At 44.9% G+C, this 121,896-nt stretch overlaps 2 protein-coding genes across 7 annotated transcripts in view; both read right to left on the bottom strand.

Annotated features, from left to right (window-relative positions):
- Positions 1-3,224: 3,224 nt before the first annotated feature.
- On the bottom strand, positions 3,225-71,749 carry MTMR1 (myotubularin related protein 1). Of its 3 annotated transcripts, none has more exons than XM_065900348.1 (16): positions 71,580-71,749; positions 65,807-65,912; positions 53,689-53,712; positions 47,630-47,705; positions 45,182-45,276; positions 44,713-44,820; positions 38,828-38,929; positions 38,426-38,509; positions 36,947-37,096; positions 35,997-36,185; positions 28,700-28,885; positions 27,794-28,000; positions 17,104-17,196; positions 12,381-12,494; positions 8,527-8,703; positions 3,225-3,386 (listed from the first exon to the last, which is right to left on the bottom strand). In XM_065900348.1, exons 1-16 carry the CDS (start codon positions 71,747-71,749, stop codon positions 3,225-3,227), a joined length of 2,043 nt encoding a protein of 680 aa, XP_065756420.1. The 3 variants fall into 3 exon arrangements, with proteins under 3 accessions (XP_065756420.1, XP_065756419.1, XP_065756421.1); XM_065900347.1 differs by lacking the exon at positions 53,689-53,712 and adding an exon at positions 51,454-51,504; XM_065900349.1 differs by lacking the exon at positions 53,689-53,712.
- A 5,303-nt stretch (positions 71,750-77,052) lies between these two features.
- The window catches only part of MTM1 (myotubularin 1), a 95,674-nt gene continuing 50,830 nt past the window's right edge, over positions 77,053-121,896 (bottom strand). For 2 of the 4 annotated variants that reach the window (XM_065901405.1, XM_065901404.1), the window contains 9 exons: positions 107,945-108,028; positions 105,606-105,755; positions 100,540-100,728; positions 96,746-96,931; positions 93,454-93,660; positions 92,287-92,379; positions 91,563-91,676; positions 86,328-86,504; positions 78,572-78,739 (listed from right to left, as the gene is read on the bottom strand). In XM_065901405.1, the coding sequence (XP_065757477.1) occupies positions 78,572-78,739; positions 86,328-86,504; positions 91,563-91,676; positions 92,287-92,379; positions 93,454-93,660; positions 96,746-96,931; positions 100,540-100,728; positions 105,606-105,755; positions 107,945-108,028 (1,368 nt within the window). Of the gene's footprint in view, positions 78,740-86,327; positions 86,505-91,562; positions 91,677-92,286; positions 92,380-93,453; positions 93,661-96,745; positions 96,932-100,539; positions 100,729-105,605; positions 105,756-107,944; positions 108,029-121,896 lie in introns of all 4 variants that reach the window. The other 2 variants (XM_065901402.1, XM_065901403.1) reach the window with 2 other exon arrangements.

The raw sequence follows: 121,896 nt of genomic DNA, 5'->3' as shown, positions 1-121,896 counted from the left end.
CACTGCCTCGGCTGCTTGGGGTGGGGGCCACTACCAGTTCTCTGAGGAAGAAGAGGCTGACACTGACCTCAGGATCCCCGGTACTTTCTCTGTGCTCGTGTTTAATTGTGAATTGTAAGCTCTCTCGTGTTCGCATTAAACGAAAGGGAACCTGACGGATCCCTGTATTCTGACGGTGTGAAGGCACTCCCTTTGTTTGTTAAGCGATGCTGTTTTTTCCTAATTAATTATTATATGGAGGCGACCTCCTTCCCCTCCCCGCCAGCCAAGGGCCTTTCTCAAGAGGGTTAGGGCTCTTGCACTTCCCCTCTTGCTGTGCGGCTTCGTGTCGGGCTTCCCGGGGGCGGTCCCCTGCGTGGCACAGGGAGCTAAGGCCGTGCCCCACGTCACGGGGGTAGGGAGGGGGAGGGGCAGAGGCAGGCCCCCAACTCGCGACTCCTAAGCCCACTGCTCTGCCTTCTTCAAAGAAAGCCAGTAGCCGGGGTCGACTTGGGTGACGTGTGGCTGTCTGAGCCCGAGAAAGCGCAGCGGGGCCGGGGCCGGGGCCGCGCAAGCAGCGAGCTCTGCTGCGGACAAGGCGTGCGCTTGTCACACGGTGCGCCTTGCAAACTGGGAGCAGAGCGTGAGGAAGATGCGGGGCCGCTGGCTGGGCTTCACACTGCGGTGGGTGGCGCCTTCCTGCCAGAGCGGCCTTGTAGTAAAATAGCACCGAGTCCTCAAACCCAGCCCCCACGTGACTGCCGTGCAGAAGTTGCGGCCCTCCCGGCCTTGCCGCTCGGGCGTCGCTGCCGGGGCCCACGGCTGCAGTGACTGCCGCGTGGAGAAGGGACGGGACACCAGGCCTTAGAAGAAGGGTGGTCCGCAGGGGCTGGTGTGGTTTCGTCCAGGCCTCTCACAGCCCCGTAAAGGCCAGCATTCCCTCCGGAGACTCTGGGGCAGGGGGAGGGGGACCCCAGGGCTTCTCAGAAGTCTGTCCCACTTAAGATCTAGGACTCATGGGCTGGAAAGCTGGCCCTGCTTCCTCGGGGCCACACCTGCCTCTCAGGGGGTCCAGTCCTTTCCTCACATCTGCAGCATTTTCTCAAGGTTAAAGTGCAGGGGCGTTTCAGATTTAAAAGTCAGAATAGTTGCCCGTTTCAGCCAAAACACTCAGCCCTTATGATAAATTGCACTTACAACTTAGTAAATGAAGGAAATCACGTAAGGGTACTTCACATGTACTAACTGTGCTTGGCATGTAACATAATGACATGTATTGAACGCTTACTGATTTTCCACAAGGGAAAAATCACCAAAAGAAAACTTAAAAGGACAACAAAAAATGAGACCACAGAGCAAACATTACTTTAATTACAGATTGAAATACGGTGCATCCGATGACGCAAATACAATACTGCACCAGTCTTTAAAAACCTCAACCGTAAAGATCTTACATTCTAGTACACTTAAATAAAACCGAAAAAAGAAGTGCTTAGGTGACAAAACTGTACTTCAAGTTGTTTTAGAAACAGTCTTGTGCTAGGAACACACAAAGGAAAATGATCTGTTGTGCTGCTTTCAAACGGAATGGGAGCTTCTAGGGGTCCTCCTAGGGCCCAGGACGTTGACATTGGCAAGAACGACCCACTCGGCCTCTCTGGCTCTGTCAGAAGCATCCCCCAGTCCACACCAAGGTTGGCAGTCTTAGTGCAGCTGGGGATTATGTGATATTTCTGGGGAAAAAATGGGTCCCCATTTTTAAAAAATCAGTACGTCAATGTATAATCCAGTTTATCCCTTCGTAAATAAGGTTTCAGCTATGCGGGAAGCATGAATCAAAAGCTACGTCAATTAAAACACAGTTTAGAAGCAAATCCCCCAGATGATAAAAATGGAGAATTGATTTTAGGTTATCAAATTACCTCGAATAAATATTTGATACCTTATAGATACCAGATAATTTTCTACAAGAATCAGAAGGTTCCAAGTTGAAAAAACATCTACTCTCTAACTATTTGAGTGTAAAAAACCTTTAAGGATGATGTTTTCAAAAATCAGGTCCCTGTGTAGGGCTTTGGGTAGCATCCAGGAATTTGAAACCAACCAGATACTACAAGGCAGTGGCATGCAGGTCTGACCCGATGAGCTCCCCCCACTCAAAGGCAAGCTTAATTCCTGCAGCGCTGGGGTCCCGGGCGGGGCTGGCAGGCATGGGCGCGGCCCTGGGCACCAGGAGGAGGAGGGCGGGGCGCAAATGTGCAAGATTCTGCGCGACGCGCCACGCGGAGCAGCTCAGAGCTCTAGCTCTAGTGGATGGACCAGCTGACGGTCAATTAATTCCTGCCCAGACTGATGGAGTCCCAGAGCCCAGCCAGGGAGTGAAGGTGTGAGATGGGGAGGAGAGGCCCGAGCGGCTCTGAGATGAGGAAACGGAGGGAGGCGAGTGCTCTGCTTTCGGCATCCGAAATCACAGCACAGTTGTTGCTTTAAAACACCGACGTGCAGTGACGGGAATAAACCGCGTTGAAGGGATCTCGATAAAACGAGCACGATTATTTCAGACAGCAGATAACAGGCGAGAGCAGACCCGCTGTGACAGAGAGCTGTCAGCAGTGGGAAGTGGCAGGTCCCAGAGTCGGGTGAGGACAGAACACGTGGCCTTAAGTGGCCACATTCAAATTGTGCTTCAAATGTACCACGTAAAAGTTAGCATGAGCTTGGTTTGAAAATTCCTCACCCAGTCCCGTCAAGCAGATGCCTCCTTGGGTGACTAGTCTAAACATAAAAAAAGGACGTAGGAAAATAAAGGCATGTTTCTCTCTTTTAAAAATACCTTATATGTACACAGCAGGAAGTGGTACCGGAGGACCCCTGGCGCGAGGAGACCCTGGGGAAGAGGGTAACGGCCTGTCTTCCCCGGCACAGTTAACTGAGAAACCCTGGAGGGGAGCAGAGAGCAGGAAGGAGCCACGGGGCTGGCCACGGCCTCTAGGGGAGTGGGGTGGCTTTTAACGAGGATTCCCCACCTTGAGCCTGAGCCCTGCGTTCCGCTCGCTTGAGTGTCCCCCACTCGGCCCTGGAAAAGCGCTGGCAGGAGGGAAAAGGGTGTTGACGACACAACAGCACTTACGCTGTTCCCTAGCACACGGTCGGTCACTGGTGGAAAGCGCCGTCGAGAGGCGGCGGGCACGGGCCTTAATCGGACAAGTCGCAGGCGCCCCGCCCGGGCCGCAGGGACAGCGGCGTCAGACCGACGTGTGCACGGGCGTGACCGAGTGTGACGGCGAGGAGCCCCGCTCAGACGAGGCCGAGGCGCGTGCGGCCACCTCCCGCTGCAGGTCCTCCACCCGCTTCTGCAGCTCCGCGCGGACAGCCAGCAACTCCTTGAGGTTCTGGTGGATGGGCGTCTGCGGGCAGAGACACGGGTCAGCGCCGCCGCCGCTCCCCAGCCTGGTCCCTGCCTCCCGCCCCTCGCCCTCACCGCCGCGGGCACAGGGGCCCCTCCCCGCGAGCCGTGGCCTGGCCATCCTCCCCAGCGGGTGCTCCCAACGCGCGCCTCGGCTGAGGCCACCACCCAGCAGCATCGGTGGCCATGGCCCCGCACACCCCCTGCACCTCCGTTTCTGCATCTCCGTACGTCGCGCTGCTAACTGAAAACCCTTCTGTTAAACCGGCACCTCCAGCACCTCGCAGCCACGTGTCTTCATCAGCCAGGACGGGCGCGGGCAGAAGGCCCTGGAGGGGGCAGTGCGGGGGGAGGGGCCCGGGCCACTGGCTCCCATCCCTGTTCACAAAGCCTCTGCCGGCCACGCCAGCGCCGCCCCCCGCCCCGCCTCAGCCGATTCCTGCACCCGTCGATGCGCGGAGCAGAGAGATGCGAAGGGTGCTCCCGGGCCGTGGGGCCTCCCAGCCCGACTCTTCTGGCCACAGCACCCACTCCCTCCCGTGCTCAGCTCACAAGCTGCCCTGGGCACCTGCTGCGGCCCAGACAGCCCAGACCTGGCATTGCCCTCGTGGAGCGAAGCAGACAGGGGAGGGAAGTCGCCACCTGAGGGGCGGAGGGGGTATGGGGTGGGGTCTGGGGAGCTCCCCCTGCTTCCCCTCGGCCCCCGTCCAGCTTCTGCACAGCAGCCACCAGCCTGGGTCCTGAGCCCCAGCCAGGCTCCGAGACGCCACTGAACAGCCCCCGGTGGCTTCTTCCCACCGGCCTGAAGGTAAGATCCTGACCTTGGCTTCAAGGCCCTGTGTGGTCTAACCCCAGCCTGCCTCCCCTGGTCACCCCTCTCCAAGTCCTGCCTCTTCTCCCCTCCTGCATTCCCGAACATTCCAGGTTTTGGAAGATGCCACACATGTGCTGTCCCTTCTGCCTGGGGCACTATCCCCCGACCCTTTTCACTCACAGGCTGGGCTTCATCCTACAGGGACTGGCTGGAAGGGCACTTGCTCCGGGCGGGGGACTTTTGGAGACTCTGCACTCCTGCCACGCCTGCGTGTTTCATCCTGACCTCCCCACGAAGTCTGGGAGCCGTCCCATCAGGGGTGCCAGTGGTGACCACCCCAGTGCACAAAGAGGGAAGGCAGGAGACAGGTGAGAGAGAGACGAGACCTGAGAGCGAGTGACCAGAGAGGTGAGCACATGCGAGGGATGAGGGACAGAGGGACAGGGACGACAGAGTCGGACAAGGCAGGGGCGGCGGGGGGAGGCAGCCAGGTGTCTGCAACACACGAGGGTGCTCGGTAACCCACACAGAAGCGGCTCAGAACACACTCCTGACTGGCCCCGGGAAGGAGAGAGAAGGCGGCAGTGTGGGAGTCCGATGGCAAAGGCCCCCAGAACAAGGGAAGCTGCCTTGTTTGTTGCTGATTCCAGAGGCCGCTGGGAGGTGGAGAACAGCTCCCCTCTTAGCCTTGGACCTACTGGGTATTTTCTTGTTTTGTGGGACTTGATTCCAGTCGCTTTGCGATCAAGCTACCATTACTAACAGCCAGGCCCTGGGGTCAGAGAGAGGCGAGCCACGCGGGTAACACGCGACTTCACACCCACCCAGGCCCGAGACTCTCACCTTAGTCTCCACGCAGGCTTCGTTATCTTTTCTCACACGTTATCTTCACTTACAATAGACCAAAGGCATGCTTGTTTGAGAAAATGCCCGTCTCGGGGCCAGTCGCCCAGCGCTAGCATGTGTGACACAGAACGCCACAAGAGTCCCACACAGCCAGCCTCTGATGGAGGCGCGGGCGGCCCCCTCCAGGCAGCTATCCTAGCTCCTCCTCCTCAAAGAGGCCAGCCACCTTGTGTCCCTGCTTTTCTTTTCTGCCCCCCGCCTCTGCTCTGGCCAGCCCGGCTCTCTGCCCCATCACTGGACACCAGCCTTCATGCTGATCCCCTGGCCAGGCCCCGCTGCTGCCCTCCCCGTGCCCGTGCTGCGCTGCTACCGTGAGCTTCCTGCAACGCTGTGGTGGCCCACAGCCCCTGCGATCAAGGCCTCACTTGAAGATGCAGGGGGGACGCACAGAGCTAGACCACCCCCTGACCGCCCTCCAAGCACTGTGCCGGGCTCTGTAGGGATCCATTTGCCACTCGCACCCACGCGAGGTCTCAGAAGGCTGGGGACCTTCCCCGCAGCGGGCACTGACTCACCGCCAGGGTCGGGGTCTGGCCCTGGCCGGGGCGCCCGCCAGCCTCATCCCGGAGCAGCGATGCCTGCGCGTCTCGTGACCGTCCTGAGTGTGCTCAGATGAGCACGAATTCGTGTGCTTTCGAGAACAGAGGCGCATGCAGCATGCAGGCTTGAAGGAGTTGGGCCCTGTCCTCACCAAGTTCGTGACCAGCACAGGGCCACGCTGGTAGCGCCAGCAGAGGGAGGCGGGCGGCAGGAGACCTCCACAGGGAGAAGAGGCAGGACTTGGAGAGGGGTGACCAGGGGAGGCAGGCTGGGGTTAGACCACACAGGGCCTTGAAGCCAAGGTCAGGATCTTACCTTCAGGCCGGTGGGAAGAAGCCACCGGGGGCTGTTCAGTGGCGTCTCGGAGCCTGGCTGGGGCTCAGGACCCAGGCTGGTGCATTTCTAACAAACAACACAACACGTAGGAGAAGCTGCCAGAGGCCTGGGTGCCTAAGTGACTCAAGACTGGAAAGCAGCGCTCCAGGGGCCCTGGATTTGGCAGCCTAGGACCACGAGCCGGGTCAGGGCACCGGGTCAGGGCAGAGCACCGCTCCGGGAGCTCGCCTGGGGGTGATTCAGTCTCATCACAGCGCTTGTGTCAGGGGCCAGCCTTGCGGAATGCCAAATCTAAGAGGAGAGGGGAAAGGCGATGAACACCACCTTGTCCCCGTGGCCTGGAGAAGGGAATCCGGGAGCTGAGATGACAGACCCAGAGGCCTGGAGCGGGGGCAGGGCGGGTGACAGGAGGCCGCCAGGCACCAAAGGGGCCGTCGCAGGACTGACTTTGGCTGCACGACTCCAGAGTCACAAGGCAAGACATGTGGGTTACAAGAGGGAAGGGGACAGGTTTGGGGACCATGCTTGTGAGGTGGCCTTTTGAAGGCCACGGCCGATTCTTAACTGTCTGGTTCCATGGGAAAAGAGCCGAGACTGTGCCTCAGCTACTTCCGATGTTGTTCAATAAAGGGAACGTTTTACAACTCCTAAAAGAAGTTGGCATTTTTGCGACTCAAAACAAACACACATTACATCCAGAACCCTGGTGTTCGGTAGGTAGAAACGTGCTCTGGCCCTGCTGGCGCCCAGCATGTCTGCGCCGGTGGGGCCGTGCCCGCTGCCCTGGCCACTTCAACACGGGAAGCAAGCAGCTAGTGGCCCCATGCCCGCGTTAGACATTTGCCTCATATGCGGCGACAGAAGGGCCCTCAGAGTAAGTGCAGGGGCGGGTCAGGTCAGGGAAGGTTTCCTAAGAAAAGAAGGTTCTCTGAGCATCCCCTGTTGGCGTGGTGTGAGGCCGAGGGCAGGGAAGGCATTCTGAGGTCAGAGGGTTTGAGGGGCCCCTGGCGGGATGCGGCATCCATCTCAGGCCAGGAGACGGCCATAGGTGGGGGGCGACGGGAGGCCCGGTTCAGGGGCTGCTCCGGGAGAAGGACGAGTACTGTGCTGAACAGGCCCTGATTGATAGTGGCCTTCTGGAGAACAGTCCTCAGGTCTCCAGGGCAGCGCAGCCAACTCACCCAGAGGGTTAGAGGACAAAAGGGCTTCCGTAGCTGAAGCTTCGCGGAACTGGTGCATGGAGCAAGGAAGCAGAGTAAGGGAAAGAGGAGGCGAGTGGCGAGGCGAGGAGAGGGGAGTGGTGAGCTGTGCACAAGCGGGGAGTGGTGCCCCAGGCGGCAGGCTGCACTGTCAGGACGGAGCCCGAAGCCAAGGCTACAGCAAGCGAATTTCCAGCATGGAGGGAAGGTTAGTGAAGTGACGGCCTTGTCAACGTTCACATGCCATGCAACTGAGAGGGACATGAACAGTTCAGTCCTCCCCGCGGTTAGTGGGGCTTGGGGACTATTACAGGTGTCCCCCCTAAATTCATAAGTTGAAATTCCAACCCTCAGTACCAAAGAATGTGACCTTATTTGCAGAGAGAGTCTTTACAGAGGTAATGAAGTTAAAATGAGGTCAGTAGGGTGGCCCTAATCCAGTATGACTGGTGTCCCTATGAAAAGGGGAAATCTGGACACAGATACACATAGAGGGAAGATGATGTGAAAAGGCACAGGGAGCAGATGGCCGTCTACAGGCCAAGGAAAGAGGCCTGGAACGGATCCTGCCCTCACGGCCCCCAGAAGGAACCAACCCTGAGACACCTTGATTTTGGACTTCCGGGCTCCAGAACTGGGGGACAATACATTTCTGTTGTTTGACCCACCCAGTCTGTGGGACTTTGTCACGGCTGCCCAAGCAGGAGGAGACAGATGAAACATGCCTGGAGAGGCTCTGAAGGTGCAGAGCAAGAGGGAGGGATCAGGCAGGAGGGGGGCAGAGAGGAAAGACGTATCTGCACATCCGGGGCCAACAGAAGTGATGAGGTCAAACTGGGCCCTGGAGACGTGCTCCTGGTGCATGGCCAGTAAACCCGAAGATAATTCAACTTAAAAAAAAAAAAAAGCCCAGAACCCTCAGTAAAAAGCCCCATGTGCCCGTGGAGGTGAGGGCTGGCTGCCTTGTTCTCCTCAACCACACCCACCATGTCCCAGCCACCCAGCTGGAAGAGCTCAGCCACTGAACACCAAGGGCGACCACAGCTCGGTTGCCTGGCCCTGCTGTGCACTGTTCTGTAATATTTTTTCAGTCTCAGGAGATGCTACAGTGAAAAGGGAGGGGACGACCCCTTCCTCAAGGGGGTGCGTGCTCTGTGACTCGGCACGTGCCCTCTTTCTGTTGTGCTACCAGAGTCTATAAGCTGTGACCGAGAGTCATCGGAAGGACTGACAAATGCAGTAATTTACAACACTTCATCAGCTGTGTACCTTCACTTAATTCTACACCACCATCTTTCCTTGGGCAGAAAGATATGCTTTTTTGGAAAAGAAAAACAAAAAGATACCTGAGGCCTCATTCGTGGATTCCATCGCACGTAATAGTTTACCCATAATTCCAAATGACTCAGACTAGTAACAGGATATAGGACGTGGTTTTCATAATTCACAAAGAAGGGATTAGAAAACTCATCCAGCTGGCTATTGACATAAGACCACAGAGATATAGTCTTCGTATAGACATCCTGAAAAACAAAAAAAGGAACACACTGAAATAAATTCAACTTCACAGCCTCAAGAATGTGTACCACGTGGAGAAAAGGACTTGAATAATGAAGGGGGTTCGACTGATAAAAACCAGGAACATTTACTAAGTCCCACCCCATCCCTCTGCACACATGACCCAAAAACAGACTAGTTACTGTCCTAGAAAAACGTACTGCTGAGTTAGATGACATCTGGCGATTGTGCCTGTTTGAAGGCAGAATGAGAACCTTCTAACAATCCCAGGACGATGGGGCCCATATTTAACAAATACATTTTTTATTCTTTTTTGCACCTTGCTTGTGTGACCCTTAATATTAAGGACCATAGGTAGAATTTACAGATAAGATTCCTTTCACTGGAAAATCATGGCTATCTGGGGGAAAACCTGTGGGGTGGCAGGCTGAAGAAGCCTTATATAGAGAATATATCATTAAATTATAGATCCCCACCTCCCAATTTTACAGTACACTGTAACTTTGCATTGCTCATCGGAATGCAGGCACCCAAACCCACAGGCATGATGGGGCAGATCGACATTAAACGTGGATCAAGTACAAAGCCAAAGTGAGAAAACAGTGAGGCCAGGAGTGTTTTCCACCGTTTTGCTGCTCCCAAGCCAGCTGACTTCTCCCCAAGTTGTCTAGACACAAGAGATTAGGATCTCTTCATATTTTATATTTCATATTTACAAGAGAAACACCAGCAATAATTCAAGGGACCCCAGATAGCCAAAACAATCTTGGGAAAAAAGAACAAATTTGGAAGTCTCACACTTCCCAATTTCAAGACTTAACTACAAAGTTGCAGTAATCAATACAGGTGGTACTGGCATAGGATGGACAGACATAGACATACACATCAATGAAATAGAATAGAGTACAGAAATGAACCTTCACATTTATGGTCAACTGATTTTCAACAAGGATGCCAAGAAAACTCAATGGGAGAAAGACAATGTTTTCAACAAACAGTGCTGAGACAGCTAGATAACCACATGCAAAAAAATGAAGTTGAACCGTTACCTCACACCACATACAAAAAGTAACTCAAAATGGACAACAGGCCTAAACACAAGAGCTAAACTCTTAGAAGAAAACATAGGCTTAAACTTCCATGACCTTGAGTTAGGCAATGGCTTCTTAGATATGACAACAAAAGCACAAGCAACAATAAGAACAAAAAAAACCCAGACAACTTGGACTTCATCAAAATTAAAGACGTGTGTTTCAAATGACACCATCAAAGAAGTGAAAATACAGTGCACAGAATGGAAGAGAGTATTTGCAAATCGTATCTGATAAGGGATTTGCGTATGTAAAGAATACATAAGGAACTCTTTCACTCAATAATAACAAGATAACCCAAATAAAAATGGGCAAAGGATCGGAATAAACATTTGTCCACAGACATATACAGTTGGCCAATAAGCACCTGAAGAGATGCTCAGCATCATTAGTCATCAGAGAAATGCACACAAAAATCACAATGAAATACCACTTCACACCCAACTGGGATGGCTAGAATCAAAAAGATAAACAATAACAAGTGTCTACAAAGATGTGAAGAAAATGGGACCCTAAGACATTGCTGGTAAAAATGTTAAATGTTGCAACTGCTTTGGAAAACAGTCTGGTGGTTCCTCAAAGGGTTAAACATAGAGCTACCATATGAACCCAGCAATTCGACTCCTAGGTGTCTCCCCAAGAGAAGTGAAAGCATATGTCCTCACAAAACCTTGAACATGAATGTTCATAGCAGCAGTATTCATAAGAGCCCGAAGTAGAAACAACCCAAATGTCCATCTGCTGATGACTGGATAAACAAATTATGGTCTGTCCATACAATGGAATATTATTCCGTCATGAAAAAGGAACGACACACTGGTATATGCCAAACATGGATGAGCCTTGAAAACAGTATGCTTAGTGAAATCAGCCAGACACAAGAGGACAAATACTGTATGATTCTATTTATACAAAATGTCCAGAAGAGGTGAGTTCACAGAGACGGAAAGTAGATTAGTGGTTGCCGGGGGCTGGGCGGAGGGAGGAATCGGGAGTGACTGCTAACGGGTATGGGACTTCTTTTTGGGGTGATGAGAATTTTATGAAATTAGACGGTGGGGATGGTTGCACCCTGAATATACTAAAAACCACTGAACAGTCCACTTTAAAAGGGTTAATTGTATGGTATGTAAATTATATCTCAAGAGAACTGATTTTTTAGAGTACATTTTGATTAAAAAAAAAGATAAGACCATAAGGATTTAAATTCTACATATGAGCCATATTGTTCTGTTGACATTTTCTTTAAAAACAGCTTTACTGAGATAAGTCACATACCATAAAATCCACTCATTTAAATCCTTTTTCTTCATTAGGAGGTTAACAGGGCCCCATCACACTGGGCCCTCAGGAATGTGGACTTCACCCTGATCACAGTGGGAAGCCACAGGCAGGTTTCAAGCAGAGGAGAGCCACGTGACCAGTCTGAAGTTTGGGAGCGCTGCCCTGGTCGCTATGCTTGGATTCACTGGAGGTCAGAAATGCTCGTTTCTGGGCAGCTGCCTTAGTTCCAGATGCAAGACTGCGGGCTGGGTAGGCTTCAACTAGGCTTGTCGTGGTGGAGTAGTGAGGGGTGGCCAGATTGCAAATCCATCCTGGGACAGGGCTGGCAGTACTCACTGAGGGACTGAACGTGGCAGCTGAGGTGAGGGCGAGGGAGGGATTGAAGATGGCCCCTATGTATGTGGCCTTAGCATCTAGATGGGCAGAGGTGCCACCGAGTGGGATGCAAAAGGGTGAGGGAGGAAGAGGAAAACAGCATTTGGATCCCCAAGACAGATGAAGCTACCTGGAGAGAGAACAAGAAGAGGACCTGGGCCCGGGCGACTCCAAGTTTAGAGATGGGTTAAAAGGAAACAGACTGAGCAGGGAAAGCCAGCGAGGTGGGGGAGAACCAGAGAGGGCATAGGGTGAGGGAGTGGTCAGCTGTGCGCTGAGAGAGAGGGAGGCGGGCTCTGGGGGCCTGCCGTTTTCTCCTAAGTTCTCGAATGTTCTAGCACACTAAACCCGCTGGCAGAAGTCCTTTTCTGTGAACCAGAGGACACTCTTTAAGCTGCCTTCTCCCAATGCTTCCTCACTTTTGATCATTTCTGTCTTTTATCCCAAAGTGAGGAGAAAAGGAAGAGGTAAATCTAACAGAGAAGCTTGGTAACTGCTCCTTTATCAGCTTGATGGAAACGAAGTTGAGCTTGCTACCTCGGGAGAGGTTTGGGCTCATCTACAGACTTCCTTGTCCACGGTCTCCCAGTACCCTTCTGCCCAAGAGCACAGAGAAAGACGAGCAGCATCACAGCATTTGGAGATTAGGGGGTCCAGAGTCTAGTCCTGACACTAGAGACCTCAGGGAGCTGTGGGCTCCCTGGGCCCCCGCACCCGTAAAGGAAGGGGCTTTCGTCAACTCAGCTGGAAGATTAGACACATGCGCTGGGGCTGGTGAACCCTGGGAGGGCATTTCGTGCAACCCCTCCATTTACAGACAGCAGCAGGGTGAGACCCAAGTCCCCTCTCCATTTCAGTCCCCCTTCTGCAGTGGCACTTAATGGGAAAGGCACTCGAGCAATCAGGAAAGCCAGAGGATATAATACACTTACCTCTTTCAGTCGCTGCTGTTCACAGTTGCACAAGAAAGTCCCAAAGAGACAGCTATAAAGGTGATCCAAAATTGTAATCAAGAATAGTTCATTAAACTCGAATGCTGAAGGAAACTTAAATGGAGAGAGAAATAAGGTTTAGTTTTAAAGTTCAATTTCTAAAACAAATTGGTACTAAGTTTTTTGTGAAAGACAGCTAAGCTACAACTTGGAATATAGTCAAAGATTAAAAGGAAAACTGAGGCCACGTAGAACTTAATTGTCTCTAGGTTCCGGGCCAAGCTTATAGATCTGGCTGAGAAACAACCTGAAGCAACAAAAACTGTTGTACTTTTCAGTGCCTAAGAAAGCTTATGGAGCTTCCACTTCTCGCCACGATGACAGAACAGCCTGCATTCATCCTTGTGCCAGAAACAACTAGAGAGCTGGACAAAATATATGACCCAGCTGTTTGCAGACACTGGCAACAGCCAGGAGCACAGGACTGTGATAACCACACCCCGCCCCAGCTCAGAATGGAAGCCAATGAGACAAGTCCTACTATTGTCCCAGCTTCCCTTGTGGAAGCACATTCTGAGTCACAGAGAAGGGAGGGGGATTCCCAGGTAAGTGACTGAAGAAGAAATAGAAAGTCCTTTTCTATTAAACAAACAACTCGAAATTAAAAGCCTTCCCACAGAGACAACTCCATGGACATACATCCCCAGATTCTTACCAATATGTAAGCACACTGAACCTGGCAATATACAATGTAAAAGGGGTAACACCACATGGCCAAGTGGGGTTTGTCTCGGGAATGCAAGGCTGCTTTAAGATTTGAAGATCAAGGTTACCAAAAACAAAAAAAAACTATTATTGTAATTCGCTATATTGACAGAATAAGGAGGAAAACCACATGATCCTCTCAATTGCTGTTTCAGGTAATTCTTAATGGGGCTAGCAGAATTCCAGCAAAGAATTACCATTGCCGTGAGTTTCTAGCCAGTAGCTGACATTTAGTAGCCATGACAGAGACGATCTGGAAATGATGACAGTGATCCTAGCAGCAGGCATGTACTGGGAGCCTACCATGTACCAGAATTCTAATGTAAAAACATAGTGAAATATTCATCACCTATTCAATGAAGCAAAGGCAATTAGAACAAGACCAAATAGAATTACCCATCATATTTTTGTGCATCAGTGTACTTTAAAGATCTATTCCCTAATCAGAGATGTTTGCAGACTGTCACAACTAATTCTGTCATCTCTAGAGTGACAACCAGAGTCACTGATGGAAAGTTTATTTTTTAAGCTTATCTTTATTACTTTACTAGACCAGAGACAAGCTTCTCAATTCGAAACAATGGTCAATGCAGGACTGTCCAAACTCCATCTGAAATTGTTATTTTCCTCACCAGGCTATGACATTAGCCAACCTAAGGAATTCTGCTCAGCTGCCCTAGATTAAGATTTGCCTCTGTCTACCTTAAGGACTGCTCTCAGAGAAACACATAACTTTTTTTTTAATCTTGTTCTTAGATGAACTAAATCAATGGTGAACCAAATCAATGATGAACTAAATCAACTAAATCTGGCCAAGTACATTATGTCAATTTTTTCTAGTATTTTTCTATGCAGCTTAGTCATGCTCTATTTATAAGTTATTGGCACCAAGAAATTTATGAATTTTAAGCAAAAATATAACAGTTACATATATACTGAAGCAATTAAATAAAGGATAGAAATGGAAGGTCTGTATTTCATTTTCAAATGTTTAAAAATATACATTTATCAACAGGACAGCAAAGCTTCTATTGACATATTTTTGAAGTCATGAGTCTTTAGTCCTAACCCTGAGCCCGCATTCTGGATCTGCGAGCTTGGTTGGGCAGGCCGTGGAGGGGGGCATCGCCACTGACTACAAGCCTTACTCCGGCCAAGTGGGTAGCAGGTATGGGAGGTCAGGGTGGGCGAGGCTCAGCCCAAGCCGGTTGGCACCCGAAACACGGGGACACAAAGGCTCCATCTATTCATGTTAGGTCAGGACTGCTATTCGCATCCGAAGGGCAGTGTGGTGTTAAACTCAGTTCAGGAAACATTTCATCAGAGGAAGTAGCAACCGCTAGATACAAATACAAGATTAAGCTTCTGTGATTCACAGTTTCTTTTAGCCTTTTCTCCTGGAAACTATACCATATACTTTAAAAAGTGTGGTCTCAAAAACCCCATAGAAATCCATAATGAAATTCTGCACCTCTTGATGGACAAAAACATCAACTATTAAACCGATCCAAAAGGGTAAAAAGTCTGTTTAAACTGGGGTTATTGCAGAATGTCTTTGAGACTCTTCTCTGGAGTCCTTCAATGACTTTTTCCCAGTTCCTTTGACATCAATTTGTGCACACAGACTAGTTCATTTCATTGAGATGTCTAACAACGTTACACTGACTTAGCTTATTTGATTTAGCAGTAGGAAACCTAAAAATAAGTTAATCTTGTCACATTACTGCATCTTTTCTGACAAGCTACATATCTCATTCACTTGTAACTTAATTCATAGTTAGACTGATTACCGGCGTGTCTCCTAATGCATTAACAATGGTATTTTAAAAGAAATTAATTATACACATTTCATGGACAGAATCTTAAAGCTTGTGAGAGGCATCTGAAACCTAACCCAAACCCCTCATTTTCTTTCTTAAAAATCAAACATTACAAAAATTATATAAATTAGACATGAAAATAGACACTAAGCAATATGAAGAATGGAAGTCAGTTTGAAGATGTTACGCACACGCACGCGCACACGCACGCACACACACACGCACTTTAGGCAGTTGGGAGGAATAAGCTACTTCACATCCACAAAAATGGTGCTTATCCCTTCAGAAGCATCAGAATTATTTTCTGTGCTCAGCCTTTTTATGTAATTTTTCTGAAATGTATTTCATACCTTCCTGTCTTAACCTGAATGTAACCATCGTTTAATTTTGTTACTGGCTTGGAATCAATACAAATTGCGAGTACACGGCACTACAAAACAGTAAGACTTGAGGCCAGGGTCCGTGCCTTTTGAGTATGTGTTTGCTGTTCCCTGTAACTCATACCATCGGGTGCCCGCCGCTGAGACCACCCCTCCTCTACCCCCACCCCTCTACCTAACTGGCTGCTTTGAATCAGCCGTGAACTACGCACTCAGATTGGGCAAGAGCCCAATCAGCTTGGGGAAGCTAGGTCTAAAAGTGCGAGGAAGTTCTAAGGGAGGGCCTGAGGACTCTGTGAAATGTACTTTGGTTGCTTAGAACCCCAGGCCAGCCCAATTATTTTCTAATTTCTGAAGGCATATCTATCTATCCTCTCATGATCCTTCCTACTCCAGTGTGATCTGTGGACCAGTAGCACAGCCTGGGAGCTTGTTAGAAATGCAGACTCTCAGGCTCTGCCCCAGACCCGTGAATCAGAACTGCATTTTGACAAGATCCCCAGGGTATCTGTGTGCACAGTCAAGTTTAAGCAGCACCCCAGTAGAGCAGAATCCCTGGAGGGCTTGTGAAACAGAGTGCTGCCCCCCATCCAGGGTCAGCAGGTCTGGGGCGGGGCCTGAGAACCTGCATCTCTCGGTTCCAGGGAGGCTGAGGCTACTGGCCCCAGGACTGCACTGGGAACCACTTGTCTGGATCACTTGTCCTGTAACTCATTTTCATATCAGAACCACCTGGGGAGCTTTTAAGACCTACACACACCTGGGCCTCTCCCCAGGCCCACAGGAAGAAGGGTGTCCAGGGGCAGGGCCCAAGCAGGCGCATCTTTAACATGATACGGTCCCCTTCGTGTGCCCGAGGCAGTCAAGGCCAGACCTCCAGGTCAACAGGGAGGAGAGGGCCCAGGCCATGCTTTTCTATCTTGCTTTTTCTGCCTCTCCCTCGCCTCTGTCCCTCTCACTGTATCTCTGCCTCTATTTTGGTTTCCCTCCTGTCTCTGGTCCCTCTGGCTGTCTCCGGCACTCTGGCTTGTTCTCTGGCTCTGATTCCAGGTCCATTTGCATGGCACAATGTCCTATCATGAGGGTAAGACCCCAAACTTGGGTTTCGACGCTGGAGATGAGGGAAGAAACAGCACGTGCCTTCTGGCCTGCTGACCACCGGGCCGACTAGCTTAGGGAAGGGAGACCCCTGCGTGGCCACCTGGCTTACCAGGGCCCCACGCACTGCTGGGTAAGAAACGACAAGACACTCAGCAGCTTTGTGTCTGCCACCGGTCCTGGGACAGTCCTTTTCCTCCTCACCTTGGGGTGGGAGGGGCTGGGGCCTGGGGTGGGGCGTAGAGGGTCCTGGATTCCCTGGTCTCCACCCACTTTGTTCAGTCACATCCCCATTTCTAACTCCTGGGAATCTTCCAGTACCTGCCCAGCAGCGGGCTGTGCTTGCTTACCCTGACAGAGAGAGGGCAAGTGAAAGAAAGAGAAGGACTGAGGGGCAGGGTTTGCACAGCTGCCGGACAGCATGACGGACAAAAACCGCTTGCAGGAGAAAAGCACCTTTAGGTGTGAAGTTGGTTGTTTCCAATTTTCTGCTTATATTTCTAAGTAATTAGAATCAAACTGAGTTAAATAACAGAAGGGGTCATATTTAACACACATAATCTTCACTTTGAACGAACCTGAAATTAAAGTTTGTCTTCAACTTTAAGATATGCTTAGACCAGACTATAAAGGTCAGAAATAAGACTTGAAATCTCTCACCTGTCTTGTCATTTGCCAAACACAGTCAATAAACTGAAGAAATATAGGGGATCGGTCAGCATCTGCATGGTTGTCATTGCCATGGCCCACTCGCTGAAAACAATCAAGAGGTTAAACATTTTAATGTATGCCATGGTCCTCTCAAAAGTCACTTTAAATTGCCTGGTGGCAAGAAGCATGTCTCATTTATATGTCCCAAGGCCTCACAGAATTCCAGGCACATAAAAGGCACTCAAAAACATTCACTGCATTGAACCGACTGCCATTACTCTTAGGAAACAAAATTTCAGCGTCCTGTTTTTACACGTTGATTGCTTTATAAGTGCCCTTTAGTGTAGTGGAGATGGAGAAGTCATAAGCAAAAGGCCAGCCGACCTTTCAGTCCACCCCAGCCACCACGCCAAGTGCTTGGTGTCAATGTGGGACCAGCAATTAGCAGCTCACAAAGCACATGACGACTGCCGTTTTCTCCACAAGTGTAGTTTTTTGCCCCCATTTTTCAGAAATGTCAGGAAGTCCGAGAATCAAAACAACAATTAACAGTTCACAAGTTTTAGCCAATTCTGCATGACTCAGAGAACCTCAAAGCCTCACTGTTGAAATGGTAATGGGGAGTCTTCAAGGCAGTTTGGGATTGTATCTCCAGGTTTTCTTCCAGTTTTAAGACATAACTGATATCCAGTATTGTATATCATACCTTTTGATATTTTACAAGCTGTTAATAGATTCACATTAAAAGGTAAAAGATAATTTCAAACACATAAACAGGACTGACAAAGACACTGAAAATGTCAAGTTAAAAACAGCTCACGAGTGAGCATTCTAACAAAAACTTGGAGTAATCTGATGCCTAAGCAAAAGGATGAAAAGGAAAGTTATGAAGATACAAGGCGATCACCACATGGGAAAATCAAGAAATACTGGGCCTATGAAATCGCCACCAAGAAAGACAGAAAAAGAAATAAATGATCAAGTCAACATGAACCCCTCAGAGGAACAGTATACTGCCTTCTTTTTTTTAAAAAACATTTAATTGTAGTGAAATATACATATCAAATTTACCAGCATAACCATTTTAAGTGTATAGCTCAGTGGCATTAAGTACATTCACACTGTTGTACAAGCATCACCAGCATCCGTCTCTAGAACTTCCCAAACTGAAAGAGTAACTCCCTATTCCCCTCCGCCAGCCCCTGGACCCCCTCATCCTCCTTTGTCTCTACAGATTCGACTGCTCTAGATACTTCATACACGTGGAATCATGCAGTTTATCTGTCCTTTTGCAACTGGCTTCTTTCATTTAGCATAACGTCCTCTTAATTCATCCGTGTTGTAGCAGGTGTCAGAATCTTCTTCCCTTTGAAAGCTGAATGACATCCCACTGTATGGGTAGACCACAGTCTATTTACCCATTCACCTGTTGATGGACACTGGGTTACTTCCACCTTTGGGCTACTGTGAGTCATGCTGCTATGAACATGGGTGTGCAAGTAAGTGTCTGAATCCCTGTTTTTGGGGTATATACTCAGAAGCAGAATTGCTGGATCGTATGGTAGTTCTATTTTTAAGTTTTTGAGGCACTGCCATACTGTTTTCCAGAGTGGCTGCATGCATTGCATTACTTCTGTACTTCTATATAAAATAATTTGTGGAACCTACTCCTCAGTATTTAAGGCACCAGGGGAAGTTTTGCACTGACAGTTTACAACTTAAGATTCATTCTTTCTTTTAATAGAGACGCACTGAACTCTTACGGTGCGTGCAAGGCGTCCCCCACCCAGCCCTCAGGATTTCTGGTGGTTTCATGGGGTCCAGTGGAGGCCAGGCCCCTGGCTAGGAACCTGGGGTACACTATACATGAGACCCAGCATCTGTGCTCAATGAATAATTCACTTGTGGTTTAGTCGCAGGAGAAGACCTGTAAACAACAGAGGCGATAGAGTGCGCCGGGGCTTCCTAGTCTGAGACACATGTGGTGGGGCTGCAAAGGAACAAGCAGCCATCCCAGGACGGTCTAGAGGAGGAAGCTAGGCGGGAAAGTCACGAGTCACAGTCATGGAGGAGGTCTTACTTGAGAGAACTTGAAGGGCCAGGAGGAACTTGCTTCTGGCTGGCCAGGGATAGATTCTATGAGAAGCAGTGGGGAGGCTCAGGGGGTGGGGGGTTGGTGGCGGCCACCAGGGGTGCCATAAGTAGCAGGGCACGGTTGAGGCAAGGCGAGAGAGGTGAGACGAGGTTGGAAAGGTGGGCCAGGGCCAGATCACTAAGGGCCCCAAACGTGGCGCTGAGGAGTTTGCCCACAACCCAGTAGGCCGTGGGCAGACTCAGAGGGGTTTGTGCTGGGGAGAGTCAGCACCAGATCTGCTTTATGTAATGCCCCATCTGCTACAGTGGGGACAGTGGGTTGGAAGGAGACAGGGAGACTGCCACAATAGTCCCGAGGGAGCTGGCCAGGCCTGAACTAAGGGGGATGGAGTGGCAATGGGGAGGAGATGACAGATTTGAAATACATGCATTTAAAATCATGGGACTGGCTGAGATCAGTAAGGGATGAAGCATACAGAAAGAAAAGAAACGATGTGAGGACTGAGCCCTAGGGCACCCCAACATTAAGAAGTTGGGGAGAGTGAAGCCTCATGAGCAGTGGACTAAATCCCCACAGTCAACCTGATGTGCCTGCATCTGTGGAGTACATGAAGAGACGACGGATCATCCCAAATTGAGGCGGTGGGGTTTACTGTGTGCGACTGACTGGTTCCTGATTTTTATGTTTATCTTAGTGCAGTTTTTAGCACTTGAGATCATTGGTGGATTTGTTTATTGGTTTGGCTGCTCTCTTCTCTTTTTTTATTACTTAAAATTTATTTTATTTTAATAATTATTTTATTTTGTTTCTTTTAATTTTTAAATTTCTTTCTTTCTTTTTTTTCTCCCTTTTCTTCTGAGCCGTGTGGCTGACAGGGTCTTGGTGTTCTGGCCGGCTGTCAGGACTGGGCCTCTGAGGTGGGAGAGCCAAGTTCAGGACACTGGACCACCAGAGACCTCCTGGACCCACGTAACATCAATCGGCGAGAGGTCTCCCAGAGATCTCCGTCTCAACGCTAAGACCCAGCTCCACTCAACGGCCAGCAAGCTCCAGTGCTGGACACCCTATGTCAAACAACTAGCAAGACAGGAACACAACCCCACCCATTAGCAGAGAGGCGGCCTAAAATCATACTAACTTCACAGACACCCCAAAACACACTACTGGACATGGCCCTGCCCACCAGAAAGACAAGATCCAGCCCCAGTCACCAGAACACAGGCACAGTCCCCTCCACCAGGAAGCCTACACAAGCCCCTGAAGCAACCTTAGCCACAGGGGGCAGTCAGCAGAAACAACGGGAACTACAAACCTGTAGCCTGCAAAAGGAGACCCCAAACACAGTAAGTTAAACAAAATGAGAAGACAGAGAAATACACAGCAGATGAAGGAGCAAGGTAGAAACCCACCAGATCAAATAAATGAAGAGGAAATAGGCACCCTACCTGAAAAAGAATTCAGAATAATGATAGTAAAGATGATCCCAAATCTTGAAAATAGAATGGAGAAAATATAAGAAACGTTTAACAAGGACCTAGAAGAACTAAAGAGCAAACAAACAATGATGAAAACATAATAAATGAAATTAAAAATTCTCTAGAAGGAATCAATAGCAGAATTAATGAGGCAGAAGAACAGACGAGAGACCTGGAAGATAAAATAGCGGAAATCACTACTGCAGAGCAGAATAAAGAAAAAAGAATGAAAAGAATTGAGGACAGTCTCAGACACCTCTAGGACAATATTAAATGTACCAACATTCGAAATATAGGGGTCCCAGAAGAAGAAGAGAAAAAGAAAGGGTCTGAGAAAATATTTGAGGAGATTATAGCTGAAAACTTCCCTAACGTGGGAAAGGAGATAGTCAGTCAAGTCCAGGAAGTGCAGAGGGTCCCAAACAGGAAAAATCCAAGGAGAAACACTCCAAGAAACATATTAATCAAACTATCAAAACTTAAATACAAAGAAAAAATATTAAAAGCAGCAAGGGAAAAGCAACAAATAACATTCAAGGGAATCCCCATAAGGTTAACAGCTGATCTTTCAGCAGAAACTCTACAAACCTGAAGGGAGTGGCAGGACATATTTAAAGTGATGAAAGGGAAAAACCTACAACCAAGATTACTCTACCCAGCAAGGATCTCATTCAGATTCGATGGAGAAATTAAAACCTTTACAGACAAGCAAAAGCTAAGAGAACTCAGCACCACCAAACCAGCTTTACAATGAATGCCAAAGGAATTTCTCTAGGCAGGAAACACAAGAGAAGGAAAAGGCCTACAATAACAAACCCAAAACAATTAAGGAAATGGTAACATGAACATACATATCGATAATTACCTTAAATGTAAATGGATTAAATGTTCCCACCAAAAGACACAGACTGGCTGAATGGATACAAAAACAAGACCCATATATATGCTGTCTACAAGAGACCCACTTCAGACCTAGGGACACACACACACCGAAAGTGAGGGAATGGAAAAAGATATTCCATGAAAATGGAAATCAAAAGGAAGTTGGAGTAGCAATTCTCATATCAGACAAAATAGACTTTAAAATAAAGACTATTACAAGAGACAAAGAAGGACACTACATAATGATCAAGGGATCAATCCAAGAAGAAGATATTACAATTGTAAATATTTACGCAGCCAACGTAGGAGCACCTCAATACATAAGGCAAATGCTAACAGCCACAAAAGGGGAAATCAACAATAACACAATAATAGTAGAGGGCTTTAACACCCCACTTTCACCAATGGACAGATCATCCAAAATGAAAACAAATAAGGAAACACAAGCTTTAAATGACACATTAAACAAAATGGACTTAATTGATATTTATAGCACATTCTATCCAAAAACAACAGAATACACTTTCTTCTCAAGTGCTCATAGAACATTCTCAAGGATAGATCATATCTTGGGACACAAATCAAGCCTTGGTAAATTTAAGAAAACTGAAATCGTATCAAGTATCTTTTCCAACCACAACGCTATAAGGCTAGATAACAATTCCAGGAAAAAACTGTAAAAAATACAAACACATGGAGACTAAACAATACGCTACTAAATAACCAAGAGATCACTGAAGAAATCAAAGAGGAAATCAAAAAATACCTAGAAACAAATGACAAAGAAAACAAGACGACCGAAAACCTATGGGACGCAGCAAAAGCACTTCTAAGAGGGAGGTTTATAGCTATACAATCCTACCTCAAGACACAAGAAACATCTCAAATAAACAACCTAACCTCGCACCTAAAGCAATTAGAGAAAGAAGAACAAAAAAACCCCAAAGTTAGCAGAAGGAAAGAAATCATAAAGATCAGATCAGAAATAAATGAAAAAGAAATGAAGGAAACAATAGCAAAGATCAATAAAAATAAAAGCTGGTTCTTTGAGAAGATAAACAAAATTGATAAACCATCAGCCAGACTCATCAAGAAAAAAAGGGAGAAGACTCAAATCAATAGAATTAGAAATGAAAAAGGAGAAGGAACAACTGACACTGCAGAAAGGATCATGAGAGACCACTACAAGCAACTATATGCCAATAAAATGGACAACCTGGAAGAAATGGAAAAATTCTTAGAAATTGATTATACTCCCCAAAGCAACCTTTCCAGACTGAACCAGGAATAAACAGAAAATATAAACAGACCAATCACAAGCACTGAAATTGAAACTGTGATTGAAAATCTTCCAACAAACAAAAGCCCAGGACCAGATGGCTTCACAGGTGAATACTGTGAAACATTTAGAGAAGAGCTAATACTTACCCTTCTCAAACTCTTCCAAAATATAGCAGAGGGAGGAACACTCCCAAACTCATTCTACAAGGCCACCATCACCCTGATACCAAAATCAGACAAAGATATCACAAAAAAGAAGACTACAGGCCAATATCACTGATGAACACAGATGCAAAAATCCTCAACAAAATACTAGCAAACAGAATCCAACAGCACATTAAAAGGATCATACACCATGATCAAGTGGGGTTTATCCCAGGAATGCAAGGATTCTTCAATATATGCAAATCAATCAATGTGATACACCATATTAACAAACTGAAGGAGAAAAACCATATGATCATCTCAACAGATGCAGAAAAAGCTTTCAACAAAATTCAACACCTATGCATGATAAAAACTCTCCAGAAAGTAGACACAGAAGGAACTCACCTCAACATAATAAAGGCCATATATGACAAACCCACAGCCAACATCATCCTCAGTGGTGAAAAACTGAAACCATTTCCACTAAGATCAGGAACAAGACAAGGTTGCCCACTCTCACCACTGTTATTCAACATACTTTTGGAAGTTTTAGCCACAGCAATCAGAGGAGAAAAAGAAATAAATGGAATCCAAATCAGAGAAGAAAAGTAAGACTGTCACTGTTTGCAGATGACATGATACTATACATAGAGAATCCTAAAGATGCTACCAGAATACTACTAGAGCTAATCAATGAATTTGGTAAAGTAGCAGGATACAAAATTAATGCACAGAAAGCTCTTGCATTCCTATACACTAATGATGAAAATCTGAAAGAGAAATTAAGGAAACACTCCCATTTACTACTGCAACAGAAAGAATAAAATACCTAGGAATAAACCTACCTAAGGAGACAAAAGACCTGTATGTAGAAAACGATAAGACACTGATGAAAGAAATTAAAGACGATACAAACAGATGGAGAGATATTCCATGTTCTTGGATTGGAAGAATCAACACTGTGAAATTGATTATACTCCCCAAAGCAACCTACTTTGATTGAGGTTCAATGCACTCCCTATCAAATTACCAGTGTGGGCTTCCCTGGTGGTACAGCGGTTAAGAATATGCCTGCCAATGCAGGGAACACGGGTTTGAGCCCTGGTCTGGGAAGATCCTACATGCCGCGGAGCAACTAAGCCTGTACGCCACAACTACTGAGCCTGCACTCTAGAGCCTGTGAGCCAGAACTACTGAGGCCCATGCATCTAGAGCCCATGCTCTGCAGCAAGAGAAGCCACCGCAATGAGAAGCCTGCGAACCACAACCAACAGTAGCCCCCATTCACCACAACTAGAGAAAGCCCGTGAGCAGCAACAAAGACCCAGTGCAGCCAAATATAAATAAATAAAATAAATAAATTTGTTTTTAAAAAAAAAACCTACCAACGGCATTTTTCACAGAACTAGAACAAAAAATTTCACAATTTATATGGAAACACAAAAGACCCCGAATAGCCAAAGCAATCTTGAGAAAGAAAAATGGAGCTGGAGGAATCAGGCTCCCTGACTTCAGACTATACTACAAAGCTACTGTAATCAAGATAATATGGTACTGGCACAAAAACAGAAATGTAGATCAATGGAACAGGATAGAAAGCCCAGAGATAAACCCATGCATGTATGGTCACCTTATCTTTGATAAAGGAGGCAAGAATATACAGTGGAGAAAAGACAGCCTCTTCCATAAGTGGTGCTGGGAAAACGAGACAGCTACATGTAAAAGAATGAAATTAGAACACTTCCTAACACCATACACAAAAATAAGCTCAAAGTGGATTAAAGACCTAAATGTAAGGCCAGACACTATCAAACTCTTAGAGGAAAACATAGGCAGAACACTCTATGACATAAATCACAGCAAGATCCTTTTTGACCCACCTCCTAGAGAAATGGAAATAAAAACAAAAATAAACAAATGGGACCTAATGAAACTTCAAAGCTTTTGCACAGCAAAGGAAACCATAAACAAGACCAAAAGACAACCCTCAGAATGGGAGAAACTATTTGCAAACGAAGCAACTGACAAAGGATTAATCTCCAAAATTTACAAGCAGCTCATGCAGCTCAATAACAAATAAACAAACAACCCAATCCAAAAATGGGCAGAAGACCTAAATAGACATTTCTCCAAAGAAGATATACAGATTGCCAATGAACACATGAAAGGATGCTCAACATCAGTCATCATTAGAGAAATGCAAATCAAAACTACAATGAGGTATCACCTCACACTGGTCAGAATGGCCATCATCAAAAAATCTACAAACAATAAATGCTGGAGAGGGTGTGGAGAAAAGGGGACACTCTTGCACTGCTGGTGGGAATGTAAATTGATAGAACCACTATAGAGAGCAGTATAGAGCTTCCTTAAAAAACTAAAAATGGAACTGCGCTATGACCCAGCAATCCCACTACTGGGCATATACCCTGAGAAAACCATAATTCAAAAAGAGATAAGTACCGCAGTGTTCACTGCAGCTCTACTTACAATCGCCAGGACATGGAAGCAACTGAAGTGTCCATCGACAGATGAATGGATAAAGAAGATGTGGCACATATATTCAATGGAATATTACTGAGCCATGAAAAGAAGTGAAATTGAGTTATTTGTAATGAGGTGGATGGACCTAGAGTCTGTTGTACAGAGTGAAGTAAGTCAGAAAAACAAATACCGCATGCTAACACATATATATGGAATCTAAAAAAAATAATAATAATAATGCTTCTGAAGAACCTCAGGACAGAACAGGAATAAAGACGCAGAGGTAGAGAATGGAGTTAAGGACACGAGGAGGGGGAAGGGTAAGCTGGGACGAAGTGAGAGAGTGGCACTGACTTACAAACACTATCAAATGTAAAATCGATAGCTAGTGGGAAGCAGCCACATAGCACAGGAAGGTCAGCTCGGTGTTTTGTGACCACCTAGAGGGGTGGGATAGGTAGGGTGGGAGGGAGGGAGATGCAAGAGGGAGGAGACATGGGGATGTTTTTATATGTATAACTGAATCACTTTGTGATACAGCAGAAACCAACACACCGTTGTAAGCAATTATACTCCAATAAAGGTGTTAAAAAAAAAGAAGTTGGGGAGAGAGGGAGGACCAGAAGGTAGGAGGAAATTCAGAAGGTTGCAGCCACCTAGAAGCCAAGGGAAGAAAGCGTTTGCAGAAGGGAGCAATGACCAGTATCAAATGCTCAGGCCAAATACGAGAAGCACTTGGCAGAGTGGCAGCCATTGGTGCCTGTGACAAGAGCAGTGGCAGGGCAAAGGTGCAGGGGCGTGAGGAGGAAGCCTGGCTGAAGCGGGTTCAAGAGAGACCAGAAGGAGAGAAACAGTGAGAGCCAGAACAGACTAGTTTTGTGCAGATTTGTTGTAGTGGGGAGCAGATGTTCAGGGTGACACCTGGAGGGGGAAGTACAGTCAAGAGGGTTGGGTTTTAGGGTGGGGTAAGTAACAGCACGTTTCTATCAATGGAAACGATCAAGGGGAGAGGGGAGATGGAGGCAGGAACCACCCATGAGCTGGATGACGGGACAGGTGGGCAAGGAGAGAAACTGGCTTCAGGTAGGAGCTCATCCACAGAAACTCGAGGGAAGGAATAGTAGACAGACCCAGTGGGTGAGTGACTGCAGGCTTGAAACCCCTGCCTGAAGGTTGGCTGTACCCTCAATAGCTGGGTGACCTTGGCAGATAGCTCATACTCAGTTTCCCCATCTATCCATGGTAGCATCTGCCTCGCAAGGTCACTAGAAGATTAAAACTGGAGGATACACGTAACTGAGCACCACTGTGTGTCCAGCACTGTTGAAGTCCTAACCCTCAGTACCACAGAATGTGAGTGCATTGGGAGAGAATCACATCCTTAAAGGCCCTAAGTTGAAATGAGGCTGTTCCAGTCTGACTCATGTTCTTATAAGAAGAGGAAGTCTGGACACAGAGAGACAACAGGGATGTGTGTGCACAGAGGAAAGGCCACGTGAGGACACAGCAAGAAGGCAGCCGTCTGCAAGCCAAGGAGAGAGCCATCAGGAGAAACCAACCCTGTCAGAACCTTGATCTTGGACTTCCAGCCTCCAGAATGATGAGACAATAAATTTCTGTTGTTTAAGCCACCCAGTCTTATGGTACTTTGTATGGCAAAATCTGGTACACCGATGTTCACAGCAGCATTATTCACAATCACCAACAGATGGAAATAACCCAAGTGTCCACCAACAGGTGAATGGATAAACAAAATGCAGTATATCCACACAATGGAATACCACTCAGCCATGAAAAGGAATTACTGATAAAATCTGATAGGTTCTATAAGATGCATAAACCTTGAGAACATTGTGCTTAGTGAAATAAGCCTGTCGCAGCGAGACAAATATCGTGTGAGTCCACTTATGTCAGGGAGATGGGAAGCACATTAGTGGTCGCCAGGGGCTGGTGGGAAGAGGGAAATGAGGCGTGACTACTTAATGTGTACAGGGTGTCCTTTTGGGGGTGATGAAATGTTTTGGAACTAGATAGAGATGGTGGCTGCACAACACTGAATGCACTAAATGCCGTGGAACTATATACTTTAAGATGGTTAATTCTATGTTATATGAATTTTACCTTAATTCTTTACAAAAATAAAGGCATACCCACGTGGGAAAAAAAAAGATTGCCCTGCCAGGAACATACAATGGTCCATGGCATTCTCTTATGGCAATTCAGGCCTCACACAGAGCACAAAGCCATCTCCTGTGTGTGTGTGTGTGATGTGTGATACAAATATGCATATGATATAGCAAAATAATGAAGCGTGCACCTCACTGTCTCAACTTACCAGTGCAAACCTATGTCCAAAGCTTATCCACTCCTTTTCTATGAGAGCCTCGAATCCTTTAATGGTGCGGTAATAACTGTCCAACATCAGCATGGCCAGAGACGTCAGCTGGGATGTTCGGTCCCAACCGTCGCTGCAGTGCACCACCACCGAGGTTTTCCCAGATTCTATTTTATCAGCAATTCTTACTGCCCCAGCAAGAAGCATCTTCAGAAAAGAAGGCACATTAAACCAGGCTACATTTAATTTCTATTACAGCAAAAAGAATTCTGTGGAGAACACTGGAAGTTCAGGCCAATGAACCAAACAAGAATGCAATCAATTTAAGAATCACTAGGAAACGTTAGTATCTGGAGGGAAAAAAGAGAAACTTACACTAAGAAAAAACGACAGTAGTAAACAGGGTCCTTTATCAAAGGGCCACAAAGTACTTTAAAAACCTGATCTGAGGGCTTCCCTGGTGGTGCAGTGGATGAGAGTCCGCCTGCCGATGCAGGGGACGTGGGTTCGTGCCCCGGTCCGGGAGGATCCCGCATGCCGCGGAGCAGCTGGACCCGTGAGCCATGGCCGCTGAGCCTGCGCGTCCAGAGCCCATGCTCCGCAACGGGGGAGGCCACAACGGTGAGAGGCCCGTGTACCGCAAAAAAAAAAAAAAAAAAAAAACCTGATCTGAGGCAAGCATTATTGCTTTCTGTTATGTCACAACCCCCCCCCCCAACAAAGACCACAGTTTGGATGCTGCCCATCTAAACTATGAAAACTATGAAAGCCCAAGTACACAGCAAAGATGTATTCATCTGCAATGCTAAGAAACCACCCAGATAGACAGACAGACAGATAGCTTTATGGCCCAGCTGCAGAGAAATCTTAAGCAGAAAGCACGTAAAGGACGGGCCCTCTCTGTACCCGAATGTACTCCAGCCAGTGCGTCCCGTCCACGTTGGACAGCCACCGCGCCTCCTCGATGGCCGGGTACGCGATCTCCTTCAGTTTTCGCAGCGACTCTCTCATCACGTGAATGTTGTGGATCTCCAGGAACACGAGTTCTGCGTTTGGGTATGCACTTTCACTTTCATAGCCCCCACCCTTTGCCTGTGAAAACAAAAGATATATGTCACTTCATCTGAATTAACTTTTCTGTTCTTTCTAGTTTTAACCAGATAGAGACCATTAAAGAAGCGACAAACTCATCTGTTTATAATAAGCCTCCTACATCCTTGTATGAGTTTCCCATGGCTGTTGGAACAGAGTACCACAATCTGAGTGGCTTAAAGTGACAGAAATTTCTCCTCTCAGTTCTAGAGGCTGGAAGTCCAAAATCAAGGTACTGGCAGGGCCGTGTTCCCTCAGAACCCTCTTGGGGAGGATCCTTCTTTGCCTCTTCCAGCTTCTGGTGGCCCCAGGTGTTTCTGGTTTATAGATACGTTAATCTCTGCCCCATCTTCACATGGCCTTCTCCTTGTGTCTGTATCTCTTCTTATAAGGACACCAGTCAGACTGGATTAGGACCCATCCTAATTCCATACGACTTCGTCTTAACTTGATTACATTTGCAAAGACCCTATTTCAAATCAGGGCCACAGTCACAGGTGCCAGGAGTTAGGGCTTCAACACATTTTTTTTTTAATGGAAACACAGTTCAACCCACAACAATCTTCCATCACCCACCATCAGTTCTGAAAACGATTAACAACTGGATCTTACACAAGGCAAATTGGGTTCTAAAACGTTCTACCATATATCTGAATAAAAAAGTTGTACCATGGACTTCCCTGGTGATGCACTGGTTAAGAATCCGCCTGCCAATGCAGCGGACACGGGTTCGAGCCCTGGTCCGGGAAGATCTGACATGCCGCGGAGCAAATAAGCCTGTTCGCCACAACTACTGAGCCTGTGCTCCAGAGCCCACGAGCCACAACTACTGAGCCATGTGCCACAGATACTGAAACCCACGCACCACAACTACTGAAGCCCACGTGCTTAGAGCCCGTGCTCTGCAACAAGATCAGCCACCACAATGAGAAGCCCGCGCACTGCAACAAAGAGTAGCCCCCGCTCACCGCAACCAGAAAAAGCCTGTGTGCTGCAACGAAGACCCAACGCAGCCAAAAATATAAATAAATAAATAAATATTTAAAAAAATAAAGTTGTACTACCACAAAACTTCTATATAAAACAAATTGTAAATCCCAAACAGTGAGATTTATTTAAGTAATTTAAGTAAAATAAAATGCAAATGTAACAAAAAAGGGGGATACGGCTCACCCCTTGGTAATCTCATAATAAAATCTGGCCTACAATTAGCTTATATTTTGCAGAAGTCAACATCCAAGACACATCTGTTATGAGAATATAGAGAAATTGAAACCCTAATACATTGCTGGTAGAAATTTAAACTGTACAGTCTCTGTGGAAAACAGTCTGATGGTTCCTCAAAAAGTTAAACATGGAACTACCATCTGGTCCAGAAATTCCAACTCCTGCACAACTAAAATCAGGTATTCACATGAAAACTTGTACACAACAAATCATAGCAGGAATATCCACAACAGGTATCAGGTGGAAGCAACGTAAATGTCCATCAATGAATGAGCGGATAAACTGTGCTGTATCCATACAATGGACTATTTTTCGGCCACACAAAGGCATCGAGTACTGATACATGCTACAACACGGAGGAACCGTAGAAACATCACGCCAAGCGAAAGCAGCCAGGCACATAAAACCACACAGTGTATGACTCTATTTATATGAAGTGTCCAGAAGAAGGAAATCTACATGGAAGTAAATTAGTGGTTGACAGGTGTTGGGGACAGGGGTTGGGGAGAGTGGAGGATGGGCGGCGACTGCCAGTGGGCACAGGGTTTCCATCTGGGCTTATGGAAGCGTTCTGGAATGAGGTAGTGGTGACCGTCTCACAACGCTGTGAATAGACTAGAAGGCACTGAACTGTAAACCGTGGACTGGTTTCTGGAGGGGGAACAGAGCCCTGGGCTTTGAGTGGTGGAACTGTCTCGGGAGCAGGACGCAGAGCTCTGGAGCACGGAAGAGGGGCAGGGCGGTGGCTCTGGGGACGGCGTCCGGGGCTCAGGGACGGCGTGTGTGGTGAGGAGAGCAGTCAGGTCCAGAGCCTGCGGAAGGCCGACATTTAGGGAATGCAGAGCAAAAGAGACTGAGGAGAGCAGCCAAAGACTGGAGGATAAAGAGAAAAGGGAAGAGAGTCTTTCAAAAAGGAGACGGTACTCACTGTGTCAAAAGCTCGCGGGGTCGTGACAAGAAGGTACTCGGTGGCCTTACCGTGAAGAGTCCAGGCCAAGACGGGCACGGGGGTAGGGGAACGGTGGAGCCAGCTGCGAGGGGACGGGGACGGTGACTCCGGGGAGGGCTTATCTGCACAGCTGGGACAGACTTCATGGGAAGGAGTGGGCACAAGAGCAGGGTGGGCTGAGTTGGCAGGGGGTCGGGGGAGGACGCAGCGGGGAGGCCACCCTAGTTTCCGGGGTGTGGAGGTAGGGACGGGGTGGGGGGCAGTTCCCGTCTGAGGCTGGGTGTGTTCTGTGCAGAAGGGTTGAGGACGAAGGGCGTGGGGCAGGGCCATCCAGGAGAGAAAGAGTTGTAAAGGGCTGACCCAGCCCCTGGAGGGCCCAGGAGAGGCAGAGAACCTGGCAGGAGCCTGGGGCCCGGGGCCTGAGCCTGGGGTCCTGCTCAGCGGCCCGGGTGTGGGCCTGCGGTGGGTGGGCAGGGAGGCGGGGGTGGGGGAGTGTGCCCCGAGCCCGTGCCACAGCCATGCCGGGGGACCGGAGCCCAGCCACCGGGGGCGGAGCAGGGGCCAAGGACCTGCTCGAGCTCAGGAGCCGCAAACATGACTGGCGGGGAAAGAAGAGAATGTCGTCATCGGGTCTGGATGCGCCTGTCCTCTGGCCGGTACAGGATGACGTGAGGCGCTCTCACTCAACAGAACACTCTGAACACAAACTGTGGCCAAAGCAGCCTAGAGCTTGGTCCTGCCTGTATGGCAGGATGATGTTTTCATAAACGATATCCTCGGTGCCCACTGAAGACACTGCTGGCCGAGGGGTTAAAGGCACAGGCTTTGGTGGCACGGAGCGTGGGTTCGTCATCCCAGGTCTGCCACTCAAGTAGCTATGGGTCCTCACCATCTCTCTGCGCCCAGCTTTCTCACCGGAAAGACTCCAGGGGCTCACTGTGGGGATTAAATACTAACTAAATAAACGATCTTAATGAACGCTAATCCGTGCAAGGCGCGGTGCACGCCCCCCATACTCGGGCACTGATGTATTATAACCTCTCCCAGCACCCACCTCGGAAAGCCCCGAGCTGGACAGGGACCCCTGAGGGAGACCTGAGGCTGGGGCAGAGGCCCCACACCCAGAAAGCACTTCAGCATGGAGGGCGTGCGTGCTCAGGGCTGGTGTTAACCAGGAGAATGTAGTTAAAGCCAGTTTGTTGCCTGGAAACTGATTACTAAAGCTCCAAACAAGACAAATGACAATCAGAAAATGGGCTCATGGGAGAAAAAGGGCATGAGTGCCTACTCCGTGCTAGGACAGAGAGCAGGCACCCGGAGGTCTGGAGACAGAGGAGGGGGAAGGAGGGTGAGAAGGGGCCCCACCTATACCCCAGCAGGAACAGGGGGAGGGGGCTCAGAAAGTTCTGAAAGACTCGAACCTGCTGGCCAGGCCTCTCTCTATGGGGGCAAAGCAGGGTTCCAGAGGGAAGCCAGCGATGTTTGGACACTGTTCCCCACTGGCCCCCAAGTCCCCAAGGATCAGCTCATAGCAGCAGTGGCGGCAGGGCCATCCTCAACCCTCAGGGAGAAGAAAGCCTAACACCCCTTGGGACGGAGGCAGCTGAAGGATGGACGCAGGGGTTCGTGATTTCAAGCCAGCTGCTCAGCACCTGGTGAAGGCCCACCGGGATGCCGATCCTAGGCAGCAGGGAGGATTCCCAGGTGAGAAAAGCAAAGCCTCAGAGAGGGCTGGCAACTCCCAAAGGCCAAAGGCAGCAAGTGGCAGGACAGGTTTCCCATGCCCTCAGACTCCGAAGTCCACACACCTCCCCCAAGACGTTGCAGACTGAGCGTCTGAATCCCCCGAAATTCCCATGTTGAAACCTGAATTCCCGATGGGATGGTGTTAGAATGTGTGGCCTCTGGGAAAGATTAGGTGATGAAGGAGGCGGCCTCACGATGGGATTAGTGCCCTTCCCGGAAGAGACGGCACAGAGCTTGCCCCTTTCTGCTCTGGCAGTGTGAGGACACAGCAAGAACGGGGCTGTCTACAGCCAGGAAGTGGGCTCTCACCACACACTGAATCTGCTGGTGCCTTGATCTTAGACTTCCAGCTTCCAGAGCTTTGAGAAATAAATATTGCTGTTTATAAGCTACCCAGCCTATGATATTTAGTTACAGCTGTCCAAGCTAAGACACCCCTCCCCCTAGTTCTCTCCTGGACACTCCTCCTCTCCTGGCATCTGGGACCTCTCCCTTCTTCTCTGCCGTCTCCTCCCGACCACCTGGAGCACCCTTTCCTTCACTGAGTTCCTCTCTTACCCTCCACAGACAGCATTTCAGGCGGTCTGGTGCCTGGCCCCGCTCACGTGGCCTAGCCTCCTTGGGTAGCTTCATCCCCTCCCCTCCAAGGCTGCCACCTCCACTCGACCTCCAACCTGACCTTTTTCTGAGCTCCAGAGCTTTATTGTCCCCACACAGGCTCCTCAACTGCAACAGGTTAAAATGAAATTCCTTGCCTGCATCTTCACTTTCTCAAGAAGAAAGTTGACTTGAAACCCTCCATAATGGAGTCTGGACTTTTGAATTAACATACAATGCCACTCACCATCGGGTCCTCCATTGAGAGACGACCCCGCCCACCAGCCAGCAGCTCTTTGTTCCAGTCGGGGAGGAGAAGACCCAGAGACACAATGAGGGGGAGGCTGTGGGAAGACAGGGGCAGGGACCGGAGGGCGGTAGCCATGCGCGGAGGAGCCACCAGAAGCCCAAAAACGCAGGGAATGGATCTCCCTGGAAGCCTTCAGAAGGAGCACAGCGCTGCCAGATGCCGGAACTGTGCGAGGATAAATGTGTGCTGTTTTAAGCCGCCAAGTTTGTGGTCATTGGTTCAGCACCTCAGGAAACTCACGCGCTGCCCATCTTTCTCCCCACCCTGGTCCTCTCCCAGCTTCCCCGACTCAGTAGCTGACACCACCACTCAGTGCCAGGCCAGACCCCGGGGCAGGGTGGGGCTAGCCTCTCAGCATCCTATACTGATACACCCGGCACTGTGCATTCTCCTCACCCAATTTCAATCCTTACGCAGCCCTCTACATGAGAGACTGTCACCTCCCCTGTTACAGAAGAGGCTTCTGGAGAGGTTAAGTAACTCGCTCAGGGTTCTATCGAGCACTAAGTGGCAGAGCAGGGAGGAAACCCCACATGCAACTGAACACAAAGCTGAGGGTTCTCGCTACCCTGTCTCTTAGGCTGGTCTGGATACACTGAGGTTTTGTTACCTGGGAGGCAGCCAAGAGGGGATGCCAACCAGACGACGGGATGGAAATCCATCTGGACCTCAGGAGGGATCAGAGCATGATAGAAACTTGGGTGGCAAACTGAACACATAGGGAGTGTTGAGAATCAGGGCACTGGAGGAGATGGCCCAGCGAGACTGGGCAAAGGAGAAAAGAGGACCCCAGACTGGGTTCCAGGCGTGCTGCCATCTGCCAGCTGGGAAGAGGGAGAGGAAGCAGTGAAGGAGGCTGAGCCGGCCAGGGTACAGAGAGGGAGTGGTCCAGGGCAGAGATGTCATGAGAGTCAAGAGAATGGGGCCGTCCACTCTGGGTCAGTAGCAGAGATGGCAAACTTGACCCGAAAGCTTTCTCTGGGACAGGCACCCATGCAACCTTCACATCCACTCCAGGAAGGAGGTGTGCTGCCGCTCCCAGTTCAGATGAGGGGATCGTGGTCTAGAGAGATGCAGTAACTGCCCACGGTCAGGTGCAAACAACCACGCTGCCTCCATGCTCCCGCGGAGCACGCTGCATGCCCCCCGCCACCCCGCCTCACGGTGGGGGCCGCTGGGCAGTTTGTGCGCCTGGCCCATGGCAGGCACGTGCCTCAAGGGCCATGGGCGCACCTGACGGCTTGTTTGCTCTTTGAAGTAAGAGGGAAGGGATCCTCCCGAGAGTGAGACGGGGGCGCAAGACGTTGGCTCTTTGGAGATTGTGGTCAACGATGGAATCATCAGTGAGCAAAGAAGGGGCACAAGCTGCCAAGAGAAACAAAGACCCCCAAGCACTGCTTAGGGGGACACGGCGGGGGAACCCTCAGACACCCCCCTTCTTGCCATTCTCATGAATGGCATGCTCTGGCGCACCGCTGAAGGGGTCTCGTGCTGTCTAGAGTGCCCTGCCCGTCTCATCCCGCTGATCACCCAGGGCCAGCTCAAATGCCACCTCCTCTGTGAAGCCTCGCCCAGAGGCACGAGCTCCCCCGGAACACTGAGCTGGCACCTCCTACGTGTAGCCTCGTCTGTCCTGGTGTTTCCCCCAGCACCTTGTCCCTAGTACACGCTCACTGCATGTTGATTACCCGAGCATCACCTTACAGGTAGGCATGAGATGGTAAGGGCTGTGGCCACCATCCTCATACCTGAGACTCCTTGTGGAGGGGTCAGGACTCTGACTGCCAGAGGCCTGCCTGCAGGACCACACTCTCAGCAAGTCATTTGCGGGAGACAGAAATGACGCCGTTCAGAGCCCTTCCCATTGGAAAGCGGGTACCGGAGGCTTGACCGCACAGCCTGGGCCTCTTCAGCTGGTGGGGATCAGATGGGAGCTGGGTGCGGATGGCAACTCTGTGTATCTGCCTTGTTTCACATAGCTGACTCCAATCTAACGGAACTCCAGGCAGATATGAACTGATCAAGCAATCACCATAGTTCACAGGTTAAAGGGACTTCCAAGGGCCTCATGATCCTTTCATTAAAATACTTACTAGATCCTCTAGGCGATCATTCTCTTTCTGGGTCTTTACTTAATTAGTTCAGCAGACAGGATTGTGGAGGGGCAATGAGACGACAGGATTCCCAAGGGCTAGGGGCCCAGGAGGCCCAGCTGTGGGCTACACCGCAAGAGTCCACCTTCGCTGGGCTATCTGAATGGCATGATGATTGACAAACAGTACCTTGTTGGTGCTGGCGACCTTGTTTTGCCGGGCGTCAAAGATGATGAGTTTGTGAGCCTGCGCGTTAGCATCCATTATCGTCTGCAAGTACTTCTCATCCTCCTTGCAGCGTTTATCATTGGGACCCACAAGTGGCTGGCTGCAACGGGTAATCGTTGCCTGACTTTCTGGATGAATCCATGACAACACCTAGTGTTTGAAAGCCATAAGTATTAGTACGGTCCTAAAATAATACGTGCTCTAATGACCAGGTAGTGAAAACAAGTTCTCTTCTCAAGCACAGCTGCTTCGGCATATTTTCCTCAGCCTGAGGACAGCGTGATAGTGGCCCTGGGACTCAATGTTTGGGTCAGGCTGAAAGAAGTCTGACTAAATGAGCTCTAAGAATCCCCGTCTACCTTTAAAATTCTATGATCCTAAGAAAACCAGAGACTAAGTCAAACTGTGACTGACATGAAGCCCCATTTCTATTTGATTGACTAGTTTTATTTTGTTTCCTAATTTAAAAACACCTTTGGATCTCAACAGTGGCATACGTGGCCATATGAGGACAAAGTAAATATACAGTCTCTTAATGAAATCTAAAGCTAAGCCCCCAAACCTCCCATTTTCCTCCAGCAGCCAAGTGACTCGGGGTTATACCAGAGCACAAACTCGGGTCTCAAAATCGTTCGCTCCCTGCTTCACTGTGGACACAGATTGTATCCATTAAACACATGGAGGTTTTTTTATATATCAACAAAGTTGTTTAAAAAACTTCACCCCCTGCTGGCTGCTGTCTACTTTTGCAATGGTGCCCCTTCCAGTATAGGTAGAGCCTTGCACTCAGTATCTAAGAAAGAACGCATTTTCTCAAGGATGATTCACTAATTTTTTTCTGTCTTGCTTTTTTCCATATTAGATCGAATACAGTATACATTTATATCTAAATGACAATGTTTATTACTTACCGGGATTCTGCCTTTTGCTCGAAACGCTGCCACTTTTGAAAGGTCGTCATCTTTTACACTAGTTGGCACGACAATGATGGCGGGGTAGGTGTCACAGAGCTCATAATTACTGTTTACTTTGGATATTTTCCAACTCTCATTTGGCAAGCCCTGCAGGGTGTCAGAGGAAAGTCAGGGGGTGGAGAGGAGCACACTTTTACACTTTCAAAAAGTACTAAGCGGGCTTCCCTGGTGGCGCAGTGGTTGAGAATCTGCCTGCTAATGCTGGGGACATGGGTTCGAGCCCTGGTCTGGGAAGATCCCACATGCCACGGAGCAACTAAACCCGTGAGCCACAACTACTGAGCCTGCGTGTCTGGAGCCTGTGCTCCTCAACAAGAGAGGCCGCGACAGTCAGAGGCCCGCGCACCGCGATGAAGACTGGCCCCCGCTTGCCACAACTAGAGAAAGCCCTCGCACAGAAATGAAGACCCAACACAGCCAAAAATAAATAAATAAATAAATTTAAAAAAAAAAAAAAAAAAAAAAAGTACTAAGCATGAACCACATCCATTTCTTCTTTTCTTTTCTTTTTTTTCAAAAATTTATTTATTTATTAATTTTTTTGGCCATGGCATGTGGGATCTTAGTTCCCCGACCAGGGATCAAACCCAAGCCCTCTGCAGTGGAAGTGTGGAGTCTTAACCACTTGACTGCTAGGGAAGTCCCCATTTCTTATTTTCTACTAAAATCCATTTGTAATTCATTGTTCATTGCTACTTAAAAGTTTAAATACACATTTATTTAATATAACCCATTTCCTACCTAATTCATTAAAAAAAACCTAATGAAGCATAATTTCCAAACATACTAAAACATGAAAATTGTATACTTGAATCCCAGTCATATGCATTTCTTGTCATGTTTTCTATAACAAATGAGCATAGTGCTGTTCTTAAAAATACCCATGGAAGTCATTTAGAGAAGCAGAAAGTTCTTTAAAATGTCTAAAATAAGGAATATAAAATCACCATACCAAATATAAGGTGCAGGCAAAGAGTAAACGTCATGAAAATAACGTCTTGTTGGAACATCTCCAAACTAACAATGCACTAAAGAGCTTCTAGGTATAGGAACACCTCATCAGACTGATGTAGCTAGCCATGCCATATACTTAAAATCTAACTTAAACCATTGGTTTTGATCCTTACTCATTAATTTGCTACCAGAATATCTAATAAAAACCATCTGGCTGGTTTGGTTTGTCAACCCCCGTCCCTGTACTCCACTTGCACTCTGGAAAAAGGAAGAACAAACAGTGCCATAGCCAAAGGTTTGGTATGGGGAGAACGGACATCCAGAGCTGAAGAACCCACAAGCCAAGTGAGTTACACCCATGGACAACTTGTTTCAAAAGGTTTCTTCTCCACTACATTCCTACCCTTTTAGGAAAAACATGCTCAACCTATTATTTTCCGATTGATAAGCAACACACTTTACCTGTCTTTTATATTCAGATACTGGATCATAAATTTTCCATCCATTCACTGGAAATTTTTCTTTATAGTTGAATGCAAAGAGTGTCTGGATACAAAACCACAAAATACATATGTCAGCATTTCTTTGCTATGTCATATGCCCGCTATTAAAGCTTTTCATTCAGTTATGAGCTGAATGTATTAAGATTCCGACTTTAATCTGTAAATTTTGAAGCAACAAGTTGGCAGTTTTCTTCATCCTACACAGAACTGACAAATTTAAAATATTCTAATATTAGTTACCAACAGCGAGAAAACAGATAAAGGAAACCTCTGGAAGAAAGAACAGTTAAACATGAAATTTTTAGACCTCTGTGAAGGCATTTAGACCCACACATAAAAAGATTTATTTTGGTGTACGTACCTGCCCATTGGAAAGAGGAAATGCATGTTTGTTGAGGTTTTCAAATATCCCTAGTTTACTCTGCTCTTCCTGTTTATAAGCAAGTCGCAAGTTCCTCATATCCTGTTAAACAATTAGCAACACTCGTTTATTCAACATGTATTGAGTACCTATGAAGCAGACACCACGCTATGAAGAGATAAATAAAATATTTTTATTCATTTCTCATGAAACATAGTCGGCCCTCCCTATCTGCAGGCTGCACATCCACAGATTCAACTAAGCATGGATCAAAAACACTGGGGGAAAAGTTCCACAAAGTTCCAAAACACAAAACTTGAATTAGCAGAGTGCCAACAACTACCTACATAGCATTGACATTGTATTAGGTATTATAAATAATCTAGAGATAATTTAAAGTACACAGGAGGATGTGCGTAGGCTCTATACAAATACTAACGCCATTTTATATAAGGAGACTTTAAGCGCCCCAGATTTTGGTATTTGCTGGGGGGAGGGGGGTGTCCTGTAACCAATCACCAGTGGATACCGAGGCAATTCGCAAAGCACCTCCAACAAGATAATAAAAGATTAAGTGAGAAAACTGGAACAAAGGGGACGTGCTGGGGAAAAACCTCATCAGACGGAACCAAGAATAAGCTTAGTACATAAAAGACATGCCGTCAAGTCCTGTGCACTTACTTGCTAAAGGTGTGCCATAGAATCAATCAGTTGTGGGCTTTAAGTTGCTAAAAGAGTCAATTACGGAATTCACACCATCCATCAAATAGAAATGCGACAGAGATTTCTCCTCTGAACTCAAAGCAAGGACTCTGTGTCATGTATGGCCCTCAGTGACTTCCTTACAGAAATTATAATGCTGTTTCTCAAGATCGGCTTCTGAAAGCACCCTGCCATGCAAGCTGCCAGCCGAAAGATCAACTGGAAGTTGTCAGGAGCAGTGCCAACGAGGCGGCTCTGACGGTGCAGTTTCTTCCTGGGACTGATCTGAGCACTACCCGCTGACCTTTCTAAACCTACGTCGTTAGCTAAACACAAAAATCTCATTCTTCTTTAACCTTACATCAAATTGGAAAATAAATATGACCACAAACAAATTAAACCAAGAGCAATTGGGGAAGTGAGGAAGTCACTGTTACGATATTATTTCTAACAGCGAAAGAATGGAAATAGTAACTTAAATGTCCATAAATAAACAGGGTCTGGCTAGAGATTACTACAAGCAACTCTATGCCAATAAACTGGACAACCTGGAAGAAATGGACAAATTCTTAGAAATGCACAACCTTCTGAGACTGAACCAGGAAGAAACAAAATATTATCAGACTAATCAGGAGCACTGAAATTGAAACTGTGATTAAAAATCTTCCAACAAACAGAAGCCCAGGACCAGGGGGATTCCCAGGCGAATTCTATCAAACATTTAGAGAAGAGCTAACACCTATCCTTCTCAAACTCTTCCAAATATAGCAGAGGGAGGAACACTCCCAAACTCATTCAACAAGGCCACCATCACCCTGATACCAAAACCAGACAAAGATGTCACAAAGAAAGAAAACTACAGGCCAATATCACTGATGTACATTGATGCAAAAATCCTCAACAAAATACTAGCAAACAGAATCCAACAGCCCATTAAAAGGATCATACACCATGATCAAGTGGGGTTTATTCCAGGAATGCAAGGATTCTTCAATATACGCAAATCTATCAATGTGATACACCATATTAACAAACTGAAGGAGAAAAACCATATGATCATCTCAATAGATGCAGAAAAAGCTTTCGACAAAATTCAACACCCATTTATGATAAAAACCCTGCAGAAAGTAGACACAGAGGGAACTTACCTCAACATAATAAAGGCCGTATATGACAAACCCACAGCCAACATCATCCTCAGTGGTGAAAAACTGAAAGCATTTCCACTAAGATCAGGAACAAGACAAGGTTGCCCACTCTCACCACTGTTATTCAACATACTTTTGGAAGTTTTAGCCACAGCAATCAGAGAAGAAAAAGAAATAAATGGAACCCAAATCAGAAAAGAAGAAGTAAAGCTGTCACTGTTTGCAGATGACATGATACTATACACAGAGAATCCTAAAGATGCTACCAGAAAACTACTAGAGCTAATCAATGAATTTGGTAAAGTAGCAGGATACAAAATTAATGCACAGAAATCTCTACCATTCCTATACACTCATGATGAAAAATCTGAAAGTGAAATTAAGAAAAGACTCCCATTTACCACTGCAACAAAAAGAATAAAATATCTAGGAATAAACCTACCTAAGGAGACAAAAGCCCTGTACGCAGAAAACTATAATACACTGATGAAATTAATTAAAGATGATACAAAGAGATGGAGAGATATACCATGTTCTTGGATTGGAAGAATCAGCATTGTGAAAATGACTCTACCACCCAAAGCAATCTACAGATTCAATGCAATCCCTATGAAACTACCACTGGCGCTTTTCACAGAACTAGAACAAAAAATTTCACAATTTGTATGGAAACACAAAAGACCCCGAATAGCCAAAGCAATCTTGAGAAAGAAAAACGAAGCTGGAGGAATCAGGCTCCCTGACTTCAGACTATACTACAAAGTTACAATAATCAAGACAGCATGGCACTGGCACAAAAACAGAAATGTAGATCAATGGAACAGGATAGAAAGCCCAGAGATAAACCCACACACATATGGTCACCTTGTCTTTGATAAAGGAGGCAAGAATATACAGTGGAGAAAAGACAGCCTCTTCAATAAGTGGTGCTGGGAAAACTGGACAGCTACATGTAAAAGAATGAAATTAGAACACTCCCTAACACCATACACAAAAATAAACTCAGAATGGATTGAAACCTAAATGTAAGGCCAGACACTATCAAACTCTTAGAGGAAAACATAGGCAGAACACTCTATGACATAAATCACAGCAAGATCCTTTTTGACCCACCTCCTAGAGAAATGGAAATAAAAACAAAAATAAACAAATGGGACCTAATGAAACTTCAAAGCTTTTGCACAGCAAAGGAAACCATAAACAAGACCAAAAGACAACCCTCAGAATGGGAGAAACTATTTGCAAACGAAGCAACTGACAAAGGATTAATCTCCAAAATTTACAAGCAGCTCATGCAGCTCAATATCAAAAAAACAAACAGCCCAATCCAAAAAATGGGCAGAAGACCTAAAGAGACAGCTCTCCAAAGAAGATATACAGATTGCCAAGAAACACATGAAAGAATGTTCAGTCTCATTAATCATTAGAGAAATGCAAATCAAAACTACAATGAGGTATCATCTCACACCAGTCAGAATGGCCATCATCAAAATATCTACAAACAATAAATGCTGGAGAGGGTGTGGAGAAAAGGGGACCCTCTTGCACTGTTGGTGGGAATGTAAGTTGATACAGCCACTATGGAGAACAGTATGGAGGTTCCTTAAAAAACTAAAAATAGAACTACCATACGACCCAGCAATCCCACTACTGGGCATATACCCTGAGAAAACCATAATTCAAAAAGAGTCATGTACCACAATGTTCACTGCAGCTCTATTTACAATAGCCAGGACATGGAAGCAACCGAAGTGTCCATCAACAGATGAATGGATAAAGAAGATGTGGCACGTATATACAATGAAATATTACTCAGCCATAAAGAGAAACGAAATTGAGTTATTTGTAGTGAGGTGGATGGACCTAGAGTCTGCCATACAGAGTAAAGTAAGTCAGAAAGAGAAAAACAAATACCGTATGCTAACACATATATGTAGAACCTGAGAAAAAAATGGTCATGAAGAACCTAGGGGCAAGACGGGAATAAAGATACAGACCTACTAGAGAATAGACTTGAGGACACGGGGAGGGGGAAGGGTAAGCTGGGACAAAGCGAGAGAGTGGCATGGAGATATATACACTACCAAACGTAAGGTAGATAGCTAGTGGGAAGCAGCCACATGGCACAGGGAGATCAGCTCAGTGCTTTGTGACCGCCTAGAGGGGTGGGATAGGGAGGGTGGGAGGGAGGGAGACGCAAGAGGGAAGAGATATAGGGATATATGTATATGTATAACTGATTCACTTTGTTATAAAGCAGAAACTAACACAGCATCGTAAAGCAATTATACTCCAATAAAGATGTTAAAATAAATAAGTAAATAAATAAAAAATAAACAGGGTCTGGCTAAATGTACTACAGTACCACTAATGGAATACTACAGAGCTGTTAGAAACAAGAAGCAGCTCGTTATATACTGCTCTTAAGGAGACACAAGGTACATGGTTAAGGGTTGGGGGGAAAGGGGCAGGACAGCGTATATAACATACAACCATTCGCATTTTCAAATACATACTTGTGTGCATAGGCCATCTGTGGAAACTGGTAACAGTGCGTGGCTGTGGGGAGCAGATCAGGGTGGCTGGGTGTTGGGTGGAGGGAAACTTACTTTTTGCTACACTCAGTTTCTGTACTTTTTGAATTGCATATCACCTGTCTAAGCACGGCCCCGGTAATTCTAGGCTGGAAAACATTTTAAAGAAGCTATTAGCAAAAACTCACCCCAGCTACAAGAAATACCATAGGAAAACAGCCACAGGACACCTGCCTAAGTAACATTAGGTTCCTGCTGTGCCCTCCCTCCAAGCTTCTGTGGCTACACACGTGCCAGCTCACTGACTGAGCTGACTTGCTATTTAGGATTGCTCAGAGGGAAAGCCATTACAAGCAAAGGAAACAGCACGTGTGAAGCCCCAGGAGTTTGTGTGGGGCGGGGACTGGGGGTACAGGCAAGTGTGCACAACTCTAGGAACCTGGATGGCAAGAACAAGGGGAGGGTGGCTGGAGAGGGAGCTGCCGAGGAAAGGAAGTCCGGCTCACACCGCGGGGTCTCCGTAAGCTTTTCCTCCAGCCCAAGGGTAATGGGCAGCTAGTGAAGAGTTCTGAGTAGGGAAATGACCTGTTCCAGAATTACAGAATTGATCAAACCCCCGCTCTGGTTTCAGTTCTGCAACGGCTTCGCACTGCTCTGCGTGCGGCACCCTGGACTGAGAATCAGGACAGCAGTGATTGGTCCTAGGGGAGGACTGCCGTGTGGTGCCCAAGGTGAGCCTAGTAAAAGCCAGCAGATTCCCGACCTGGCACAGTAAAGGGTTATTTGAAAAAGTGGATTCAACTGCAGTCCAGGGCCAACCAGAGGAAGGTCTCCTCAGAGATTTGATCAAAGCAAACAGACTGCCAGGAATCTAATCCAAACCCCAAGCTGGGAAGGGACCTTGATGACGCTGTAGGCAGGATCTCTTGCCTGGTATTTCAGGTGGGTTTGTTAATAAACTGTATTCCATGAGGCAAAGTCATTGGGAATAAAACATCAGTTAAGGCGGTTCTTAAACGACTAGTCCTCGTCAAAGCTGTCACACAGATTTTACTTAACCCTTGGAGGAAGGGGCGAAACCCCAAAAAAAGCAGGGCTCAGGTGCAAATTCCAACATAGCCAAGAAACTAACTGTGTTTTTAATCACAGAATTTATGAATACTGTTGTCCCTTTAGGAAGTCTCTGACTGAAGACTAGTCTTATCAGGACAAACTGGAAAAAATATTGATCTCTGCTTTCCACTTGATTTCTCTGAAATGTAACAAATATCGTCACCGCCTAGGTTACAGGTCCATGTTAATCAGAACACTTCAATGGAAAAGAAGCGGTTTACTTCAACGGCTTATATAATGGTCTGAATTGGCTGATGAAAGGTTGAAGAGGTCTGGGTCCTGAAAACATCTGAGTCACTAATGTCCAAATTACTCTTACTGTCCAAAGGCTGTGAAGAAGTTCCAAGCTACCCGCCCCCTCTAAGTTTCTCTCACGTCTGGACCGTACCTTGCACATGATCTCTATGCCACAAGAGTTGTCTCCATGGCTCTGCACTCCTATCTTCTCAACTCTGCTGATCACTCCCAGGGGGACATCGAGGACGAAATGCGGGTCCTGGGTTCACAAATTAACATGAATGCCAATCAGTGTCGGCTAACAGAGCTTTCCCATTTTAAGTCTTCGCTGGCTTAAAACACCTTTGCTTACTTCGCATTTCCTCCTGCTTTGTGAAGTAGACATTGAGACTACAATTAAACAACCCCCTCACCCCCAGCGCAGGTGAAAGTGCTACTTTAACAGTCCTTTTTTTTTTTTTTTTAAGATACAGAATCTGCTTGCAAATGCGCACATCTTAAAACTGACCCTCTGCTTCTTTCAGGGTGATGGGATTTCAGGATACTATTTACTGTATTCTTTATTGTTTACTTTCCTCTGCAGTTATTTTAAAAAATAAAACACACTTTTAAATACTCACTCTCTCTACATTCTTGAAGTACATCTTAAAGTCCGTCACTGTCAGGGTGCCACTCACTGCTCCCACAAATGGGCAGATATACATGACATCTTTCACTGAAAGAAAAAACCCAAAATATCATCTACTGCCATTGACTTGTGTCAATAAATCTTAACATGAGTTTCTAAATATATAAATTTGTGATTCCAGTTTTCTAGAAATTTAAATTCTTTCATTACTTTAAATAAAGGCACAGATGGATAGTCTTCTAATAAAATTCCACTTTTTAAAACAAAATTTTGATTTGCTACTTGAGGTTTTAAGTAAAAGGCCTCATAATAAGTTACATTTTGTCATTTTTTTCCAAGTGGTTCACATTTTCCCTGAGTGATAAATTAATCACATTCAAAAACACATTAATTAAACTCTGAAGAACCTGGGCTACCATTTCATAAATCACTGCTAATGAAAACTAACTAAAGCTAAACACTGTCCCCTGATGCACCTGCAAAGAAACTGCTTTACAGATGACAAAAACCAAAACCACATCAATGAAGTGGGAAAAGACTGCTTCAAATTCTTCATCAGCTTCCATATCAATTTTATTTTCTTAATGTTAATATCAATATCTTTCACATCAAAATCAACAACATATATGACTCCTATGAATGTTAAGAGGCTCACGCCTATCACAAAGATACCACATCTTCCCAATCTTCCCAAAGTGCTGTTCCATTCAAATGGCGGGAATGGACACAGCTACAGATGAGTCCGAGGGGATGAATAATGGTACTAAAGATGTCATTCAGCCAAACTCTCAAAACACTTGCATAAACTTTTCTGTAACTCATTATATACCGAGCAGCTCCTATTGTTGGGGTTCTGGGTATAACTGGACAAGGTTCCTGCCCACCAGGTGACCCGTGAGAGATACTACACAGAAAATTACCATATAGCCTGATAAATGCTATCAGAACCATGTGGACTCAATGTGATAAGAGCTCAGAAAAGGAATGACTTAACTCAGCAGGGAAGCGGGGGAGGGGAAGGGAGGAGAGATCAGTGAGTTGCCAGAGGTTAGTGTGGCCGGGTCAAAGGGTGCACGAGGAGGATGGGACACGAGGCCAGAGAAGACTTGTTCATGAGTGTTCATAGCAGTTTTATCTGTAATAGCCAAACAGCAGAAACGACCCAATAGCCCATCGATAGATGAATGGATAAGCACACAGTGGAGTACTACGCAGCAATGAAAAGGCATGACTGCTGACCCATGGCACTCACAATATGGAAGACTATCACAATAATTACGCAGAATGGGATAAGTAGACAGAAGAACATGCTCAACGATTCCATTTCTATAAAACTCGAGAAAATATCAACTAGCCTATAGTGCCTGGGGAAGGGGGAGAAGGCATGGGAGAGAGGGATATAAAGGGGCCTAAGGAAACTTCTGGGGGCTGATGGATATGTTCATTATCTTGACTGTGATGATCATTTCCCAGGTGTATAAATGTGTCACAACTGTTCACGCCCACTTTAAATCTGTGCAGTCTGTTGTCCGGAGAAGAAGAGGCATGACATAATTAGCTCTGCCTTGTAGTCAGACTGTTCCAGAGCAGCACGGAGGCAGGGCTAGAAACGCTCCCAGAGGAGGAAAGCCCAGAGAGGCCAGAGGAGCACCAGAAGTGAATGAAGTTCCAGAAGCCAAAGAGAAAAACAGTTTCGAAATTCAGGTCGGGCTGGACAGAGTCCTGAGCCACAGACTAGGCTATCCAGCAGGAGTAGTTGTTTGGAGGTCCTGATAGGAGAGCCCAGCTACCCCAACACAAGATGACCGTGCTCCGAGACCCGGCACGCGCCTTTGGGAGAGAGCCATGAGGGAAGAAGGCGACACTCGGCCTCACAAACCAGGCCGTCCGACCTAACCCCGGCGATCGTGAGGTGAAGAGGCCACAGCCGGCTGCCCGCCCCTCCAGCCCCAGGCAGTCCGCCTCAGGCCGTTGCCCTTACAATCCAGGGTGGCGACACATGCCCTTTTCCTGCACTAAAATTGTACTTTCTGGACTCTCATAAGCCCCCAAAATGTCTTTGCCAAATTCTCAAAACTGTCATTATAAGTATGATATGGATCGTCCGTCAATACGCTTTCCTTATAGTGAATCCTTCCAACAAAGCAGCGAACTGACGTTACCGTGAGAGTCTCATCAGCCTTCAGTTCATGGGGAAAAGCTGGACCCCTCTTCTGTTGGTACTGCCACCTAAGACTCGTTCGGAGCTTAAACGGATCCTCTACAGTCCCTTATCTCTTAAGGTCACGATGACATTAATAAGAACGGCTAGGTCTAGTCCATCTGTCCCCTAATTAAATTGGTCTGGCTGATCTCCAGCACATACATCATCTGCGCTTGCGAGTAAAGTGCCATTTCATTTTATGGATCTCTATAAGCAAAGTGTACTTGTTAGACTTACCAATGGCCTTGATTGACTCTCCTGGGAAAAGGGGCGCCTCTTCCATCTGTGCAAGCTTATTTCCATCCCTTAGAGCCTGGCAAGAAACCAAACAGGAGTAAATCTCACTTTCCAACTGGGAAGAATGGTACTGTTCTGCGCTCTTGCTGCGAGGCTACAGAAGCGTGCAAAATGTACGCCCCCCCTCCCCGTACAAGACAGTTTCAAAGCTCAGCATCACAGGACACCATGCTGCGTAGTCTAGCAAATTGTTACACATATTTGAAGTTCACAGTTAGAAAGCATTAATACAGAAATGGCTTGACGTGACAGGTAGACACTGTGATCATGACACAGACAGCTATTACAAGGTGCCTCCAGAATTTGGAAATAAGGTCAAAAAAGGTTACCTTCTGAGCGTGAAACTAATACAAAGAAAATCAGCATTAGATGCAGATGCTTAGTTAGCTGTTGAAATGGCCCAGCTATGAGACTGCGTGGGAAACCCCAAAGTCTAATTAACAAGAAAGCGGGGAGGGGTCTCTTACTAAGGAAAGCCCTAGGCTTCTGTACTGCAGCCCAGCTACCTGCGTCTGCACAAAGCGTACAGGTGGGACGGGCGAGTGGGCCTGTCAGTGTGTATCCCATTCAGGCCACAAGAGTGCGCCCTCATCTGGCAGACAAGAGTATTTCACCCACTCCTGTGGAGCAGGGTGTGTTCATCAGGCTTCTCGCAAGTCAGTTCACTCTGTGCTGATTCCACACTCACCAAGCAAATTGCTAATGAGGTATCAGGGTTCCTGCTACAATGCCACTAGGAAAAGGGTGTCTTGGATGGCTGGAAAGATACATGCCCACATTTCTAAATGTTCAGCTCTGCACCGTGGCCCAGTAGCTAGTCTCTTGCAAGCTTGGTTGGATAGTACCAGATAACTCAGGGGAGCTGAGAAAATGGTGTTCTTGAACTACAATGCTGGGGACCAGAGCCTGAACTCGGTGCCTATCCCAAGGTACTGCCACCCTGTGAGATGCTGCCAAGGAAACTGGTCACTTTCTCCTGGGCACCTCTGACATAACGTGTCACGAATAAGAATAAGGTGTTCAAAACCCCAGCAATTCCCAAGCTGTGTTTCATAGAGCATTAAATTCCCAAGGGATGTGAACAGGACTTTCTGGGAAAAGTTTGGGAAATGCTGGGTTAAAGGAAACAAGTTTAGCTAGGTTTTTTTTGTTGTTTTTTTTTGTTTTTGTTTTTTTGTGAGGCAAGGCTTTAGCATGTTAATGCATGCCAAATCGGCCAGAGGGCGCTGGAGTATGCTGCATTTCCCCTACCTAGTCCATCAGGGGCTTTCTCCAAAAAATACCTGTTTACATCAGGAGGTCACTAGTGTTCAGCGGAAAACAGATTAGACAATACTAAGTTTTCAGCATAATTCTGTGAAGCAAAATATTAAAAATTGATATCTTTTATAATTCTAATCAAAATTATTGAAAATTCAAAATAATTATTTTTCACAGTTATAAGAATGTTTCAATATATTTTATAAAGGGACTTAAAGGTCCATTTAAAAAAACTATATATAGTAGGTTCATCCAATTTTATAAAATAAAGAAGGGAAAACGTCAAAATATAAAGAGCAAACTCAATGCTAAGTGTTGGTCAAGGTACGTCCGTTCGGGGAGGGCACAAAATGACACAGTGCACCCTCCTCCTCAAGATACACGGTGAAAATCATACACATTAGTGTTCGTGGTTCCCCTCAGCAATTTTATGCAGTTTAACTTTTTAGCCCAGATTGGTTTTTATTTTTCAATTTTTTTTAACATCTTTATTAGAGTATAATTGCTTTACAATGGTGTGTTAGTTTTCAGATTGGTTTTTAAGACACTTCTCAATCAACATTTTTAGGGACATAGAGAACTGTTAAAGGGGACTCAGAGAAGTGTTTGTGGACGCATTTATACTCACACCTGATTTGGAAATACATCTTTGACACAATAAAGCATAAACCAATATTTATACTTTTAAATGTCCAGTTTTAGAAACACTAAAAAAAAAATCACCAATCTTAATAGAAGCCTTTTTTGGGGAAAGTCTGCTTTCTTTAATTTATTGCCTAAACTAGTGGCTATTTTTATAATATAGTTACAAAGTCAGAAAGCTATTTTAATCAATATTCAAGTTTTAAATAACTTCAAATGCTACACTGTTAAAGCTTATTTTAATGGGTAAATATTATCATGTAGACTTAAATTCCTTAACTGATATTTTAAAATAAATGGGAATAGGTTATTCTGAAATGTATTTACTAAAGCAAGCTGTTCTAATCAATTGAATCTGGAAGAGGTGAGGGGAAGTCTGATTCACTTTAAGCTTTATAGCAAGTCATGTCAAACACTTTAAAGTCCTCAACCCAGGACTAACTAATAAAATGTCGTTGATGCGAGGTGCAGTGATTGGGACCATTTTGAGATGGTACAAGGCTCTCAAGATAGAGGCTGGAGATCAAAGGTTTCTCTTCTCTTCTGATAATCATGTTAAATCTGGCTTGAAATACTTGTGCGTTTATATGAAGCATGAACGTGTTGGTGAGACAGAGTGAGACAAACCTCTCACTAATAATTAAATCTAGGACATGCTTTTTTAGGTGATGAAAAAGCAACTATCAGAATAAAACAAATCAATTGATCCTACTGCTTCAGATATCCCCATAAAAGGTTCGCTGTGTACAGGAAAGACATTCAGCTTTAGCATAGGAATTTGAGAGAATGGCTAGTAAAGGCTCACTGTTTTGCGAGTACAGTAGATTCCCTCTATAAAGCTGGTGTTAGGAGATAGCACTCACACTTGTGCCATATTAAGCTTTAACTGCAACTTCCAAGTTGCACAGGACATGATTTGACCCTTGATTTATCCAACCCATGTACAGCATAATCAAAGAAGGAATGTCCTTATGGATAAAATGTGTCTTGTGAACACTCCCAGCCCTCTTGGTGCTTCTGCTCAAGGTGCCGCCCAGTTGAGGAATTCTCGCTGATGATCTCATCCCAACCCTGTGCCGGCGACCCGGAAGAAAGGTCCAGCTGAAGGCCCATCAACTTCCTGGCCTCTCCACTACTCTCTCCTCCTCCTGAACCTAAGGCTGCTGGGTGGACAGTTTCTGTAACAGCCGCCTGCCGAAAGCAGTGCTTTTCAAACTGGCTCTTCAGGGTGCTCCCAGGGTCACCAAAGGAGGGTGGGCTGGGCAAAGGCACAACTGAGCACAGGGAATTTGCCATGCTTCCCTAGAGCAGCTCTTCTAGAGGTTTCATACATAAGCTTTGGGGAAAATTCTGCTGCTTTAAAAAGCTCCTGAGAGTCCAGAGGTACTGAGCAAAGAGTAAGCACTCGAGAAACCTCGATGAATGATTTTTTTTTCTTCTATAAAATACATGGACTCATTCCACAAACACCTACAGCGTGCCAGGCGCTGTGCTGGGTACAGACCTTGCAAATTTGAATAAAGCAAAGTTTGCACCCTCGAGGAGCACCCTTAGCGGATGTATCTGCCCCTCTAAGTCTTTGTGAAGGCACTTCAGGATCCTGTCATGACTAAGGCTCATTAACCTCATCAGTAAATCTACCTGGGAAAACCAAGAAGCAGAGATGAACAAATTTCTGGTTGACAAAATGTTGGATAAACCAATTTTTGCAAATAATGTCATAATGGAATCTACCAAACTTGGACAGGAGAGTACTACTGTAGTGGAAAAAGCATTTGCTGATTGTCTAGAAATCTAGTATGAAATGGCTTCTAAATACACGATCTGTAACTACAAACAGATGAACACGTAGAACTTGCCACCTGATCAGCTTCAGCTTCAGAAGGGTAGCCCTTGTGTTCTTCCTGAATCTCCTGCACAGCACCAGGTGCATGGACAAGAAAAGGCAAAGAGGGGAAAGAGAAACACGTGCAAACAGACAGGTGAAAGGACGGAAGTTCTTTTTTAAAGAGACAGTAAGCATGTAAAAGTCGACACACCTTTCATGGCTTTGCATATCCCAACATTTTCCCCCTTGGAGTTAAGGAAAGAACGTGTAGGCCATCTATAGTATCCTCAGCCTAAAATGGAGTATCTATTCTGTGTTTGTGTTGGGGTAGAAAAATGAAAAGCAAACAAACGTCATGGGTTTCAAAGAATGTACTGTCTTTTTAAAATCAAGCAATACTGCAGCATACAGCCAAGAAACAAAATAACAGACGCATAACATGCTCATAGAAAATAAAACATACCACAGAGGGCAAGGAACAAAATCAAGCCAAAAATACAAAGGCAGTTCATAGACATGTGTTTTCAAAAGGAACTATTATGCTGCCCAGGGGTCAACACCACTGGAATTAACAACATTTCCACACACATGTGCATGCGCATATCACATGCTGGGGTCATACACACGCAGATACACACATACACTCTGTTACTTATTGCTAATTAAGTACTGTGAGTTATGACTCAAAACCATATTAAATCCTTCTAATTACAGTATCAACGTGCTTCGAAGAAAAGCGTCACATATCTTTATCTAAATTTCTTCCAATCCCTTTACATGTATGCTCTTCTTAATTTAATTTCTTTACGGAATCAGCTTATGAAACTCTAAAAACTTGGACTTTTAGTTTAGCAGGTGGTATAATGAGCATGAATATTGAAGATGACAAGATTATAACACCTTTTAAAAGTTGTATCAAGTCTCTGAGGCTGAAAATATTAAAATTTAGCAGCAATATATTTTTCCTTCAAGAAACTTTGGTTCTAATGACTACATTTCTTTAAGAGGCAATCAGTGAAGAGGTAGCAAAGCTTTAAAAGAATTTACTCTTTCCCACCTTTCATTTTTGTCAATAAAATAAAATAGCTACTTAAAATATTTTTATACTTTATCATCAGATTGAATTTAGTACACAGTTGGTACTGCTACCCTTCAGAGCTGGACAATTTTTTAAATGCAGCCAGGTTTTTAAAATTTACATTCTTTTTTTAAAGACAAAGAAAACGGAATCATTCTTTGATAAAAATTTTAAAAACAGAAGAATGAATGACTAAACAACAACAAAAAAACCCCACAGCATTTCAAAGTCCATGCAAGTGTAAAGCCAAACACTAATATTTAACAATGTGAATCAGTGAAAGAAAATGATTCCCATGAGCAAAAGAAAACACGATAAAAAGAAAATTAAACAAAGAAAAACCAACTAGAATAACAATAATTTGATTTAACCTGTTTATTTTTGTACTACTTCATTGGCTTCAATAAGATTAAAACTTTAAAACTGAAGTCATGAAATGATTCTGTCAAAATCCACATTGTTTTCATTTAATGGAAATAGGTTAATTTTCAACGTCTGATACTCAGGTTTAAAGGCATGCACATTACCAATCTTTGTCTTGCTTTATGAATATTCTGAAATAAAGGGAAGGAAAATCATGAGGAAACTATAAACTATAATCTACTAGCTGTAACAGCTACCTCTATGTTTTAAGAAATACTAAATGGGGCTGATTTTGCGAAATTTATCTTCAAGATTAGCACTGCTGCTTTTGGGATTCAGCATGCAAACAGGAAATCTTACTTGATCTTGTAATCAAGACTTGAAATCTTACTTAGATCTCCTACTCAGGAAGGAGGACAACTGACCACTTTGTTGTTGTTCTTGTGGTTGTTATTAAATACTTCAGCGTGAACTACATGACAAACGAGGTCAAATTAAGAGGACTCTATAGGCCTAGCCTTATAAACCCGGTGCCATGAGTACCCATTTGGTCAGAATTCATGTAACACAACAGAAGTCAGTACTGCACAGTGGTAACAATTTTAGCATCCTGCCCTCACACACATCGGCTTTTTCCGCACGTAGAGACACTGTAACAAATAAAGCATTTCTAGTGAACACTGAAAGCTATGACACAGCAGAGCAAACTGATCTGAGTGACTCATAAAATCAGTGAGAAGGCAAAGAACGCTAAATAGACTAAGTGTTCGATAAAGCACAGAAACACACAAGGAGGAGGCCCATGTGCTGAAAGCCAAATATCCTTACCCTTATATCAGGCCTCCTGAAAACCTGTCAGTTAAAACACAGAACATCATCATCACGGACACGTCACTATTGACTGTGAAAGACGCCATTAAGTCCGCCAGCCCATGCCCTAAGAAACATCATAATACTCCAAATAAAACCGAGCAGATCGATCCTAACACATTTGCCCTCTAAGTTCCATTCGATATCCAATCAATCCTAACACGTTTGTCCTATAGTTTGCAGGCAAGTCTGTGACTTGGAGAAACTTATTGCCCTTAGGCTAAGACAAATGACATTACTTTAAACACAAACCCCTTCTGTCAAGGGCTATTACAAGACAGTGTGAACAGGCCGTGTGTGAAAAATTCATTTGTGTGTCTGTTTGGAATACTGAACGCATTTTCCGCATAGAAACAATGATATAAAAAGGCGGTTCTGCTCCCAAACCAGCCCACAGAAACAAAACAAAACCGAACGAAGAAACCACAAAAGCGCCCACAGCTGGCGCAGAGCACAGCTCAGCCACAGCGTTAATGGGATCATTAACTCTCCTAGTTAAGCACAAATCTTAATCTGGTTTCTACAGGAATTCTATTTCCAATTCGCACTTGGGACTCCAGAATTAAACTTCCCGATGCGGCCGCCCCACAGGGAGAAGGTGCCCGTTCCTTGCGCCAGCCCAGGAAAGGGTAGCTGGCAGGGAGGGGAGTGCCGGGGAGGGCCGGGGAGGGCCGGGGAGGGCAGTCTCCGGGCAAGGAAAGCCAAGCTTTACTAAATCCGGACACCGATTTTAGAGAGGTTATTCCTGTGACTCCTACTTGAATGTGCAGCATGAGCGTTCGGGGAAACAGCCCAGAGAAGGGATGGAACTTTTGAAAAGCGAATAGTGCTAACAGTCTGAGGAAGACCTGAATCATCTATTCCCCACTCTCGAGTCTGACATCTGATCATTGTTACATACGATAAACACTGGAGGTTCTATGGAAAACAGATCACTTTTTTAAAAAAAAAATCACTGTAGGTTCTTATTAGCTTTACAGGTTTTACTCAGGAAAGATAAGAAGATCACATGAATACGAGAATATAGAGTTCATCACTGTTACCATTAAAAGAAAACACTCTTTGAAGTAAAAAAGGTATCTGAATTAAGGGATGCTGTAGCTCAAAGGGAATTAAAGCCCAGAAGTTCCTTAATATAGACTACTTAGACTAAGAAGCTTAAACCTAGCTTTTTTTTTTTTTGAGGGGGTGGTGGTGATGAATATGTTTATCATCTTAATTGTGGTGCTTGTTTCACAAGTGGGCACCTATCAAAACTTATCAATCTGTATACTTTAAATACGTGAAGTTTATCATTTGTTAATTACAACAGGAAAGTTAGTACAAAATAAATAAAATGCATGCTTATGTTCATAAAAAACTCAAAATGGGACATACATGATAATAAAAAGTCAAAATAGTCTCCCCTCCCAAGCTTCATTTGTCAGTGATAACCACGTTTAGCGAGATTTCTTTTTTAATTCTGAAGGTTGCCTCCATAACCAGGAGTACGCTTACACCACTACTTCTTGATCTGTCAGCTTTAAACAGTACCTAGTGACCTAGCTAGATGAGAAAATATGCTTTCTTTGGCTTCCCTGGTGGCGCAGCGGTTGAGAGTCCGCCTGCCGAGGCAGGAGACACGGGTTCGTGGCCCAGTCCGGGAGGATCCCACGTGCCGCGGAGCGGCTGGGCCCGTGAGCCATGGCCGCTGAGCCTGCGCGTCCGGAGCCTGTGCTCCGCAACGGGAGAGGCCACAGCAGTGAGAGGCCCGCGTACCAAAAAAAAAAAGAAAATATGCTTTCTCAAACTACTCCCTCCCTCTTCCCAATCTCTGCTGACTGAAGTTGTAATTTTTAGCTTTTTATCGTTGTCCTTCTGCAGCAGCTGCATCGTTTTAAAAAAAGCTCCTGAAGTAACTTTTTGGTGGCACTCTTCTAAGAACCTTGTCTATACTAACTCATTTCATTCTCAGAACAACCTTGTGAGATAAAAATTATTATTGGCCCCATTTTTTGATGAGAAAACCAAGGCACAGTTAAGTAATCTGGCCAAGTTCAAGGTTTCAGAGCAAGTACTTACACCCAGAGAGTCTACTACACCGCCTCAGCCTAGCACCGCTGTAATTAGCCCACAGTAACTAAAGCCTTCAAACGTTCATCTGCTTTCTCTTAGCTCCCTCAAGGGTGGATGAAGAAAGCAATACCACGACCTCTTCCCTCGCTTCTCCTTGCTCCCTCCAAACCTCTGCTCCAACAGGTTATTATTTTCACTTTTGTTCTGTAACTGCAATTAGTTTTGTAAAGTTTTGTCTATAAAGTGATAGTAACAATTGACAACTAGAAAGCAGCATTCACAAGCAGCATAACTGGGCCTTAAATGTAGGAGATATACCGCTGTCAACACGCCTTTTGCTACTGGAAGGAGAAACTAAGTCAAAAGGAAAGGGGCAGGACGATGGTCCCCTTTGCCACCCACACAATTCTTCACCTGCTGTATGTAAGTCCCCGCTACTCTTGGTCGGAGGCCGGAAAGTCAATGGAGGTCACCTGAGTTGATACCCATGTGTTTCTGCTTTATAGTTTTCATCTCTCCTGAAATAAGCCATTTCGGGTGCACAGAGAGGTTCATTTCCTCTTTCTTGAATCTGAATCTGATCGAAGCCAGAGAGTGGTGGTTTGAAGTCAGGCGGCCTGGGGCCAGCTCTCACTCGCAGACTCGGGGCCTCCGTGTGCCTGCACTTGGCCTCAGTTTCTACACGTACAAAAGGAAACGAGTCCGCGAATGGCTGCGAGGTCCTGACCAGCCCTCAAACCTTAGGAGTCATTTAAGCTTCATTGGAAGACTTCAGAAAACATCTCCCCAACCTAAACTTGGTGGGGGGCAAATCGGCCTCCAGTGCTGACAGCCCTCGAGAACTCAGACAGCTGCACAGGCTGTATCATTCTTTATATTCTTTATTATACAATGAACTGGTAAACCTCAGTGTTTACCTGAGTTCTGTCAGTTTTCCTAGCAAATGATCGGACTCAGGGAGGGACCTGTGGGAAGCCCCGATTTGTAGCCAAGCTAAGCAGAAGTCGTGGGTAACCTGGGTACCCACTACTTGAAACTGGCATCTGAAGTGAGAACTTCTGTGGGACTGAGCCCTTAACCTGTGGGGTCTGCACTAACTCTGGTTAGTATCAGAATCGAATTGAATTGTAGAACACTCAGCTGGTTTTGGAGAATTCGTCAGTGTGGGGGAAAACCCCACACATCTGGTGTCACAAGTGTTCTAAGCGGGTGCGGATTCAAACCCAAGCTGACTGGTTTTAGTGCCCACGCTCTTCATCTCCATACAGCCCCACCTAAACCTGTTCCCTTTCTGAGGAGGCTGACAAATACCCTCAAGGCTTAATGCCCAGAATGCCCTGTACTGTATTTTTTGGAGTCTCTTTTCTATGAATTCCAGGCAGCCCAGCCCAGCCCCACTCCTGTGCATGCTAGGTGCTCACAACACATTTATGGAAGTGGACTGGTGTTCAGCAATTCCAATACACTCCTCTTGTAGTCATTTTTACATATCATATACATTTTCATAGAGTAACAGCATACAGTAAACGAGCACTGTATGCGTTTCGTACATATGCTGCCCTTTTTAATACATTAAACCTCTGCCGTAACACCCACTATACAGATGAGGACACTTGAGGCTCAGCAAGGTAAGTAACTTGTTGGGCAGCTAGTCAGGTACAGGGCTGGACTCAAGGCAAAGTGCCCCGACTCCAAATTTTATGATCTTTTTGATAAACCATATGATTCTAAGTGAAATAAATATCAGTTTTTTGTTTTTTTTTTTTATAAATGAGTTATCTTTGAGCTTATGCCTCTAAGAAGCTTCTTTTCATGAAAAGATTGTAATAGTGGAGTAAAAACACCACTGTTCTCTGTTTTAGGCATAAAGTCTATAAAGTAATTCTGCTTTAGCAATCAGACCACTACAAAATGAGTTAAAGAGTTTGACCTGTTGGGTCAGGAGATGGCTCCACTTGCTGCAAGAGTCTGCGCAACTTATTCCTCACCACCAGCTGCAGCCAGAGGCCAAGGACAGGCCAATACAAATCTCAACCAGTCATCCAAATACAATGCTGGGCTTTGGGAAACAAGCCACACCTGAACCTGGCCTGACTCTTTTGTCAAACCCTAGCCTGAAACAATCATTCGCCTCCTCTAAAGCCCTCCAGGAAATGTGACCAATGAGCTGTTCAATGAAGCATGCTGGCCCCAACTTCCATGCACAAAAGGGATGAGCATACTTGCAATTGAACTAGTACAGGATAATTGCTGATACCCTTTTCACTAACCAGTCTCTAACATCTTTATTTGCATAACTATATGCTCCATTTAAATAATACTTCTGATATATCATGAGTTGTTAGAAATATTAATCAAAATTTATTCTACATGCAACATACAGTCGTTGAGCAGTCTGTAAACTCTTGACTTTTTAAAAATTAAATTTCTAATTTTGAGATAACTTGATTCACAAGTGGTTGTGAGAATAAGAGATTCCATGTACAGTGTACCATGTCACCAAATTTCCCCGATGGTGGCATATTATAAAACTATAGAACAATACCGGAACAATGACCCGGACACTGACACAACCAAGATGCAGAACAATTTCCTCACCACCTAATGTTGCCCTTTTATAGCCACATCCACTTCCCTCCCAGCCCCTCCCCTTCTTAGCCCCTGGCAATCACTAATCTGTTCTCTATTTCTCTAATTTTGTCACTTGAAGACCGTTACACAAATGAAATCATACAGTATGTGATCTCTTGGGAGTGGCATTTTCTACTCAGTGTAATTCCCTTAAGATTTAGCCAATCTTTTCTCTGACCTCTCTATTCTGCTGTTGAACCCATCCACTGAGGGGTTGGTGGTTTTGTTTGTTTGTTTAGTTTCGTTTTTTGTTTCTTTATCATATTTTTCACTTTTTAAATTTCCATTTGGTTCTTATCTCATATTTTCTTGCTGAAACTTTCCTGTTTCTTGTCTCTCACTTTCTACGTCTTCATTGTTTCAAGCATATCTGTAATTGTTTATTGAAGCAGTTTTATGATGGCTTCTTTAAAACCTTTTTCACGAAATTCTAACACGTGTCATCTCGGTTTTGGCATCTACTGATTCTCTTTTTTCATTCAGTTTGAGATCTTTCTGGCTCTTGGTATGATGAGTGATTTTCAGTGGAAATCTGGCCATTTTGAATACTATAAGAGTGTGGGTCTTATGTAACCCTCCTGTTGCAGCTGCCTTCTCTGCCACTGCTCCAGGAGAAGAGGGGCGGTGAGCACTGCCTCATTACAGCCAGGTGTGGGTACGAGTCCAGGTTCCCCTCTTGGCCAACGCTGCCATCCAAGGATAGGGTTCTCCTAGTTACTTCTGAGTCGGGGTGAGAGCTCTAGCTCCCAGTTAGGCTTCCGCCCATCCCTGCCCAGCTGGCAGTGGCAGGAGCGCTCATGACTGATACCACTGTAACCACAGTGGAGGTGTGGCCTCCTTGCAGTGGGCGGTAGTGAAAGTCCTGACTCTCCACCAGGCCTCCGACACCACAGCTGCAGGGGTCACTGTGCCTTGCTACAGCCTGGCAACAGTGGAATCTAGCCTCCCCACTTGGCCTTGCTGGCGGGGTGGGTATGGGGCCGGAGCACAGTGGTTAGTGTCTAAAAGTTTTCTTTCTACTTGGCTGCCCCCTTCCTGTCCTTTGGCTAGAGAGACTAGGCTTTCCTTGTCTGTACCCGTTGGCATTTCTGGGTTGCTGGCTTCTTCAGCGACAAGTCTGGGTTATATATGGCAAAAACGTAACCCAGGGATAGCACCACCCTGTCGTTCCTTAGGTGCTAAGGTCCCTAACCCGTCTGCCTTCTTCTCGCTACCTTTCAAGGCATTCTTACGTCTATTTTATAGATAATGTCCAGGGTTTTTATTTGCACTGAGAGTGAAAAATAAGAAAAAAGTACATCTGCTCCATCCTTCCAGAAGCAGAAACCCGAATCTTGATATTTTTAAGAAATAATTCTACTCCACAAGTAATCCTGAGAGATAGGATAGTACTTTGACATTACAGTGATTACAAACTGGAGGCCTATTGCTCCGACAGGCAGTAGCAGGGTTGTTTTTGTAATTTAATTGTTTTTAGGGGGACATGCTGCAGTCTCCAGTTCTCCACAGCCATGTCTGTTTAGCTTGTTAGCTATACCCTGTAGACATCTGTGTTTGCAAACTCTGATTTAATAAACAGATCACGAGGCCAAGCTATTAACAGTTGACTATGGTCATGGATTCGAAAAGATCGTGCTCAAGCTTCCCTCCTTCTAGACTAGTACTCAATTTAAGAAGTATTAACTAAGACCAAGCTCAAGCATAATGAAGCCTTTCCCACACACTGCATCCCACTTCCCTCCAAAGACCTTCTGGAAACTTTTGTTTAGGATCCAGGGTTTAATCACTGTACTAACGTATTAAATGATTAAATTTAGTATAGGACTCTCTCCATTCTCTCCAGAATGTTTATGGAAGAGATCTAGCTAATGTGTGTGCAGGGATGAGAGTAGGAGAAACAGGAGGAGAGGGACAGAGGGGTGGTGGTGGTGATGATGGCGATGGTGATGGTGATGGTGATGGTGATGGTGACGATGACGACGATGTTGGAGCCAGAGGAAAGAGTATGATCACATTAAAACTATAGTGTCCTAATTTCCTGAAGGCTGGCCAGAATCAAATCCTTTTGGACAAAACAGAATTGAAGAATGTTCTAGAAAGAAAGGAATTTAGAGACTTCAAATCTAATCCAAATTCTCTTAACCTTACACAAAAGGAAACAGACACTCAGAGGTTATACAAGGTCACAAAGCTAACCAGTACCGTCTGTACTACACCATGTTCCCTCTTCTTGGCCTAGTTCTGCTTTGCAAACAATGGAAGCTGATCAACTGTGTCACTTCTGCTAGTAGTTCCTAAAAATGTTTCATTACAAGTTATAACTGTATTTTTTCATCTAATCTTTGGAACATTACATTCAGATCTTGTTCTTAAATGTTTTGACAAATTCAAGAGAGAGATTTGTACTCTTTCTTAGCCCGTTAAAAATGGAACTGAGTTAGTAGTAGGGGGGTGGGCAAACAAAACATTTTATTACATTTCTCCTAGTAGTCTTAATTATCAGGTAAATCTTCAGCATGACTTGACATTAAGGCATACATTTATTAATTTAGTTAATCCATAATCCACATAACAGCTATCTACTCTTTCAACGGGGACAATGTTTTCCAAACTTCTGTCATCTTATATAACACCTCTACAAGTCTGGTTTGCTATATGCATATCACCTGTACTAATATTAGTATTTATCTTTATGTTGACTTTATTTATTTATTTACTTTAAATTTATTTTTGGCTGCGTTGGGTCTTCGTTGCTGCGCGCAGGCTTTTCTCTGGTTGCGGCGAGCGGGGGCTACTCTTCGTTGCGGTGTGTGGGCTTACTTGCTCCGCGGCATGTGGGATCTTCCCGGACCAGGGCTCGAATCCGTGTCCCCTGCACTGGCAGGCGGATTTTCAACCACTGCGCCACCAGGGAAACCCTTTATGTTGACTTTGAATCCACTCTTTCTTTCATATTTCGCCTGGCTTTAAGCAATAATACCCATTAAATCACAAGTCTGATGTGCCAGGTTTCCTACTACACATTAAAATAATTACATAACTGTTAAAACATGTCCATGGGCATATCACCTAAACTCATCTCATGTGATGACAGTGATATTCTTACCACACCTTGGGTGATCTGACCCTAAGCTAACTGTCAATTTATGACATGGGTAAATAATAAAACAATTGTACTCTAAAATCTAACATGAGCTGCTAGTTATTCAGGTTTGTGGGAATGTACCAGAAATGTATGGTCTCATCACCAATTTCAACAGATACAAACCTAGGGAAGCTGAACTTCTTACAGTTTATTGTACGAAATAAATAGGGACTTCCCTGGTGGTCCAGTGGTTAAGAGTCTGCCTTCCAATGCAGGGGACGCAGGTTTGATCCCTGGTCGGGGAACTAAGGTCCGACATGCTGCGGGGCAACTAAGCCCGCCCGCCGCAACAACTGAGCACGCAGGCCACAACTAGAGAGTCCACGTGCCATAACTACAGAGCCCACGGGCTCTGGAACCCACATGCTGCAATGAGGAGCCTGTGCACCACAGTGGAGGATCCCACATGCCGCAACAAAGATCCCGCGGGCTGCAACTAAGACCCGACACAGCCAAAAATGAAATAAAATTAAATTAAATTGAATGAATGAATGAATGAAATACATGAGGATGGAAGACCTAAAGAGACATTTCTCCAAAGAAGACATACAGATGGCCAAGAAGCATGTGAAAAGATGCTCAACATCACTAATTATTAGAGAAATGCAAATCAAAACTACAATGAGGTATCTACCTCACACCAGTCAGAATGGCCATCTTCAAAAAATCTACAAATGATAAATGCTGGAGAGGGTGTGGAAAAAAGGGAACCCTCTTACACTGTTGGTAGGAATGTAAAGTGATACAGCCACTGTGGAGAACAGTATGGAGGTTCCTTAAAAAAGCAAAAATAGAACTACCATATGACCCAGCAATCCTACTACTGGGCATATACCCTGAGAAAACCATAATTCAAAGACACATGTACCCCAACGTTCATTGCAGCACTATTTACAATAGCCAGGACATGGAAACAACCTAAACGTCCATCAACAGATGAATGGATAAAGAAAATGTGGTACATATGTACAATGGAATATTACTCAGCCATAAAAAGGAACAAAATTGGGTCATCTGTAGAGATGTGGATGGACCTAGAGTCTGTCAGACAGAGTGAAGTAAGTCAGAAAGAGAAAAACAAATATCGTATATTAATGCATATATGTGGAATCTAGAAAAAAGGTACAGATGAACCTATTTGCAGGGCAGGAATAGAGACGCAGATGTAGAGAACGGACGTGTGGACACAGGGGTGGAAGGGGATGAATTGGGAGATTAGGTTTAACATAAATACACTACCACGTGTAAAACAGGTAGCTAGTGGAAATCTGTGGTATAGCACAGGGAGCTCAGCTCGGTGCTCTGTGATGACCTAGATGGGCAGGATGGGGTGGGGGGTGGGAGGGAGGTCCAAGAGGGAGGGAATATATGTATACACATAGCTGATTCACTTCATTGTACAGCAGAAACCAACACAACATTGTAAAACAATTACACTCCAATTTTAAAAAAGCAAATTTAACAATAATGTGTAGGATATAATCCCAATCTTGTAAAAATAAGTAACAAAACACCATCAAAAAAAGAGAAAGAAATGCATGAGACACACTGTTCCCCGCCTTCAGAGATTCTGATTCACTGAGGGGACGGGGACCGTGGAAGCTGCATTTCTGCAGGCACCCCAGGGAGTGCTGGTGCGGGAACACCCAAGGGCCACATTTTGAAAAACAGTGAACAGGTAGGCAGTACAAAATTTTAAAAATCACTCTAGCTTTTCAATAGGATGACTTGGGTTCAAACCCCAAGTCTAACTGCATGATACTAAGCAAGTCACTTAACCTCTCTGAGCCTTGCTTTCCTCATCTGTTAAATGATGATTATAATAAAAGCCATCTTACTGGGTTGTTTTAAGAAGTAAATGGATGATGTGTCAAAAGAGTATTACAAAACCATAGAGCGCTGCACGTGCCGGAGGGCTGATGAGGATGCCGCCGCAGCCTACAACTGAGAACACAGCGCTCCAAATCGAGGTGCGAGCGCTCTGCTCCACAGAAACATCTGTTCCCATTTCATTACTGACGCTGAGTTTAACCTATAATAAATTAACCCCCAAATTGAGTGTGTATTTCAAATAAGATATTTGCACAGTATATAATTTCAAATATTATCAACGGATGACTGCACATTAAATCCTCAAGGAATTGTATCTGGAACTTCAGGGCAAACCCCATGCATGGCGCCCATGCAAAAGGCGTCCCAAAGGCCCACGCTGGTTACCCTGATTCTAAGAACTACTTTATACATAGCATGTAAAATTATCTGTGGTTTAGAAACATTTTATTCTTTTATTATTTAAAAGAACTCTCTCCTTGAAGAAAACATAACAACTGAATTATAAATTTAACACCAAATTTGCAGACTTGGTTACAGGGCGAATCTAACAAAGACAATGATTAAAAAATGCTCTCTTACAATAATTCATCTAAAGCTTTAGCAATGATCTGATGTAGGTACTTAAAATTCAATTTACAAAATATAGAAAAGCCTTCTTTTTCTCTGAATACCATCTGTTAAACCATTCCAACACGAGCTAATTCTGCTATACAAAATTCGTAAATAAACTAAAAATTTTTTTTAAAAACCTTAGTTGCTTCATGTTAAAGTATAGATTCAGTCTGATCTATTAATGTAGAGGTTAGACAGCTATGCACACAGTCACCATACTTTTCTAGAACCCACACAGCACTAACAACTATTCAACCATAATGAAAACCTTACAGTTAACACATAATTGTCCATAAAGAAAATCAATCCGAGGTCTAAGAGCTATTCTCTGCCAATATGGGTCCTTGAGCCTCTCCACTCAGTAGGGCAGTTTCTCCGCTAACGTGGGGCAAGAGGGCGCCTGGGACCAGTGGGGTCAGCAGCTGCCCAGTGATCAGCCACTCAGGCATAGGTGATGCAGCAAATGCTTCTCCCACCTGGAAAGAGCAGTCACGTTTTGCCCGGTCAGGTTCTGAGGAACAGGAGCCCCAGCTCCTCCTACGTGGGCAAACATGAAAACCAGATAGCAGAGAAAACTATCAAGAACTAAACTGCCCCTCTTCCGGCTGGCCATATTATCCAACTTCTGTTCATCTCCAGCCATGCTTTCCTCTGGGAGGCACAAGCAGCAGCATCCAATGGCTTGGACGAAGCAAGTCCAGCACCATAGCCAAATCTCAATTACACAGCCTCTGGGGTCAGTTTCTGCACTTGTTACAGGACGGCTAAAGAGGAAGTGAGGCTAGAGCCCTTCAACACGGACAGCTATTAAGAATGACTTAAGATCGTTATCGTAGCTCTTGAACTCTTTGTAAGATTTGATGCCTGGCAAGGACTATGATTTTGAGAGCCGTTGACCTAGGGTAGGACAGGATACTAAAATGTAATTCATACATACCTGTGAAAATCTATTCTCTCTTACTAGTGGGCAAAAATGACTATAATAAACTGAATCCTCAATTCAAGCAAACTGTACTACTGAAATGTAGACATGGTTTCACTTAATGTACCTGTTAATAGTTTCTTGACATTAAAACAAAGTTAGTCTTTAGCCTTAACAAAGATGGGAGCACGCAAGCATTTTATTTGTTAATTGATTCAACAAGAATTTATTGAGCACCTGTTATGTTCCAGGATCGTGCTGGGGGAGCAGTGGTGAGAAAAAGAGCCCCAGTCTCTGCTGACAAGGAGCTTATCACTCTTAACTTTAGAATAAGCAGGGAATCCAACTTTTAAAATAAACAAGAAGAGATTTCTCAATTCAATAAGGACCAAAAAATGAGGCTGCCCATACAACATTCTTGAGATTTTGCAAGTTTTTTGCATTCTAGTATCTAGTATATTAATGCTGAAAACCCATAGGTAGTACATAATACAGAAACAAATTGTGAAGTTAGGGAAATACTATCTATCAGATATTTTCTGAAATTCAGAATACTAATAAAGAAAATATAGGCATTTATTATAATCAAATCTAAAAATATAATATATAATAAAATGGATCTGGATTTTTAAAAGAATGATCATAATCGAAAGTCAGCTTTTCCTCTCAATTATAAAACTATGATCACATATACTAGATCCTGGTAAAAATGTCTCTTCTAAAGTTCAGATCTCTAACAACAGAGAACCTTTCACCCTCGTTCCCAAGCAAATGGCCGGTGAGCATTCAAGGGGCCAAAGTCTCACCCGAATTAAAACTGCAATGCTTCTTGGTTACTTAGCATACTGAAAATGAATTAAGGACTCAATTCCGCTTACCTTGTAATCTCTGGATACATTTTCTGATGTCACTGAACCTGAAATCTGACTAGAAATTGTAGCAGCTATAAGCTGTTTACACCATTCAACATGTGATCCTGTAGGACTAAAAGAAATAGTGCAATTAAAATATTTTAAGACATAGCCTCTGAGTGAGAAAACTGAGCACTGACTAGGGATATATGTACATTTCTTTTTTTAAAGAATGAACTTTAATTAGACTATTTGGTTACCTTTACATTTAATGTAAGAACTGAAATATCGACTGACCACTAGGAAGTAAGATTAGGTTCCAGGTTGATTTGAAATGAATCAACCAATTTATTTTAAGGTTAAGATTCTAGGCCTCAGACAGTTAAATATGTTATTTTCTAGCATTTAATAAAATATCACTCAATTACAATTATATAGAGTGAATATTCTTAATGTAAGTAGAAAATTAATTCTAAAGTGAAATATTTATCTTACAGCATATGCTTTTCAAAAATGCTATCACTTTCATGCTGGTGGTTTTAAATCTAGAAAACGATGTAATTTCAAGTGAATCAAAGTGACTCTTAATGGAGCAAAGCTGATTGTATGATTTTAAAAAGAACAGACTAGAAAAGTCCTGTGTGTAGTAATAATGCCGCCTTACATTTCTGTAAGTGCTCTGACAACTTACAAAAGGCTTTTCCAGTCCATTATGATATCAGAGCCTGACAACCACATGTGATAAGAAGGTTTCTGGGATGAGAAAATTGAGGTGCAGTGGCGACATGGCCCCTCAGAAAGTGGTGGGGCTGTCCTTCCAGGATATGGTACCACCAACGGTGACCAACTCACCGAACCACAGGGCAAAACAGAGGCCAGCGCTACAGATGCTAGCCCCTGCCTTATACGAGAACACAAGGACGCAGAGAAGATGGCATCTCGCGCTTGTGTGCTGCTCTCAAATGTTCAACACATTTCTGCACACAGCCTCACCCGAGCCTCACAGTGACCCACCTTACAGAGGAGAAAACTAAGGCTCTAGCGTTTGACTAAGGTCACACAGCTGGTAAGTGGTCGGGCTGTGCTCATCTGACTTAAAGGACCACGTAAGCAAAGTAAGCACTGAGGGAATTAAAAATTGCCTCCAGAGGCCAGGCTCCTCTCTCAACTCATGAAAGCACTGAAGAAATCAAGTAAAAGGGCAAAAGATACTTTTGAAAGTTTACCTTGCAGGTGGCTTTCACTGTAAACAGTGTTCCAGACCTTTGAAAATCTCATCACTAATTAAATCCACACTCGTGTACTGGAAGGATAAAAAAACCCTGGAATCCCTAGGCAGTGTGTGAAATAACGTAACTAGTGAAATAAAGACATCTGATGTGCTCTACGAGCGACCTAAATTGCATTCTCTGACCAGGACAGCCTATAGTAGTTATCTGTGGGGCCGAAAATGTAAGTCCAAACATTCGCTGAATGGGCAGACATTCCTGTCATACACCAAGACTCTATTTACCACAATTAATAACTAAGAGGAAGAAGGAGGGGAAAGGGAGGGATATTAGTTTCCTCTTAAAGGCTAAGGCACCTTTATTGTCCGGTTCTCCCATACTTTTCTTGCCAAGCTGCCTCCTCCTCTGCCAGCACCTGGGCCTGAGCACAAATCTAACAGCAGGAACCCACCTGTTCACCCACCGCGGACGGGGTGGGTTGGAGGGGGCTGCTGTTATCCTCTAGCTTCCGTTCCCCTTCCTTCTAATGAGGACCCTTCTCTCCACGGTAGGGAGCTGCCCCTCCGCATTTCATAGGATTCTGCTCCACTTGGAGGGGAGTGACCCCAAGCTTTCCTCTTGGACCCGGAGCTGTGTAGACCCGCCCCCAGCACTGGCAGAGGCCACTCTCCACATCCACCACCTCGAGGAACCCACAGAGATAGAGAGTAAGACATGAAGAAAACAGAGATGGGAAGCCTCATCCACACTGTTTGCAACTCTGGCTCTGAATGTGCCTGCGGCCATCTTTCACCCTGGCTGCAGCAGTGATGGGAGCCAACACACTTCCTTTTTGGCTGGAGCTAGAATGATTTTGTGTTTTTGGTACCTGCAACCAGAAGCATCCTGGTCAACAGAGTTATAAACAGTGTGGCACGGTGGGCTGGTAGACAGGAGGCCTGGCTCCGGGTCCTGTTTCTGTCACCAGCTAGCTCCGTGACCTTGAGCGAGCCACATCCTCTCGCAGGCCCACAGCCCCATCAGCATTAAGAGAAGTACGATATTCGGAAGAGAGGGGAGGGCCCACGGTCCACGGCTGAGCCACAGCTGCAGAGCCAGGGTCTACTCTGGGGGTCTCTTAAAAGAAGAACGTGAACCAGAGCCGGTCACAACGACGGGACTGAGGAGGAAGGCCACGTCTCCTCTCCCCTCTCTGCTCTTTAGTCAGTGCAGTCTCCCTCCACACTCCTGGTGGCAACAATCACTTGCAGTCTGGGAGCTCCCAGCTTTGTTTCTCCAGCCCAGACTCCCCCGATCTGGACGCCGAGGATCCCATGAGACAGCTCCACTAGTCGGTCCCAGAGGCCCTGCCGGCTCCACGGGTCTAGACCAGCATCAGCCGCCCAGCCTGCAAACTGCTCCTCCAGCCCTCACGTCTCCTAAGTCAGGGAAAGGCACAGCCTCATCCAGGGGCCCCAGGCCCCAAAGCTGCGGTTTACCTTGGAGCCCACTCCCCACTTCGCTCTCACATCTGAATGCTCACCGAGTCTCACCACTCTTATCTGCTAAATATCATAAGAATGCACCTTGCCCATCCCTATTCCAATTACCTTTTCCACATGCCCATCATCTGTCGGTGTTCTCCCACCTTATGAATTTAAGCCCCACCTCTATGCTGGTGACTCCAGCCCAGACACCACCCCTGAACTCCAGGCTTAAATAAACCAACTGCCTCTTTGACATCTGCTCTGGGAAATCCAACTGACATCTCATTACTGTTATAACCAGGGCTGAGAGCCTGCTAACTTCCTAACCCCGCTCCACATAGAGGCTTCTCCATCTCAGCAACATCGTTTTCCGCAAGCCGAAGACATTGGGATTGTCCTCGATTCTTCTTCTCTCCTACCCGACAACCAATCTTCACAAACCCTACTGGCTCTACCCTGCAGATTTTCTTCAAATGATAGCTTGAATCGGATCACTTCTCCCTTCCTCCAGCCCACGGCTCCGGTCGCAGCCACCATCCTCTCTTGCCTTGATAACTGCGACAGCCTCCCACCTGCTAGACTCTGATTCTACTCCTTCCCCTTCCGGTGCACTGTCCACACAGCAGCCATGGAGAGCATCCTGAAATCCACACCATCTGCCCCTGTGACCTCTCTGAGCTTGTCCTCTACTGCTGTCTCCCTAGCTCCCTCCCTGCTGGTGACACTGGCCTCCTGGCTGACCCTTGAACCCTTGGCTCCCCCTCCCGCCTCAGGGAGCGCAGGCCTGCGCTGCCACCTGGATATGTGCATGAGTAGGCCCCTCACCTCTTCTGGGGTGTGACTCAAAGGCCACCTTTCTCAACTAGGCTCTCCCTGACCACCCGGCACAAAATTCCAACCACTCCCCAGAGTGCACAGCCCCACCACTTCCTACCCGCTCCCAGCTGACTTTTCTCCCCCAGCACCTAACACAGAACACATTTGACATGTTCTTTTGTCTCTCTCTCGCACTAAAAAGATGCTCCACGAGGGCGGGGATTTGTGTGTGTGTGTTCCCTGCCGTATCCTCAGGCCTAACACAGTGCCGGACACAGAGCCCGCACTCATATCTGCAGAATAAATGACTGAGAGATTAGCATTTCCAGAACCAACTTAACCCAACTCAGTGAGGCGGCCCACCTGCAGTCCACTCACACTGCCGCACAGCAATTGTTCTCAAATGCCCACCCCATCCTGTAGCTTCCCTGGTGGAAATCCTTTCGTGCCCCCCATAACTAGGGTGACCATATAATTTCTCATCCAAACCAAGACACTACTGTGAGTTGCAGAAGGATGCTACTGGTAATTACACTGGCTCGACCAGTACCCTGTACCATCTGGTGCCAAAGAGACCACAAAGCCCACCCTACTTATAGCTAAGGTGGTTATTAAAAATGCAGAATTTCAGGCTCTACCCAGGAGATGGTGGATTAGATTTAGGGTGGGATCCAAGAGTCTGCATTTCAATCAAGCACTGGAGGTGATCCTGACTCAGGTTATACAGAACTGAGCAGAGAAGCATCGGCCCAGAAGACAAGGGCACAATTCCTTGGAAGGAACACAGGCCCCTTCAGGATCTAACTCCTGCCTTCCCGCAAGTCTTCTCTATTATCAGTTCCCCACATCCAGCATCCAGCCCACATGGCTGCACGTTCCACTCCTGTGGCCAAAAAGCATCCCCTGCCCCCGTCCCGCCACTAAAAACTGAAGCGAATATCCCACCTCCGCGTACCGCAGTGCAGTGGATCACAACAGGCTGCGGAGTCTTTTTGAAAAATTCTAACTCCTGGGCCTCACCCAAACCTCCTAAATCAGAAGCCCTTGGCTGGGGTCTGGCCACCTGGAGTTCTTGAAAAGCTTCTCAGATGATTCCCACGCACACCACATCCAGAGCACTTCCAAGCGTACCTCCACCCTGGCACTTATCACACCTGATTTCAATGGCTGGTTTGTTTGTATCCTCCACTAGATGGTAAGCCAGAGAGCAAAAGCCGTCGGGCATTATTCTCTGACTCTCCAAGCCCTCATACACTGCAGAGTATCTGCAGATGAGTGAGACCCTGTCCATTCCACGTACTATCTTCGCTGTGATTAGTTTTCAGTGAAGCTGACGACTCGGGTAACTATTTCATTAAAAAACATTGTAATTACACTGAGGTAGAAACAAAGGGAATGTTTCTTGTTGTTCCTCTGCCTTTGGAAACTCCCAAAAGTTCAGCTCAGGGGTGTGACTAAGAGGCAGGGACCGGCATCTGAAACTGGCCCAGTGGCGTTACAACAGTATGTCTCGCCTAATTGCACTTTAGCGTCAGCGAAATGGCCAAGATGTGGAAAAGCTGCATATTCCAGGCTATGGGATCACCCACCCCTTGTCCCGAGTGTCAGGGTGGCCCACCCGGTTGGATCTGGTCGGTTTGTGCTTCTAACTGATTCATCTTAGTTCTCGGACTGCCAAAGAAGCAGTAGCCTTACGTGTTTGTGAAAACAATGAACCGGTTCCTTCAAAGTGTGAAGAACTGAAAGTAAACGATGATGTGTTCTCGAATCGGAAGCAGTTTGGAAGTTTTCCATCCCAGCTTTTCAAATGAGGGTATCTTTGCCTCTATGTGCGCCAGCCCGACACCCACGGGGTGCCGCCCCCCAACTGCCCCTACCAACCCCAGCATCAAAGACCCCAAGCAGCAGCGGCGGCGGGATTTGGGTCTTCAGACCACACGAGGCAAGGTCACGCTAAAAAGGGGCGCCGGGGTGAAATTTCCTCCCAAACGATTCGTGGCCGGGGCAAGGGCTGCCGAGGTGGCTCCAAGGTGCAGTAGGAGACGGCCTGGGACACGGTTTGACAGCTGTGAAGCCCCTCGGGGTGCGGGGAGCTTCGGCGCGAGGCGGAAGTGAGCCAGGTGCGGGCCCCGGGGACCAGGCAGGGGTTCCCGGGGCTCCGGAGGGGACGCGGGAGGGGGACGCCCCAGCTTGGCCTCGGCCCGGCGCGCGGGGAAGGGGCAGCCGGGCCTCGCGCGGGGCCTTCGGGAATCGGGGACCGGGAGGCCGCGGCGGCCGGGCCCCGCTTACCTGTCCAGGGTCTCCACGCTGGGCTGCCGGGAGCCGGCGGCGGGGGCCCCCACGACCCGAGGGGGCCTCCTGCCGCCCGCCGGCCCCGGGCCCAGGCCCCCGCCGCCCTCGCCGCCCCCCGCCGCCGCCGCCGCCGCCGCCGCCGCCGCCGCCGCCGCCGGCCTGTCCATGGCGCGCCGAACCCTCCGCCGCGGGGAAGCCGCCGTCGGGAGGGGAGCGGCGCCCCGGAAGGTCCAGCCGCGCGCCTCTGGCGGCCGCAATCTGCCGCCCGCCCGACTCAGGCGGCCGCCGCCATTAGCTGTCACCTGGCGCCCGCGTTACCCACAAGGCCTCGCGCGTGGGGTGGGGGGCGGGGAGGGCGGCGCGCGGCCGGGAGCCGGGTCCCCCCACCCCGCCCCGCCCCGCCCGAACCCCACCTGGGCGCCCGGCCAGCGAGCCGGCGAGGTAGGGCCCGGGCGACCGGACACGTCCTCAGCCACTTGGGGTCGAAATCCACCAATGGATTATGCAGAAAGAACGTGCTCTGCTCAGGAAACTATCATACTGACATTAGAGATGCAGGGTTAAAAAAAAAAAAAGTTCAGGGAAATTCAACTACTCAGCGTGATTTGTTTTCCCTCAGTTTTCCTTCCCAGAAAAGTTTGGCGGTGGGAGAAGCCCAGGCCCCCTGGACCTCCCTGGTCTTGACGTGTCCAACCCCGAGCAGTCCCACACATTTTAGCAACCCCTCCTCACTCCGTTCTCACCCAGCCGTCTGTAGGGCAACCAAGTGTTCTGATACCGCCCTCGGAACTTCCGCCCTTGCTTTATATTAACAGTAACATTTAACTTCTGTCAGCTAAATCACGGCTTGTGAAAATCAGGGCAGTAGCTGATGATAAAGGCATTTAGGACATTTGATTCCTGTTCAATATTTATTTCCCTGCTCATTGTGTTAGGGTTTGCATATCCAACGGGCTCATCCCCTCTCAACCCACCCCTGATTTAGTTGGGGACGGGGATGGGAATCATGGCTAAGCCCCTTTGCCTGTGATTGCCCTGAGTATGACCTATGACCCAAGTCTGGCCAGTGAAATATAAAGGGAATACTTCCATCCTGATAAAAGGCAGACCTGTAGACAAGGAGTAACTAGTTCCCATCCCAAACCCATCCTGCCCTCCCAGCTTAATAACTTCCAACTGAACTGTGAGCATGTGATGCCTGAAACCCCAGCAGCCATCCTAACACCCACGAGGGGATGAGCCTGGGGTGAAAGGGTGACAGGGTGAGGAGAGCTGGGAGGAAGGAAGGGAAGATCTCCAAATACACTGGAGACCCACCTCTTGCAGGCTTCTGGTTTTCCAAAATTACTAAATCAAATGTTTAACCCACTATTATAGACTGAATGTTTGTGTCTCTCCTGCCACCTCCACCATTTATATTGAAGCCCTAACTCTCAAATTGGTATTGAGGTATTTGGAGATGAGGCCTTTGGGAGGTGATTAGGTCATAAGATCATAAGGCTAGGGCCCTGAAATGATGGGATTAGTGCCCTTTTTTTTTTTTTTTTTTTGTCTGCATTGGGTCTTCGTTACTGCGCGTGGGCTTTCTCTAGTTGCCGTGAACCAGGTCTACTCTTCATTGCGGTGGCTTCTCTTGTTGCGGAGCACAGGGCTCTAGGCGCGCAGTTGCAGTAGTTGTGGCGCACGGGCTTAGTTGCTCTGCGGCAGGTGGGATCTTCCTGGACCAGGGCTCGAACCCGTGCCCCCTGCATTGGCAGGTGGATTCTTAACCACTGCACCACCAGGGAAGCCCTGCCAGACTTTTAAAAGGTTTGCCAATATGTGGGTGTGGGGTGGTATCCCACTGTGGTTCGAATGTACATTCCCCTGATATCACCGAACTCCTATTTAACTAAGAAGACTCAGTTCTGACTGCATTCCCAAGAAGTTCCTCCTTGACCCCCTATCTTGGCCCCAAAGCCCCCCAGTCTGCCTCTATTAGAGCAGGGTGCACCCTGCATGGGAATTACCAGTTAACTGAACTATCTTCCTACTAGGTCAGACACTTCAAAGGAGGCCACTGTTTTACTCAGTTTTGTTTCCCAACAAAGATCAGCTGACACAGGTCTGGGTCACAGTAGACAGTATTTGTTGATAAATACTGTCTAAAAAAATACTATCGAAAATATTGTCTAAAAAAACCCACTCGTGGTTCTTAGCCTCATCTATAAAACGACCCCCCCAAAAAAACCCAAAACAAACAAAAAACCCCTAAAAAACCAAGCCTATCAATTTTATAAGGTTGTGGGGAGGCTAAATAGTACAGAGTTTGGCACATATGCCCCCGATAAATATCTCCCTTTCTTCCATTCAGGGACCAAGGGGGTTGAAAGCACATGGTCTGGCTTTAGATAGATGCGAGGATAGAAATAGGGAATAAAGTCAGAGGCAACTCTTAAGTCTAAATATCGCCTGAGATGTAACAAAATGAATTGAGCTAGTTGTTTCCCTAATTGTGAGTCACTGTATAGCTGGTAACAGGAGAGTGCGTCTGACCTCTCAGCTTGCAGGCCCACCATCATCTGCCAACACGGACTGAGGTGTGGTAGCAGCATCATAGCCTCCCCAGATGTCCACGTCCTAATGCCTTGGAACCTGTTGTGTTACCTTACACAGCAAGGGGGCATTAAGGTTGCTGATTCTCTGACTCTGAGGTGGGGAGAGCAGCCTAGGTTATCCAGAGGGGCCCAATATAATCACCAAGGTCCTTTTTTCCTTTTTCTTTTTTTGGCCACGCGGGGAATCTTAGTTCCCCGACCAGGGATCAAACCTGTGCCCCCTGCAGTGGAAGCGCGGAGTCATAACCACCGGACCGCCAGGGGAGTCCGCTAGGGTCCTTTAAATGTCAACAAGGGAGGCGGAAGAGTCAGAGTTGAGAGATTTGAAGGTGCTGTGCTGCTGGCTTTAGACACAGAGGAAGCGGCCACGACTCCGGGAAAGCAGGCGGCCACTAGAGGCTGGAAAAGGCAAGGAAAGGATTCGCCTCTAGAGCTGCCAGAAGGAACGCAGCCCTGCTGACACCTTGACTTTAGGCCAGGGAGGCTAATTTCAGACCTCGGACCTCCAGAACTGTAAGAGAATAAATGTGTGGGGAAGATAATAAATCACCACTATGTCTGTGGTGATTTCTCACAGCAGAAACAGGAAACTAATACACAGGGCCAATGCCATCTTCTACCATAAGTATTGTATGCGCATAAGTGATGAAAATGTGTTTCTGACAAGGGCTGTTTGACTTGTAAGGATCTTCGAGAACATGCAGTCCATACCCTCACTGAGCAGGTGGACACTAAAGCCTCCTCCCGGGCCTCTCGAGGGGGTGCTGGGAGGGCCTCACATCTTCCAGCCAAGAAGCAGGTCCAGAGCCCAGACGGGAACCCAGGTCCCCACACGTCCCCGACCAGGGTTCTTTCTAATACAGGTTTGTGACATAAAGCTCCCGAAATGAGATGAACAACTTTCTTTTGTAATTTATGTGGACTGCACTGTGGAACAGTCCATTTCAGAAGCACATACGTATTAATCACTATAAATGAATAAGCCGTGTTCTCCGTAACTACTAGGAAAACAAACTAAATCTTAATGGTCATGTCTAAACATTTTAGCTACCTTACATGGTTTAAATACTAAGCATTTAGCTACCCTACATGGTTTAAATACGTTATCGCCTTTGCTTTTAAATGACGAATTATTGCAAATAAGGAATAAACCATATCTGAATCTGAGCCTCATAAGGAAATGAGAATACTTTGTTTTGCTGATCTTTCATCTTCCAGATATGTTTAATACAAAAGACTTTACTAATAATTCCTTAACTAAGTTATAAATCTACCAGTAGATGCCAGAGTATTAGACTCATTTCAAAAATTGGTATTCCGGCAGCATGCTTTAGGGATTCTGTGAACCTAAAAGGATTCGACTGCAATCTATTTCAACCATTAGGTTTTCCTGCAGATGTGCTAATCCTCGTTCTTGTTTGTGCTGCATGCTGCATATATTTATTTCCTTTGGGTGTCCCCAGATTTTACTTTAATGGCCACCAATGGCCATGTTCTCCAGTCAGAGGTGTATATACTCTGTAATCAATTCCTGTATTTTAAGAGCATTCCCTTTGTATAGTCCTGCCTTTGCCTAATGCTCCCAAATGCCACATGAGCTGTCCACATGACTGACAGCTGCATTCTGTAGAGGGCTGCAAGTGACGAGATACTGGTCAACAGATTTTCAAACTTTTGAGTATTATTCCTTCCCCAAAACTGTAAGGAGGAGCTTTGCTGCATTATCAAAAATAGATCAGAAAGTACTGTGACTATAGTTAGGAAAAACCTGTTATACTATCAGAAATAGATATGATTCCAACTTACTTGAAGGGCTGTCCCAGGAAGAGATTATTCTATTTCATTGCAGAAGGCAAAGCTAAGGCTATTCAGTGGGAATGCAAGAGAGGCAGAATTCAGTTCGATGCCTGCATACGTTTGTTTCAGTGCTCTGGGACTTTGGGCAAGTCAATGAACCCCTGCAGCAACAATGCTCTCCACGGTTGAAAAACAGGGATAATAGAACACCACGTGGCCACGAGGGCGCAGTGAGGGTGAAACACAGCCGTGTCTGAAGAAGAACCTTGGAGAGCATTTCAAATACTCATAGTTTTAAAAGAGATACTTACTCTTTTAAGAGTCCTATTGGGATTTTAAAAAAAATGGTAAGTTTACTAGTATAACTATTTAGCGTTCTTAGGACACGCGTAGATGAATTTCCAGTTGGCCGCATTTGAAGAATTTTAATAATTCTTACCTAAAGAGACATCGAGTATGACTTGTTTCAACCAGTCTCTTAATCTCCCTTAATGTCAACTGCTGTGTTCTCCATCCGGAGTCTGAAAGTCTTGCGTCTCTGCAGCCCAGCACTTCTGTGAAAGCTATCCCTACTTTAATAAAGACAGCTGTGGCCTGACATAGGGAACAGGCTTGTGGTTGCCCAAAGGGGAGAGGGGATGGGGGAGGGATGGATTGGGAGTTTGGGATTAGCAGATTCAAAGTATTACATATAGAATAGATAAACAACAAGGTCCTCCTACTGTATAGCACAGGGAACTATATTCAATATCCTATGATAAACCATAATGGAAAATATGAAAAAGAATATATATATATATTTATAACTGAATCACTCTGCTGTACAGCAGAAATTAACACAACATTGTAAATCAACTATACTGCAATAAAATACATTTTAAAAAATGAAGGTAGCTGTGGCTTAAAATCTGCATTGTTAATGTACTTAAATTTCCAATATTGTTGGGACTTGGGGAGAGCCCTATACAAGGTTGCTAGTAAGATAAAGGGCATGTGAAGTAGATCCAGGAAAAGCAAGTAAGATGGGCAACACGCACATTTAAGACACATACACAGTTACAGCCCTGGGAATAGAGTGCAATGTTTAGTTAATATATTTATTACAGCAGGTCTTTAGTCATTATTGCCATGAAACATTTGTCATGAAATTTCACAAAATCCTTTCAGCTATTAGTATTAGCTTTTTTTCTTTTCATGGAGTGACACTTTGTTAATTTATGAAATATTTACAGCGTTTACAAAAAGCAAGAGACTGTCTAAAAAATTTCTTATACATACAAAATTTATACATTTATACTACTGCATTTGAGATGTCTTATTTGGTAGACCATTAAGCTATGACATAAAATAATTTACAAAGATATATTTAATCTCTCTTAATTCACTGAAAACAAAACCATATTAGCTATAAATAGTCCTTTACAAATCACTGTAGAACACATTAATTGTTTTTTAACTGTAGCCTTAACTTTTACAAATATACTGACTAAATGAATTAGTTCAGATATCAAATAGAACTGCATTTGAAATTGCATTTAATACTACAAAAAAAAAAAACCTGAAAAAGCAAACCGCTGGGTACTTCAAGTAAAAATTTGTAGAACCAGTTTTTATGCACGCCTGGGTGGGGAGGGGTGTCGAACACCACTGAAATTGAAATGCATAAACACCATACTTTCAAGAATACGCTCAACAAATGTACATCTGCGGCTTTTATTTCAAAGGATGCTGCTCTAGCGACAGCTCACACATCCAAGATGGTCAACCCGACACTTTGGCAGATCAGCTAGTTTGACTAGAGCAACGTTTGCGAAAACATTCACATAAGCAGCATAATGCATCCGACATCTTCAAACAGTGCTATAGAAGGGGTTTCTACCACCTGAAAATAGGTCAGAATCCTAGGCAAGCTCATGAAAGAACTTAGGAAACAGAACTGGCAATGTTAAAAACAATCAAATCATATTTAACTGGGCGTTATCAGTTTTTTTTTAAATATAAAAATATGCTTCTCTTGGGGAAAATACTTCATATTCCAAAATTTCAAAATAATGGAAAGCTCATCTACACAGCTATTTGTCCTTAAGTCATCACACTTACGATGGTATGAAATTTGGCAATTATTTAAACACCTTGCTTGTGGATTATGCCTTGGAAGCTGAGCTCAATTTGGTTTTGGCAGGAACACACATCTTTCACATTTGGGTTCCTTTTAGATCACCCTAAGCAACTACTATAAGCAGTTCGAGGTAAATCCATTTCACAAACATATATTCTTTCCCCTTTAGTTAAAAATGTTGTTCCAATGAGGCCCACAAGATACATATTGTACACATAGTATTTCTGAAGAGGTAAATATAATTTAAATATTATCTTTCAAAAACTGCTTCTGGAAGGTATCAGGATTTTCCAAAACCCCATCTGGGCTCCTTTCTTCCGATTGCCGTGTAGACACTGTAGTTTTCTTGCAATATGTATTCTAGAAGGCACATGTTCGAGAGTTTAAGATTATGTTAGTTCAAGTTCTACATGGAGGCAAATGTTTTTAACCTACTCTGTACAGAGGCCCCGAATGAAAGTCAGCTATCTCCTTTATTAGAAGTGAGTCTGCACGTGGGGCATCATTTGCGAAGGACTAGAAGGTGAGGTCGAGGGATCGGAAAGCTTGGGAGAGTTGGCGAGCTGCAGCTCCTCAAGTCGCTTTATGTACTCGTCGCGCAAGGCCAAGAGCTCCATGTAGCGCTGCTCCACCGGATTTGGCTGCTGGAAAGAAGCACAGATGTGAGTTCCCACTTTCCGCCACCATGACACGCCTGTGCCCCACATCTGCTGCGGCTGCCGCTTTCTGAACAAACTCGCTCGTTGTGGGTTAACGCACATCACTCCCTTCAATACTGCGTAACTTACAAATACAGAAAAGCACAAAGATTAATTAGAAAAACACCCAGCTATTTGCCACCAAGAAATAACTCACGTACACATATCCACACACATGCGTCAGCATCTTTTTAAAATGCATCAACCCGGGCACAGCTCCGGGCTCCTGTGTCACCTGTCCCTGCTGCCCGCTTTCACTCCCAGAGGCAACAACTCTTCTCAGGTTGGCATGCAGCCTTCCTTCCCGAGCAGACTTGTGACACTTTTCTTCTCAATGAATATCCAGAAACAAAGTACACCGTTCTTCTCTATTTGGTGAAAATTTACATCAATGGTGGTATTCTGTACTTATCGACCGACATTGTGATCCGACTATTTTTCTCAAGCAGATCCCAGTTGAATTCGTTGAATGAATAAACCACAGCTGATCTATCCATTCCCAATAGTGGGATATTCCCCACTATTATAAGTGACGCCGGGCCATCTTTGGACACACCTCCTCAGACTTGTATGTGAATGTTTCTCGAAGGAATTTTCCTGGTGGGTGAGGAAGGAACTGCTGGAGAGGACAGTATGGTCTTTTCAACTTTACTAGATGCTGCCCAATTGTTCTCTGAGGTGGGGAGATGACCTTATGCTCCCACTAGCGGCATCTGGTGATTCCTGTAGCTCTACATCCTCATTAGAACTTAGCAACGTAAGAGAAAGAGTTTTTGCCAATTTGATGAGTGTAACATGGCATCTTGTGGTAGCTTTAGTTTGCATCACTCTGCCTTAGCACATCTTTTCACATGCATGGCTGAAAGCAGTGGCTCTGACGGGCAGCCTCGTGTGAATCTCCAGTCTGCCTCTTAACAGCTGTGTGACAACTCTCTGGGTGCCTCCATTTCCCTATCTGTCAAATGGGAATAAAACCAGCCCAGACCACAGGGTTGTCGTGAGACTGAAGTTAGTCAATACAGTCTGTTCTGGTACAACACTGATGTCTTTGATTGATAAATAGGGGACTGATGGCAGTACAAAGGTAGAAGTTACACCAAAACACAATGAGATTCTCCCTGGTACCAATTTAAGTACCAATTTAATACTTGGTACTTTTATTTAATATCCCTGGGATGTTAATTGTTTAAACTTTTGTATTGAGACAGAAATTACATACAGTAATGCAAACAAATCTTTGAAAAATGTTCGGCTCAATGAATCTTTGCATACATATACACTAATGTAATCACCACCCAGGCCAAAATATACAACAGAACAGACCCTAGACTCCCTTGCCAACATGTTAAGGTTCTGAAGTGAGCAAGGGCAAGCTTCTAGAAAGCTTGAGCAATATATGAGGACATTAAGGAAAAAGCTGAAAGTCTACAGAAGTGCCTTCCTTTATGGCTAGTGGCTTCTAGAACTGTCCTGCTTTCCACTGCATTAAGCTATCTGCTGAAGCTGCGAGTACCAACAAGGAAGTTGAGAAGATGCTACGCTGATGAAGAAGGCTATACCCTGGATCTGAGTTGTACTGGTCAGAATGGTCTGTATCAGAGGCAGATGCTCTCCAGGACCTGCATCTCAGAGAAGGGGGCAGGAGCCCTGGGGTTTAAGACTGTGTATGAGTTTCCTGTGGCTGCCATAACAAATGAACATCAACTTGATGGTTTAAAACAACAGAAATTTATTTTCTCACAGTTCTGCAGGGCAGAAAGCCCCAAATCAGGCTGTCAGCAGGGCCACGCTCCCTTTACAGGCTCTAGGGGAGGAGCCTTCCTTGCCTCTTCTAGCTTCTGGCAGCTCTAGGTTTCCTTGGCTTGTGGCCACATCACTCCAATCATTCTCTGTTTTTACATGGCCTCATCCTGTCTGTCTCTCAAATCTTCCTCTCCATTGGATTTAGGGCCTGACTAAACCCAGGAGGATCTCATTTTGAGATCCTGAACTTAATTATATCCTTAAAGACCCTTTTTCCAAATAAGGTCACATTGACAGGTTCCAAGTGGATGTGTCGTTTGGAGGCCACCATTCAACCCACTACGGGCTGCCAAGGCCTGATTGCTGCTTTCGTCAGCGCTCTGGTTACAGAGGTGCACGGGTTTGGAGGGGTCTCTTCCTACCTCCTAGCCCCATCCCTCCTGTTAAGTCCCTGTTCTTTTTACTGCATGACTTTGCAGAATGTAAGGTTTTTTCCAAAATGCGTATTGGCATTAGAACAGGAATGCTTGGTAGAGCACCTGACACCCAGTAAGTGCTGCGCACTGCCCGTTAATATCCTTTGCCCATTTTTCTCTGAATGTGCTCCACCGAGGGCCGGACACTGCTCTAGGTGCTCAGGGTACATCAGTGAACAAAGGAGGCCCAAATGCCCACTTTTATGGTGCTTCTCTTCCAGCAGGGGGAGACAAACAACGAAGACAACCCTGTGAGGTACACAGGACGTGGAAGGTGATGAGGCCTACGGAAAAGGAGAGCAGGGTGAGAGGGATGGGGACACGCTGGTTACACTTTCAATGGGGAGGCGACCAAGCAGATGCTAGAGTGTCTTGAGGCTGAGCAGGGAGCCCAGTGTGGCCAAATCAGGGTGTGTGAGCACGAGTCTTCGGTGGGGAGGCCGGGAGGTCAGAGGGGTCAGGCATGGCGTGGGGGCCACACAAGGCCTCAAGAGGTCTGAGGCTTTGGGCCTTGGGCTTTGACCCCGGGGGAGGCGAGCGGCTGCCTGGACAGTGCCGAGGAGAGGAGTGCTGGCACCTGGGGGGTATATTTCACGAGGAGCACTTTGGCTGCCGTGCTGAGAACACACTAGAGGGAAGCAAGCTGAGAATCTGAGAGTCCAGCTGGAAGGCTCTGCAGCAACGCACGGCCCCAGGCTCGGAGGCTGGACGGGTTTCTGAAGGCCGAGCCCAGCAGGGTCTCCTGACAGCCTGGGATGAGAGAGCAGGGAGACGAGGATGACTGGAAAACGGAAGCTCACCTGTGGTGACACGAGCCTTTGCTGGGGATGGTATGTTCACAACCTCGACTGTGCTCGTAGTGTCACAGGTATAGACACGTGTGAAAACCCACCGCACCGCACACTTGGAATGTGTACAGATTACTACATGTCAATTATACCTCAATGAAGCTGCTGTTTTAAAGCGGGCAGGCGGGAGGACGAGTGTAAGGTTTCTGGGCAGGGCGTGTAGGATGGAGCTGCCGAGCGCTGCGATGAGGAAACCCGAGGGAGGAGCAGGTTCGGGGAACGGGAGGTCTGTGTGGACGTGTGACATCTGCTGTGTCAGGACCACTTACCAGTAAACATTTACCATCAACAGTCCATCCTTTCCCCTCCGCCACCTTCCCACCCTCCCCAGTCTCCGAACCTCCACGCCCTGTTTCTGGCCTTGGCTATTTTGAAAACCTCTCTTTCCCATATGACTGTCAGAATCTGTTTGTTATTGTACCGGCAAGTACAGTTAAGACAAGACAAATACATGAGAGGTAAAACAATCATATTTGCCAATGACGAGGCTATAGAGTTGGAAAACTATTAGAAATAAGAAGACAATTCTATCTAGTAATGCGTACAAAATATGTAGAAGTCATTAGTCTATAAACAAACAAAACCAATTTAGAGGATATAATAGAAGGAAAGAGTGCATTTGTGACAGTGTATCAAAGGACACAATGATGAGAAATGAAATCCGTAGTCAAGTGACTATAAATCCCACACCTCGACGTCGCCCTTGGGGAATGAAGCATGAAGTTCTAACTTTTCTATCAGAAATGACTTAAACCCCACCCACGTAAGCCTGCGAATGTCTGTCCTCGCTGTCATCCTAAGCAAAATGGGAACTGCCCGGGGCAACTCTGGTTCACAGCCACGTGGAGTGCAGAGGTCCCCAAAGGACAATACGCGACTCACCAGCAGCCGAAGGTCCCACGCAGGTTTATGTGACTAAACTATCCTTAGGCTTTCAGCATGAGCAACTGCCTCATATTACATAAAAGTACCAAGTTTGCTTATTCATAGCTTGTCAAATGTAAGCATCGGTCTGATAGTTTACCACAGTCACTGCCTGTATACCGACTGGGCCACACAACTGAGTAATGGCTTCAGTGGTTAAGGATATTCTTTTAGGTCTACGTTATATAATTGGCAAAGTCCTACGTGATTGGATTGTAATCTATTTCTGTATGAAATAACGTCCTGCATAAGATCTTTCGGGAAACCTGATGCACTTCATTCACACTTCCGTTTCCACATTTCTCCTCGATTGTCTGTCATCATCGGCTTACGTTCCTGGGTGCCCCTGCCAGTCTGGGAGCTCCTTGTGGGCAGAGACCACCTCTTCTTAATTTCTGGGTCCCCCCAGTGCCTGACGCATGGGAACGCTCAGTATTCGGTAGATGAAAACACAAGATGCCGAGCGACAACAAAGACGCGTGTAGGACCCTTGACGTTCAGAAAATCTATATAGAAAGGGTAAGCTATTTTCTTCGGGTAAATGTCACCGATCACCAATCAGTGTCTCAAAATAAAAACCTCAATCAAACAAATATGCATTCCTACCCGGCCCAGTTCCATTTTGCTAAGCTCTGGGAGAATAAGGGGGAGAAACACATCACAGTAAGTTCTGCCAGTGATGTCCCTGCAAACTTGACTTGTCACACAATTGTCATGACCTTTGTATATCATAAATGAATTGCTCTAAATGCCTGCAATTTCAAGAATTTCTCCAAGTACAGATGGGTGACAGGAGATTATAGAATCTGTACAGAAATTGTCAACATTTTCTAAAAAGCAATGTTTTTTTAAAAAGCCATGATAAATGCAGAAAAGGTGAAATTTATAGGACAAACGGTGCTCATCTATATTTTTTAATCAGAAAAGGAACACACCCCATGTAACACTGCTTAGAACCCTGTAAAAATTCCCATTTCCTCTTTACTTGATATTCCAAATGCTGGAGCTACGCTAAAGGCATTCCCTCTGTGTGCTTCTCAAATCCCAAACTAAACAAGTGTATGTTCTCAAGCCCTGGAATCTGTCACTTTCCAAAAGACTACACATTTCAACCATTACAAAATTGCAAAGGCTTTCATGCAAGCAAGCAGAGACCTTGAAACAAGAGGGCCGGCTTAAACGTGCATTTCCCCAGTGGGAAGAGAGAGCACACACACACTGGCGTGTGGCCAGCTGCCAGAGTGGAATAAACAAACCGAGGGCCAGACTGAGCACCGGGCCCTGCTGTTGCCCGACTATTTGTAGTGGGATTAAAGCTGCTGCTTACGCAAGACTGGCCTGGGACTGCAGGAAAACGTGCAAACCTTTACAGAGAGCAACCGCAAATATTGACTATTTAGAGCACTTAGAACAAACGGCTCAGTGGACATACTTCCAAGCCCTCACAAACAGGCTGGACTTTCCTTCTGATCTTGGATGCAGTGAGGCTGGGAGAAGGGAAAGCCTGACTGTGCCTTTAATAAAATGTGCAGTCTTTCGCTTCAAAAATCACCATTGCCATGTTGGAGCGAGAAATGGCCAAATGACTGTACTATCCTTTGCCAGATCAATTATCTTTACTTTAGAAGTAAAGAGCACTCTCATATTAGCTGACAAGTACATACACCTGAACAGAGAGTAGAAAATGTTCCTTTTCCTTAAAGGACCATCTCAGTCCAGTCGCTGGAAAGAACCTTCTTATGATGTCTAACAACTTACAATGATTAAAGAAAATCCTTGACAATCAAAACTCAGAAAGTTTCCAGAGCTTTAAATTAGTTTACATCTTAGTAAAAAAAAAAAAAATGTATTATTCATGTTGTCAGGAAAAATGTAAGTTTAACACCAATCAAAATAAATGGTTTAGTGGGTCTTCCCTGGTGGCACAGTGGTTAAGAATCTGCCTGCCAATGCAGGGGACATGGGTTCGAGCCCTGGTCTGGGAAGATCCCCCACGCCGCGGAGTAACTATGCCCGTGTGCCACAACTACTGAGCCTACGCTCTAGAGCCCGCGAGCCACAACTACTGAGCCCGTGAGCCACAACTACTGAAGCCCACGCTCCTAGAGCCCATGCTCCACAACAAGAGAAACCACTGCAATGAGAAGCCTGTGCACTGCAACAAAAGAGTAGCCCCCACTCGCTGCAAGTAGAGAAAGCCCGCGTGCAGCAACGAAGACCCAACGCAGCCAAAAATAATAAATTAATTAATTTAAAAAATAAATGGTTTAGTAATTAACAATTTTTAACTAAAGTTGTGTTTAAAAGCAAGTGTCACAGATGACTGGATAAAGAAGATGTGGCACATATATACAATGGAGTATTACTCAGCCATAAAAAGAAACGAAGTTGAGTTATTTGTAGTAAGGTGGATGGACCTAGAGTCTGTCATACAGAGTGAAGTAAGTCAGAAAGAGAAAAACAAATATCGTATGCTAACACATATATATGCAATCTAAAAAAAAAAATGGTTATGAAGAACCTAGGGGCAGGATGGGAATAAAGACGCAGATCTACTAGAGAATGGACTTGAGGACACGGGGAAGGGGAAGGGGAAGCTGGGACGAAGCGAGAGAGTGGCATGGACATATATACACTACCAAATGTAAAACAGCTAGTGGGAAGCAGCCACATAGCACAGGGAGATCAGCTCGGTGCTTTGTGACCACCTAGAGGGGTGGGATAGGGAGGGTGGGAGGGAGGCGCAAGAGGGAGGAGATATGGGGATATGTGTATATGTATAGCTGATTCACTTTGTTATAAAGCAGAAACTAACACACCATTGTAAAGCAATTATACTCCAATAAAGATGTTTAAAAAACCCATTAAAAACAGATGCTTAGTGAATAAAATAGTTGAGCCAAGTGGACTCAAAAAATAAAAAAAATAAAAATAAAAGCAAGTGTCATTTTTTTAGTCTGCTATTTTTCCTTTCGTAATATTTTTGAAAAGCCATAAAAAAGAACAAAATAATGCCATTTGCAGCAACATGGATGGACCCAGAGATTGTCCATACTGAGTGAAATAAGACACAGAAAGACAAATATCATATGATATAGCTTGTAAGTGGAATCTTAAAAAAGGGTATAAACGAACTTAGTTACAAAACAGAAGTGGAGTCACAGATGTAGAAAATAAATTTATGGTTACCAAAGGGGAAAGGTGGGGGGAGGGATAAACTGGGAGACTGGGAGTGACATAGACACACTACTATATATAAAGTAGATAACTAATAAAGACCTACTGTATAGCACAGGGAACTCTGCTCAGTACTCTGTGATGGCCTGTGTGGGAAAAGAATCTAAAAAGAGTGGCTATAGGCATATGTATAACAGATTCACTTTGCTGTACACCTGAAACTAACACTACATTGTAGATCAACTATACCCCAATAAAAATTTAAAATAAAATAAAAATTAAAAAAAACGTACTACATAACATTATTTAAGTCCAGAAGTAGTACTCAGTCGACATCACTGTATTTCACAATGCTACTTCACTTACTTGTTGCTTGATTCTGGGGTTCCATCTAATGTAGTAATTCACCCAAAGTTCCAAGTGACGCATACTGGCAACTGGATATAAAACTCGATTGATTTCTTTAGTGTAGAAGGGATTTTTGAATTTGTCTTTATTACTGTTTATCAGCGACCATAAAGAAACAGTTCTTTCTGTAACTTTCTAGAGGAAAGAGAAAGTAGAAAGCCTAAGTAAAAACACACCCTGGTACACAAACCATTTTGCAGGTTGCGGCGATACAGCTGAGCATCAACTTGAATCACACATGTACATTATCCCCGTAATAGCTCAAAAAGCCTTCTGCGCCTGGGAGTGCCGAGCACCACTTCCCAATATTTGCATAGATAATGGCTTGAGAGCCACTGTTTCTGCCTGAAGAGAGAGGGGAAGGATGCTCTAACATTAAATGCAACTCACTGACCTAAGAAGACTATTCCTGGCTAGGGAAAACATTTATGAACAGATGGGCAGTACGCTCTTTTGAATTCGGCAGCAAGAAAAATTATCATAAGATCTCGCTGACTTTTTCCATTTTTGTGTTTGTTAGAACTACAAAATCTCAACCTGTATCTACTTGACAGCAGGCATCTAGACAAAGCGTTATGTTAATCAAACATCCAGATGTTTAATGCATCATGCCAGTATCCAGATATTTGAAACACGTGGATAACTGACTTCACTGAATCTTCAGTTTTCAGTCTGGTGTCCATCATCTCATACAGATATTCACATCTTCACTGTTTTTTAATTACAGATTTTTACCCGTTTTGATCCTAAGTAGAGGAAAATCAAAACTTGGGAAATAAAAGTACAAATATTAAAATTACTGAAGGCAGAATTGGAAACTCTCCCTAGTAATGACGTCAAGAAGAAAGGACCAGTAAGCTAAAACTGGAAGCTGAAAAGAACAGCTTGAAATAGTGACTGAAGAAATTTTTTGAACATACACGTTTCGTGAATGTGAACGGTAATAATAGCAGCATAATTTTGCCTTCCTTGGGATCCACCTAAAACTTCACTTGTCCCTTTCTGATTCCACAGTCTACACTGCCTTGTGTTTATTGGCATGCTTGTTTTTATTTTTATACATACACACAGTTGATTTAAAGTCAAACAGCTTGACAAGGTTTGTTATGAAAAAAGTAGTCCCTCACCTTTCTCCCCCAAGCAACTGTGTTTGATTTTTTTAAATTGATTTGGTTATTTGGTACTTACCTCCACCCCCGTGAGAAACACCCTTTTCTTGCTACTTGTTGACTATAAAGTTACAGGCATTAACTGCCGACACTGCCACAGCGAGAACGTTCCTCCCCATCCTGCTGCGCTCACACCTTCTACCCTGCCTCAGACCCCCCAGTTCACAGCGTTGCTCTGGTTAGATCCATGTTTAGGGTTTAGATTGCTATGACTCAGCAAATGCTATTCCCAGGTAAGTCATGTCTTTTCTACTCTGATTTCTTTTCCTGTACAATTTCTGTTTTTGTTTTCCTTTAACTTAACAGCTGTCTATTCTGCTTGCTTACTTCTCTTGGCATCTATCACTCATTCAACCCCAAACTCTTCCTCCAATGTCTTTAAAACTCTGATCAGGACACTCAGCACATCCGGAGTCCCCAGGTGCATCCTGGGAGGAAAGAGCTGCCCTGGCCGCCCCCGCGTCATGCACCCAGCTCTCATTCAGGAAGTCTCTTCTGTTTCACCCTCTGAGGCTTCCCTCTGGCCTCTCTGTGCTGGAGCTCCTAGCTTCCTGAACTCCATACAGTCTTCTTTCTTGATGCCACGTGTGTCTGAGGATACGTTTGGTCTACTTCACATCTGGTTGACAGTTGGGTGGCGAGAGGATTCTAGGTTGAAACCATTTTCCTTTAAAACTCGGAAGGCAATGCTCCGCTGACTTCTACTTTCCAATATTGCTGCTGAAGGATTCAGTCTTCCTTATTTCTGTTTCTTTGCAAATAACCTACTCTTCTTCTCTCTGGAAGCCTGAAGGGTCTTTCCTTTCTCCCTGGTGTTCTGAGACTTCACAAAGATGTGCTTTACTGTGGGTCTCTTCTTGTCCACTGTGCCTGGGCACTTGGTAGGCCTTTCAGTGTGGAAACTCACACACCTCAATTCTGGGAAATAGTCTCACATTATTCCGGTGATTTCCTGCTCTTCTTTCCCTATTTTCTCTTTCTAGAACTCCTATGATTTGGATATTGGACTCCAGAACTGATCTCCTAGTTTTCTTATCTCCATTTCCTACCTGTCTCTATGCCCTACTTTTTGGGAGACTTTCAACCTCATCTTACAACTCTTCTGCTGAATTTTAAATTTCTATTGATAGCACATTTTTTTAAATTAATTAATTTCTTTTTGGCTGCGTTGGGTCTTCGTTGCTGCGTGCAGGCTTTCTCTAGTTGTGGTGAGCAGGGGCTACTCTTCGTTGCGGTGCATGGGCTTCTCTTTGCGGTGGCTTCTCTTGTTGTGGAGCACGGGCTCTAGGCACAAGGGCTTCAGTAGTTGTGGTGCACGGGCTTAGCTGCTCCGCGGCATGTGGGATCCTCCCCGTCCAGGGCTCAAACCCGTGTTCCCTGCATTGGCAGGTGGATTCTTAACCACTGCACCACCAGGGAAGTCCCTTATAGCATGTTTTTAATTTCAAGTTTTCTTGTCTCTAAATGTTCTTTCTAAATAATATCCTGTTATTATTTCATGGTACCAATATTTTCTTATCTTTCTTGGGATATTAACTGATAGCTTCCTGTCTAGGTTTCTCCCCACCCTACGTGGTAACTATTTTCTCCAAGCTGTTTTATTTCCCTCCTGCTTGTTGCTATTATGTAAGCTCTGAAGTCATGAGGCTTTTGTCAACTTGAGCTTCACCATGGGGAACCCTAGCTGTTGGTAATCTTTAGGTCCTTCTTCTTGGGCTAGTCAGTTTCTCTAGAGATGATTCCTTCTTTTTTTTTTTTTTTCCCCAAACTGAAGTGTAGTTCACGTACCATAAAATTCACCATTTTAAAGTCTACAGTTCACTGGCTTTTAGTACTTTCCCAATGTTGTCCAACTGCCACCTCTATGAAGTTCTAAGACATTTTCATCATCCCCAAAGGAAACCCTGTACACATTAAGAAGTCACTCCCCATTCTCCCCTCCCTCCAGCCCGTCAACCACAAATCTGCTTTCTGTCTTTATGGACTTGTTTTTCTGGAAGCTTCATATAAATGAAATCATACAATACGTGCCTTTTTTGTGTCTGCCTCCTTTCACTTAGCATGTTTTCAAGGTTCATCCATTTGTGGCATGGGTCAGAACGTCATTCCTTTTGATGGCTGAATAATATTCCAGTGAATGGCTAGACCACATTTAGTTCATCTATTCATCAGCTGATGGACACTGGGGTTGTTGACGTCTTTTAGCTATTCTGAGTAGGGCTGCCATGGACATCTGTGTCTAAGTTTTTGTTTCAACCCCTGTTTTCATTCCTCTTGGGTACATACCACTAGCAACATCCAAGGGTTCCATTTTCTCCCCATCCTTGCCAACAGGCTCTCACCTGAAAGATAAGGACCTGCCACCAGAATGCTGGGAGTGAGCAGGCAGCATGGGCTGGGTCTCTCACAGACCAGCTCTTCCCATTCACCTCATCCCCTGAGGACACTCAGGTCCCCAGCCCGGATACCTACTCTCACCCTCTCTCGAGAAGAAACCTCTGTCCTTAACTCCAGAGACAAGTGGAGGTGATCTGGGGAAGCTACCTGCTCATTCTAAACAGACCCTCAGGTTATCTTTTTTGTTTTTTCCCTTCAGGTTATCTTACCCTTCCCTCTTTGCCCCATACGCTGGTACACCCTTGCCCCAGAATCCCTGAGTCATATGGGGTTGCTGTGATGCAAAGTGGCCTGGTTCTTGGCTTCCCCACTGCTGGTTTGCGAGTCACTTTTCTCAAGTAAAGTTATTTCCCACTTATCTACTAAGTTTCCAGCTTCCAAGTTTGGTGCTGTGTCTCCTTCCTTATTTCCCCCTGTTCTTGCGGGTTTATGCCTTTTAAAAAAAATTTCCCTTATTGACATTTTTATGGCATTTTGGGAGGGTGACCTTGCATGCCTTTAACAGCCATTCCTACTCCAATAGCCAAGATATGGAAGCAACCTAACTGTCCATCAACAGATGACTGGATAAAGAAGATGTGCTAGGGGCTTCCCTGGTGGCACAGTGGTTAAGAATCCACCTGCCAACGCAGGGGACACGGGCTCGATCCCTGGCCCGGTAAGATCCCACATGCCGCGGAGCAACTAAGCCCGTGCACCACAACTACTGAGCCTGCGCTCTAGAGCCGGTGAGCCACAACTACTGAGTCCGCGTGCCACAGCTACTGAAGCCCGCGCACCTAGAGCCTGTGCTCCGCAACAAGAGAAGCCACTGCAATGAGAAGCCTGTGCACTGCAATGAAGAGTAGCCCCCGCTCACCACAACTAGAGAAAAGCCCGCGTGCAGCAACGAAGACCCAATGCAGCCAAAAATAAAATAAATAAAATAAAAATAAATTTTAAAAAAAGAAGAAGATGTGCTATGTATATACAATGGAATATTACTCAGCCATTAAAGAATGAAATAATGCCACTTGCAGCAACACGGATGGACCTGGAGGGTATTATACTAAGTGAAATAAGTCAGACAGAGAATGACAAATACTGTATGTGTCCACTTATATGAGGAATCTATAAAGCAAAAGTGAGTAAATGTAACAAAACAGAAACAGACTCACCAATATAGAGAACGAACTAGTGGTTACTAGCGGGGAGAGGGAAGGTGGGAGGGGCAAGATAGGGGTGGGGGATTAAGACGTACAAACTACTAGGTATAAAATAAATAAGCTATAAGGATATGTAGCACAGGGAAATATAGCTGTTATTTTGTAATAACTTTAAATGGAGTATAATCTATGAAACTATTGAATCACTGTGTTATACACCTGAAACTTATACAATATTGTAAATCACCTATACCTCAACAAAAAAGTCATTCCTACTCCCTGAAAGCAAAGTCAATGTCTTACCCCTGAAATAAACACCATACACTCAATAACCCCTGGTTGAAGTGAAAACGCCCAAGCTTGGGGTACAGAATGAGAAACTTTGCATTAACCACAAACCAAGCTATCAAATTCTTTGTTATTTCACAGCAGACTAAACACATTTTGGTGAGTCTTTAGCTAAAAAGATGTTAAACACTCACCTGTTTCTCTCGAGCGGATTCACAGTTGTATAAGAAAGTACCAAAGCGGCAACTATACAGATGATCCAAAATTATAATCAAAAACCGTTCATTGAATTCAAAAGCTGTAGGGAACTAGACAAAAACAAACAAGCAAACAATGCATGAAAACTTGGGGCTGATCTCACATAGAGCCGAAAAAAGGTGCATAAATGTTCCAGGAGGACAGCTGAGGCTGTGGTCTGCGGCGTGCTACAGCTCACCTGTCGGTGCTTTGCACACGGCTGAAGAGCTTAACTGAGCGTCAAGTAAAGGAATAAAGAGGGAAAAAGGGAAAAGAAGCCCATTTTCTGGGCTCTCCTGAGCGTACAGGACACACAGGAGGGTTTAATTATTTACGGTAGTCTAAGATAGCAGACTCGCCTATACACAAATGCCAGTGTAGGATGAACTGGAAAAGACGACTTGCTATTGTCAATTATGCGGCTCCTCCACCAGCAGAGAGAGTACAGTTAAACAGTAAAATTTTAAAACTTTATTATGAAAAATCCCAGTCAATATAAATAGCAGTGAGAATAAAAAAAGTGAACCCCGTGTACCCATCACCCGGCTTCAACAGTTATCTGCACATGGCCAAACTTGTTGCATCTCTGTCCCTACCCTGTGTTACTGAGGCAAATCCCAGATATTACATCAAAATATTGCAACGTTAAGTCAGATGTATTTTCATCCTAATATCTCTTACCTGTTTTGACATCTGCCATACACAATCAACAAACTGGAGAAAAATAGGAGATCGGTCAGCGTCGGCGTGGTTTTTATCGCCATGACCTATTCTCTGAAAGGAAGTGATGATTTGTTTTAATCTCTGGGTACAAAACTGAGGAAGCATATAACTCACAAAGCGTGACAATCACAACTCAGCAGTCTGCATTCTAAACGCCAAGCTTCCCAGAGAGTGAATAGTATTTTTTCCCCATGGCAATACAGAAAATAACGTATGGTTTCAAAATAATGGAAATTAAGTATATAAACGTCTATAATAAATCAATACAAACGGAGAAAGCATCATGATGCTATGTGAACGTGACAACTATTTTATCCGATTGGAATTTTGTACAAGTCGTGGGCAGCTGCAGGTAGAGTTAAGTTACCAGTTGCTAAGGGACCAATCCCAAAGTCTCAAGTCTTGAAACCATGTCCAAAAGGGTGTGATTATTATAATTAAAAGTTCTTTAAAAAAAAAAGGTTCTTTCTCAAAAACAAGACGAAAACCTCACCATTTATGCATTTACTAAACAATGACTCTTTCTACTTGACGATGCTATTCACACTACTTGTGAAATTTAGATGAAGGCTACAAGGCTACACAGCAGTGTTTCTGAAACTGTCTATGGATTCTCTTCATGAGAACCATGTGGGGAACTTGTTCAAAATGCTTATTCAAAGGGCGCCTGGAAACAAGACACCCTTTTAATAGGAAATTTAATTTTAATAGGCTCTTTAGGAAAATAGGAAATATGAATTTTAATAGGTTCTCTTGGTTTTCAAAATGTCTATCAGAGAATAGTAAAAGCCTCAACAAAAAGTCTAGCATTTCTACAAAATATTTGGCTCTAATAGTTATAATTTTAGTTGGGAAAGGAGTATCTTCCTTCTTTTGCACAATTTCAATTTAAACACTTTTTGTATTACTTTCAGGCGAAACTATTAACAGTGCAGATGGACAAACATGTCTCCTGAAAAGACTGGCTAAACCCAAGGCGTCACACATTTTCAAACCTGCAGTGTTTTTCATTACACTCCTCAGATTTTCTTTTTCAAAGGAAATCACTGGTTTCACAAATAGTTTTTTTTTATCCCAGATGGTGGTGATCAGACATTTAAAAAACTAGCTTTATTGTTTACTTACAGATGCGAATTTGTGTCCAAAACTGATCCATTCTTTTTGGACCAATATTTCAAAGCCCTCGATGCTCCGGTAATAACTGTCCAACATCAGCATGGCCAGGGACGTCAGCTGGGCAGTCCTGTCCCATCCGTCGCTGCAGTGCACCACCACCGAGCTCTTCCCTGAAGAAACCCTGTCTGCGACCTGGATGGCTCCCGTCAAAACGAGCTGCCAAAGAAAAACATGCGAGTCAGTAGCTAGCTGGAAGGGACTGCTTGAATTTGAACTTATAGCTTTTAGCCCTAGTTAAAGTTCGTTTTAAAATACTATTAACGTCTAGAACAGAAAGAGTTCTGAAAACGGAAGGCCAGAAGCTGCAGGGTCTGTTGCTTTTCCTCTAAAGAAACTGCCTTCGAATGCAAGTAGGTATTAAAAAACAAGACAAATACACGAAAGCCAAACTGCATTTCAAGCTTCCTTTCACATATGTGATTGTACGAGTTCACTAGGGCTGTCGTAACAAAGTCACACAGACTGCGTGGCTTAAATGACAGAAATGTATTATCTCCCAGTTCTGGAGGCTGGAAGTCCAAGATCAAGGTGTGGGCAGGGTCATGCTCCCTCTGAAGGCTCTAGGGAAGGACCTGATCCAGGCCCATCTCAAAGCTTCCGGTAGTTCCTTGCCTTCTGGCAGCATAACTCCAATCTTTTCATAAGGACACCAGCCTTATCGAATGAAGGGCCCACCCTACTCCAGTCAGACCTCATCTTAACCAATCACACCTGCAGTGACCTATTTGCAAATAAGGTCACACCCTAAGGTACTGGGGGTCAGGACGTCAACATATAAACTTCGGGAGGACACAATGCAACCAATAACAGTGATCATATTAGAAAAATCACCAGCCCAAGAGGTCCAGTCTAGACCTTAAAGGCATGAGACAATGGAAATCACCTTCTGGCCTTTAAATCGACAAGATATGAACTCTTATGTGGCTCATAAATTGCAGAATCCTTACCTAAAGATAAACTGACAGCCTCTAGTAGAAATCTGAGACCTAGCAGTGACTAAATGTATGCGTACAAAGAGCTACTGCTCTGATGGCATTTTTTGATGATTTAAGTATTTACAGAAGCACACTTTACAAACAGTAGAATTTACCTGTAAGTGTACACTTCGATATGGTTTAATAAATTTATAGTTTTGCGACCATCACCACCATCCAGTGGCAGAGCAGTTCTATTACCCAAGATAGTTCCGGGTGCCAATCTCTGTTCCCACCCTCAGCCCCAGACAACCAATGATTTGCTTTCTGTCTCTACAGTTTTGCCTTTACTAGAAATTTCACAGAAATGGAATTCTACAGTAGCTGGTCTTTTATGCCTGGCTTCTTTCACTCAGCGTAATGTTTTCGAGGTTCATCCATGTTTGTAGTCTGTACTGGTTAGGCTCCATGACCAAAGGTCTGGGTCTGAAACCTCATTCCATTTTTAACATGTCTCACCTTGAGCCAATCACATAACTGTGGTTCTTTTCTTGCTCAAGTGAGGAGTGAATGGTACCCCCAACCAGTATATTCACCTTTTCAGACCTGTGTAGTTATTTCCTTTAATAAATTAAACACACCTATGCAGTGGTTAAGAATCCATCTGCCAATGCAGGGGACACGGGTTCGAGCCCTGGTCCAGGAAGATCCCACATGCCGCGGAGCAACTAAGCCCGTGAGCCACAACTACTGAGCCCACACGCTGCAATTAGTGAAGCCTGTGAGCTCTACAGCCCGTGCTCCGCAACAAGTGACCGCAATGAGAAGCCCGCGCACCACAACAAAGAGCAGCCCCCGCTCACCACAAGTAGAGAAAGCCCGCGCGCAGCAACAAAGACCCAAAGCAGCCAAAAAATAAATTAATAATAATAAAAAAATTTAAACCCACCTAAACTGTATCTTTTTGCTTTGTCTACAAAAGCCCTTGAAGAGCCATTCTCAAAATCTACAGAAAAGTTATAAAGGTACTACAGAAGGTTCCCATATACTCGACCCAATTTCCCCTATTATTGACATCTTAGAATAGTATGGTACATCTGTCACAACTATGAACCAATATAGATATATTATTAAATTATTAATAAACTTATTTTTAATGAAGGCCATGCTTTATTCAGATTTCCTTAGTTTTTACCTAATGTTCTCTTATTCTAGTCCAGAATCCTATCCACGATACCATATTACATTTAGTTGTCACAATTAGATTTTTTGCAATTCATTTTTGAGGATGATAAACTATGAAAAAAAAAACGAAAGTTCGAGAGACTGACTAAAATTATAACTCCTATCAAGTCGGAAAATACATTTTGACTAGAAAACACTCTATCTTCAGAATCCACCTATTTAAGGTTGGCTTTTTGTTTGTTTATAGAACTAAATGGTGGCTTCTAAAATTGTTAGTTCCCTCACATAACTTCAAGTACTTTTTAAAAAAATTATTATTTATTTTATCTATTCATTTTTGGCTGCGTTGGGTCTTTGTTGCTGCGCACGGGCTTTCTCTAGTTGCAGCGAGCGGGGGCTACTCTTCGTTGTGGTGCATGGGCTTCTCATTGCAGTGGCTTCTCTTGTTGCGGAGCATGGGCTCTAGGCGTGCAGGCTTCAGCAGTTGTGGCACAAGGGCTCAGTAGTTGTGACTCATGGGCTCTAGAACGCAGGCTCAGTAGTTGTGGCACATGGGCTTAGTTGCTCCACGGCATGTGGGATCTTCCCGGGCCAGGGATCGAACCTCTGTCCCCTGTGCTGGCAGGCAGATTCTTAACCACTGCGCCACCAGGGAAGTCCCAACTTCAAGTACTTTTAAAAGAACGGAGGTTTTTGATGCCTCTATCAAGATGAAGGATTGAATATAATAAAAACACAAAACTCATTCTTTAAACAAAGTCCATTTGAGGTAAGTTTCAATAAACACAATTGCTCTAGGTTCTTGAGGGTCATACCCAGTAATGGTTCAATAATAAATTATCTACTCCTAAATAAACCTGGGTGAAAGTCTCAACTACTTGCTATTGACGAGTTGGAAAGTGACATCTCTATACAAACTCTAAAAAATATTCTGGAGATAATATGGTGAAATCTTTAGTTTAGGTAAGCAAATTGTAAAGAAACACAAAATTGTCAAATGTAGAGCTACATACAACAAATATCTTCTCTCTCACTGTTCAGTTTTTATTTTAAATTTAAGGAATCAAAAAAATTTCCTGATCCACTAAACCATTACTTTCTTTTTTATATGTGTGTATCTTTTTTCAAAAAAATATACTTGCCTTGATATGTTCCAACCAGTGAGTAGATTCTAAACTGGACAACCAGTGAGATTCTTCCACGTTAGGATAAACAATGTCTTTGACTTTTTTCAAAGATTCCCGCATGACATGAATGTTATGAATGTCTAAGAAGAAAAGTTCGGCGTTATGATATGCATCATCACTTTCATATCCTCCTCCTGTCGCCTAAGAAACAATAAGATACACAAGACAGTAAGTTGGGTTTTCTATTTCTTCAGTAACTTACACAAATATTTCAAAGGTTATTGGTCCTCCAAATCTCAACCTAAAAACTTGCAACTTAGATACAATAATTGATGTGACCTGACTTCCCATCTGACGCTAGGCCTCAACAACATTAGTCACTAGCTCTTCTTCTGGATCTGGAAAGGCAAGAGCAGGTTCTGAATGGTCGTTGTCTTCCATTGGATTTTAACAGTACTCTTCAGGGACAGGCTCCCATGGGACTGGACGGGCTAGAGGAAAACGACAGGCTTGGGAGACAGACAGACCCAGGTGGATAGCTCAGTTTCAGCCCCTCTTTGCTGTGTGATCTGGGGCAAGGCACTTAACCTCTCTGCGCCTCAACGCTGTCTCCTGTAGAACAGGGGATAATACTACCTAGGTCTCATAAGATTAAAAAGGAGCCAGGCTCTGTAACAGCTAACACCAGCCACCATTTAATGAGCCCCTCTGACATCCCAGATACTGTGATTCTCGCTTTACATAATTTTATCTAACTCTTACAGCAATGCTGCAAGACAGGTACTACTAACTCCATTTTGAAAATGAGAAGAGATGCTATTTAACAGTGCTGCACGTGGTGGGCCCCGGAGGGACAGAAGGTTTCAAGCGGGGACGAGATGGCTACCACCTGCCGCGGCGCCTACCAGCACCCACCCGCTAGGCTGGGCGTCACTTCCCTTTCACAGGGTCGTGAAGATGCCCGTTTTCCACGAAGACAAAAAGAAACGCTCCGGCTTTGTTTAGGAACCTGGCTGCATTCTGCTTAATGCTTTAAAATGCCATGGAACGTGTGGCCTCTGGCCTTTTAAGGAAAAGTTAAATTATTCAGGGACCTTCCAAGAAAGCAAGCTGAAATGGAAGGATGCTAATTAACATCGTAAAAACATATGAATATGTAAACTCACCAGTAAAGGTAAGTAAACAGTCAAAGCCAAGTTGTACTATCTTGGCAGTGCCCGCAGGTAAAGGACAGACAAGCGACATGCCTGCCAGTGCCATGGAATACCTCTTCTCTTTTCATTTACAATTGAAGGAATATAAACTTGTAGCTCGGGACAGAAGGGCCAATACATCCTATGTTTTTTTTCCATGGTTGGTCACAGAGAAGGTTTCCTGCAGTAGAAGTAAGGCTACCACTTGAACTTCAAACCTGGAGACCTATGTACAAGCCAGAGGCCTTGATCTCCAGAGACTCTAGGTAAGAAATTGTATTTTATTTAGACAGAAATGTGTTTTTAAAGCTTGCTACAAACGGCATCAGTAGTAAGTAGACAATAAACGTTCACTTTGTTTTTAAATAGTTATCAGCTAATGAATCCATACACAAATGGGTCATATTCCCCTCTCCTTGGTTACCCCTACCTCAGGGAATAACACCTTGCAGTTGCCGTCAGAGGTCACAACAGAGGTGCACCTATCCCCCTGGCAGTCACTGTTGTGAACTGGATCTGCAAGCCTCTCCCAGGAGGACACACGTTACCCTCCCACGGACATGTGACCTGTTTCTCTGTACATGTGGTTTGTAAACAGTTAGTGATTTTCAAAGACATTCCTAACTCTGGAGTTTCTTTCATAGATCACTGAAGATGATAGGAGGAAAAAGTAATAATTCATTGCCAAAGTTTCTGCCAAAAACAGACATTAACACAGTCCTGCTTTAATTCATCACAGGCTGCTGGATCTTATCTGCCTCTAGGTTTCCTTTGTTTGTTTTTTTGTTTAATTTAAAATGGTGCAATGTTGCTTGTTACATACAGGGTTGTAAATTTCTAAATAGCCACAAGGGCAGAACAATTAGGTCCAAAGAGGAGAGAATTCAGAAGGGTAAAAATCAATTAGTCACACATAGACTGAGTTCCCAAAAGTTCAAATTCCACATCTCTGATTAGTTTTGAAGTTTTCTTTTCAGTTCTCTTCAACAAAAAAGAACCACCCATGTTACCTAGTACAACCACGTACAGCCTGTTGCTATGGATACAGATGACTAGGAAGACACAGTCGAGGGAGGAGGGGAACCTGAGTGTCTTTTTTTAGAGAATGATGCACAGATCTTTCAAGCCTAGGTTTTTTTGCTTAAATTTTTCCTTCCCTTCATTCCTAAATGGACTAGGAACACAGGCATATTTCCTGAGTGTGAAAAAAGGCATTCAAGAATTCTACTGCTATAACAATAAGCTTTAGAGTTAATACAATAAAGTTATTCATTTTATATATTTTAAAATATTCTTTCTAAATACCCCATTTTAATGTTATATGATATCTGTTTCAGGCTAAATGTATACATGGAAATACTTCATTTTATACATGTATTCAACTCTGAATTATACCTGAAGGATAGCAGGAACAGAAATGTAAAGGTAAGGATAATACAACAAGATATTCATATTTAGACTTAATTTCCTAAATGTTGTGTTACATTTCCTAACCTATTTATCGATTTCACTACCTGATTGCTTTATAAATAATTTCAATATCATTTTCGTCATGTAAAACAAAACCAACTCCAGTAACAAATACCGGCTCCAAAAGTAAATGTGTAAGGTGCACAATTTGTGTGCAAATGATTATGAGTGGAGCCCCACACACACGCCTGTGTAGACAGACATCACAGGGTCCATTTAGGAAGCTACTGAATCTATCTGAGCTGCTTGAGGACTTGTTTTGCTTTCAGGTTCTTGTCTTGTGCTCTGAATAATTGAAGATGCCAGATAAATGACCTTGGGATAAGCAAAATATTCAAGATGATGAAATTTAAGCCTACATCTGACAAGAAGCCATACATCTGAAAGGTGGAATGGGGCAGGCCCACTGTGAATACTCATAAGTGACAGCTGGCAATGGGAGAGGGAAAGGGAAAAAAAAAACAGAACACAAAGGTTAAACTGAATGTCAAAGGTATTTCTGAATCTTGGGCCCTGTAGTGCAGGGGCAAACAGCCTTCCACCTTGAGCATCTGCTGAGGAGTCCTGCAGGCAACACTGCCTTGTCATTCAACTTTAGGGGCAGTCTGCACACTCTACTTAAGAAGGCCAAGACGACCCTTGAGACAGAGTTCTTTGTGAAAATATTACCATTATGTGTATAACTGTAAAACTCACATACACGGATCTACTCATTTCTTGGATTGTTTCATATAAATGAGAACACACGTTTCTGAGTATGGTGAAGAGAACGCTTAGATAAAGCTACAAATTTAGGATTTTAACAATTACAGCTTCCCACAATCCTCACAGATGCCTCACTAGTGTACACACTGAGAATGACTGTCAATAGCCTAAAGGGCTCCAAAGAGATTCTCTTTCCCAAGTTCACTACAGCTCTAGACTTCTACTTTACCTAAAGCTTATTTTCATTTGGCTTTAATGTATTCAACTTTTAAGATATGTTTTGTGATTAAAACTACTTTCCACCTTCAGTGAACTCGTTTTCCTCTCTAAGCGAAGTTTAATTTAAACCCACATGTTGATACGCCATGGCAACAACCTTCGTGTAAAACACTGCACACTGTACGTAAGGCAAGTTTCTACCATGTCATTAAATATACTTACCTTGTTGGCCACTGCATTTACATTGGGTCTAGCATCATAGATTGTGAGTTTGTTAACTTGTCTATTCGTCTCCCTGATGACGTCGAGATATTTCTCATCATCTTTATTTCGTTTACCACTCATACCAACAAGAGGCTGACTACAACGCATGATGACCGTCTTGTTTTCTGGATGAATCCATGACAGCACCTACGGTTGGTTCAGAAATTTTAAGCTATCGAGAAAGAACCAAATGTCAAAACAATTAAAACTATAAAAAAAAAGAGAGCACTAACAATCATGATGAAGTGAATCTCATTTTGCTGAAACGGGATGCTTGTTCACCTGCCATTTCCACGTGTGCCCAGAAGCACACATTTAACGATGATGACTATTCAGAGCCAATGAGAATAACCAGTTGCTTTACTAGTCTTTTCTTAATTCGCACCACATCTAAAAACATTAAATGCTTACCTAAAAATAGTTATATCACTTAAAGGAAACAGAAAGCTTCAGATATTTTATTTCAGTCCTGTAGCTTGCACTGGATTTGTCATCATCCAGAAACAGCTTTAGCAAAAGGTGAGAGGTAAAGAAAACCACCCCTGGTACCTCACACCTGCAGGTCATTTTCCCAACACTCTCAACTCTAGAATCCAACACAGGGGCTTGAAAACCCAAAGGAAGCAAACAGGATCTCAGGACCGCCAAAGAGCTGCCAGAGTCTCCACGATGAAGCTTGGACACCCGCCTCCTGGGAGAGCTCTGAGCCTTTACTCAGAATCAACCTTCTCCAATTTTACACACAAGCCCAGCACACTTGCTACCTGGTCTCTCAGTTCATAGCGCCTGAGAAACAAGACCTGCAAAAGGAAGCTAAAACTGTAATACAGCAAAAGCTACAGAACTGTCCACTTTCAATGAATGAATGGTTTCATAGATGAATTCTATCTCAATAAAGCTGTTAGAAGAGAAAAATAAAATAAAACTAACAAAAGCTGGAAGGTAAGTGTGGTGGCTGAGTTCACAGCCTCTGTAGCGTCCTTTCCCTCTTTCATCAAATGCGGAGCCACGAGACAGCATGACACTGCTGGGAGGATGAATGGAGAACGCATGTACCCAGCACAGTGTACGAAAACCCATGAAAAGCAGACACAACCCCAGAAGCACAAGTGTTCGAGCTCACTTAATACAAGGCCAAGTACACTGTCGTCTTTGAAGTCACCTCCCCACTATGGCAAATGACGAGCAATGATGTTCGTAACGATCACTGTGTATAATAATGACAACACGTCAGTGAGCAAAGATGATATGATAATACGAACGAATACTCATTCAATTTAGTCTCTGTGCCTGCCAGGGCCCAGTCAAAACACCACTGTGGCCCCCAACTAAGACTCCAAAGGCTCAGGACTGGGAGGCCTGGGCACAAGTGCTGGCCTCCCTCAACCTCCACTTTCTAACCTACAACATGGAGGTGAGACTTGCCCTGCCCACCTCCTATGGCTTTGCCTCCAAGAGGGAAAAGACGTGAGATCGCTTTTAAGTATCTATGTATTTTTAATTTTTTTTAGGTTTATTGACATATACTTGACCTATAACACTATGTAAATTTAAGGTCTACAACATGTTGATTTGATATAAGATCGCTCTTTTTAAAAAATTTTATCTATCTATTTATTTAGTTATTTATGGCTGTGTTGGGTTTTCGTTGCTGCACGCAGGCTTTCTCTAGTTGTGGCGAGCGGGGGCTACTCTTCGTTGCAGTGCACAGGCTTCTCACTGCGGTGGTTTCTCTTGTTGCGGAGCACAGGCTCTGGGCATGTGGGCTTCAGCAGTGGAGGCGTGCGGGCTTCAGTAGTTGTGGCATGTGGGCTTCAGTATTTGTGGCACACGGGCTCAGTAGTTGTGGCTTGCAGGCTCTAGAGCGCTGGCTCAGTAGTTGTGGCACACAGGCTTAGTTGCTCCACGGCATGTGGGATCTTCCCGGACCAGGGATCGAACCAGTGTCCCCTGCATTGGCAGGCAGATTCTTAACCACTGCGCCACCAGGGAAGTCCCCACTCTTTTTTGGAGGGGCCGCACTGGGCAGCTTGTGGGATCTTAGTTCCCCAACACAGGGCTGGAACCTAGGCCCTCGGCAGTGAAAGCGTGGAGTCATAACCACTTGACCACCAGGGAATTCCCAATATGAGATCACTTTTAAAAGAGCAAATCGCTGCACATACAAGACAGTTATTATTTGATAAAGACCCTCATCAAGTTTTAAATTTAAATCAGGTCATATGCCAGAAACGGCCCTGTTCCCCGCGTGCCCTCCATTCTTCTGCCCTTCTTCTCTCTGCTTGGGAGATTTAAGACTGGAATCACCAGGCCATGTTAAGAAATGCTATTCTTACGAGTTGTTTCACCTCTTACCTGCTTTTTCTTTTGGGATCTCAACTACCTTTATAAAAAGGATGCTTGCCATATAGATGACCAGGTACAAGTAATGCAAATATCACAACATCAACTACCGTGAGTGCTTTTAAAGTATATGCTACTATATCAGGCTATTCTTTTTGAAGTTAATATGTAGAAGCCATAAATAATTAAGGATGGGGCTTCCCTGGTGGCGCAGTGGTTGAGAGTCCGCCTGCCGATGCAGGGGACGCAGGTTCGTGCCCCGGTCCGGGAGGATCCCACATGCCGCGGAGCGGCTGGACCTGTGAGCCATGGCCGCTGGGCCTGCGTGTCCGGAGCCTGTGCTCCGCAACGGGAGAGGCCACAACAGTGAGAGGCCCGTGTACCACAAAAAAAAAAAAAAAAAAAAAAAAAAAAAAAAATAATTAAGGATGTACACAAATATTTAGCCACCAAAAGATGTTTATCACAGCACTGTTTATAATAGGAATAGAAAACTGACTGACAGTTTTCTGTCAATCTATACAGTACATCTACACACCGGCACATGAAACAGACAGTCATCGGTGTAGAAAAAGCAGATTGAGACATAAACCACAGAATAATTTTCTTTTTTCCAAATAAAAATATGTATGCATAGAAGGAAGTCTGGAAGCACATAACCGTGGTTCTCACTAGGTGGCAGTCTCCTTTAGCCTTACCAGTATTTTTATAAATGTCTAAAATAAATATGTATTACTTATATGTTAAAGAATTCGATAACATTAAGACCAACCTGTTTGAGAACAAAGGAGTATGTATCCATTAATGGGAACACTAATGCATGTGGATCATTTTGTTATTCAGTGATATTTTATAATACTCTGCATCTTATTTATGGACAACATAACAAGACTGCTTTCTCATCAATGCTTTTTGTACCTTTATATGTTTTTTTTTTAAAAAAAGAACTGAATATCAAATATTAATGATTTCATATCAAAAGCAAATACATTTCCTGGGTTATAGTCAAGAGTCAGGTGATTAGAAGGTATATCACAAAGAGTACATTATCTATTATTAGATATTATATATATATTTTTTTTCGGTACGCAGGCCTCTCACTGTTGTGGCCTCTCCCGTTGCGGAGCACAGGCTCCGGACGCGCAGGCTCAGCGGCCATGGCTCACGGGCGCAGCCGCTCCGCGGCATGTGGGATCTTCCCGGACCGGGGCACGAGCCCGTGTCCCCTGCATCGGCAGGCGGACTCTCAACCACTGCGCCACCAGGGAAGCCCTATTATTAGATATTATTAAGCATGGTAATCTATGAAAGATAGAGAAGTGATGGAGAGCTTAGCCTTAGTTTTTTTTAAGGAAAAATAAATGCAAATTGGCCATCACAAAGTAAGAAGGATCAATAAAATGGCTAAGTAAAAAGCTAAGCTTTCTATTTGCTCTACGGTGGGCTCCCATTCACTCAGAACAGGGGGAACAACTGGATCAAGACGGCAGCCTGAGCACATGGGCTGGGTTCAGTTGTTTCATTTCCCCTCCTACCCCCAATCCCGTGAAATTCACACACACACACACACACATGCGCGCGCGCACACACACACAGTAGATGTTCAATAAATATTAATTGAATGAAGGAGTGAACAGAATCAATTCACACTATCCTAGCCCAGTTCTCCTGCGGGTGAGGCATGGATTAGCAAGACAGCTAGCCAGGGCAGGGGTCGAGCACGAGAGGAGCGAAATGGTAATTCTAGCTTCATCAGCACAGTATTCTTGCAAAAGGAGCCAAAGAACATACTTTCAAGTATAATATATATCATGAAGATATGAACGGACGCTCGTGCTTAGCGAAGCAAGTGCATTAAAAAAGTTACAATTCATATTATGTTGATAGCATAACGAAAGTTTCACACAAATATCCTTTTAGGGACAAAAATGTCTAGACTTGGAAGTTAAAGGCAACGTGACGTTAAATCTTAATTTTTCAACCCTTGTTTTTCAAAATCAAACCAAAACAAAATAAGACAATGTACTTATTATGACATGCCCTGGAAATTAACGGAGGGGAAAAATTCTCTAAATTTTTAGCCAACAAGATTTATGGACACAGAGTAGACAGGGTGACTCGTACATAAATATTTAAGAACCAAAGACTAATTTATGAACTAGGTCCAGTGATACCGTAAATATAGTTTGGGATAGTCTGCACCTGACCCCAGGTTGCTAATGGTATGAAGGCAGCTTACAAACGTGATGAGGACAGACAAATCCTAACAAAGGTGGTACGTAAAAGCCTATACTCATAGGCTCCATAACATAGGCTAGTGCATGGTTTCCAGCATAACTCAACCGACATTAACCAGCGCCTAACGCCTGTCAGCTATTGTGCTACAAAGACACAAGCCACAGAGACCTTGTCCTTCCTTCTTCCTTTCCACCTGGTGTTACCTGTACCCTCTCCTGTATAAGAATTACTTGAGTTCATTCTCTGTCCTTGATTGCGAGCTCCTGGAAGGCAGGTGACGTCTTACTTCTTTCCCCATTTGGCCTGCTGCTTTGCACTCAGAGGACACTTGATAATTATTTGTGTGACTGAAATTCCAAAAGAGTGTTTCTCTGAATTACTTGACTACTGTTCTCACGGAAGAAAAGGCACTCCTCACAGAAAACATTAATTGCAGTACTCACTGGAATTCGATTTCGGGATCTAAAAGTTGCAACTCTCCTGAGATCATCATCTGAGGCACGATATGGAACCACCAAGAGAGCCGGGTAAGTGTCGCACAGTTCATAGCACTTATTAATAAAAGTGATTCTCCAGTGGTGATTGGGCAGGCCCTGCAGGAAAAAAGGAAGTCCACGTCAGCACTGATGCTTTCATCTCTGGATCTGGCCTTGGATGGGTCTCCTTTCTTCTTTCGAGCAGAATGTGTGTGTGCCTCTGACAGCGGGGTAGTAACGGTGTACTGATTTATAGTAAGGGAGCCAGATCGATAATCCAGACAAGGTAAGAACACAAGACAAAACACTGGCAGGTTCCAGAATTCTAAACTATCGCTGGTAAATACAAATTCTCTTGAACTTGAGGTCTTCCTTGATTTCATGTCAAACTTTTCTCTACTACTCGTACAATGAAGAGAAACCCAAGTTCCTCCCCGACCCGTGCAAACTGCCCCACGCCCTAAAGAAAAGTACACTGTGTAATCTTCATCTGTGCCTGATTGAGGGTAAAAAAGCAATCAGGCCAATTCCACTCCCCACTCGCTTCAACCTGCTCCAAAGTAGAAAGAGGCTGAGCTTATGAAGACGTTCACAGAAGGGAAGTAAGGAAAACCCCTCTGGGGAGGCTCATTTCGCCACCTCCTGAGAATTTCTTCAATCAAGTGGTTTGGGATGGGTGCTTGCTCTATGGGCTGTGTGAGAAATACACTCATCTGTGGACAAGGTCCAGAGGTGGCGGAATAACTCTCTCCCCATGCTCACAAACACACAAGTACACGCACAAAAGTGAGCCATGTGGGTGCTTGCTCTGGGGACGCAAATTGTACCTCATCTTTAGGTCTGGCCCTATAGAGCTCGGACCAGACAGATGTGTCTGATGTTGAGTCCAATTAGAGAGTTACAAGTCCCATCAGAAAGGTATAAGAAGAAAAGATGGAATATAATGGCATTCTAGAACTAAATACCTTCAAGAGTTCATATGTGCATGCAAGCTTAAAAACGGGAAGCCCTAAAAAGTAAGTCTTAATATTGTCAATAACACTCAAAAACTAAGGTGCGAATATTTTAATACGTAACACTACAGAGGTCTCCAAAACATGCAAGATGTTTTAACGGTCCCTCTTCTGCCTCCACAACTGACCTGGAATAGAGCTTATTAAAATGAGAGGTACACACAGCCTTCGAAAACTCAACAAACTAAAGCTGAGTTCTGGAAGCAACAGGACATACTACCGCATACACGTGCTCTAGAGATAAATTCCCACACCCACATCCCTGAGCACCGAATCTTATTATGAACAGAGGCAAACCACTGATCAAGACTAAACGGGTCACCACAGAGCACTGAGTAGAGTTCCCTGTGCTATAGCTGATTTACTTTGCTGTACAGCAGAAACTAACACAACACTGTAAAATAACTATACTCCAATAAAAATTAATTAAAAAAAGAAAAAGGCTAAACCGGGAAGTCAACCCAGGTGCCCGGTAGTGGAAGTCGTGGCTAGAAGGTTCTTCTCAAGTCTAGGGTTTTACAATTTTACTTTACATTCACTGGGCTTGATTTGATTCTCAAACCTCATTCAACAAAACTTCCCAATCACTTTATGAGCTTTGTAGAACGAGAATTATGAAAAACCTCATCACAAAACTCCTGTCCTATGATTTGGTTACAGCAGAGGTCAAAGTGTAGCTGTTGCTCCATAACAGGCATGGGAATCTTCTTTAAAATGCAGAGAGACCTTTGCCCCGAACAGCAACAATACATGAAGCCTCCCGCTTTATTATTGCAAATAAACATGCATGTGGGTGAAGTTTACTAAGAGAGCAGTAAAGGCAATTCTCATACACACTCATCAAAGCATTCTTGGAAAAGTCATCACAGGAAAACAGTTCTAATTCATTTGAATCTTTAAACTGAAATGAATATAACAGAAATCTAACTGCCAGTAATACTTAGGCTCCCAAATACATACATCCATCATGACATCAACTCCTGAGTAGTAAGGTACAGAAGTCTGGCTTCTCTAGACTCTGAGTATTTGATTCATTTCATGGACAACAATATAATGGACGTTCTTCGCGTAGCGGAAGGAAAGAGAACTTGGCCATGCAGCCTTCAGTGCAGCTTGAACATGGCCCTGGGATGAGCCTGTAGGTTCCACAGTACTAGAATGAGCCATATTATACCACTGCCAGGAAAAATTTATTTAGCAAGGGTGTTACTGATACTCAAAGAGCGTGACTGATGGCATATCATCACCAGGCAGGTTTGAGATTCCCCACATCTACAGTATCTACTGACTTACCTGCCTTCTGTATTCTTCAACTGGATTATAAACCATCCATCCATCCACGTCAAACTTTTCTTCATTTAAAAATGCAAATATTGGCTAGAAAAGGCAAAAAGAAAAAAGGAAAGAATTTCAAGTTCAGTGTAAAGGAACTAATACTCTATTAATACTACATCCTTTGATTTTTTTTTACCAGATTTGCCTACCATGAAATCACGACCCCAACTGAGACTTTTAAGCAAGAAATAACAGTGAAAAATTTAGACTAGACTTACCCTACCTTCTATCTTGATTAACAACTGTATACTTTTGAGACCGCAATTTTCTATGGCTACAAACATCTCTTTTGGTGTTTTTTTTTTTAATGCTGTTGCACAAAACTCAGATTTCCAGACCCAAAAATGCCTATCAGTTTTAAGCAGTATTAGCAATCGACGGGTAAAAGACACTAAAATATAAAAGAAAAAAAAATTCAGCAATGATTATTAAATAGTGCAACTGTCTCAAAAGGGACCAGTGGTGTGTTAATCTATTAAGAAAGTGACAGAACGTTAAGAAAATTCTTAATTAACTGTTCTCTGTGAATTCGGAATCAATGCCCTGATCTCTGAAACAACAGGCCTCAGGCCTCTCACCTCTTCTCTATGCTCACTCTCAAGGTGACACTGATGAATTTCAGGGCTTTGAATACCATCCATACCCTGGCGACTCCTAAATATCTATCGCCCTCCAGCCCCACTGTGATCTGCAGACTTGGCCACTGCAGCCGGAGGACTGCAACGTTCACAACTCCTCCCAGTCTCCCCATTTCAGATGACAGCGCCATCCTTCACACTGATTGAACCCAAAACCTTGGCATTATCCTCATCACCTCACTGCTACCACCCTGGTGCAAGGCTCTGCCATCTCCACTTGGATTATAATAACACCTCCTAACTGGTCCTCTGCTTTCATCTTTACCTCTAAAGTCAGAGTAATTGTGTCACAACCTAAGCCAGGTCAAATCCTTCCCTTGCCACCTGGCTATGTCCCGCACCACGTCTCTGCTCTTCCTCTCGCTCAATCCACTCCAGCCACGCTTTCGGTGCCGCTCCCGGAAAGCAACAAGCGTGCACCAATCTCAGGGCCTTTGCACCTGCTGTTCCACTTGTCTGGAATCCTTTGCCCTCATGGTTTCCTCCCTTACTTCTTTCACATCTCTGCTCAAATGTAACCTTAATCAGTGAGCCCTTCTCTGACACATGTTCCCCCACAACAGGACCACCGATTCTCCTTCCCATTTTATTTCCATCACTTATGACCATTTGACCTATATTTATTTATTTGTTACTGTTGGACCCCTACCGTCCTCCCTCCTAGACCATGGGCTCCATGAAGGCAGACACTTGCTTTTTTCCCACCCTGGATCCCCAGTAACCGGAACGCTGTCTGGCCTGTGTAGGTGGAATACATATTTGTTGACCGAATGAGGGCGGGAAGCCTTATACAGCCCCTGCTCAAGCGCTTTCTCTGGAGGCACTTTTCCTCTGAGTATCTTCCTTCCACCCATTTTCCTGTTATCAGCCTGTGGCCTCCAATGCTAGTGTTCCCCCGACCCCAACGTTACAGAGAACTTCTGGTAAAGCATCAGTTAGCGGCAATGGTTTTCTGTACTTAAGTGGCAAGAGGTTTAAGGTGAAAACTGATCAAGATCATGCTCTCCGGACTGTTTTCTTGAACTTTCCAAAGCACGTGGCACCCTCAGCAGGTCTCAACTCTGGCAGCACTAGGCCCGAGTGCTGTGTATTCTGTGACCGCACATTAGCAATGATGCTGACCTAGCTATGCATCTGAGGCTTTAGGCTGACAGTGAATCCACAGGAATACTTAATTATTCGGTACTCCCGGGGAAAACAAGTGATTGCTGTTAACTGAAGTTCAATTCGGAGACAGAGGGACTTCTGGTGCAAAGAGCACTAAAATGTACAGCACGCTTCTTTATCCATACACGGAACCCACAGAACATGTCCAAGCATCCTCCTGGTGACATCTGAGCACGGGATACTGCCCTGGTCAGTACCTGGCCCGGGTAAATACTCAATACTGCTGAACCTTGTGCTGGTGACATACTTGTAGATGATGTAAGGCTGCACTGTCACTCACTTTAGAAGAAAACCTTGAATCTGCTTTCTTGAAATAAGTTCCTGATCTCAACGTGAGTTTTGTTCATTTTTCGGTTTTTAGCTATTTGCATCTTTCCCATGAAACTCAAGCAAATATGGTGCCCTTTTAAGAAGAAAGAATAAAATTGTTCACTCAGAGGCCAAATAAAGCTTTCTCTCCAGAAAAGCCATCATGTGTATTAATGCCCAGAGTGTCCTCTGACTTGCCGGCAGCATTTTCAATGTAACTTTCTATTTCTCAATCACTAATAAAGCAACTCCTTCTTTGCTTCAAATATCTATCCTCTTGCGTCTTAATTAAAATTACCAGTAAGTGTAATCTAAGTATACAAAACTGTTATCATCAGAAGATAAAGTTCTATAGCTCAAACCAAAATTATCCCCATAATTTCTTTAATGTCTGAAAATAAGTCATATAAAAGAATTGTCATTAATATGGGAATGATAGTGTCCTCAAGGTAGCGACCTACCAGGTGGCCTTTCTCATGAAATCAGTCTGCAGTGACACTGAGTGATGTCCAGATATATAGGACGAGTGCATGACTGGCATCCTTTACCTGGGAAACGCGCCTATGGGAACTCTATGATGGACAGAGCTTCCAGGAGACTCCTTTTATTTTTTTTTATTTTTATTTTTTTTGCGGTTCGCGGGCCTCTCACTGTTGCGGCCTCTCCCATTGCGGAGCACAGGCTCCGGACGCGCAGGCTCAGCGGCCATGGCTCACGGGCCCGGCCGCTCCGCGGCATGTGGGATCCTCCCGGACCGGGGCACGAACCCGCGTCCCCTGCATGGGCAGGCGGACTCTCAACCACTGCGCCACCAGGGAAGCCCACCAGGAGACTCTTGATGCTAAGAGCCAGACTTGGACCTCAAATATTTCAGGCAAGTTTATGAATCAAATAACAGCCAGATAGTTCTTGCCATGAATACATATCGACACATCTAACATTGAACTGGAGCTTAAGGTGGAAAAGACCAGGTGCTCAAGCCAATATTTTAATCCTCCAAATAAATCAGCTTACAATTACAAGAAAACGTTTCTTTAAAAAAGCATTACTTGTTAGTTTTTAAAGGAAAACACGATGTAAACACTAAGCTGTCATTAACTCCTTGGCTCTATTGAAGCAAGCGTTCTACAAGAACCAACACTGACAGTTTCTAAAGTTGAACGTACAGGACTTACTTCCCAGATATTTCAATTTTTACCTTATTCCCCTTAAAGATTCAGATAAGAGAACAAAGCAAGACTTAAAACACAAGCTCTCAATAGACTAACATAAAGGTGGATTATTACAAAAAACTTAAAACTACTAAGCATCAAAGCAAGGACAACAGAACCCATTCATCTATATCTCATTATTCAGAAGTACAAAATTCCCTACAAGTGGTTACTTGTTACAAGGCTAATTACAGCTCCTGCCTGGAAATTGTTAAAACCTAAAGTTAGCAGGTTACGTGTCTTGAGGTTTTGGGCTGTCCTTTATTTTCTTATAGACTCGCAGTTTTTAAGGCTTTGAGTCTTTTAGAACTTGATCCGCGGGTTGACGTTTTCCAGTCGTTCCTAACCACACCGCTGGGTCCGTAGGGACCCTGGTTGGGAAACACAAGTGCCACAGAGGGAACTGCTTCTAGAGACTCTCCCTCCTGAGGGCACGCAGGGAGTCAGGTCCGCCAAGTGGGTGATGACGTGCCCTCGGTGACCCCGTCCCCGCACCCAATTTGCTTCACGGCCTGTGCAGAACCCCAGAAGGATTCAGTCCCAGCTCAGCAAAGCCTCGGGGCAGAGGATGGTTTGCCGAAGGTCAGCGTTCAGCGGGCACTTCCAGAAGCCCTCCTGGCTTTCTCCTGCGGCCCGGGCCCTGCCTCGCCTCTGCCTCGGGACCCTGGGGTGGGGGGCGCTTCCCCACCGTGCCAGGCACTGCCAGTGCCCCGGCTCGCCCCGCTGAACCAGAACTTCCAGGGGGTGATGCCCTGATCCTCAAGGGCCACGGAATACTCCAGAACACGTGGGAATCTTGCCTGAGGGTTCTGTGTGGCCAAGCTTTGGGGGGCTGCTTTACTTTTTTTAAGTGATTTTGCAATAATTATAGATATATGAGAAGTTGCAGAGAAAGGTACAGGGAAGGCCCGTGCACCCTTCACCCAGCCTCCCCAACGTGAGCATCTTGCATAACCGGAGCCCAGCTTCAAAGCTGGGAAACCGACATCAGAAAACAGACACACTCAAGTGCTCACCCCTGGCTTCAAGTGAGCAGGTCTTCCTTTAGTTGGCTCTATATGAATATTTGGGCATTTCACCAATTCAGATTCCTACTAGTCAAGAGATACCATGCATGGAGCGCATGGAGACTTGAGAGGAAAAAAGAAAAAAAAAAAAAAAAAAAAAGCAATCCTGTGCATTTTTTCCAGGATTAAAAATAGCACAATGTAACATTTGAAAAATGTTAAAGGACAAAGTTGAGATGAAAATCTCCAATTTCACACTAGAGATAAAAACAGCTCTGACAAAGAGAATGTAACTTGTCTTTTTAATTTAGCTACATTTATCACTGTTATGTCTTGTGGGAGCAAACATCTGAAATGACAGCAGATTTTAGCTTTCACTTAATTAGCCCTTATTTTTAAATGGCACTTATATAAAGATGCACTGACTTGCTTTAAACATCTAGATTGGATTTATTCTTACCGAGTAGAATCTATAAATAATGAGTGATTCATGAGTTTCCTTCTTTGAGGAGGGAGAACTGTCTGTCACCGAATTAGGATTCCCTGATCTCACGATGGCCCCTCATGGACAGCCTCTTCTCCCAAAGGCTCGTCAACAATGTCGTGTCTCAGAAGTGGATGTTTGAGAGTTAGATTTATAGAAATTAAAGATCATTTGATAGGGAGACAGTTACAGAAGAAAACAATTTTCACAGTATTGAGGAGAATAAATTGATAAGCTATGTAGATGCAATAGTGCTTTCAAATGATGCTGCCACCACACAAAGGCACGGTCATCAGTGGACACGATTTCCTACATCTCTGAAGACCTAGCCTTAAAAATTCAGGAAACTGGTCACTAACTCTTTCCTGATAGAATTTTGGAACGTTTGAACAGGAATCTAAGTGAGCATTTTTTTCCAATTTGATTCCTGAAATTCGCCTTTTTCAAAGCTTCCATCCACCACTGAAGGAAGCGGCAATGTAAAATTATCTCATTTTCATCTTTTAGATTGCACTTAAGAAATAAGACCCCTTCGTCTAAGAAAAATAATTCTTTCACTCAGGTGAGGAGGAAAAGTCTAACATTTTAAGGAAGAACCACAGGAGGTGCTGAAACTTGGCAGTTTATAATTGTAAGTAACAGCTTCATGCTAGATAGGGATTTCGGCCTCTTTTCACACGACTTGACATAGTTAATTCGTACAACTGCATCGAAAGTAATTTCATCCAAAAATCTGACAAAAGTCCCATAGGTCAAAAAGCAACTTGCTTGTCCTATTTCTACCACTTTCCCTGGAGAAAATGGCTTTAATATTCTTGAGTCACCCTTACCTTCATATATAAATGTACATATTCATTTTTTCAGGAAAGGACGACAAAAGGACATTTGAAATGTCATTTGAAAGCATTTTAGAAAAAGGACATTCTTTACTACTTGGCCACAATCATAATCATTTAAGGCTGACATTTCTCAGGGTTCATCCACTGCACCCCGATTCTCACTGTAATTCTCTCTCCTGGCAATTTTGGTGGCATCGATGAAAATGCCAATGATCACAGCTGGTCTCCCAAATAAACCTCTCCCCAGGCCAGAGCTCCAGGTCTTCGTAGCCACCAGCCCCCCAAATACCCATACTTGGTTGTCCCACAGACACCTGCAACTCAGCACAGCCAAAATGGAAAACTTGCCCTCTCTGCCTCACTCCCCTCCTATGTTCCCCACCTTGACCACTGGTCCCACCATCTACCTGTTTATCCAGGCTTGGTTCTTCCCTCTTTTTTTTTTTTTTTTTTTTTTTTTTTTTTATGCGTTACGCGGGCCTCTCACTGTCGTGGCCTCTCCCGTTGCGGAGGACAGGCTCCGGACGCGCAGGCTCAGCGGCCATGGCTCACGGGCCCAGCCGCTCCGCGGCATGTGGGATCTTCCCAGACCGGGGCACGAACCCGTGTCCCCTGCATCGGCAGGCGGACTCCCAACCACTGCGCCACCAGGGAAGCCCGGTTCTTCCCTCTTTATCATCCCATCCCCCCTCGTAACTATGACCAGTCAATCGACAAATTCTACTGATCTTATCTCCTAGGAACATTCTCAAATCCATTCTCTCCTGTCCCTGTCCATTGCCCCATTTCAGGGACTCATGATCATACACCAAGGCAACTAACAAACATCCCCAGAAATGGACTACTGCCCCTCTCTATCTACTCTGCATGCTGCAGCCCAAGGAATCTTTTTGAAACAGAAATCTAATCATGTCACTTTCCTGCCTAAACCCCTTTAACGGCTCCCCTCACCTTCAAATAAAAAATGAAACTTCTTGGTGGCGCACATTAGGCTCTGCCACCCTCACACGGACACCAACTCCCGGACTCTAATCCGCGTGTGGGGGTCAGCCTGTGTCCAGCCCCTGGACACCTGCACATACTGTCCCAGCACGCTCATATTTCAGGATTGGCCCCCTCTAGGAAGCCCTCCTCAACACCAACCCACTGACTTTCCCCTCTCCTGACACCCTGTGTATCTGTATCTGTATTGTATGCATTTGTTCGTCCACATCACCCAGGAAAACTGTGCTCCCTCTGGGGACAGGGAGTGGGTATCGGCTCCAGCTCCAGCGCGCGGCTGTAATGTAGGCATCGTCTGAATGTCTGCTGACCAAGACTAGGGATGAAAGGAATGAAAAAGAGAAGGAACAAAAAGGGGCTTGCCCTACCAGACATTACATCTTACAAAGCCTTGATAGTCACAAGACTGTTACTGGTGCATGAAGAGTGACTGATGCGTGAAATGAAACATTCAGAAATAAAACCAAATACAGAGAGGAATTTGGTGTGTGATAAAGGTGGTATTTCAAACCAGTGGATCGGTCTTCAAATGATGTTGCAGTAAAAGGGGGAGAAAGCGTTGGATCCCTACCTTACAAGGCAACCCCGGATGAATTCCAAATTGCTCAAACATTTACATGTTTAAAAGGAAATTAAAGTATTAGAGGAACGTGGGATAATTTTTTTATAACTCTGACTGGGGAAGACCTTCCTACCTGGGATGTAAAACCCAGAAGCTATAAAAGAGAAGTGGCTGGCCCCTGGCTGGCAATGGGGAACCTGGATTTTGGGAGAGTGCCCACCACTCCTTAACTGATAAACAGTTTAAGTTTACGGCACCTAAAATGTTTATACCAACAACGTGCTTTAAGTCGAACCCCTGCCTTCCTTCTGGGACTCTGGAAGTTTGGTATGTGCTAGGCAGAGGGTGTCCACGTGACCAGCCCCCTGGTTGGCAACACTTCCCATGGGTTGTCACAACTTGCTACTGTAGGATTTAAGTGTGTCCTGGTTTCCCCCCAACGTCGCCCCACGCACCTTTTCCTTTTGCTGCTTTTGCTCTGTATCCCTTTGCTGTATTAAATCATACTTGTGAGTATGACTATATGTTGAGTCCTGTGAATTCTCCTAAGGAATCTGAACTTGGGAGTGGGCTTAGGGACCCCCATCTCTCTCTCTCTCTCACACACACACGCACACACACACACACACACACACACAAAATCGATAAATTCTACCAAATAAGTATTTTTAAAATTCTCCACAGCAAAAGCCACCATAAGAAAAGTCAAAAGATAAATGGGAAAAATATTTACAATTCATAGAGTTCCTACAACTAACAACAACAAAAAAGACCAAAATCCCAAAAGAAAATGGGCAGAAGCCAAAGAGAATGAAGAAACAGAAACACAAATAGCTCAAACCAAAAGATACTCAATTTCACTCAAATAGGATAAATACAAAATAAAACTAGGAATCTACATTTTCACCTATTAGATTAGCAAAGATCAAACAATTAGAAGGTATACTGGATTGGTGTGGTAGGCAGAATAACGGTCCCCCAAAGATGTCCATGTCCTAATCCCTGGGACCTGTGTTATGCTTTCCTACACAGCAAAGAGGAATTAGGTTGCAGGTGGAATTAAGATTTCTAATCGACTGACTTTAAGATAGGCTCTGAAGACGGAGGGAGAGGCCATGAGCCAAGGAACACGGTGGCTTCTAAAAGCTGAAAAATGGGTCTCACGGGCTAAAATCAAGAGCCTCCAGAAGGAACACAGCCATGCTGAGACCTTGATTTTAGCCCGTGAGACCCATTTTGGATTTCTGAACTCCAGAACTGTAAGATGACAGACTCATGTTTTTAGAAGTCACTATGTTTGTGATAATTTGTTACAGCAGCTATAGGAAACTAAGACAGTTGGAGAGGATGTCTGGAAACAGGCACTCTGACACACTGCATGCGGGAGTGAAAGCCAGTACCTCTTCCGTAAAGGGGAACTTGGCAATAGCGGTAATTCCACTTCTAAGAATTTATCGTACAACATACGTGAACCCGTACAAAATGATGTTTATGCTAGGTTATCCATTGCAGTAGTTTGTATAATAGAAAATGATTGGAAATGATGTCAATATCCATCAACAGAGGATTAAATAAAGTATGATGCAGTCAACAGAATACTGTGCAGTCATTAACAGAGTGAAGAAGCCCATCTGGTAGGCAATATGTATTGGTAAATTTAAAAAGCAAGGTATGGAAGAGCATACGTAGCATGCTCCACGAGGGTCCAAGGAGGAAGGAATATAAATAACAACTTGCCTGCATTTGCCTAAATATCACTAGTTGTCTGTGAGGAGGGGAATGGCATGGCTGAAGGGTGCTGGGAGGGAGTTATTTTTACTATTTTTACTGTTGTGGTTAGTTGGGCCTACTACAATATAACAAGATACCACAGACTGTGTGGCTTAGAACAATAAACTATTTCTCACAGTTCTGGAGGCTGAGAAGTCTGAGGTCAAGGAGCCAGCATGGTCTGGTTCTGGTGAGATCCGCTTCCTAGATGGCCTTTGTGCTGTACCTCACGTGGTGGAGAGTGCGAGTTCTGGTGCCTTCCTCTTCTTTTAAGGGCACTAATCCCATCGTGGGGCCCCACCCCCATGACCGCATCTAAAGCTAATCACCTCCCAAAGGCCCCACCTCCAAATACCATCGCACTGAGGGTTAGAGCTTCAGCACGTGATTTTTGGGGGGACACAAACATTTAGTCCTTTTATCCTTCCTGACTTTTCAATCATGGGCATACATTAGCCATTTTTGAAAAGTTTAAAGTATTGGGTTGGCCAAAAAGTTCATCCAGCTTTTTCCGTAAGATGGAAAGGCTTTTTGGAAAAAAACGGATGAACTTTTTGGTCAACCCAATAAATGCCTGCTGCATAAATGCCCTAGTTTCTAAACAGCAGAATATTCTTATTGGTCACTTGGTCGCTGCTAGCTCCTATTCATTCACTCTACTGCCGTTAGTAGATTCACTTAACAAACATTTACCGAGGGCCCACTTACGAACAAGGTATTAAGTAGAGAAAAAGATAAGACACCACCACTGTCTTTAAGGAGTTAGAAATCCTCCAAAGGAGGGAGATGAGGAGAGCGCAACTACTGCTCACGTAAAGAGGAGAACGGTAAGTTCCATGAGAGGTACAGATAAAGTGCCATGGGGCGCCAGGGGATGCCAGGGTTACTTCTGGACAGATGGGCCTGGAGGAGCGGTGATGGCAATGTGAGCTCCCCTGGAAGGGGAAGACAACTTGGGACAGGGTAACGACGACGATGGCAAAAAAGTCACAAATGAGAGCCAAACTCAGAAAACACGTGGCCACCAGCAAACACCTCGGTCTGGCAGCCAGAGCATAGACAGGTAGAACACCAGGAGACCATGGAGAGATGCAGCCCCACAGTGGAGGAGACAGAGGTTTGCGTTTACACTGACAGGGAGGGAGGAATGGCTGAAGTTTCGGAGGCGAAGGGATGAGATAAGCTGAGCTGCATCCCAGGGACAGCGACCTGACAGGAGGCACGTGTAGAAGTGGGTTGGATCGGAAACAGAACAGAAATAGGAAAACCAGCAAAAGCACCATCCCCACAGTTTAGAAAAGAAGAGATGGAAACCTGAACTAAGTTGGGCTGGGGAGGAAGAATCCCCTGGATTCAGTAAATGTTACGGAAAAGGGAAATCTCACAATGACCTTGATTTTGGAGGAGGACGAAGAGGTGGAGAAAGGAGTGACAGCACTAGAGAAACTGGGAGCTCAAAGGAGGCTTGAGGGGAAGATGAGAGATTCATTTTAAACAAAGGTTTAGGCATCAGCTGAAGCTATGCGGCAGCTAATGGGAAACATGAAGCTAAGAAGGCAATGCTGGTCAAAGTGCGAAATACAGCTGAGGGGATGCACAGGAGGAGGGGAAGGACGGACTTCTCTAGAAAACCCATATTTAGATGACAGAAGGAAGCCGAGGAACTAGAGAAGAAAAGGAAGACCAGGAGATCAAGACCTCAGAAGCAACAGGACAGGTAGGTGTCCGGCAGTATGATGGTCTGGTTGCTCTAATTGAGACTTCTGCTGACAACATCTAAAACCGCTGGATAAAACAGAAACCCTTTTGAAAAATGCATTTATGAGTCAACTAGGGAAGAAGAAATACTCAGAAGCCCAAGCCAAACTGCGAACAGAATGCAGAGAGCAAGAGGAACACGCCGGCTTCCCCCCAGGGCAGGACCGGTTTTCGTGGCCTCTCGGGCTCTAGGAGAGAGGACGTAACACCCCGGGCCTGCCCCAAGATGCCAAGATGGGTGTCAAACTGGAAACTTCCTTCAATAACGCTGCGCCCTCAGGGTGAGGACGAACAGGAAACAAGCACCTGAGACTCCGAGGGAACTTACCTGTCTAGACGATCCGTGCTGAGTAACGGAGCCTGTAGCACAAGGCAGCCAAAGCTCATAAAGCTTGGATGGTCCGAAAAACATCAAGCAGAGAAGTTAATCTGTGACTGTCCCAGGTTGGGAGTGCCCCCCAGATGCCTGGCAGAAGAAAACGTAAAACTGCCTTCAATCCCAGCCTCGGAGTCTTCCCATACATAGATAAAGGTCCAAGGAATGAGTCCACAGGCAAAATCATCACAAAATAGCCCGAGAAAGTAGGCCCCGCGAGCCAGCAGATAAGACGGCAGCAGGCCAGGCCCGGCTGAAGAGAGAGGGGGTAAAGGAAGTAGAAGACATAGCAGCCCCGAGACAAAGGGATGCTCCGAAGATCCTGACTCTGGACATTTGATGGGCATTTCATAAACTACAGCCACTCAAGATTTTTAAAAAACCTCTGAATGGTGGTGCAGTGGAAGAGGCCAAGTCCTCCCAAGTAGCAGGGTGGGCAGTGGGGCAATAAGGTAGGACGTGCAGGTGGGCCATGAGCGCTGTGCTCGCGGGCACGGAGGGCAGCGCGGGGGGTGGTCCAGCCGGGACCACGGTCCCTGGAGATGGGTGCGGGGAGGACGGTCGGACACATCCCGAGGCCGGGGGGAGAGGGAAGCGGAGAGAGAGCCACTCAAGGAGAACCGAGGGCCAAGTCTTGGAGGAGGCACGAAGGGAGGAGATTTAAAAGCATGATTAGACCCTCAATTAGCCAAGTTTACTGTTTATTCAAGAAAAAAAAAAGGAAACAGAGAACAAAGCCGCACTTCAGTCTCAGGCCGCATCCAGGCAGAAAAGTGTGGCTTCTCGTTCAATTCCCAGCTGAAAATGAGCTTTTTGCTTTTAGCTATTAATTCTGTAATCAGCCTAGAAGGTAAGAGCCTGCTCCGTTTCAGCCTGGTTTACAATCTCAAAGCAATTTATAAAACTGTCCCCGCCTTCTGAACTGAAAAACGAAGGCACAGGAAAAAGTACCCTATGCTCTTCATTTTCTCTTCGTAGGGTCATTTATACGCCTCATTTAAATGGTCAAAAAAGACGCACAGCCCCATAGCCCAGTGTAGTAACCTTTATGGAATTATTTTTGTAGGCAAGCGCCATGGGAGTAGAGCCAGAGAGGGCACGAGGGGAAACGGCACTGCTTATGCCACACAGCAGGGCGTGACGGGGTTCAGTGAGGCCCAGGAAAAAGGCAAGGGCCCTGCTCGCTGGTCGCCACAGAAAGGCCTTTGCGAGCCCGTGGCTTCTCTCGAGATTAGAGCCAGCGGGTCTTCTCTCCTGTGCCCATCTCCACCGCCCATAAGATGCTCAAATTTATCAAGACAAATAAATACCAGAAAACTTTGAAACTCTATGACTGCCGATCAGCTCACAGAATAACAAAAAGTAGGAAGCACTGCAACGCTGAAGAGCTGAATCCCGAGAGAGCTACATTACCCCGCACACAGAGTCACCGGTGGAAAGAAAAGAAAAACAATTTCTGAAGAATTCTGTGTATTGCATGGCATCGCTGCTCATATTTCCCATTTCTACTTAAGATGCTTTCTGGGTTTAATGCTCTGAAACTGAAGACTTTCGACTAATCCTTTAGCAACGTACAGGCAATGGTTTGTTAATAAGAATACTGACCATTATCTGTAGAGCATCTTTCTTTTAAAGGGCTCAAAGTGTCCCATACAGGATCACAATTACTTTACTCACATTCTTGGGAAGACTGGGTTGTGGTAACCATCCTTACTCTCTGCACCTGCTGGGGAAAATGGGGCGCTAAGAACAGAAGCGCTGACATTTATTGGGCACTTACTGCATGCCACACACTTTTGTGAGCACTTTCCGTTTAATCCTCACAAAACCCCTGTGAAGCAGGGAGTGTTATTATCCCCATTACAAATGAGAATCCTGAAGCACAGAAATATTACATGATTTTCAAAGTCGCCGAGCAGGGTCTGGGCCGCCGGGAGCCTGGCAGCCAGGTCTCCGGCTCCATTTCTTCAAGCGCCACGTTTCCCTTATGTGTGTCTACAGGCCATGAGTTTAGTCATACACTCAAGCCCTTCACTTAAACAAAAGTCAAGAAAATCCACGCAGGCCTATAGCTGTAAAGATAGATTTAAGTGACTATATTGGTGCCTAAATTAACTTAAAGTGCATTTTATTCTACATATTCTACCATTATCTAAAAGACTGTTCATCACGCCATGACCCAGACACACACACACACACACACACACACACAGGGATAACCGAAAGAAATCTTTCATGAAACCATACTTATCTATATTATGTGTTATGCTCTTAATGTTTTCTATTTCATTAAAAAATGCTGGTTACAACCTAGTCAACTGATTTCATGACTCAATAATACAATGGGATTCAGAGTTTAAAAAAAAATGCCCATCTAAAATTTGAATTATCTCTGACTATCCCATCTGAGTAAAAACTGAGCAAACAGTAAAGGAAATCAATGAAAGAGGAGCTTTGGCATTGAACATACCACTCCAACAATTAAACTCTTTATTCTTCTGTAGTGCTATCAGGCTCTGTTCATATGTACACACTTTTTGTTCCTGCTTTTAAAAAAAATTACCATCATATCAGAGGCACTGCCACATTTCTTATCATAAAAATGTAGCATTTACTTAGAATTGGTATTGAGTTACAATGCAGTTGAGAAAACGGCATACAATTTCTACTGTTTGAAAAGCAAAGCAAAAATAAAACAAGAAAATAAATGCTTTGGTGGAAATAGAAAATGTAATCTAAATAATTTTCAAGTCTTAATGGATTGACATAATACAGAAACAATCAAGG

The sequence above is a fragment of the Phocoena phocoena genome, chromosome X, assembly GCF_963924675.1.
Source record: "Phocoena phocoena chromosome X, mPhoPho1.1, whole genome shotgun sequence".
In the NCBI taxonomy this organism is placed as follows: domain Eukaryota; kingdom Metazoa; phylum Chordata; class Mammalia; order Artiodactyla; family Phocoenidae; genus Phocoena; species Phocoena phocoena.
This window is presented reverse-complemented; position numbering and strand designations above follow the sequence as displayed.

What these genes read in the sequence shown, in the direction of transcription:
- MTMR1 (XM_065900347.1), bottom strand. Translation starts at nt 71,749, where the DNA reads ATGGACAGGCCGGCGGCGGCGGCGGCGGCGGCGGCGGCGGCGGCGGCG. An exon ending in ACTTCAAGAATGTAGAGAGA is followed by an intron (nt 44,821 to 45,181) that starts GTGAGTATTTAA and finishes TTGTGAACCCAG; the next exon opens with GACCCGCATTTCGTCCTCGA. An exon ending in TTGGACATAGGTTTGCACTG is followed by an intron (nt 17,197 to 27,793) that starts GTAAGTTGAGAC and finishes GATTGTTTTCAG; the next exon opens with CGAGTGGGCCATGGCAATGA.